This window comes from Tachypleus tridentatus, chromosome 11, assembly GCF_004210375.1.
Source record: "Tachypleus tridentatus isolate NWPU-2018 chromosome 11, ASM421037v1, whole genome shotgun sequence".
Taxonomy (NCBI): Eukaryota; Metazoa; Arthropoda; class Merostomata; order Xiphosura; family Limulidae; genus Tachypleus; species Tachypleus tridentatus.
Genome location: NC_134835.1, coordinates 37,932,735 through 38,076,913, shown reverse-complemented (window position 1 = coordinate 38,076,913; position 144,179 = coordinate 37,932,735). Strand labels below are relative to the sequence as shown.

Sequence of the window (144,179 nt, the reverse complement as noted above, 5' to 3'; positions counted from 1 at the left end):
GCTACATCTCAACCAGTGTTTTCAATGATTTACACAGGTTTGATGATACCCAAACTGTTGACAAATACAGGCAAATTCTGATCCATCATGTCGTTCACTTTCTTTAGGAACACAATTCATCGGGTGGGGATTCATCTTCTAGCAAGACATATGTGGTAAAAAAATGTTCGATACTAAAGAAACCGATCGAATACTTACAAACGTAGCTTGGCTTGGACAATACCTCAATATGAATGTTCCTGAGTTTGTAATAGCTTAAGTGAAAACTTAAAAGGTCATAAGTTGACCAAGCAACTTGGCTTAATTGTGGGGATTCATGCAAGAAGTTTCCACAATTCTACATTGATAAATCTTGTGACAGATAAATAAAATGATCTCTACAAGGAATAGGACCCACATACAAAATACTAACACATTCTACAATTTATTCATTCTTACCTTGTATTATCTGTGTTAATGTTTTGCAACAATACATTCATAATTTCGGTGTTTTGTTTGTGATTCGTGCACGTGTACTCTATATATGTTTAAATAAACATTTCTTTTATTGTATAGGTAAAAACTGATAACAGTAAAATGCAGATAATTGATTCAAACTCTTTAAGTGTCTAAAATGACACTTAGTCTTCAGTTGGACGCCCTTGTTGCAATGTGTTTTCGGTCATAAACCAATTAACATCTTACGATTCATATGTGTTCATAAAAAGTCTGTTCCAGGAACTGAAACTACATAAACATTATTCGCAATACAGTGTTCGAATAATATGTTTTAGAAGAACAGAATATACTTCTGTAGTTTAAATGAAATATATGTAATATTTTTTTTTTCTCTTCTCGGTTATCCACTATGTATTTGTACAGACACTATTAAGACTATCTAAAATGTTTGTATCCAACAGCTACCTAATTAGATCAAATAATTTATCTATCATTTTTCTCTCCTAGTACTTAAGTAACCTACTAGTTTTTTATTTTTAACTCTGCAAACGCAGCATTGTTTTATACATCCTAATTTAGTGTTTGATCCATACACACTTGTGTTTTATTTTAATTAGCTTTAATTAATGAGGTTTCAATGCCAGATTAGCCAAGCAGTAAACAAAACGCATTCACCAAGAGAACTAAAAATGATCTTCTATAAGTAATCAAATATTTTGTTTTTTGTTTTTAGAATTTTGCGCAAAGCTACTCGAGGACTATCTGCGCTATCCATCCCTAATTTAGCAGTGTAAGACTAGAGGGAAGGCAGCTAGTCATCACCACCCACAGCCAACTCTTGGGTTACTCTTTTAGCAACAAATAGTGGGATTGACCGTCACATTATAACGCCTCCACGGCTTAAATGGCGAGCATGTTTGGTGCGACGAAGATTAGAACCCGCGACCCTCATATTACGAGTCAAACGTCTTAACCCACCCGGCCATGCCGGGCCGTTATCAAAGAAGCATGACCCCATAAAATTATTCTTTCCAACTGTTAGATTCTTACTTTTTTTTAGTACGTTTATATATTTAGTAAAAGTAATATATATATATATAGTTATGTAAATATATGAGTTTGTTGGGCTGAAGAGTCTGCTACAGTAGGTGTCTGTGGTTTGTTGGCGATAGATTTCACAATAAACAAACAGAAGAAGAGCACGAACTCCACTTGTTTTCAAAATAATCTATTTATTCAAAACAAGTTAAACGTATGTACAAACATTTTTTACACTATGGATATAATAACTGTATCTTAAACACTATACAGTTCTCTTCTTCTACTCAAAAGTCCACTTACGCCAATTTAATTGCTTTAGAACTCAGTTAACAAGCCGAATTATTTTTCTCTATTTCTATTGCATTAGTATCCGTGTATAATTCCCTTACACTTTTGCGTGAGTTACTGCAGACATCATCCAATCTTCCATTAATTACCTACTTTTCGTACTTCCAACTTTTCCAACTTTTATCTGACCAAACTTTTCTTTCTTGCGGCTTTATTTTTACTCTCCTGTCACTTGTCTCGTCAACTATTTCTACACTTGTTACTTCGGCCTTCTAGAAATCTCCATATCCTCGATATCAAGGAATTGTAGACACAACGTTCGGTAGCCTCGACATTAATGAATTACAAACACAAAATAAGTAATTTAATAATATTATACTAAGCAGTCTTTTATATCTGACACTAACGCACAAAAGAAAAATTTACTTCCTTCTAAATCTTTAATGCTTAGAATAACATCTTAATGAATATATTATCACTTAGGCAAAGAATCATTTCTGAAAAACCAGTGTTCTTATACATTATGTTTTTAACGCAGATAAAAATATTTTTTTGAATATACAGTTAATCTTAGATTCAGAATAAAATCATAGCTAAAGAGAAAAATTGTAGTGATTTGAGAAGTACTTACTTGAGTGAAATATAACTGTTCTTATATTTCAAATAAAATTTCTAGAACAAATAATTCCGGTGATGTTAATTTCAATCTGAGACGTCTCTAGAGTGGCTTAAAAAACTCGGTGCTGGGACCCATAGCGGCAGAAAGTTTCGGCGTTTCAATATGATATCGATCATGGTTTTTATGAATTTTCAAGACACCAACTAGGGATATGGGGCACACGGGTCCCGTGTGTCAAGGCCTAGCAAAGCGTCTGATTTAAATTTTATTTTCTTAGTACTTTTTATTTAATCGCTCTGTAAATCAAAATAAGTTTTTTTAATATTCTAATATAGGAAGAAAAATATTTTCTAATAAAAAAGCGAAATTTTGCATTTCATACATGAGCAATCAGAACGAAAGTAATTGAAAAATATATGACTGGAAATACTTATTTAAGCTCCTGCAGTTATATCTACTGTCTGATACCAGTAAGGTAACTGAAGTCTATTTTATATCCAACAAAAATAGAACCTGCGAGTTTCCAAAAGTCAACTCCATCGAATATCGTTTGTTTGTTTTTTTCAATTTCGCGCGAAGCTACACGAGGACTATCTGCGCTAGCCGTCTCTAATTTTCCAGAGGGAAAGCACCTAGTAATCACAACCCATCGCCAACTCTTGCGCTACTCTTTTATTAACAAATAATGGGACTGGCTGTAACTTTATAACGCCCCCACGGCTGAAATGACCAGCATGTTTGGTACGACGGAGATGCAAACCCGCAACCCTCCGATTACGAGTCGATCGCCTTAACCACCTGGCCATGCCGGGCACCATCGAATATTAAGCTACTTCTTAATATCAAATAATTCGTACTTTGAAAGCTAAATAAATTGAGATATCGCTTTAATCTTGCAAAATATAGAACATCTTAATATAGTATCTAAGCTACTGAGGTAAAAAAAACGAGACACAAACGATATTATTCAATATTTATATCAAACATAGCTGTTTCGAAACCTGGAACAAAAAACTAAATTACATATAGGCGTAATAACTTTCATTATGTAGTAAAAATAATTAAATTTGCACTTGAAGAAAGGATGGCAAGTAAATGCACAAAATATTGACTGTATGACAGGAAAGCTAAAACTAAAATATTAATTTAACATGATAAGAGTACTACAGTGGTAGAAAGTAATACTTTAGGTATTCCGTTTTGCATAATAACTCAGTTGGTTTCCGTAATGATATACCTGTGAAATATGCTGTATATTTTGCCATTAATTTTTGCTTTCTTTGTGCCTTTGTCTATTGGGGTGTCAAGAACATTATAGAAATTTAAACACAATTTCCTTGTTAAAACGTCTTAGATGTTCATAATTATACAAAAGGATAACAAATACATAAATAAGCAACTTGAAATGTGTAGTTTTGTTAACACAATGGAGGAAGGGTTGATAGAATAACATGATATATTAAACGAAGCACTTTTGCCAACTTTTACTGTAAACAAACATAGAAACATTATTAAACAAAGAAGGATAACACATAACTACAGCAAGTAATTATCTACTCCTGCTGATACCTACGTAACATGTTAAAAATATATGACTAAATGTTATTTATTCTATATTACACCAACTGTTAATAGAGAAAATAAACAGTACTTAAATAAAACTTTACCAAGCTAAAGGTCATGTTTTATGTTTATGGTTTGTGCTAAATTGTTCATATATTTATCAAAATGATACAGAAGTTATGTTAATTATAACATCTAAAAGAATAAGATATAATAGCTTCTATTCAAGTTGGGTGTTGTTAAAAGTCAGGTGTATGAAACTAGGTTACAAACTACAGTACATGAAGTGCAAAATGTATGTAAATATAGTTTCTGAAAGAGTAGAGCCCACAAAGTAGCAGGGGTGCAATGTGTATTTATGTCTATATATGTAATGCAAAACAGACTAAACGTCAAAAGCAGATATGAGTGTTTGGAACCATATTTATAACTGACATAGACCAACTGTAACCAATTGTGAGGAGGTACTTGTTCCTAAACTACTACTAATTATCTTTAAACATCGTCTGTAAACAGTTTCTGTTACTCCTAAAATACCACTCATCATCTGTAAACAGTTCCTGTTACTCCTAAAATACCACTCATCATCTGTAAACAGTTCCTGTTACTCCTAAAATACCACTCATCATCCGTAAACAGTTCCAGTTACTCCTAAAATACCACTCATCATCTGTAAGCAGTTCTTGTTACTCCTAAAATACCACTCATCATCTGTAAACAGTTCCAGTTATTCCTAAAATACCATACATCATCTGTAAACAGTTCCTGTTACTCCTCAAATACCACTCATCATCCGTAAACAGTTCCAGTTACTCCTAAAATACCACTCATCATCTGTAAACAGTTCCAGTTACTCCTAAAATACCACTCATCATCTGTAAGCAGTTCTTGTTACTCCTAAAATACCACTCATCATCTGTAAACAGTTCCAGTTATTCTGTAAACAGTTCCTCAAATACCACTCATCATCCGTAAACAGTTCCAGTTACTCCTAAAATACCACTCATCATCTGTAAACAGTTCCAGTTACTCCTAAAATACCACTCATCATCCGTAAACAGTTCCAGTTACTCCTAAAATACCACTCATCATCTGTAAACAGTTCCAGTTATTCCTAAAATACCATACATCATTTGTAAACAGTTCCTGTTACTCCTAAAATATCACTCATCATCCGTCATCATCATCTGTAAACAGTTCCTGTTACTCCTAAAATACCACTCATCATCCGTAAACAGTTCCAGTTACTCCTAAAATACCACTCATCATCTGTAAACAATTCCAATTATTCCTAAAATACCACTCATCATCTGTAAACAGTTCTGGTTACTCTTAAACTACTACTAAACACCTGTCCCAGTTTTACTTGCTTCTAAACTAATACTGAACATCTATAAATAGGTTTAATTGCTCCTAAATTACAACTCATCGTCTGTAAAAAGTTCCAATTACTTCTAAACTACTTCTTAACATCTGTATACAGTTTAAGTTGCTCCTAAACTAATATTCAACATCTGTAAACAGAAAAATCACCCCAAATCTACCCCTCACCATCTGTAAATAACTGTGAGAAAGTAGATACTCCTGAACTACTACTCGTCAACTGCAAACACTTGCGAGAAAGTGTCATGTATCATAACTTATCTTAGACGAGTCTCCGAATTATGTTACGTATTAAATTTTCAAGGAGCTAGAATTTTTAATCTGAATTTAGAAGTTAATTGAATGCCGATATGCATCAAATTTTATGATATTTGCCAACAAGTTTGATTCACACAATTTTCTTCTTAATACAAATATATTTTACAAATTATAATAACGGTTATTACAAATAATGATTTATATTCAAAGGTTTTACAAATTTACAAACAGTACTGAGTCTTGTACCTTGTCTGGAACTGAATATTTTATCGACGGTTTACGACAAGCGAGTTAATTCTTTGTTGATACACAGGCACACTCTACTTAAATGGGAAAGCTAGCTATCCCTTCACATATGAGTTGAAATATCGAAGTTTTGCTATGTCTTCGTAGAAATACTAACGTTCTAAGTTTATTCTCTAAAGTTAAACGGTTTGTAATGTTCGAAATCTAGAAACATTTATAGTCAAATGTCTGTAGTTTTACGATTAATAAGCGTTTATCACACTTATATTTTCCAATATTATAGCACACTAACTGCAGCAAAGCAACAATATATAAAACTGTCTCTCTGCGTGTTGCGATTTATAAACTTTAGGCGTGGTTCTCGAAAGTTCATTTGGCAACAATGTAAAACATACACTGCTGGCCAAAATCTTAAGGCCAATGAACATAAAGAAAAAATATGCATTTTGCGATGTTAGGCTCAACCACTTATCTTGTTTTCAACCCTTTTCTTATTTTCATCTTTCGAAGCTCTACTCAAATAAGTGGTTGAGTCTAACAACGCAAAATGCATATTTTTTTCTTTATGTTCATTGGCCTTAATATTTTGGCCAGCAGTGTATATTGTTGATTCTTGCACTCGAAAATCTTCTACAAATTTAGAGAGCAAGCGGGACTTTTGCAATACACATTAAGCAGTATAAGCCACATGCATTTGCAAATATATATTAAACCAAAACAAACACAGATATTAAAATAAATATGTAACATTAAATCCGTTAGAAAAGATAGATACCTCTGACCAACCACTCACCACCTGTAAACAGTTGTGAGTAGGTAGATACTTCTAAACTACAACTCGCCACTTGTGAACATTTGCGACAAAGGAGGTACTCCAAAACTACCAATCGCTACCAGTAAACGGTTATCGAGAAGGTAGATACTTCTGAAGTATCAATCGCCACCTGTAAAGAGTTGCGAGAAGGTATATATTCCTAATCTACCACTCGTCATCTGTAAACAATTATGAGAAGGTAGCTACTTATAAAATACAACTCGCACTTGTAAACAGTTGCGAGAATGAATATACCCCTAAACTACCAATCACTACCAGTAAACAGTTGTGAAAAGGTAGATACTCCTAATCTACCAGTCACCACGTGTAAACAGTTGTGAAAAGGTAGTTGCTCTTAAACTACTATCCACCAGCTGTAACTATTAAAAAGGTAGACACTCCTAAACTACCACTCATCATCAATTGTGTAGATACTAAATTAGCATTTGTTACCTGTAAACAATTGCGAGAAGGTAGATATTATTAACCTACCACTCACCATCTGTAAAGAGATGCGAGGAGATAGATGCTCCTAAACTACCACTTACCCTCTGTAAACAGCTGTGAGACTGTAGACTCCTAAACTATCATTCACCATTCGTAAACAACTGTGAAAAATAAGTTGCTCCTAAATAAACTAGTATAATTTAAATCCTAGTTTTATTGTTATTGTTGTCTACGTATTATTAGTTCGTTTCGACCTGATTATCTAAACATTATACACATAAATAAGGAGAGATTAAAATACATTATTGCATCATCTATATAATAATGCTGTCTATACTTGCTAAGAAGAAGGTTTTGTAACCTTAAGCAATGAAACTTTGATTTCTTTTATAACGAATATATGGTAGTTATTGTTGTTTACTGATAAGATGTGTTATGTTAGACAATGAATACAAAATGTCATTTATTGATTGTCTGTTTACTAATAATATCAGCTGTTACTTATGTTACGTATTACGATTTCAAATAGCTAGAAATGTTAATTTAGAAGTTAAATGAATGTCAAAACGTGTCAAATTTATAATATTTTCCACAAAACTGATACACACAGTTTTCCTTTTTAATACAAATATATTTTAATATACAAACAACAATACAATTTATAATAACGGTTATTACAAATAATGATTTATATACAAAAGTTTTACGACGCACAGCTGATTAATTCTAAGTTGATATTGATACACTTCGCCTAATGGCCAGTTAGCTAGCTCTCTATTCTTGGCTGGCTTCACGCCGTTTACAAGCTGAATTTTCTTCCGACAAATATATCAAATGTCCTCCTGGAAATACTAACATCTGAAGTTAATGATTTGTTATGTTCGAAATTTATAAACGCTCCTGGACAAAACCCTATAGTTTACCGAATAATAATCATTTATTTATTTATTTTTAGCTTCCGAGGTTTATAATATACTAACTGTAGCAAACCAACAATATTAAACTGTTTCTTGGCGTGTCGCTTTATAAACTTTTACTGGAGTGCAGTCTCGAAAGTTCAGTTGGCAACAATATTCGAAGATACGCTAGTGGTTTCGTAAAATATATATTGTTAATTCTTACATACGTGAACCATCGAAAATTTTAGAGAACAGGTGGGACTTTCGCAATACACATTTAACAATATAAATTACACGAATTTCTAAGTATATATAGATTAAAATCAATATATAATAGTAAATCCTTACCACGGCTTATTAAAAAACTCTAGTGTAAGAAAACATGCATCGTGAAATTAAAGTTTCGTATTTTGTAACAACGTAACCTGTATATAGAGTATATTTATAAATGCATAAAGAAGTGTTTTCTTATAGCTAAGCCACATCGGGCTATCTGCTGAGTCCACCGAGGGGAATCCAACCCCTGATTTTAGCGTTATAAATCCGAAGACCCACCGATGTACTAGAGGGGGCAAGTGGTAAAACGGATTTATAATCCACAAAATGCTGGAAGATTTCTTTGTTGTAAAGGACGTTCCAACACAACCAAGCTAAGGAAAGCTTTATTCTATAAAGGACGTTCCAACACAACCAAGCTAAGGAAAGCTTTATTCTATAAAGGACGTTCCAACACAACCAAGCTAAGGAAAGCTTTATTCTATAAAGGACGTTCCAACACAACCAAGCTAAGGAAAGCTTTATTCTATAAAGGACGTTCCAACACAACCAAGCTAAGAAAAGCTTTATTCTATAAAGGACGTTCCAACACAACCAAGCTAAGGAAAGCTTTATCCTATAAAGGACGTTCCAACACAACCAAGCTAAGGAAAGCTTTATTCTATAAAGGACGTTCCAACACAACCAAGCTAAGGAAAGCTTTATTCTATAAAGGACGTTCCAACACAACCAAGCTAAGGAAAGCTTTATTCTATAAAGGACGTTCCAACACAACCAAGCTAAGGAAAGCTTTATTCTACCTTGAGAACAACATATGTATTACGTCGAAACTAATTGGGTAATTAAATTTAAATTTCTACAAACTGTTTTTTTTTGTTACATTGTGTGTACGCAGTTTGTGTTCAATAAGGCTGTTAATGCTCATTTCATACGTTCCGACAAACCAATCAGTAATTACCTCCACTCAACCAATGACTAAAACATCACACTAGAATTCTCCATCATAAACACCCTACATAATCAGAATACAACAGTCAAATCCAATAAATAAACCTTCTAGCAGGGTTGTGCCTTATAAATACATTTTACTGAAGAAACATATTAAAAAACACATAAATCTTTCAGAAATATGTTCGTGTTGTTTTTTTTTCCTTATGATAATAAGATTATCGCTGACTCATATTTATATCATTAAAGTAATCAATTTCAGCTTTAAAATGTCTATGGAAATACCGATTTAAATCAGAGCTATGTCATCAAAGTAAATTGACTTAAGCACGCCCTGTAAGTAGTCAAATGTATCGAAATATTAAGTGAACACATTAGAATAGGTTGGAAATAAAAATCAATGTTTCTAAAAAAAAAATAAAACTTGAGTAATCAATACGGCTACCCTATATCTTGTGTGATATAAATAAAGGTAGGCACATGAAATTAAGACGATAATAGCTAAATGGCTTGACTTCATAGTATAATAGAGAGATATTATTTACATTCAGGAAGCGTCAGTGTACTTCAACATACAAGATATTTTTCTTTTAGAAATGTATTTACAAATACTATAGCCTGTTGTAAGAGCGAGTATTGTCTTCTTATTACAATAGGTTCAAAATAATAACAGATAAAAGTTTACACAGCTTTTTCTAAAGCTCGTATTACTTATTTGCACAGCACTTACTAAATTCGCAATAATTAGAAACAAATCTGATATAGCTTTATGCATGCCTAATGGTTTAAGACAAACATTTTAAAGTTTTATCATATTGTAATATATTCTGATAAAACGTTTTAGCATCGAAATTTTTCAGTTAGTAATGACAAGGTAGACTTAGAGTAATTTAAAACAACGGGTTTGTTATATTTAAAGGAAAGCTTTTCCAAAGTAGTAAGTTCGTAATATCAAAGGAAGTTGTTTTCTGTTTATTTTTACACGAAGTCTGTTGATTATACCTATTTAGTCAAGAGAACGGGAAAAGAAACTATTTATGAGCGTCCCCTCATTCCTTAAGCCTAACCAGCTACCACAAACGAGTAAACAACAAACTAACAAACATGTCAAAGGTTTTATAACGATATAAATTACCCTTCAAGCTTCCTGAGGCTATCAAAGTCACATATAAGGTCTTTTTCCCTCTCCCCCCCCCATATTTCCATGAATGTTTTCAATAAAGGAAAAGTTAATTTTTATCACGGTTGTAATGATTTGTTTCGGAAAGAACATTTTTTTCAAAAATAGAAAAAAAAAGTATTGCCCGAAATGTACATAAAATTATACGTTTATATCAAACAACTAAAAGTGCCTGTATTATAAGTTTTAATCAGTTTACACAAACAACGAACGAGTATGATTATGTTTCCTTTTTCTAATGCAACGAACCTTCCTAGCGGATTGTTTGGCACTTTTAAGTGTACTCTGCCGAGACAACCAAGATTAAATAAAACCAGACCTGGTTTATATCTGAAAGGCAGGAAACAAATTGGAGAAAATTGTTAAAGACCAGAAAAAATAAAGAACCGCAGTTACAAAGAACTTGCATTGTTGCTTGCCCGCAATTGTTACACTTTTTTATATATATATATTAAAAAATAATAATTGTCTCACAAATATGAATCCTTTATTTTGCTTAAGATATTGGATACCTAATAAATATTGATGTCAAGCATTCCCTCAAACGTCTTATGTACAAAGTTCAAAAGTGTTACTGCTTATTTAGATATATTGTGTTCATTCACAACAATACACAACTCACAATATCTGTTATTAAACAATATTTTGAAATATGGTCCTTTGTTGAGATATCTGATAAGGATGAAGTATTGACTCTTGTATAATTTTATGTATAATATGACAGGTGATTTATCATAAAAATAGAATAACACTAAAACCAGCTGCACAACTTGAAATACAGAGTACTGATAAGGTCTTCAATGGTGAATCATTCGAGTAATTTTAAAGGACAGAAGATTCCTCGTACTTTGCTTATGTAATTATCATATAAAATTAGTATATGCTGCCTTGTTATCATTCATATCTTCTTTTCAAATACATATTTATAAACATAATTTAGGTAAAACTTTTTATACGGCTTGTAGTATAGCATCTTAAGCCTTATTGACTTTCCGTCACTGGTATCACCAATGTTATCAAAATGCCGCGAAAATACATTTCTAAAATTTCCTTTAGATATTTTTACTAACCTTGGTAAAAAACAACAACAACAAAAACCGGAAATTAGTGCTCTACCTTTAAAATGGCGTATTTAAGCAACAAGTGATGCCAGGTGGCGATTAGTGAAAGGTTTCGATTTTTCATAAAAAATCTATAAAATATGCTAACTTTTGAGAAAGAGTACGTCATAATGTCTTCACACCAAATGCGATCTAAGTTTATTTATAAGATACTAGAATTTTCAGAACGGACAAGAAGTAAAAGTAAATGAGATATCCTTTCAACCACGCCTTAGTGAGGTGTGTGAAGTTTTAATACAATAATTATAATGGATGTTAGGGTTCTTATTGTCTTTTGTTTACCACAATGAATCTATCTTTATGTATGGCTTCAAACGTTGGTGGAAAATACGTAGAATCCACTACTACAAGAAGTCTCAGCTTTTTATGTTGATATTTTTAAGTTGTCCTTGATTGAAAATGGGGATTTACCCAAAACGGACATGACTCAATGTTAAGTAATCAACTGTATGATAGATTCAGCTTCATATTTATTTTTACAATGCAAATCTATATAAACATATAGACACACATAACTTCTGACTGAGGCTCAGTGTTTTGTTCTATTATCAAATAACTTTTGTCATAAAGAAGCTGGGAATATTTCTGTTTGGTCGTTTTCTGAATAAACAGAACCTCAAATTATAGATCTTTTGTTTCGTACCATTCGTAGGGATGGGATAAGTTTACAGACTTACAACTGTAGAAACCTGGGTTCTGTTTCCGACAGATAGCCAAATGAGCCTTTTCTTTAAAATAAATAAACAGTCTTTTATTGCACTCGATAAATTTAATGTATTGGATCTTTAAACACAGACAAAGACGTTTTCATAATTGTTTTAATCTTTCATTGAAGTAGTTCTCCGCTTGAGTTACAACGCTAAAATCCGCGGTTCGATTCCCCTCGGTGGACTCAGCAAATAGCCCGATGTGGCTTTGCTATAAGAAAACACACTCATTGAAGTAAATAAATGTGAAATGGAAAAAATTATTGGTTGACACAAACAAGTATCAAAATCACTTTTGAAATCAGATGCCACATCAACTGTAAAATTGTAACTGAAAGAGAAATCAGAATACTAGCCTATATGGCACCTTATGCGCACGTGGACTACATGTTCAAAGCAATGTCCACTAAGACACAAGTATAACCTTCTCAAATTCTGAGCTAAAGGCCAGAGAAGATACCTAATCAGTCGACACTTACCGTCACCAAAGTCTTTTTTAGTTCTTTGAAATGAATAACGCGATTAACAGTCATTTTTATAATGCGCCTACAGCAATTTTTCGGACTCTAGACCTTTTTATCCTCGGCCAGACACAGTGACCATTATGTCTTGCTGGTCTAATTAAAATAAGCAGAATAACCACTTATTTTAATTGCTAGTGAAGATAAGTTATTTCTCATCATTGCATTAAAATGCGTTGCACATATTAACAACACATTTTGTCAGATTTCAGCAAAATTACGTCTCGAAACCCACACTCTTCGATCGAACACGACCAATAACAATGAAAACTTTTATATATTTAAATACTATAATACCACATATGTGAGTCACGATATAAAATCGACCTGTTTACTAATTAACCAATTTTACATATATATGGTAACTTCTTATGATAAACCTACTTAAGTCTTAATTATTTGCGTACAACTGTTCCTAATTTCTATCTACACAAAGTGCATAATGGACACAAGGACAATATGCGTGATGCAATACCACGTACATTTAGAGAAATAAGATATATTACGTTTACGCTGCTGTATAATCTAATTAAACGCAATGTATTCAATCCTTCTGGTCATCATAATTTAATCAATTTTACTTGATTACGTTGCTTGAAAACAGATGCTTCTGCGTATGTACTTATGTCAACAGAGAATAATGTTTAGTGAGTATCTAGCAGGAATCAGTTATATAAGGTTGTAGAAAATCAAGTCTCCATTATACTATGGTGTTGTCCTTGAGTAGGTTGACAATGCAGTGTAAAAGAACAAACAAAAGATGATTAATGTTTGTGAATGAAGAAAACGACTATGCAGGAGAAAAATTATTTAAATACATACTACAAACATCGTAAAAGTCATAATATAAATATTGCTTCCTTGACAGATTAGATTGTAAAGTTTTGGCTAATGTGGTAACATAAAAATAAACCAATAAGAACTGATTATAAATAAGAAAAGCATGTGTAATAATTTCTCGTAACTTTTCAAATCATATATTGTTAAAGCGCACGAGCCAGTGATTTCTGTTTTACACTTAGAATTATTAATTTTCATCATACATCGAATACCTTACTAAATAAGCTACCAATGAAAATACTTTAAAATTGAATAAATGCTGTACGACGTGTACTTGGGAAGTAATTATAAGAAAAACAAATTAGAAATCGAAATGAACAGATTACTTCAAAAGACACTGTTTTAGTCATTTTTATCCCTCAATAAAAATAAAATATTAGTTTAAAACCTAAAGGAAGTTTCGGTAACATGTAATCACGTCTGGCTTTTATCGATGTCGGATTACTACTTATTTTTCTTTTTAAGATTCAATTTTCTTTACACATGTGTCTCATCATGACGAAATGATGGAACTTGGAAAGTTTTACAGGGTTGTTGCTCTCTCTTTTCTTTCTACAGGAGGAATCAATACTCCCCCCTTCTAACAAAAAAACTCAGTACCATAAATCACAGCTGGAAAACCTAAACTGAATAAAAGCAAACCAACCATATGATAGTAAAAATCAAATAATAAAAATAATCTTAGCTCACGTATTTCGACATTTAGACTGTTATTCATTAGGTAAAATTATTTTGATTGATATGCTGTCAAAATCAATTGCAAAGATGAATCGTTAATTCTTTTTGCTGCTTTTGGTATTTTAAATAGTGGTACGATAGACATACAAATAGATAGATATAATGGCACTGATCATTAAAGTTTTTAAACAAGTTTCGTAAATGTGTAATAAATGAAACTTGTAGTTAATTGTTCGTGTTTTCCTTTTTATGCTTGAAGTTTCGCTAAGAATTTCGCTACGATATTTTAATTATGTTTAATTTTATTAAAATATAACTCGGAGTATCTTCTCTAAATTATTCATATGCGTAAGTGAGATGTTTAATAGCGCATTCAAATCTCCACGTGATTATGGTTGATTACCTAAGTTAAAGGACCTTTTCAGAACGTTCCATCTAGTATGCGTACGGTTCAAAGATTTTGCGTCATATAATGTAATAAGTAAATCACAACTCTTTTCCGTGATTAGTAGAAGTTATTACGATACAATTTTCTAAGTGAATACCAGCTCTTATTCGCATATAGTTAAAGTTTTCACAGTATAAAAATTGCTTACCTGTTACGTTAATACTAGTTTTAGATTAAGATCAACCAGTTACGTCATCTCTGGCTCGTGCTTGTATCTTATTTTGTTTGTTTATATTTGAATTTCGCACTAAGCTACTCGAGGGCTATCTGTGCTAGCCGTCCCTAATTTAGGAGTGTAAGACTAGAGGGAAGGCAACTAGTCATCACCACCCACCGCCGACTCTTGGGCTACTCTTTTACCAACGAATAGTGGGATTGACCGTCACGTTATAACGCCCCCACGGCTGAAAGGGCGAGCATGTTTGGCGCGACCGGGATGCGAACCCAATACCCTCAGATTACGAATCGCACGCCTTAACACGCTTGGCCATGCCGGGCCTGTATCTTATTGAATATCATTCTTTCTTTCTTTCCTGTGTACGGTTTAGGAAATTCCTCTTTAATCAACGCAAAAAAAATATACATTATCCAACTAGTACCCTATCATTAAACGTTTATTTTTCTTTTCAACATGTACTATTTGGCGTTTATCTGACAATAAGAGCCCTATTCCCGTCTATAATGTGATTTCATTATATGTATTACTGCCATTTTTTATCGCTTACAATGTTGTATCCAAGAAAGTCTGTGTATGTAATCTAATATATTTTGGTTATATGAATCCTCATAAAAGTGAAAATTTCTGGTTTAGTGTTGCAACAACTCCAACATTTGTATTTTGTTGCTGGTTTCTTAGCGGAATCATCAAAGTATTAGTGTTAATAGAAGAGGAATACGTTATTAAGTGTTTTATTAATTAGTTACGTTTAAGACGTACTTCAGTTTATAATATATGTAATATTTTTATTCTCCAGTTACTTTATATATTTAAATATAACCCATTTTCTTTTGACACACATATACTTTTTTCATCAAATAAGGTATTTTAGTTTAAGATATACTTAATAATTAATATTTCATTTGTAGATATCAAGTATATTTTTAAATTCAATACTTAGAGTCTTCTAAGTACAGTAGCTACATGACACTGCACAACAAAGCTTTTGCTTCTTGAACACTGTTGGGTGTTCCTTATAGATTTTTGGCTGCTGATCACGAAAATCACATCCATATTTGCCCATCACGTACCGTTTCATCGAAATCTTCAGTTTTCATCAGGATACTGCTGTAGTAGAAAAACGATATCAGGGCAACTGGAATCCATCAATGCTTGCTGACTACTGTTGAACACTGCAACGTGATGCACCGGACATTGAATACAAACGAAAATCAGGAGCAAAACACTTTTAATTATGTTGAACTTAATAGCGTATTAGAAATATAAATACAATTAAATACGTTATTGCCAGTAAACAGTTAATTGTCTATTTCTCGTAGTTCCTACGTGATGAAGCAAAACCAAAACTATATTTGTGCATACCCACCAGGTATCTGTCACAATCAGCAAACACTTTTCAGGAAGCAAAACTTTTCAAAAAAAAATTGTTGTGCAATGTAGTCTTACAGCTTTATAAGATGAACCGTATTTTTGCGTAGAATATCTTAACCATCAGTTTTTATTTGGGTTTTACATCCTAAATAATTCATGTAAGTACGTTTTAAGAAGAACTAAATGTTTTTCATAAATTTTCTTAATCAGCAACCCACTATTAATAACACCAGTTTCGCGTCCTGGATAACCCAATGAGTATTGTGCAGAAAAGGCTGTATTTTTTCATAGTTTCTTTTAACCAGCATATTACAACTGATATCACCGGTTTCATACACTAAGTAGCCCACGTGAATCTTGTACAGGAAGAGTTGTGAGTTTTTTCTTACTTTCTTTCAACTAGCCATTTACAACTGATAACACTGGTTTCATATCTTAAGTAGCCCACGTCCCTTAATGAGCTAATCTAAATAATCGATATTTTTCTTTTAGCACGCTTAATTAACTGAAATTCTAGCATGAAGATTATTTCAAAACGCCAATTAATCTGAAGTTTGCTGAACTGTAGATAAGATAAGAGTTCGCTTTAATCTAATGCTAAATGACTGAAAGGGAAAAAAATTAGTTTGGAAAAGACATTAGTCTACGAGGGCTGTTAAAAAATACGCGGACTGACGTCATAAAACAAAATGTACTTTATTTAGAAGTTACAGGTCTGGGACCCCTTCAAAGTACTCTCCTCCCCAACGCACACACTTATCCCAACGGTGTTTCCACTTGTTGAAACAGTCCTGGTACGCTTCTTTTGTAATGTCCTCCAGCTCCTTCGTCGCATTTGTCTTAATCTCGGGAATCGTCTCAAATCTTCTTCCTTTCAAGGGTCTTTTGAGTTTGGGGAACAAGAAAAAATCACAAGAAGCAAGGTAAGGTGAGTAGGGGGGTGGGAATAAACAGTGATCGAGTGTTTGGCCAAAAACTCACGAGTTCTGAGGGCTGAATTTCGCAGCAACGCGGTGCATCTTCAATTTTTCGGTCAAAATCTCGTAACAAGATCCAACTGATATCCCACACTCTTCAGGAAGCTCCCTGACAGTCAGACGTCGATTTGCCCGCACCAGGGTGTTGATTTTTGACGTGTGGGTCGTCAGTTGACGTGGAAGGACGTCCAGGACGCTCATCATCTTCAATGGACTGTCGACCATCCTTAAAACGTTCATGCGACTTGAAACATGCCGTACGCTTCATAGCAACATCACCGTAAGCCGTATTAAGCATAGCAAAAGTTTCAGTCGCAGATTTTCCAAGTTTAACACAAATTTTCACAGCAAGTCGTTGCTCCTTCAGGTCATTCATTCTGAAATCCGCCAAACGAAAAAATCGCACTTCACTTAAAACCGCGTAGCTAATACACAAATGAAGATATCTGCAATCGGAAAATAGCGTCGTAATCAGCTGATTTGTGCAAACCTAGCGACACCAAGCGGATTCCCCTGAAACCAATTGGAGCCGCGCAATTCAAACAGTCTGCGTATTTTTTGAACAGACCTCGTATTTTGAGCTTATAGTGTAAGAACAAAATACACAGAGACCTGTATAAGATATATTAACACATAAAATGATAGCAGTTATTTGTTGCTAATGTGTTAATCTAAAAGTTAACATATCTCTAAGATATACAATGCATTTTCAAACTCGTATGAATGATATAAAAATAGCCAAATAATTAACCCGACTAACTTCAGACGTCCATAAATATATATTTTGAATGAAATACAGTAAATAAATTGCAATGTTTTACAGTCGTTAAAATACAGTAATCTCAACTACCATTAGTAGTTCTCACAAATTTATACAAGTGTACACGTGTATACATTAAAATAGCATCTAGCTGTATCATCAACATTTCACTTTTGTTCAATAAATAAAGTATTTCGCCTTAACTATTTCTTCAAATACATCAGATTTCACTTGTACAAATAATTAATCCAAGAGATCGGAATCCTATAATTGCATTTTAATCTTACTAATTAACGTAGATGTGATAGCATACAGTAAAAAGTAACGTTGCACTGTGTTTCCTACACTAAGTATATGCAGCCTTAATATGATATTCTAAGTAAAATCCAATGAATGTTATGTTAAAGATGGGTACGTCAGCTGGTGTCTTATTTGGAAGACTTTACTGTGTGATTCATTCTTTCCCAAATGTAATGAAAGTCGTAAAAATAACACTGTCAACAAAACACAGTCAACTGTATTATTCTACCAAGGACTTTGAATAGCTAGAACTTTCAGCCGTCTTTCTCACGCAGCGTTGGGACCTTCTTGAGCAAGACAAGGCGTTGTTAAAATCGTATATAAAAATCAAGTACTGAAATGATTTTGATAAAAATTAAATATGTTTTTGTTCAACTTTCAAACAATTTTCCAAAGCGCGATAACTATCGGTTTCAGTTTTTAAGTGCTCAAGTGTTTCCTTTTTATCTTCGTTTTTTGTAATAGACATTCTATAAGACATTCCAACTCAAAACACTACCATACTGTATTGAAGAATAATTAAATCACAAAATATTTTTTTCTTCTTCACATTCTGTGTGTATTCTTCCCAGAAGAAAAATACTTGTATAATAACTCATTATGTCCAATTTCCAAGAGTAAAATATACGTGTAAGATCTTTTCTCACACCGTGCTAGTCATTTCTTCCAGGGAAATAAATGTACCCGTCATCAGCGACATCTTCTCTTAAAATATATACTTTTATATACACTGGATAGGGAGGACATTAAAACGACTTGTTAAATACGTGTGTCCATTGTCTTACCGTTGGTCTGGATGTCTTCTTAGGAAATGAATGATGGATATATTATTTTCTGTTGCAACAACGGTTGTTCACTTCAAGGAAAGTGAAAGTGAAGTAAAATATCTTGGTTTACAACATGTGTTCCGTCCCTCTGCTGGAGAAAGAAACACGATTATTTTCTTTACGATAACGTCTGCCTAAAATGGCTCGATGAACCAACTTTCTCGTATATAAAACATCCAAATACTTAGAGGGAGCTAGTGCTATTTTACAAAATAAAAAAGTTAACATTCTTTCTTAGTAAAACATAACTTAATTTGCTAGATATTAAATCAGTAGGTGTCGATATGAAGAGCGTGAGGGCAGTCAATTAATTTAATGGATCTTAATTAAAGCTGATATATCTTATATCACAGACATTGTCATCAATTACATTATTTCATAAACATAAAAGAGTGTTAATTTAAAGCTAAAAATTTATGAACCAAAAAGGGATAAATTTTATAACTTTTGTTAATCACCACTAAACTTTACGTACAAGCCGAGATTTAGACCCACACATGTTTAAATATATATTTATGTATAAAGATAGAGAGATAACGATAAAAGTAAAGATTGAATGTATATGTATATATATATATACTGATTATATAAGTCGCTTCACCAGTCACACTAAGCTGACTTCAACAGACTAGAAGAACATTTTCATTCGGCTGAGTGTACTCTAATGACTAACTTGTTTACTGTTCGAACATTTTCATGTTGGGATTTAGAATTTCATCGAATCGGAGTCAGAACGATCTAGCAAATACATAAACAGAGAAAACTACGATACAGATTTGATCTAATCAGTCTGGTTGCTACCGTCTTGTCAACTTCGTCAGCTGTCTTGGTAACAACAGTATTGGGATTATGAGATGAAGATTTATGTTGCTACACGTGAAAAACAATATATGAAAAAATTCCTATCTATTTGCGGCACGAGTTCTATTTGGTTTTCAAGTGATTCCCCTGAAGAATTGGTATCGTTGTATTGTAATGTTATCTTTAAACTTCCGTTGCACAGCTTCTCAGGTGAGAAACAGAACACCTTCTCGGAGGAGGTGAGTTCTTAAACAACAAACATTTCTGTAGTTTCTCACAAGCATAGTGTAGTTTATCACTTTGCCGGAAATATCCACAAATTTATAAACTCAATTTGTTTGCACAGTTTTAAGCTAACGCATGATAGCGTTTTTCTAGTGCAACTTTAAGCAAAGTAGATATATTACGTTGAGAACTTTAATAGATGGCAACTGCCTATTGACGTCTCAGTATAGAAACAGAAAAGTTGTCTTCTTTTCATTTGTCAGGCAGTTAACTTTCCTTTATAATTCTCAACCAACTAACACATGACTGGACACTATGAAAAGATAGAAACCACCAATAAGTTATTTGTGATGATGGTATTGGTTATGACAGAAGCGATAATATATGCGATAGAAACATAAAACTGAACTGTATACATAATATTCAAAATACAGTATCCACAGTTAACAGTGGGCTAGTGTTAAAATATTATCGTTAAAACAGTACATAACCGTTAAAGTGTTTCGAAAGTGGACTGTGAATACTGTGTACGTTTTTGAAATCAGTTTTATCTGACTTAGAAATACAAACAAGCAAAAATAACAGAAGCATAAGTCTATGTAAAAAATAAATCACAGATATATTAGAAACATTGTTAACTGTAGAATCGTTACATATTTTATCACTTTTTTGAACTTACTAATTCAGAATCTTTTTATTAAAAAAAACTACCTTCGATGTTGACCTTATGAGGAGTTTTCATTATTTTATTTTTCTTCCTAGCGTCATTTCTATACATGACTATATATATAGATATAATACAAAGATAGAACAATGTCAAAGTTTTCTAAAACAAAACGTATCTGGACGAAAAGGAACAATTAGAAATTTGCTCTTGCTCTAGACAGCAACATCTTAAAGGAATCGTGACAGATACACTGTAGGTGTGGCGATACAATACTATTTAGTACATTCACGAAATTTGGCAAGCTTTAAATAAACATTATAAGCCTTCTGTATAGTAAAATAAATAAAATTTCTAATAAAATATTTTTGCTAAAAATTGTTTGTTTTGTTTTTCGCGCAAAGCTACACGAGGGCTCTGCCATGGCCGTCCCTACTTTAGCAATGTAAGACTAGAGGGAAGGCAGATAGCCGTTACCACCCATGTCTAAACGTAATTTGTTTTGAAAAAGGAACATTTAATCTACTTTTCAGATAATTTTAATACAATAACGTATTTTCTCAGACAGTGGTTTCTAATAAGTTGTTGCTTATATCATAAACAGCACGATTATTATCATTATTTTAATATTTTTTTTGTTTGTTACTAAAGACATCAACAAAACTACTAACTTATAATATTTAAAGTTTCAAATAAACCCGCATGTTTTTAAACACATACGCACATATATAACGATTATGGTTAAAATAGATTACGAATAAATAGCGAACATATAATTTTGTTTCCATACTTGTGTTATATTTGATTACAAATGATAAGTAAGCCCATGTTAGGCCTAATATGGAGTTTAAAAATAGCAGGAACTGTTTTGATAACTATTTCAACAATAATACGAGTTTCTATATCTTTTGTCACGAAACTTAAGAAGTGGGCCATTTTTAAGCAGAAAGATTAATAGGGAAAGTTACTTTTTATTACACGTACGACTATTTACGTAATTAACTTCTAAAACTAACACTGTTGGTACTAACTGTTTTTTCTGGAGAGGACACACAAGCATATAAACTGTTTATTCTAAATACCACGACTATCACATATTAGAACATATTCTTTGCTCTCTTATCTCACAAGTAAACAAAACTTAGTACTCTTTAATTAACTATATAAAATTACTCCCAAGACAAATTAGTTGCTTCGTTTATCGTTAAAATTATTATCACCAATAAGCCCAACACATCGTAAGATTTTCAGAAGTGTCGACTTGGTACAGAAACTATGAATATATAAACACATATTTCATAATTGCTTTTCCTCATTTCTGCATATTTAGATTTCCTTTAGTAAGAGTGTACTTATAATCACACATATAAAATGACTAATAAACACTGAGTTTGTTTGTTTTTTAATTTAAGGGTAAACAAAGTTTCCACACCAAAGGTAATACCTTCATCTAAAATCAAACTACTGTGAAAAATTGTTTCCCGGGTGTCCAATAAAGCCTTGCTTACTTTAAAATGCCTCCGAGAACTGCTTCAGTAAAGCTTATTTCATATTTTACTGTTTTTCAAACCAATTTAGTATGTTTCATAAACAACACAATATGAATTAAATATCGCAATACACTAGAGTAACTACTGAGTTTTAGGGTTAAAAGATAAATTTTTCTCTCGAATATGTACTCTGTATATAGAATTATGTTTATCACGCCAGGAATAAAATGAATGCAGTAATTACCTTACAAGACTAATTATTTTTTAGTATAAAGTTTAAGGTTAAGATGGTCATTTTCCACCCGTCATCGAGGTAAATCCATTGAATTCTAGATATTTATAGTTTTCTCGGCTCAACAATTCTCAATTTCAAGATTAATATTCTCGATTAGATACATTCATACATTATTAATTGAATGGAATATGCGTTTTGCGGTATGTGTGAGGTTCATGTCTGGAGTTCTTTACCACTGCTTCAGATGGAGTTTACGAAGTAGATTGTCTGTAACACGAAGGTACAGTGCACAGTAACCAAAGCTTTTACTATAGAGATACTGGCACGTACGTGAGTTTAAATGGATTATCGCTTGGACAGCCTTCAAGCAACATGAACTTTATCAGTGAAAAGTGTTCGTTGCATAAACAAATATTTATGGTATCTTATGCATAAAAAATGCTTAAATTTGTTATTAATTACCTGATTTTCTACACTGTAAAAAAGAAACAAAAACATCAGCAGAAAATCGCTCGACTCGCAATATGCGGGTCGCGGGTTCGAATCTCCTTCACCAAGAACGATCGCTCTTTCAGCCGTAGGAGACATTATAGTATTTGGTCAATTTCATTCTTTATTGGTAAAATAGCAGCCCAAGCTTTAGCAATGAGTTGTGTTGAGTAGCTGTCCTCCCTCTGGTCTATCTAATTAGGGACAGCTATCGTAGATATTTCTCGAGTCGCTTTGGGCAAAGTACGAAACCAATCAAACTTCTTTTATTCAATTGATAAAGTGGTTAAATAATTTATGAATACACTGTAAATCGTTGACAATTTTATCATTAAACAACATATTTTGGTGTTATGCAACGGAGTTACTATTATATATTTATTTCAATACTGATGTTTGTTTTAGTTATATATGTATTTAGAAATGCATTTAACACACATTGTCAAAAACGTATCGCGAAATTCTCGCTTATTCGCTAAATCATTAGAAGATTCTCGAGTGTAAGAACCAACAATGTAATCTCTGTTTATGTAAATAGTAGTGATTGCCAGTATTTGCTGTATACGAAATTTCTAGAATCTCGCCTAACGATTATAAAATATAGCTATCGCAACGCGGAGAGACAGTATATATTGTTGGTTTGCTACATTTGGTATACTGTAAACGTTCGGAAGCTAAAATTCTGATTTTCGCTTATTAATGGGGAAACTACAGATATTTAGTAAGGAACGTTCATGGATTTCGAAAATTACTCACCATTTAACTATAACGGATTAACTTCAGACGTCAGTATTTCTACCAAGGTATTGGTTTGGTTTGGTTTGTTTTGAATTTACTCGATGGCTATCTGCGCTAGCTGTCCTAATTTAGCAGTGTAAAACTAGAGGGAAGGCAGCTAGTCATCACCACCCACGACCAGCTCTTGGGCTACTCTTTTACTAACGAATAGTTGGATTGACTGTCACATTATAACGCCCCACGGCTGAAAGGGCGAGCATATTTGATGTGACGGGGATTCGAACCCGCGATCCTCAGATTACGAGTCGAGTATCTTAACCACCCGGCCATGTGAGGGCCCAAGGTATTGTATAACTTCAGCTATGAAAAACTTACGTGTGATCAGCAAAGAGGTAGCTAGCTTCCCATTAAATGAAATGTACCTTTATCAACTCAGAATCAATTCGCTCACACTAATTAACCGTGTATAAAATATTCAGTTCAAGACTAGATTGAAGAGTCTATATTGTTTGTAAGTTTGTAAAACATTTGTATATTAATCTTATGTGTAATAACCGTTATTATAAATTGTATTACAGTTTGTATGTTAAAATACATTTGTATAAAAATAAATCTATTTGTGTCAACCTCGTTGGCAAATACCATAAATTAGCTTCTAAATTAAAATTACAGTTTAAGTCAGTTTCAGACTATTTCAATCGTTATAATGGCACGGCATGACCAGATGGGTTAAGGAGTTCGACTCGTAATTTGAGGTTCGCGGGTTCGAATCCCAGTCGCTCCAAACATGCTCGCCCTTTCAGCCGTGGGGGCTTTATAACGTGACGGTCAATCCCACTATTCGTTGGTAAAAGAGTAGCCCAAAAGTTGGCGGTGAGTGGTGATGACTAGCTGCCTTCCCTCTAGTCTTACACTGCTAGATTAGGGACGACTAGCGCATATAGCCCTTGAGTAGCTTTGCGCGAAATTCAAAAACAAACAAACAAAAACAATCAATCGTTATACGTGACAGTTACAAAACACTGTTCTTAAATTCAACGTTTACAATACCCTACCTTAGAAATGTTTGTGTTAAAAAATTACAGTCACATAAGATTATACAAATTTCTTCAGTTATTTGTTTCATGCGACAATAAAAGGAAAGTGCATACGTATACGTTATATTAAATTTACATATTAGATGAATAACTTGCATGCATATGTTAAGCCTACAACTGATCAAACTTGGCTTTGATAGTAGGTAAGGCTAAACTTGTTATGCAGTTACTTTAACAGTAATTGGAAGCTTCCACGTCTTCGAACCATGTTCAAATCCTTATATGAAGTGTAAACATCAACTACATTCGTGCGAATAATCAGTATCATAAAATAACAGTGAAAACAAAATCTGTACTGTTCAACTCAGCAACTTTTGATTTACTAGCACAGGTTCCCGCTCACACCAAGCTACAAAAGTGTCGCTATAAATGCGAGATAAGACCTTTTTCTACTGTTTCCACCCGTATATACAACCTTAACGCTGTAATAGGACCTTCGCTACGCGCAGCGTTTAACTTAATTTCTTTTTCGTCAGCCTTACATATTGGAGGAAGATGTTGACGAAACCTGACCCTCCTGGGTATATAAACATCAATACCCAAACAACTATGAGAGAGAGAAAGAGAGAACCTCACGTATTTCTGCTACTGATCTCCTCACCGAGTTCATTTGTAACACGGAGCATTAAGATAGTCAAATTGAAATGTTTGCCAACCTCGAATTATTCGTCTGGTTACCCACCTATTTTATCTTTCGAGGAGATAGTTTTTACCTGTTGAATGTTGATCTATGTCACAGCAAATCAGACATAATCCTTAAGCCCAGATTATAAATAACAAACTATTTCAGTAAAAATAATCAGGTATGTTTAAAATTTAAAAATAAAGCCTTTAAAAAGTTTAAAAGAAAGGAAGCACGGTAACAATCATAGAATAGATTTTTCTCATGAACCTAAACTGCCAATGCTATTTATAGGCATTTAGCCATACTCTTAACCCTAAAGTAACAAACAAACGAAAACTGGCGAAGCAACTGAGTTATTATGCCTTATCCTTGCATGAAAAAAAAGGTGGCCCTGGAAGGATATTTTTAAACATTCTTCTTATTTTAACCATTATGAATTTAAAATTATGAATGTGATAAGATAATATTTCAGAAGTATTGTTTGCCTACCTAAAATTGTTGTACAAAAGATTTTCGTTCGTTACATTCTCAATCTAGTTTTGTATTTACGTGAAGTTGAAGCATTCGCTAAACCTAAAAGGGATGATTTTAAGTGCGCGATTATGAAGCATAAACATTAATTTAAGATCTATAATATTCTAAAATATTTTGCACCAGAACAGAAGTATTAAACTACTTATGACAAACAAGACTACCAAAATATCTGATTGTATATCTCATATTTTTCTTTTAATCTCAGAATATTCAGAATTTGTTAATTAACAAAAATATGACTACCTGTAACCAAGGGCATGTTAACCAATAGACTTTCAAGGCGCATCTAAAACTGTGGGCTTATCGCGTCATTTTATTTTGATACGCCTATGCGTACAGTATATCTTAGGCTTTATTGACATAATACAAGCAAACTTCAAATAAAAGAGTTATCCAGGCAATAGCACTAGCTGACAAACCGCTTATCAAAAGGTAAGGTGTTTAACAGAACAGCAACACTCGACGTATCGTGCTGAGAAAAGTCTTTCTCAACACCAATTCAATTTCGATCTTGTATATTAAATCAACTGTCCATGCTGGGGACGTCAAGCAAATTGGACTGTCAATCCCAGGAGATTGTTTATGACACGGAGAGCAAGGATTGTGTATGTTTACAACGCATCACGAAAGGAGAGGAAACTAAAAAGAGGATATGTCAGCTGAGAGACAATCTCATGCGCGCACGCACACACAGACTCGGCAACTACTGTTTTTAATACTCGAAGTTTCGTGAAAACTATCTTACTTACCGAAACTACAAGTGAAGTCTTTAAAATTTAAGTAACCAATCTCAGAAAAAAAGCTAACATACTGTCTCCAAAGGCATTCGATAAAATGCCTATGCAGAAATATTTGAGTAAGAAATATGGTCTCATCAAAAACGAGACGTATTAATATATTTTTTCATATATATCACTGCATTTTTCTGACCATCCGATCCCGTTATGTTGATGTATGGATATAGCGTCGTACCTCAGTATATTAACAAGTGATACATGTTTATAAGACATTTATAATTTATTACATATATATATATGTATATATACATCATACAACTTTTTGATAGTTGGATTACAACGTAATTTTATGAAAAGCGTCATAATTATGAGAGAAATACGTTTCATATCATGCAACATGTTTTTATCATCAGAGATCAGTGCGTTGATATATGGCATTTATGTTTTGAAACATATAGAACTCATTTCAAATCATCACATATCAGTATATTGATGCTGATAGCATCAACAGATTTAGTATTCTATAAAAAAAAGAGGGGGAACTTTGATTGGTTCATCAGTAAGTTGCAGGTAAAGTGCAAGGAAGTTTCGCTGTTGTTGTTATTTCCTTGCGTTCTAAAAGCTATGGTGAACGTATATTATACGTAGTACCTACAGGATTTCGTCTAAAGACCAAACTAAAACACAATGAAACTTAAAAATTGCTTATATAAAAAAGAAATCAACAAATAGACGCATTTAAAGATAACCCAAAATAGACACTAATGAAGTAATGTATCTGTAAAACATGGAAGGGAATATTTAATGAAAGAAATTTGGGTAATTAAGAGCTTTCTGTGCTAACGTAATACTTCAACTTTAAATATTTTATTGTTTGTGTGATTCTAATGCAACAATTTACTTAGTGAACGAACTTCAAACACAACATTCGCAGACGAAACTGCTTTTTCATTAAAAGAAGTTTCAAGCTTAATTCATTTTTCGTACAAAATTCTCGCAACGCTGCATTTGGTTAGAGTCTTAAAATTGCGAAACACTAACTAGCGACATAATGGAAGCGAATTGTGAGAACTGGCAAATTTTTCAAACTCATTACTCTGAAACATGGATCGACGAGTTAATAGTTTATGGTACGAAAAGAGCTTGGTTAGGACTTGATCTTATTTACCTGAATCAAAGATGTGTTTCGATTATTTGTAAAGGAAAAAGATACGCATAAAATATGAGTGAACTTCGTCCTTTTTCCTTTCCTCTCTCAATCTGATAACAGTTACAACTAAAAAGATTACAAAACCATCTCTGTACAGAGTTATTGATATTACATGGTGAGAATACCATCTGTTATGATTGAAACTATCCAACACTTATGTTTGTTTATGTCATGATATGAAAGACTGTAGGTAGTATTAGTTAATTCTTCTGTGAGTTAGTTGTTGTTTTTTTTTATAATATGAGAGTTAAAAGCATACTGTTAGTAGAAGTTGTGTTAATAATTCCTTAATTTTGAGGCTATTGAACGTCTCGTAAAATATACTGATGTGGTGGATATAGAGATTTCTAGAAGATGAACAGGCGATTAAACGATAAATATATAAATAATGTGAGACGAGAGGGAAAGAGTAGACAAACAGAGCTAACAAGAAGTAAAGTCTCAGGAGGTAGAAGTTTGACCAAGGAAAGCTAAACGTAAAGTTAACTGCTGTAAAAATGAAAAACTTTACGAGGTCAAATATATATTATTTTGAAAACAAGTGGAGAGTGTGCTGTTCATTATTTTTTAGTTTATTGTCGACAAGTCACAGACACCTACTGTTGTAGAATCCTTTGCCATACACCCATATTATTCTACCCAATTACTAAATACTGCTACTATATATGATATTAAGACATTTTATGAGAGGACAGTGAACATTTTTATACATACAAACGATTTGCCATCGAGTACACGATTATGTATACCTATATGTATATAGTAATAACATCTCAAAACGACGATTCAGTACAACCGTAATGTCTTGAAAATTATTAACCTGACAACTCAGCAATAAGTTTACAGACTTACTAAGCCTAAATGCAGGTCCAGTTTCCCAAGGTTGACATACCACAAAAAGTTATTTTATAATTCTTCGCTAAAATACAAACATCCCTTCTTGATGACAAGAAACCCACTTGAAATAAAAATGTATCTCAGAACAGCTGGTATGGGTATTAACACTTTTATTGATAAGGAGAGAACAACCTTAACCTGAATATGGCCTAGAAAAATGACCTTTAAACCTAACACATTTTATCCTTTTCGCTTAACATGGCTTCCAAATACAAGATATTTGACGTGACTCTAAACAATATAGAGGCAATTTTCTTTTCTTATATTGTCGTCTCACCGTTATAAGATAAACTATTATGCACTTAGAGTAACAGAAGTCACCAAAACGTTTTAAGAAACTACTAACGCATTTCATTACACAGTTGTAAAGAAAAAGAACATGTAAATGATATATTCGAAGTCACGTATCAAGTGAAGATGTTGGTAAATATGGTTATTTCTTAATCTAGATTGTTGATAGTGCAAACAGGGCGAAATCCTATTTTATGAATAATTGTGAATAAAAAAAGTAAACAGAACATACTGTTAAGTTTAGTAAAAGTAATTCGTTATTACAGAAACGGTCAAATATATAGTAGTAACTAATCCTCCTTGTAAATGAAGCGACATTTATATTCTAGCTTCTTAGTGCTGACCTCCAAGAAGGTTTGCACTTTTTGGAAATGGTGATTACGTTCAAACACTGCCACTGAAGCGTGAATTTCCAATACCGGTCATGTTATTCTTGCTTCCCCTGTTTATCAACAAAACCTCTGCACTGATGTCTCCATCAGATCAAATTTGTTTTTGGAGAAAAGCCATGTCAACCTTCCTTCTCCCATCTCCTCTTATGTTGCTCCACATAAACTGGACAATGTCCAACTTTCTAAGTGCTAAAGCGTCAACGGACTGAGTGGCTGAATGATTCCAGTTTTTTCAAACATCTTTCTCGGAAAATAGACGTTTCAATTTGAGATATGACTGTGTCTGTCATCTGTAACTCATTCACTATGATCCTGCTACTGGTACCAGGAGGTAAATTCATTTCTGGGCGTTGGTCCTGATTGATTTTGGATGTGACTTCAAAGACCTTTGGTATTCTTTTGCTATATGAAGAGTTTTCTTCGGAAAGAATGGTCGCATACTCCTCTAGCCAACACCAGTCTATGAGGATATTTTACAATTCTGGTCAGTGAAGAATGTTATAAGCTAGAATTAAAAAAAAAGATATCGTTTACTTTTGTCCGACTACAATGGTTATTTGCAATTTTTCTTATTACTCTTTTTGTTTTAATTTCGCGCAAGGCACGAGGGCTGTCTCCGCTAGCCAACTCTAATTTAGCAATGCAAGACTAGAGGTAAGACAGCCACTCATCACCATCCACCGCCAAAGCTTGGGCTACTTTTTTACCAACAAATAGTCGTATTGACTATCACATTATAACGCCCTCACAGTTGAATGGGCGAGCATGTTTGATGGCATGAGGATAACCCGTGTCCCTCAGATTGTGAGTCGATTGCCTTAGGGTTAGCCATCTCCCATGCCAGGTCCTTCTCATCACTGTTAGGTCAAATGTTTTTATCAATATAAGCTTATTGTTTCATTTTTAATTATTAGATCATACAAAGGCTTATTCAACCATCTCGTTACACAGTATGTATATCATATGCTACTGTCATATTCCAACACTTACATGGCTTAATATAGTCAGATGATATGGTTTATTACAACTAATAATAAGGCTATTAACTTATTACTACTATTTATAATCAGATTTTATCTATATCTATATATATATGTTTGTATATAGTTAGGCTATATACTATTTCACTTACTATAATTACACAGCATTCTTTATTATATTCATACATATGCTTGTATACATAGTCAAACTCTATGTTTTCTCACTCACTACAGACAGGATATATAGTTTATCACTAACTACAGATAAACAACATAAGTTTTCACCATACTTCCATTAACTTATAATGTCTGGTTTATCATCAGCTATTACCAGGATATGTGACTAACCATTCATTTCTATCAGGTAAAACGTTTTTGTTTTGTTTTTCTCAACTATGTACGTAGGTGCTAAATCACACTCATAAACCCAGTTAAGACTTTAGAACTCTTATATAGGCGGAAAACATCTTCTTCTTATTATTCCCTTGAAGAAGACAAGTAGTCCAGTCTAAAGCACTAAGGTGTTACCATTTTTGTAACTGTGATTTACCAACTTTCATATCTTACGTGTATTTTATTATTGTTATCATGTGTGCTGGTGCTTGTGTTTCAAAGTTTCGCGCAAAGATACATTTGAGTTAGTTGTTTCTTAATCTTGAAATGGTAAACTAAAAGGAAACCAGTAAGTAAACAGCACCTCCGCCAACTCTTGACCTAATGTGTGTCTGATCGAATAATAGGATTTAAACGACACTTTTAAAACGCACCCACTTCCACAAAGTGTGAAGCATGAATCATTAGATTCACAGTCAGGGCACGCTAGCCGATTAGCCACGCCTATGTGATTAGTTTCCACGACTTTCCATTTAATGCTATCAGATTAAACAGCTTAGCACATTTGTTTTTGGTTTGTTTATTTTTCAGAGTATTACAGTTTATCAATAAAAGAATATGATTTATTAGTAACTACTGTCACGTTATAAGGTTTTATCATTTCTTTTGTCAAACTCTGAGATTTATTCCTCGCACTACTGGTAAGGTTTGTAGTTTCAAACGAACTATTGTCATTCTACACAGTATTTCACCTATAGACAAGATAGTCTCATAAAATATAGACTAAACTACAATTCTCTAATAGTTTATTCTGTTCCAAGCCTATTAAAGTCATCGAACCGTGACAATCTGAGCATTTCTGACACTTTTTAAATAATAAACGTCTGTGTTAAACCTGCTCCAACCATGCGTAAAACGTCTGGAGTAATATATATTCAAGACGACTTTTTTAATACCTTAACTGTGTGTGAGGGATTTACTGTTGTATATTTATTTTAATATCAGTGTTTGTTTTAGTTAAATATATATTTAGAAATACGTTTAACTTATACTATTAAATGTGTATAGCAAAATTCTCGCCTATTCACTGAAGTCGTATAAGATTCTCGAGCGTAAGAATCAACAATGTTTGTATGTATGTAAATACCAGTATTGTAACCTTAGTTGAAATTTCTAGAACATCTTCTTCAAGCTCATAAAACATAACCAACACAACACTGAGAGATAGTTTAATATTGTTAATTTGCTACAATTAGTATACTATAAACCTTGGAAGCAATAACTGTGATAAACACTAAGTCTGAAAACTAGATATTTGACTAGAAATGTTTATAGAACATTACAAATCATTTAACTTCAATGAATTAGCTTTGGACGTTAGCATTTCTGCGAGAACATTAGGTATTTTCATCAAGAAAAAACTTACGTGGGAAGAAGCTAGCTAGTTTCCCGTTAAGTGAAGCGTAGCTGTGTACCATTCTCTCATCGTGAAGTGTCGATAAAATATTCAGTTCCAGACCAGATAGAAGACTCTTTATTGTTCCTAAGTTTTAAAATTTTATATATAAATTATTATTTGTAATAACCGTTATTATAAATTGTATTGTTGCTTGTATATTAAAATACATTTGTGCTAAGAAGGAAAATTATGTGTCTCAATCTTATTGGCAAATATTATAAATTCGATACAAATCGGCATTTAATTAACTTCTAAATTGAAATCAAAATTTCAGGTTATTTCAAATTGTAATACGTAACATAATAGAACTGAGGCTTGTCCAAAATAAATTATAATATGCAACATGTGACATTTTAATTCGTTCCAATGTATAAGATACGTGGAAAGAGTTTTCAAAATAGTTTTGTTTATATATACTCTTCAAAAAAAGAAACGCAAAAGGCAAAATTTGAGACAAATTGTTAACAAGTTCATTCCGGGTAGTTCTGTATGACATGTGTGAAACTTTGCACATTCACTGGTGAACATCCAAAGTCTGCAAAGGCGAAGTCTACGCTCACTAGTTGAAGTTTAACGTCACTCAACGTCAATAACGAGTATGCTCCCCGTGAGCATCAATAACTGCTTGGCATCTACTGCCCATGGAAGCGATGAGATGACAAATTACTTCCTGTGGAATGGCTGTCCACTCAGCCTGCAAAGCTGCTGCAAGCTGAGGTAGAGTCTGCGGTTGAGGTTGTCGCTGTTGCAGACGTCGGTCCAACTCGTCCCAAAGATGTTCGATGGGGTTTAAATCTGGTGATCTGGAGGGCCAGGGAAGAACGTTGATGTTGTGGTGTCTCAAGAAGACAGTGGTGAGTCGGGCTGTGTGAGGACGGGTATTGTCATGTTGAAAAAGGTCGTTGAAGTTCACCATGATGGGTTGCACATGGGGCCTCAGAATCTCGTCGACGGTTGCGTACGGTCTGATCGGAAATCCTACGCAGCCCTGGTATGGTTGAGGCAGTACAGGTCGCAGTGGTGGTCCTATCCTGAAGGTGACGTAATCGGATGTAGCGATCTTGTGCGGGCGTGGTCACACGAGGTCTGCAAGATCGTGGACGGTCACGAGTTGATCCATGTTGTTGGTGACGATTCCATAGCCTTGTGAGGATGCTTGGGTGTACATTCACAGCTCTGGCAACATCTGATCGAGATTCGCCTGCTTCCAAGCGACCAATGGCGTTGTTGCGTTGTGCTTCAGTCAGTCTTGGCGTAACTGTATTGCGTGTCGGTGGCTTAACACTGAGCTATGGAAACCGAGAACCCGTCACTTTTATAGGGATTTTGCACATGTTGCACTTGCAGAACATGCATATCTTTCAAACAAAATTATTGGACACGTATGCGTTTTGGCGAAAAATCCGATGTTTTTCTCCGTTTTCAAAGTGCACATCTTTTATTGTCACTTTGGTCTGACAATCAGTGCCTTAACACGTGTAACATCACATACTCTGAGCTTGTAACGTTATTACATATATTTCTCTTTAAAATAAAAAAATATCCCTTTTGCGTTTCTTTTCTTGAAGAGTATATATACATACAAAGTAATAAGCTGGAACTTTCTTCCTAAGAAAATAATGCAGAATTAGACATAAATGTTCAAAGGTCAAGTCTTCAGCCTGACACAGTTTTGTTTGTGTGTGTGTGTGTGTGTGTGTGTGATGTTTTGTTTGTTTTGGAGTTTCTCGCAAAGCTACACGAAAGCTATCTGCGTTAGCCGTTTCTAATTTTGCGGGGATAGACTAATCTTGGACTACTACTTTACCAATGAATAGTGGGGTTGATTGTCACATTATAACGCCCCATTTCTATCATAACGATCATGCTCTGTCGATCGCTCTGTCTTCTTGATCCATGAGTCATGTCGAAGCGTTTTCTTTGATTTTACACTGATAATATCAATGAATGCAAAATCTGAAAGGAGTGACAATTATTTTAAGTAATTAAGTATTTTGTAAAATAAATATTGGGATCATTTTAACACATACAACTACGCTTTTATTAAGCATAATCCAGTTGTAAACTATTTGTAATTTGAACGAAAGTAACCCAAGATTCATCGTTAACTATAAAGCCACTATTATTTTCTTGGTTGGTAAGCATAAAGCTACACATTAAGCTATTTGAATCTACCAACCACGAATATCGAAACCCTACTTTTAGGGATCTAAGCTCTCAAACTTAACGCTGAGCGACTGGAGAGAGACAACAACAGAGTAAAAAAATTCCATAGCGTGAGACGTAATAATTATAATCATACATAATGTCGTTCAATGGAAAGACAGAATTAGGGACTGAGAGTTGTTAATAATATTTGAATAGAACGGTACATTTCACTATATACATAATCTAAATATTTATATTGGTAAGGTTTAGAGCGACCTAACGGTTACTTAGAATACATAGTTTATCATTCACTGTTTACTACTAACGTAAACTGTGTATTTTCTCTACCTTCAGAATCACGGTTTTTCACTCACTGTTGACTTAATTGTTCTGAATTTCGTACAAAGATACACAAGGGCTATGCGCTAACCATCCCTAATTTGTAGTGTAAGAATAGAAGAAAGGCAGCTAGTCACCACCACCCATCGCCAACTCTTGGGCTACTCTGTTACCAATGAATAGTGGGATTGACCGTCACATTATAACGTCCCACTACTGAAATGACGAGCATGTTTGGGGTGAAGGGAATTGGAGCCTGCAACCCTCAGGTTACGAGTCGAGCGCCCTAACCACCTGACCATGCCAGGCAACATTGTTTACTACTAAAATAAATAATGTATTCCTCTCTACCGTCAAAATAATATAATGCTTATCCGTTACTATTTCTAGACCGTGTGGCTTATTAGAAATTGTTTTAAACACCAAACTTTACAGGTTATTATTACCAATGGTTAACGAGGTGGTTTATTATTTGCTGTTATCAAACTAAATACTTCATTATTTACTAATAATAAGCTATAAAATGTGTCGCTTAATGCGCGCTGACAACATATATGTTGAATGCTAGAATGTAAGTATCAGTCTACGATTAACTGTTTATTTTAACCCCTTTAAACCAAAGTAGCGGGTTCGAATTCCAGTCGCACCAAAACATGCGCGCCCTTTCAACCGTGGGGGCGTTATAATGTGACGGTCAATCCCACTATTCGTTGGTAAAAGAGTAGGCCAAGAGTTGGCGGTGAGTGGTGATGACTAGCTGTCTTCCCTCTAGTCTTACACTGCTAAATTAGGGACGGCTAGCACAGATAGCCCTCGTGTAGCTTTGCGCGAAATTCAAAACAAAGACAAAAATGTGAATATCTTTACAGTGGAAACAATCTTGCTGTTTTACGTCAACAACGAGTATTTTGGTATGCAAACTGTGTTATTTTTTTTTAGAATATTCAATAAACACTTTCATCAAATCACGCTAATTTGTATATAAATTGCTGTATATCTGAGTGACTTTGTGTGACAGAAAGTCATCAATTGGAATAAGTATATCTCATAATAAAATTGTAATATACGTTCGGAAGAGTACAATAAAGAAGCTTTAGATATTGGTTAGGGTTAACCTGTTGACTGCCAAGTATTTCAGCTTCCACAATACAACTCTAATGCTTTTTCATTTTGTAACTTTTTTCGTGACGCCATTTTGGATCGAAAGTGAAACAACTTGTAAGTAGGTCAAATGCATGTATGGTGCTGACATCTAGCGTTGACGTTAGGTATTATTGAGAACGAATTAACTCGTCCATGGCACTGTGTTACCGATCGGCTTGGACGAGTTATCTCGTCTACGGCACTGAATAGGTTAATTCAAAAAATCAAACTAATTATAAGACTACTAGGGCTCTAAATTCATGTGTAAACAAACACTTTTAACTATATATATATATAAATTCAAGTGACAGTCTTTTAGAAAGGAGAGAATTGTAATTATTTATTTAGTATTTTCAAGCTGAGCAACATTTCAGACAACAATTTGATAAATGGCCAGGCCAAAGACTCCTATAATTCAGATATAGTATTCCTAATGTTGAACAACTATATTAGGAGAAAGGTGACCTGTCAATTAGTATCCGTCGCACAATGATTTCGTATGATTTTGAACCTAATAACGAGGTCGATTGACACTCTTTTGGATCATCAACAACTTAAAATGCAAAACATGTGTAGCAAAATCGCAACTCAAACTTTAGACAATGCGATCTGCAGCCAAGCACATTAATCACTAGATCACGTCTGGGTCTTTTATCTTTGAAATTAAAGAAAAACTACAAATCCAAAGAAGTTAATCAGGGATGTCTATGTATATTACCTTATAAAATGAAAACAAAAAGCTTGTTTTTGAATTTCGCACAAAGCTACTCGAGAGTTATCTGTGCTTGCCATCCCTAATTTAGCAGTGTAAGACTAGAGGGAAGGCAGCTATTCATCACCACCCACCACCAACTCTTGGGCTACTCTTTTAACAACGAATAGTGGAATTGACCATTACATTATAACGCCCCCACGGCTGAAAGGGCGAGCATGTTTGGCGCGACGGGGATGCGAACCCGCGACCCTCGGACTACAAGTCAAATGCCTTAATCGCATGGCCACGCCGGGTTGCGCTTACGTGACAGAAAAAAAAAGAATAATATTATTTTCAAAATCTGCGTAGATGAATTATAAAAAATCTATTAACACGCCTTAACATGCTTGGCCATGCCGGGCTAAACAAAAGCTAGAATTGCTCTTTAAAAGCTAAAATCTGTAGGAGTGCCTTGGAAAGCCCGTGTAAATGTCATGTCTATGTAAGACTGAAAGAGTTTTAACATTTAAAACTGTACTAGGAGGCCCTAGTAATATAATGCGTTGGTTAACGAAAGTCTAATAATGTCCAGAGTCAATAGTGTTTCACAAAATTTTGAACTATCAAATAGAGACTAGTTTGTTTTTGAATTTCGCAAAAAGTTACACGAGGGCTATCTATCAGTGTAAGGCTTGAGGGGAGGCAGCTAGTGATCACCACTCACCGCCAACTCTTGGGCCCCTATCTGACCAACGAATAGTATGCTTAATCATCATATTATATCGCCCACACGGCTGAAAGGGTGAGCATGTTGGGTGTGACAGGGTTTCGAACCCGCGACCCTGAGATTAGCGTCAAGCGCCTTAACCACCTGGCCATGCCAGGCCTTAGAGCCTGGTAATACCCAGAAGTGGTTTTGTAAGATAAAAAATAATAATATAATAATATATTTCAGTCTTGTACGAGTAATAATTAGGAGCTGTATTACATTCTAATACTGGTTATTGTAGTACGTTCTAATACTGGTGATAACCGGTGTAGAAGACTCTTAAACCAGTTATGAGAACGTATAAGATTGATATGTTTTTCAAAATTGACCAATAATTTCTAGGAATGATCTAATAAGCAGCTATTAATTTCTGAAATAACAGTTTCGATGGTATCCGTGAATGGACTAGAAACGTAAAGGACTGGTTTATTAGTATTTACTATATAACTTAGTTCTGTGAAGTTAGAACAAAATAAAAATAAAAGGTGGGGGGGAATATCTACAAGAGCAAATAGAATGACACCTGTTTCAGAAGACATTCGTCAGAAATTCTCAAGGGAACAGTAACAAAGAAGTATATAAATCATACGGAACAATGATCATATCATAGCTCAACAGATAACAATTATTTTGTGAGATGTATTGTTGTTGTTTTTTAATGGAAAGACAATCTATGACTGTAGGATCCCACACCAGGACTTTTGAAAGTGTGGTAGTACATTGTGGCTCTTGTAACTGTATTGCCATTTCAGCCACAAATCACTTAGGACTCAGATCTAAAACGTTGCTAAAGATCATAGTAATCAACTGTATTGTCGTACGATTTGTATTTTTGTATTTACTTCTCTTGCTTTGCTGTTAAAGTCCATTCAACGCTGTGTTTTGAGAACTCTTAATTCTTATCAACTGGGTATCAATTTCACTCATTACCACACCCAAAAAAAAAAAAAACTGGAGTTAATCTACTAAGAAAAACTTTGGGGAGTGTTTTAAAAGCGTGATCCACGTTGAGAACTTTTAATGCTTTATCTATTGAATTCCACTGAATTCCACAAAAAGTTGTGTTTAATCGAAATGAAAAACTTTATAATTCATTAAAAAGAATTATTCACCACTCTATAATGGCATAAACAGTTCTAATGTAATAAATAAACATTCCAAATTTATTTGAAAGAACAGAATAAAAGTAATGTGAGATAAATCATATTATAAAAGTGAGAAGCAGCCATGTGTCGTTCTGCTCATAGGAAAGAAAAGGACTTTCGTGGTTTCTTCTAAAACGTGTTAATGATGGGGCAAATCCATCAATCCATAATGTCATAAATAAGTCTGTATCTAGAATGGAAAGAATTTCCACATCAAACGTAACAATAACGAGACATTCCAAATGCTGGTGTCCACATCACTACGATTGAGAAGGAACTCGCATAATAAGGCTTACTGACTGTTCACAACACTACGAAACCGAATAGAATGGAATTTGTTGTCATACATAACATCGTATCACATTTATATATTGTCTCTCTTATATTTTCTTCACTCTTTGAAGACTGGTCAAGCGTTTAATTTGAAGATGAGAAATCTGCAGAGATTTAAATAATCTTTAATTCGGTTGCTGTTCATGCTTTCTTTGGTAGAAACATTTGGGGAATTTTGTTGTTAAAGTTCAACGTAGGATGGGCAAATTATTTTGTGACTAGTGTTTGTATAATAGTCATCTATCTGTGAGACTGTCAGTGAAGCATGCACGCAAAATAAATAGCTTACAAACATTATTTTCCATGCAGTAACCTAGCGGTTAGTTCACTGAAATTCTTCGGTATTTTATGTATTTAGAACCATGAATTAATTAATTAATTAAATATAGCTGTTTAGGTCTTGTTAGCATTTTACCTTAATTCAGGTTCTGAATGCCCAAAAAATATACATTAATGAAGCTTCGGGAAAAAAAATTAATTTATTTTGGGTTCTCAAACCAATAGCAGTATATTTTAGAATTTTATTAAATTATGCAAAATTTGTAAGCCTAGAAGGAGTTAGTAACTTTTGGTGAAAATACTTGATTTTCTGTAATATAATGGAAAGGTATTATTCGTGTATACGTAAATTCTTCTAATTCTATTTTCATTATGAAGATATGGTATACAATCAAGATACTATTTCTCAACCTTTTCTAACTAATTACATATAACCATAGTTTAAATTATCCAATAGTTTTCTATAATGCTGCGCTATAAGAAAACTTTAAAGTTTTATTTAAAAACTAAACAACAAGATGGACAAACAAACCACTCTTTACGGCGTAAGGCTTATGTGTTACACTTACTCATGTAAGAGCACCAATTTATGCGAATTACAATGCATTCCAATTTACAGTGTTAATTTCGACTGTACTTCCTTAGACGCTCCCCAGTGGTATGTCTGCGTACTAGTACTGCAAGAAACCGAGTTTCGATACCCGTGGTGGGCAGAGCACAGACAGACCTTTGTGTAAAAGAAACGAATAAAAACCTCCTTAGACGCGGCAACTCAAATATATATATATATATATATTATAATATATTTACTGAGATAAACTTGATAAGATAGCTGTAGTAAGTCAAGTGAAATGCCGCTTCGAATAATAACGAAAGTGAGAAACTTCTGTAACTAAGACCGCACAGATTGCTGATGTAGCAAGGTCAACATAATCAAAAGAGATGTGAGCGTGTATGATATGGCACGAGGCAAAACATTTGGAGCGTGATACGACATAAGACGAATCATCTGTGGTAGAACAGATAAAGTCTGTCAGTACTCTGGGAAACGCGAGTTTGCGAGTGCTTGCAAGGACCAAGATCTGCATGCAGACTTGAAAAGTGGCATAGGGTGATCTCGTGAGATGAGTCAACATCACCTATCTTCCTATTAACTGGACAAACTGTGAAAACTCAAAAAAATAAGTACCTTATCTCGGTTCTGGTCCCAGCTGTTCAGAGCATAGAATGTTCCATTATATGAGATGTCGGATAAAAGCTAGTTATTATATCATCATATAAGAATAAGATGTCAAAAAGTGCAGCATCTTATGTCACAAGTGATAGTGTCATTCAAGAAGACAGTATCTAACTACAGGAGAAGAATTCTGTAGATTTTATTTTATAAGCATTAATCACCTATCGTGCCTCCCACGATACCAACCTGGCGCTCAAGAAAGTAAAATGGTAATCAAACGCCATATTGATTTTCTAAGATAAGTGTTTCAGTTTTTAAACCATAGTCTTTAAACCAGTATTTTTTCTGTCTTTGAATACTTCAGCTAAGGTTTGGTAATTGCAAATTGTACCAGGATTTCTCACGATGGGGTTTGCGCAGGAATTCTACCTACGTTTTTGCATAATAACTTATAAATAACGTACTTCCAACATTTTCATTTTGCGAAACGTTGAAATGAATCAATGAATCGCAGTAGAGGACATATGGAATTGTCAGGTGAGCGGTTCTCCTTATGGGTAATGGTATTAACCACAATAGAAAGACCAATAAGCAGAAACGATGAAGCAGAGTTGATTCGTACTTTTTAAACCGTGAATGGGTTGAAGAAAGAGATCAAACGTAATATTTACTTACTTGTTATCCGACGAAAACAAGATAGGACGGAACGTTTATTCATAAAACACACTTGGACAAGATCTGATGTAACATGTTAAAATCCAAATACAATACTAGAAGATACTACCCCTCTTTCTGAATAGGACTAACAGAGTTCAACAAGTATCTTCAATATATAATAAAGTCACGTGCACTCTCTGTTACAGGAAAAATGTAATATGCAAATTAAAATGTCGTGTTGGCTTTTTGTGACATTAGAAACACGGATACAAATAATATTATTACCGAACACTTTATTAAAATCTGTAATATTAGGTTATTTAAAAAAAAAACACTAAATACTTACAATCGCAAAACTTTAAACTGGAGAAAAAAATTTAAAGAAACTTATTTTATTCGATATTTAAACCCAACCATAAAAAATAAATAAAACCTGGCTACCTTAAAAATTCTCATTGACAGAACCGTAGTTTAACTGTTTTTTGTTTCGTCTTTAAATTAATTATAACATGTGCATACATGGCACTTGATGTTCACTTTTAATTTATTATACAGTTTCTTGATTTCCCTAGACAACAGGTTTTCGTATCTAATTTAGTATTAATTCTTTTATTTATGAAATATAATTATGATAAAGGGGTTTTAATTTCTTCTACATGCACGTATCGTAATGTGTACGATTTACGTAATGGTATGACAAGTTTCTTTTGAATTTCGCGCAAAGCTACTCGAGGGCTATCTGTGCTAGCCGTCCCTATTTTAGCAGTGTAAGACTAGAGGGAAGGTAGCTAGTCATCACCACCCACCGCCAACACGATTGAAAAGGGGAGCATGTTTGGTGCGACCGGGATTCGAACCCGCGACCCTTCTAGATACATTACAACACAAAAGATAATAATAATAAGCAAAGTTTGTTTATCACACTATCAAAAACTGTGCGTTTTTCTGTACTCTTGTTTCAGATCCTTTAGCTTGTTTGTTCGTTCTACATAAAGGCTGCATTAAACTATTTGCTGTGTCCACCGTGGGAAATCGAATTCTAGTTTATTTAGGATATTAGAACATAAATCCTTTCTCTTCAAGTGATATTGAACGTGTCATATCCAAAACACGAAATAACAAATATATTCTGAAACATTACTTTCAGAAGCCCGGCATGGCCAAGTGTGTTAAGGCGTGCGACTCCTAATCTGAGAGTCGTGGGTTCGCATCCCTGTCGCGCCAAACATGCTCGCCCTTTCAGCCGTAGGGGTGTTATAATGAGAAGGTCAATCCCACTATTTCGTTGGTAAAAGAGTAGCCCAAGTGTTGGCGGTGGGTGGTGATGACTAGCTGCCTTCCCTCTAGTCTTACACTGCGAAATTAGGGACGGCTAACTCAGATAGCGCTCGAGTAGCTTTGCGCGAAATTAAAAAAATAAACATTACTTTTAGAAACTAGTGTTAATAAAATATTATAGTTCTCTTTCTATACTTACATTTTGTATTGAACCTTTAACGGGTGGGACAGTGCTAAGTTTACAGCATTCCATCGCTACGGTGGACACGGAGGTGGAGTGATATGGTTATTCTCCAAATAAACTTTCAGCAGTCCTGTTCATCAGAGCTTGTTCATATTGAATAATACTGTATGTTTGTAGCCTGGTTGTGTTCAATTCATACTGTTAATAAACCGAATTTTAAAACATTTATTGCATTTGTTTCTGGTTCCAAGCATGACCTTGTGCTTAGTATTACGAGAGTTCATGAATCGCATCCTGAAGCCACAAAAAAGGCATTTTGCGTTTGGGGCAGTGTTGGAATTATGAGAATGATGGTCAAATTTCAATATTCGGTCAGGACGTTGTCTAGCTGCCTTCATTCCAATCTAACAATTCAAAATTATAAAAGACGAGACGTGCAGATAGCCGGAATCCTTTAAAGAGTGTAGCTAAAACTGTTACTTTGGTTTCTTAACAGCATACCTTCTTCCATATTTTATATACACCACAGAGAATTTCTAGTATTCCAATACATTTCTAAAATAATTTTAAAGGAAATGTTTCATTATGCTGAAAAGTGCGCTCAGCAATGTTGTTCTATTTACATGGTAATACCAATTTTTTCAATGATGCTGCCACCTGGTAAGCAACATTAAAACTATTATTAATTATTAATTTTTAACTAAAACGTTTATTCATAACAACAATTATTGTCAGTGTCTAGCATGAATTTTTTTTACTATTCCTTCACTATTTGGTGGGTGTTCTTTATCAACCATGATTCTACCTGTCTTCTTGTGATAATATCAGTCTAAAATGCTAAAATGAGATGTCTTAGTTACAGCTAATTCAAGTCACATTCATTTCTCTAAGTTTTTACTTATAATGACAGGATTTTTGAGATGTCACCAACTGGTTACTTCTTTCCTCTTTTGTTTTGTTTGTTCGTTTTGAATTTCACGCAAAGCTACTCAAGAGCTATCTACGCTAGCCGTCCCTAATTTAGCAGCGTAAGACTAGAGGGAAGGCAGCTAGTTATCACTACCCACCGCCAACTCTTGGGCTAGTCTTTTACCAACGAATAATGGGATTGACTGTCACATTATAAACCCCCACGGCTGAATAGGCTAGCATGTTTAGTGCGACTGGGATGCGAACCCGCAACACTCAGATTACGAATCGCACGCTTTAACCCACCTGGCCATGCCAGGCCTTCTTTCCTCTAAAGTCTAAACATCCATTTCTGAAGTAATACCAGCGTGACTACCATTAGCGTGAGCCAGCATCAGTGAGAGAGCTAGAAATTTCGAAACGTTAACCAGTACTGTAAAAGTATTCAAGATTGTTTTCGATGCAAGTTTCACAAATAAATTTTTATTTTTACATTACAGTATTTCTAAACTTTGTCGATTAAATATTTATATATGATACATAATCGAAGGAAAGCTATAGATTCTGTGATAACACTAATTAGCAATCCCGAGAAGTTGTGATAGGCCTAGGAAGCAGGCGTTGAATAAATATTTATTCAAGAAACATTAACAGCGCCTCGAAATAAGCTTATAATAAATACATACCCAAAGGAGTTTATGAATTAGAAACCGTAAGGAATAGAAACACTTGAAAGACCTCCAATGAGATGGGTAAAAGGAATGAAATTTGTTCTTGAAAGGAAAGGGACATCAGTTGAAGACCGTACGGTGTGAAGAAGGTTGACAGATATGGTCAGTGAAAGAAAGCAGTCCTAACTGACATTGGTAAGATTGAAATGTATGATATACACAATTTTACTTTCACATATGGGCCTTCATTTGATATTTATGACAGGTTACTCTATCAAACATCTTACAGGTTCTATTCAGTATAATGAAATCTTCACTTTTGATTATAAGTTCTAATCGATAAAAAAATTTAAATTTCTAAGGCATATTTGTAATGGATTTACTGTTATACATTTATTTTAATATCTGCATTTGCTTCAGTTTGATGCATGTGACGTATATTGCATGTGTATTGCACAAGTCCCGCCTGTTGATCTAAATTGATAGAATATTCTCAAGAATACGAATTCACAATATATGTTTTACGAAAACGTTAGCGTATCTTCGAATATTGTTGAACTTTCGAGAATCTCGCCTAACGTGTTTATTAAAGTAAGCCATCACAAGACGCCAAGGGACAGTAATAGAATATTGTTGGTCAGCTACAGTCAGTAAACTATAAGCCTCGGAAGCTATAATTGTGATTAACGCTTACTAATCGGAGAACTACAGATAAAGGACCAAGAACGTTTATAGATTTCGAAAATAACGAACCATCTGACTTTAGAAAATTAATTTCTGACGTTACTTTAGTATTCCTACGAAGTCATCGCAAAACTTCAGCAGAAAAAAGAAAATTCCCGTGTGAAGAATAGAGCTAGCTGGCATTTCCATCAAGTGAAGTGTATCCGTGCATCAACATAAAAGTAATTTGCGCCTCGAAGACCTAAACCGTTGATAAAATATTCAGTTCTATACCAGATAGAAGACTGAATATTGTTTGTGAACTTGTAAACTTTTTGAATACAAATAATAATTTGTAAATAACCATTATTATAAATTGTATTGTTGCTTATACATTAAAATATATTTGTGCTTAAAAAGAAAATTCTGTGTGTCAACACTGTACGAAAATATCATAAGTTTGATACATATTAACACTTAATTAATTTATAAATTAAAGTCAAAGTTTCCGGAACAACCTTTTTTCTTCAAAACTTTTCTGCTGCTGTGATCGTAGTTCGCACGTTTTACTTATATGTTGATATTTGCAGCAACGTATTTGTTTGATGCATTTTCTCTCATGTCCCGATTCGTAAAGTACGTTTCAATACGCCTTTGTATTTGTGAATCCTTTTAAGACAATCATCACTGCTTGTAGGATCCAATAAAATTTTGGATTATTGCGATTTACATTAAGATTTTTCCTTTTCTCCTAGCAAAGACGAAGAGTTTTAGTTTGTGTCTCGCAATGCCCCAGAAGACAAAATCCCACTCATTTCAAGAATGAAGACATTTTTTTTTGTCCACCAAGTCACAAGATATTTTCTGAAAATCCAACTGATAGCTGCTGCCCTCTGTGGTTTGGTAAACCCTTTCGTTACCCACGAGACAAATTTGTTTCACCACTTTCATAAATTGTTAGCCAACGGGTTAAGGAAAGCAGTGAATAACTTGCTATTCAATAGTTTTTATTCAGTTGCTTCTCATTGATAATAATGGGTGAGTAATGTTGGATTTAGAGAGTGCAACCTATGAACTTTAATAGCAGCCTAGATCAAGAGACTTCAAACTCTGAAGAATGAAACCTCAATATTGAATCATCGTAGTATCGACTAGGAGCCACAAAAAGTTTATATCCAGCCCTGTGTGTGAGAGTTGTTTTTACGTGGTGCTTAAGTGCATTATATTTCGCTACTATAAGGCTGATTAATTATACACGTTATTAGAATATCTATGCAAAAGAGGTCGCGATCATTTTATAATTTCAGAGATCTGTGCTAAAACAGTCTAGTTATTACATTTTACACAATAACAGTTTCCTGACATATAAATACACATATTTACGAGGGCTGATTTTACATGAATGATTAATTAAACTGGAAAACCTCGAGCATACTTGATTCTGCGTATGTTTTCCCATGGGAAGTTTGTTTGTTTGTAGTTAAGTGTAAAATTATAGAATGGGTTATGTGTGTTTTGTTTATTATAAGGAGTGAAACCCGGTTTCTAGCGGTGCGAATGTGTAGACACACTGGTGTAGGTGGGGGATGGTGAGAGATTTGAAAACATTTGTTAAGCTATTGTATTTAAACCTGATTTATCCATACTTCTAATTCTTAGTACGAGTTTTTGTTATTTATCAAATACGAACTGATCACTTCTTATTATCTGAATCTATAACGCAATAAATATCCAAGTATACTTGATGTTAACAGTTATTTAGTAAAATGTATCTGCAATACTTTTACTTTTGGTACCATCGACGGAGATCAGTTTAATTTATATTGTTTGTTTATTGTTGTTCTTTTGGAATATTCATGAACTGATAGACTAGGGTAAAAGCAAATAATCAACACCACCTACTGTCAATTCTTGGGCTACTAGTGACTAATCGAATAGAGGCACTTGACCATTATTCTTTCATTCTAGTAACGTATTCACGACCCTAAAGTACGAAGTGTGTATTTGAAGTAGCGAATTGCTACGGTAGATTTCAGGCAATACGCTAACAACTAGCACGCATAGCCTGTTAAAGTTGTACTGTAGCTAATTTGTGGATGAATTCTAAATCCAAAACAAACATATGCTTAATACAGAGAAATAGGCAAATTTGATTTCAAAAAGAAGTCAAAAGCTTAGCAATATTAATTTATGTCAAATGTGTCAAAGGTTCTGCGTTTTTTATTCAATACGAAAAATAATGTGAAATTTTATTTTCAATATACTGAAACAATTACGATTGTGGCTTAGCAATCAAAAATATACGAAGGTGTTTTTCCAAAACAACTTATAAATTTTTACACATATTCAATATATTTTAAAGGTCGGTTCCCAGTGCACCAGTGACACAGTCTACGGACTTGCATCACTAAAAACCGGGTTTCATTACCCTTGGTGGGCAGAACACAGATAGTTCATTGTGTAGCTGTGTGCTTAATTCCAAACAAACCAAATCTTTATTCAACAAAGTACAAAATGTATTAAGCTTATTTCAGACTGTAAGAAAACTATGTAATTATATGACTGAGCTATGAGTGCAACGATATGTTTTATATTTTGTTTGAATTGTTTTTATATTTTACTCGGATTTGCTGCTATGGAAATAACAGTGCTCTATTTGCAGCATTGCACAATGTAGAGCGAACCCAGAAAGACTCAAAATAAATTGCATTACAAGAGTAACTTATATTCTTGTGTGACTATGTGCCATAACGATTTTTAGTCTTAGCATAACGGCTCATAGATTGGCTTCGTAGCGCCATCTGTTGGCCGATTTGAGAGTTAATTACAACAGCGTCTGTTGAATATTCCCTCTTATTAACCGCGACATAGCAGATCATAAAATGGCTCTAATGTATCTCAGGACCCGTCCTGAATAGAATGGTTCTGTCTGCTTTTGTTTTAAATGCAAACGTTTAGCTCATACTTTCAACATATCTTTACCGATTTGAGATCTAATTATAGTTTCGGACTCTGGATGTCTACACGAGGGTTATCTGCGCTAGATGTCCCTAACTTTGCAGTGTAAGACAAGAGAGAAAGCATCTAGTCATCACCACCTACCACCAACCCTTATCAAGTGAGCAAAAGGATTAACCCACTAGCAATTGTTAGTGAAAAGCTTCTTGAAAAGCATGTCCAAGGATCTTCACCAATATTGGTATGCAGCTTCATTAGGTCCATGAGGAAATGCACATATTTTCAGTTTTACACTTTGCAGTTTTTATGACTGTTTTGTGAGTGTTTTTTTTACCACTAATTCACTCCTGTTGATGAACCTTCACCAAATTTGGCATGAAGGTTTGTTGAGTTAAGGAGGAAATAAACGCAAACTTACAGTTTCACATTTCGTGTTTTGCTGGGTTTTTTTTTAATACATGAAGGAAACAACTTTTCATGTCCTAAGACAACCTTTCATTAATCATGAATTTACACAACTTCCGTCCATGTTACGGGTTACCCAGCTAGTAATATATAATATTACCCATAAAATGATAAAACAGCATTACTTTCTTCTTTGGAACATCAAAAGTCACACAAGAGTATTCATTCATTATTTCAGTGGTTTTCTAATAAATTTTTATGGTAGAGTTATACACAAAGTGTGTTTTTAACTTTGTTATTTAGCTCAAAACAGTTTACTCTTATACACTAACTTAACAGATCAATCGACTGGGTTTTAATCAGGTTTTCTTTGTACATTCAAGGTACAAAGCTCTCGAAATTCGTGTGCAATCTTGTTAAGGTAGGTTGTAACAAAACGGTAATATAAAACTACCTCTCTTAATCAAGACGAAATAAAATATCCATAAAAAATAATCATTTTGTCATATTCTAAATTACATTTAATATTATTGTGTTACTCGTTTAAGTAGACCACACAGATACCTGCCTATTATATGTAGTACAGTTGAAAAACCATCAACATATATTCTATAATAAAGAGGTTTGAATTCAGTTTGATACTTTAAACAATTATTTCCACTGAAAACAAGTTTTGAATTTTTCGCAAAGGTACTCGAAGGTTATCTGCACTAGCCATCTATACTTTAGAAGTGAGCTAGTCAGTACTACCCTCCGCCAGCTTTTTAGCTATTCTTTACCAATGAATAATCGGATTGACCGTCATATTATAACTCCCTCGTGGCCGAAACGGCCAACACGTTCGAGGACGAGATTCTAGCTCGAGCCCCCAAATTAGGAGTTAAGTGCCATAACCAACAGACTACGCGTGAAAACAGATAAAAATATGATGCACAGATTTATAGCACATAATATAACAAATATATATGTAAAAGTCCTCTGTAGTAAATCGCCATACCTTAGAATGCAGTGGTATTTATTCACCCAAACAACAGTTCAAAACTATTGTACAAGCCATCAATAATGCTATGATTACCAATATGCATAGCTTTATATTTATTGAAATTATGAAACACTTAATAGGTCTCAGCCCAGCCTACTAAAAACAAAAGGGAGCTCTCAATAGCCACAGCACTTGAAATTCATTAGGAAGGACAAGAGTAAACTACTCTGTGAAACTTTGGATGTGGTCAAATGTATCAATCGAAAGAGATTGACCTCCTAAGCTAAAAATTATATCTTAACTCATTCAAGAGACGACAGAGTTGCGAGATAAGAGTTTGAAATTTTTAAAAAAAGTCACTATGCGATGGCTAAAAAATACAAAGGTTGAATACGTTTATCTGACAGCATTTATGTTGAAGATAGACAGATCTGTACCGTAGTTATTTTGAAAGACTTAGTCATGTCGAAAACGTATCACTACTCCCTGCTTGTTTTCCACTAACCATCTAGTGTACGAGTACAGCAGTTCCAAACGAAACAGTAATTCATCGTATGTTACAACTAGTAACTTTTCCAGCTGGATTATCATTTTTGGTTATGTTGTATGGAACACCTGGACAGCTTTTAATGTAGATATACATTCAGTGACAAGTTTATTAGGTACACCTATCTAGTACTGGGTAGGGCCTCCTTTTGCCTCCAGAACAGCCTGAATGTTTTGTGGCATGGAACCAACAAGATGTTGGAAACATTCCTTTGAGATTTTGGTCCAAGCTGACTCGATACCATCACGCAGTTCCTCCAGATTTGTCGGTATGCATTCAAGTTGCGAACCTCGCGTCCCACCTCATCCCAAAGATGCTCTATTGGATTGAAATCTGGAGATTGTGCAGCTCATTGGAGTACACTGAAGTCATTGCCATGTTCGTGGAACGAGCTTGAGATGGTGCATGCTTTGTGACATGACTCATTATCCTGCTAGAAGTAGCCATTGGAAAACGGGTAAACTGTGACCATAAATGGATGTACATGGTCAGCAGCAATGCTCAGGTACGTTGTAGCATTTAAATGATGCTCAGTTGGTGTTTAAAGGGCCTAAAATTTGTGCTAAGAAAGCATTACCCACACCAATATACCACCAACAACAGCCTGCACCATTGACACAAGGCAAGATGGATCCATAGATTCGTGCTGTTTATGCCAACTTCTGATCCCATCATCTGCATATCGCAGCAGAAATCGGCATTTGTCAGACCAGCAACGTTTTCCTAATCTTCAATTGTCCACTGTTGGTTATCCCATGCCCACTGTAGCCTCATCTTCCTGTTCTTAACTGACAGGAGTGGAACCCGGCGTGATCTTCTGCTACTGTTGCCCATCCACTTCTAGGTTCGATATGTTGTGCATTCAGAGATGCCCTTCGGCACACCACTGTTGTAAAGAGTGTTTGAGTATTTGCGGCCTTCCCGTCAGCTTGAACGAGTCTGGCTATTCTTCTCTGACCTTTCTCATTAGCAAGGTTTTTCGCCCATAGAACTGCCGCTCACTGAATGTATTTTGCACCATTTTCTCTAAACTCTAGAGACAATAGTGCGTGAAAATTCATGGAGGTCAGCAGATTGAGATTCTGGAACCACCACGTCTGGCACAAATAATCATTTTCCGGTCAAAGTCGCTTATATCACTCATCTTCCCCATTTTATTATTTGGTCAAACCACTGGACCTCTTGACTATGTCTACATGCTTTATATATTGAGTTGCAGCCATATAATTCGCTGCTTGCGTTAAATAGCAGGTGCCTAATAAATGACCATTGAGTGCATTTATATATGTGGATTTCCGTTCGTTCAATATTCCACACATGGCTTTAACCATGGTGGGAAGAGAACTTACTGCAGGTCTCTTTCTGGGTGGTCCTGAAACTCCAAGCTTATCTACATTCCATTGTTTCCTGTCACCATTAAGTGCAAGGGCTATCACCGCTTTCCCGATCATAAATTTCCAACCTGAACGATTTTTTTTTAAATCGAGGTTATAAATATATATATATTTTTATTAGTAGGTGTCGTTGCTTACCTTTTCTTCAAATGATCAGTTTACGGTGGCATCGCACAACCAACAAAACGTAGTTCTGGTACATGTTCACAATGACCTTATTTCGGCTGTGGTTGTCATTGTATATCCAAAACAACTATAATATAAAGTACTAAACTATCTGTACGATACGGTGAAAACAATTTGAAATCTTTATTAATTTATATTCATATACGTTGTTAGCGAAATTTACTGGTTATCGTATTATCAACGTCATTTGTGTAAACAAGAATAGTTCGTTTCGAATTAAGCACAAAGCTACACAGTGGGCTATCTATGCTCTGCTCACCACGGGTATCGAAACCCCGTTTCTAGCATTGGAAGTCTGTTGTGCCACGGGGGGAGGGCAAGTAGGAGAAACTGACGATATAAAATTCAAGGTAAAATGAGGTTAAGCGTTTTGCTGTTCAGTGCGCCTTGTTTTGTTTTTGAATTTCGCGCAAAGCTATACGATGGCTAAGTGCACTAGCCATCTCTAATTTAGAAGTGTAAGACTAGAGGGAAGGGAGCTAGTCATCACCACCCATCGCCAACTCATGGGCTACTCTTTTACTAACGAATAGTGGGATTGATCGTCACATTATAACGCTCCCAGGGCTGAAAGGGCATGTCTGGTGTGACGGGGATTCGAACCCGCGACCCACCTGGCCATGCCGGTCCCAGTGCGATTTGTACAAAGGTTATGTGACAGAGCATCATCTCAGAAGCTTTACTTAAACTATACTAATAGAAATACGTAATACCAAAGTATAAAATAGTGAGCGACGTAGTTATTTTTGAGATACTAGATATCCACTGTTTGCCGTTACATAGAAATCATGTTACTTTAGTGTACTAAATTATTAAAAAGTTTACAATGTACACATTAAACATTTAATAATTTGTTTTTTATTAATCATTTGCAAGTACACTTACATCTTTGTATCTAGAAAGTATTTCCTCAGTAATACTTAAAATGATCAACTGAAGTACATGAAAAAAATCCTGTATTTTGGCTCTTCTACACGTCACATTAAAATGCAAGAAAATAATGGAAATGGAAAAGTATCTGACAATAACTCATGTGTATATATATATACATATACATACATACATACATACATACACCTGATCAAACAAGTGTAGTTCAATTCACTTAGGTCATTATTGAAACCTGATTACCAAGTTTTTATTCCACAAATACAATATACAGTGAAACTAAATGATTTAATAGCAGTAAAATGAAAGCGTAAAATACGAGAAAAGAGATCAAGAACTTCCATATATTCATTTAAACCTTAAACAAAATGTTTGTAGTTTAAAATTAAATTCCTTTCCCACATTTAGGAAAACAAAAAGGGGTAGTTATAAAATAAGATCTATATATAATGTCAGAATCTGATATACTTGGGAGGACTCTACAAGTCTAATGAAAGATTTCCAACTGTGTTAAATAACCCCAAATTCACCTAATTTTGGAAAAATATACAAGTCTTTCTTTGGCTTTTTTTGTTCCTTTAGTTGAATTTAAACACAGTGAAAAAATGTGATATTTGTTTGCTTTGAATTTTGCACAAAGCTACTCGAGGGATATCTGTGTAAAATGTGATATTATGCAAAGAACATTTCATCATGTTTCTCAACACATAACACACAAACAAATCTTAACTGAAGAGTAGAAAACAGTTACAAGTCACTGTGTAATTTCTTTAGTGTTGTTATACGTATAATGTAGATTTATTTATATAACGAGCGACAATTATCTAGTGTTTAAAAATATTTTTACCAAAAACGTGTCAGAGAATGTTTCACAAAAACACACAATTTGTAAACATCTACATGCATAAAAGGTTTGCTTTACTAAAATAATAAAAACTGGAAATTCCTCGTGCAATGTGTAAATAGAGCCAAACACACAAGGCCTAACAAATACGGCATAATATTAAAACACTAAATATTTGATTATCACCTCTTACCGCAGCACTGATTATTAAACAAGATTCTTAATCACAAACATTATTTCACAGTATGTGGTTGAATATTTGGATAAATACATTACATGTAGATGTTCAATAATAAGAAAACTTATTTAGAAAGATAGTAATGAATGTGAAATACAACAAATATTTGACACGTTTATCTCACAAAAGCTGGAATATAAGTGCACGTACCTTCTATTCATCACTAAGTTATTAGTATTAACTTTCACTTTTAAAAATACAACAGTTTCTGACAGAAATGGTGGATTTGAATATCCTTGACAAGCACATTCCTAAAATAAGTCTCTAGAAATGAAAAATCACAATATAGCTAATGAGAACACATTTTTGTCCTTGTAAATTACATATTAACTCTTATACTGACAATATTTGAGATATTTCCAGAAATTAGATAAAAGATAATGAAATTTAAAGACACACATGTATGCAAGCGATATCAATATGTATACAGAGAAATATAAATTCTGATATCTTACAAATACAGTTGAAAGTGGGCATCTTATTACATGAAATTCACTGTTCAAAGAAAAAACAATATCTTATGAAATAAGGTCTTCTGATGAACAACAAAATTTCAGAAAATTACATTAACACGGCCGCAATGAAAGTTTCAGATGGTAGTCAAAAGTAACATTTCCATATCAAATTTACTCCATGGTAACTGTGACCTTAAGTGCTATACCAGTACTGATTCAAAAGCTGAGTTATAACCAGCAGTTACTATATTAGTATTAAGCTGCTGCATTTGTTATAGAATGAATAGTTTCTAATAAGTTGTGTCCCTCAGAGTTATTAATTAGCTTTACCAGATAAATATTGTAGATAACAATACTTCAAGCATTTCATGAACATTAATGCTAAAATTGATTATACAGTGCAACTTACAGTCAAGCATTCCTCAAATTTTAGTTCTACACATGAATTATCAAGTTTGCTGGATGTTTTCTTTAGTTTCCTGGTTGAATTCTGACTAGCATGGTGCATATTTCAAGCCAACAGTTAAACAAACATATATTTACATTCTTCTGATGATGACTGGTGAAAACAACTTCTAAAACAAAAAAAGTTCCTTTTTTTTTTGTTTTTTTTTTAGTCTAACTGCAGTCAGTCAGCAACCTTTTTCAAACAGTCATTCTATCTAACTGTACATACTAGTTCTCGATAACAGAATTCATCAACAAATTCAAATTAGTTCCAAGTTCTCTCTGTGGAAAGACTTTCAGTGATATGAAAATATTTCTAAACATCAAGAATTCTTTCACTCAAAATTTACAGTATGATGACACCAGATAATAAACATTAGTTCTCAGTAATGAAATTCATAAAATAAAATTGGCTCCACATTCTCTCTGTGAAAAGACTTCCAGTTATATAAAAATATCAAGATTTTATTCATTTAAACTTTAGAGCACAAGACATTTTCATCTGCATTTATTTTGAACAAAAAGCACAAACAAATTCAAGCCCACTTCCTTACAACTAGGTTTCTTACTCTTTTCCTCATAGATAAAATAAGTTTTTCCTAAAAAAAGAGTAATTCTGCTGCAACAATTTTACCCTGAAGGTCTACAAAAGTCTCAACTAAATTTATGAAACAGAGCCGATACAAAAAAAAAACGTTTTAAAAATTCGTCAATTCTAAGTACAAAATCATGATTTACTATTATTTCATGAAACATTCAATAACATTAAATACATTTTCACTTTTATTTTGTCATTACCTGATTATGTCATCATTATTTAAATACCATCACCTTTTTCCACACACTCTTCATCTTAACTTTTCTTCAACATTAAGATTTCTTAAACACTAACAGTAGAAACGTTAAAGCTTTCAAAATTGCATATTTTGAAAAAAATGTTTTGTACTCTTCCGCTTTTTTACTTTCCTATACAGGAAATTTACTAGTTGACTAAGTTAAAACACAGGAAATTTACTAGTTGACTAAGTTAAAACTCCAATCATGACAACCTTCAGTTGTCACAAGCATACAGTTCATTATCCTTATAACTGAAAGTGTAATAAAATCATCTTAAGACTCAGTACATTGCATACTTTATATTATTAATAACATTAAATTTTATTATATAACCTTTTAATAAAATTTTACATCTGATTTGTTAAAAACAAAACAAAACACTATCATTAACTTTCCATCAACACAGCTTGAAGAATATTGAAGTTTCTCAAATAAGCAACATATAATCTCAAAGAATTACTGTAAATAAATCATATAATGAAAATCTGACAATATATTTTTTTCTATGGCTTCCCTGAGAATTAAGTTCAGTAACAGTTTGAAATCAACCATTTTTAAAAATCTAACGAGTAAATTAATAGCACAATTCACTGATTCCACAGTAAATGAGTTGAACTACCTCATAAAATGCAACTACAATAAGGGAAAGAAACTGTGAAACAGTATAGTTTACACAATACTTACAGCTTTTATCTACATAAATTTACAGCAGCAGATTTTCATTAATTAAAAAGATAGTAGTGTACTACTTATTTGTGACAAGAAAAATATAAACATTTATGTTTCAGCATCTGACTTCTATACTACAAACCATTAAAGAACAGAATATTATTATTTAAAATAAAAATCTGATGATTGTACACTGGTGTTTTCTATTAAAATAACGCACTTACAGAAGAAAGTAAATTTTAAAGATAAAAAGTATCTTCACCATATAAATACATTGAATTTAATGTTTTGCATGATAAAATTCGTTGTTTTCGTTATCAAGTGTTTGTGATACTTTATTCAATCAAAGTGAAAGGAAACTGAAGTTTGTGTGGAAACTGGCAGGAAACTTTAATCCATCATTTACTTTTCCATCAGCCTACGTAAAACATTTCTGACAGTAGTTTCTATATGTTTCTTCAATGACACTGACACATATTTACAGCTTAAAGTAGTAACAAGTTACTAAAGTAATTACAGATACAACTGTTGCACAATATATGCAAAATCTGAACTGTAAAAATGCTGTTGAAAGTAAGAGGATAGATCTATGTTTATATCATTCAGAAGGGCTGCAATAGTTTTTTTTTCCCCATGATATAAGCAGTATAAGTCAAATATAGTCCATGTTGCTAAAACATTTGGGAAAGGCAGAAAAATCTCATATGGGGATAAAATAAGAAAAAACAGTAACAGTTTATACCATTCAGAATAACTGGAATGCTTATTTTTTATAAATTAAACTGAGTTACCAGGTCAGTGCAGCCATATGTTGCAACAATACAATTTTGCAAAATGTCTGAAAACAGTCTAATACAAGCAAAAAATAAACCCTACTGCTAAGAGCTTGATATATGTGAAGAATGTTCACAGACTGTGTACATTAGTTAACTTTTTTTCTTAGGATATATTAATCCTTTTCCTTACAATTAAGCAGAAAAATGTATTATATCACAATATTTTGACATTATTTAAAACTGTTGTTACTGTTAAGTGACTATTATCTCAATAAAGTCCAAAGAAGCAAAACTAATTTGTATTTTCACTAACAATTTAAAAAGTCAAAATATACACAAAAGAAAACAACACAGTAAACCAATAAAAAAAATATAAAATGCTGAGATGATAAAACACTTGGAATGCCAAACGGTTCCTCAAAATAAATCTTTATTTGTGATTATGTAAATACTGATGTTTATATGAAAACCTTCAGTAAGTGATATACAAGACAGTGAATTTTCATAACAAATAATTACAAGTATTTTCTACCATGTTTTTTTTTTCCCAAATTGCTCTCCACAAAAATAAAAATACATATATTTCTTAAAAGAATATTTACTAATACTAACTTGAGTCAATTAAACATCTCTGAATATATGTTGTGTACATATACAAGAAAATGGAATACTGTCGAATACGTATGCATGTTGAACTGTACAATTTTACTAAAATCTATAAATTATTAGCTTATTTCTCTTAAATGCACTAACAAAACAATTGTTTCATTTACATAAGAAAACCCAAATGTTGCTTGGAATAGTAAATATTTTCAAAGAAAATTCTGCATACATATAAAAACAGTATTTTTTTCTACAATAAGCAGAGCAAATAAACAGTTTATAAATGAAAATAATGGCTGCCTAAGGCATAGTTACACTAAGGCAGCCTTCGAAGGTGTCCATCTACCATCCTTACTTTCGTTGTCGTATTTCCTTACCTTCTCTTTGATCAGAAAGATTTTTGCTGAAATGTTTTAATTCAGATATAAATTATTTCCCATTATTTATATTATGAAGTAATTACGTTAAATTATATTGTGCCTTAAATTAAATGCCTTCATAGTCCTCCTATATATTTCAGGAATGGTCATAAGTATTATACACTAATTTTACATTTTGTTCTATGTTTATATTTACCTTATTCAGATGAAAGCAATCTCCATTTCTCTAAGTCACCTTAGAGGGTTACGAGCATATATATAAATAAATAAAAAGTAATATGCACACTTTCAACTATTTAATATTATGTGTGATGCTTATATTGACATAAGTTATAATATGTAACTTGCATGTCATGACAGAAGTGAGTGTGTAGGGAGATCCAGTAAATTTTAACCAACATGTGGAATTGTGAAATAGCACTGAGTTAATTATGTTCTGATCAAATTGCTATCTTTGTCATACAACAAAAAAAAAACCTTTCATCTACAATATTTTTTTTTCAATAATAAAACCAGTAGATGCACAGAAAACAACCTCTATAGTAACGAGTTTGCATAATATATATTTTTTACCTTATCATGAACAAAAGTACATGTTATATCAAACCTGAATAAAACTAAGCAAATGGCGAAATGTATAAAATGTTCTTTACAGATATAAAGAAATTATTCAAGTGTTTAGTCTATGTTTACAATTGACAATAGTAACTCAATGGTTAATCTTTTGTAATTTTGGTGAAATCAAAGCTACCAGAATAATTACTTGAATAAAGGTTTACACAAGTTATTATAGAGTTTTCATATTTGAAATGGTTAACAGTAACACTGTTTTCTAACATTTATGATTTCTTCTCAAATTTCACAGCTTGTTCTACAATAAAAATATAAATCTGTAAATAATATATACAAGCATTTCCATGTTTTGTCAGTTTGTCTGTTTCACATCACTAAAATAAATTTCTTGTATCAAATACAAAAAGCATTTTAGATATATTATTGGTTTCCAAAAACCAGCTAAAATGATAATTTTAGCAGTAAGCTAAACTTCCTTGAGCCATGACAACTACTGTGTTACTTTTACATACATCTAATTCAGAGTTTATGGTTGTAACAATCAAGAAAAACATTTTAATTATTTATAAGACCAAATATGGTATGATAAGCTATTAAAATAATATTTTGACCAATTGTGAAACAAAGCATCATTTCAAGTCAATTTCTGCTAAAAGAAAAAAAATGCTAATTATAGAACAGAAAAAAGGAATAAATAATCCCTAAGCCAACAATCTACATAATTTCAATGACACTACTTGGATAACAAAATAATTAGTTAATTGTAAATATTATTTACTTTAAAAAATTAAAAACTACACATTCTGCTTGAATTTAATTAATTATGAATTTCACTAGGAACTAGTAAAATAATAGTGAAATAAAGTAACTCACTTTTCAACATTCTGGTCAGTATCAGACTCATCAAAATCAGGTTTAACTCGTTTCTTCTCATAAACAAAAATAATGGCACACAGAACAGCCACCTCTGCACAGATTCCCAAAAATGGCCAAAGAGCTGCTAGTTTATCTAGAGTAGAAACCATTGGATTAAATCTTAAAATGACCTTATTGTTTTTTAGCTGAAATCCTATACCCCCAAGGTTTCAAGACAAATAATGAAATGTTTTAATTTGTGTATTTAACAGCAAGTAATTCTCAGTAGCAGTATATAAATTATACAAATATATGTATCTATACAGTATACAGACAAGTACAAATTTACCAAATGTGTAAAAAATAACTTAATTACAAAACAACTATATTAGATTTATGTTTAAAAAACCCAAAAAAAACCATTAACACGTGTATACTCTAGTATCTTCAAGACTGTTTTAAAGTAGAAGTCCAATACGTGACACCTAAATATTCTACTTAATTCACAAGGGAAATTGAATCTACACTTACTTACCTAAAACTAATCACTAGTACCATGCTTTTGACAGTAAGTTACATCTAGATATTCTAATTATTTCTCAATGTGAATGAACCTACACCCACTTACCTTTAACTCGCACTAGTATAGTACTTGTGACATTGTTAACTCCATTATTTGCTTCACAGGTGTAGCGAGCTCTGTCATCATAATTTAGCTCTTCAATGATAAGTTTTGAATTAGGAACTTCATTCTCATTAGCTTCAAGTTTAATACGTGGGTCTGAAGTATTCAAGGGGCTTCCATCTACAGAAGATGACAAATGACACTAATGATATTATTCCGACTTTTAAGTACAAATCAACAAAAACCGAGTAATTAAACAACTGGTAGCTACACATACCACACAATTTTTCACACTGATTAGAAGCCATTTTTCAAGCATTGAAACTTTACTCCTGCTTTTTTAATTTACCTCTACCCAGTGTTAGAAGTAACATTTTCTTCTAAAATAACTTCTCAAACTTCAGAATGTTGGATAATGCCAAATGAATGAGCAAAATTCTTTAAAAAGTAATATTTTAGTTAATCTTAGTTTTTATAAAGATTTTATTTTCTTAACACTTGTAAGCTCATCACACAGGTTTTAAAGACAGGCCTTTGTACATTTGTGCATATACTTGTATCAAATACATCATTTTATTCCACTGAAAAATGCATTTTTTCATGATTCTAAAATTGTTTGAAAAATATAGTGTAGTTTTTCTAACCTTAAAATGTATTTGAGATAGAAACTTACCACTCTCTATCACTAAAAATTATTTCTTCTCATACAATTTTCATGGAAATTCCTGCATATGCCACAAGCCTTGAACAAACTCCCATCTATACACACATCTAAGTGTGTGTTAGTTTATGATGTAAACATCATAATGCTGTGACTGCTGAGACACAACCTTCATAAGTAACAATCACTGCAAGCACTAGCACATTATCATATGCTTATTCTTGATGAGGCAAACAAAATGCAACAAAAGTAAGGAGGAAGGGTCAGAGGTGGTGCAGAGAGGTAGATAATATTCCTGAAGTTAACATCTTCCTGACCTGAAATTTCAGGTAATTACTTCTCTGCTCCACTAGAAAACTAGAATTCCCACTTTGAAGATGATGAAGAGAACTATCCAGTGCTGACAAGTTGAAAAGATGATAGGAAATGTTCATTGGGTTCCACAAGACCAGGGACTGTCTAGTGAAACAGCACTTAGTGGAAGACTGCATCCTTCTCAGGAAGAGTATACCCTTATCTAAATTTTTTTAATTCTTTTTTTTCTTTGTTTCATTAAAAAGATAATACAGTGTAAGATATCAGGCTGGGGTTATAGACCATTCCAAGTAGGTGAAACACTTACTCAAGATGGATACTGTAATGACAAGTGAAGAAAGAAAGAACCCTCACCTGCATCCTGAGAGAAGACCAAGTCCCACCCAGTTGAATATAACCACTGGGAACTGCTTGAGAGATACTATAATGGGGTGTCTTGTACTACACATCCAGGTAACACCCAACTCTACATCTCTAATGAAGAGTGGGCCTAATCATTCTCTTACTAGAGAAAATATACCATTATGCAGAGAGAAAACTTCCCCTATCAAAATCACCATCAGCTTTGAATGGGGTAAGTAAATATGTATGAAAGAGCATCAGTGTGTGTGCATGGACCACCATAATCAGGTACTATCATCTGAAATTGAAAGCTGAAGCAGTGCAAAACTCACCACAATTAAATCTTTAGATACACTGAAGAATGAAGGGAGGCAAAAAATTAGAAGCATATGAAACCATCCAATAATGTAATTAATGGGAAACAAATGTGTTAATTGGTATTGGAAAAAAGACAAGAGAGGCTGTGTTATGCCAAATATGATGGGAGGGGACATGAAGATTGGTTGTTTAGTGTTTACTGGTGCAAGGCAGTTGGTCTATCTATGCCAAATAACAGGTAAAAAGGTCTAATCATTAAAATATGTAAAAACGAATCTTGCTAAAACAAAACATATTCCAATTTTCAAATTAAGATCCTAAGAGTCAAAAAGACCAACAACCGAGGTGGACAGCATCACCACTGCCAATGACACTGTCCAACATCACAGGTGAACCCATGGTAAAAATATGTTTAAAATGATGTTGTCATTCTTGATTACAACAATGGCACAACAATAGAATATGGGCTATTGTGACCTGAGTGTTGCACAGACCACACAATGGTGCATCAGAACCAGATAAAAGAAAGTGACAAGTTAAAAAAACTGTGACCAATGCCTATCCTAGCCAGAACAACTTCCTCCTCATGATCTATACAAAAGCATGACAGCCAAAGAGCAATAGAACGTTTGATCTGAAACAGCTTGTTATTACATTGCCCACTCCAACTTGACTGCCAACTGGCATGGAGCCGAGCCTTGAATACAGGATTGTAGTCCGCGTATTGAATAGGCATAGCAGTGATAGTATCAGAGCAAACAAACTTAGTTGAGATGTCAGTGAGCTCGTTCCCATGAATAACGATGTGGCCTGAATAGAAGTAGATAAGAAAAAAATGGGCCAAAACAAGGACAGTGTGAGAACTAACATGAAGCAATTCCAGGGTTTATAGAGTTAAGTAATTCAGTATAAATAGCACAGTTTATGTATTGCATGGCTTCTATGTCATCCACGGCAAGAGAAATGGCATACAATTTGACAGTTAACATAGAAACCATGGCAAAGCCCACAATGTAACCTGATTTTGAACCATCTGTATAAATGAAAATGGAAGGATAGTTTGAAAGATGTTTGGCAAATAGGTGGTACTTCTAATCAGGAGTATCCGCCTTCTTCAGATTACTCAAAGAAAGGTCACATTTAGGGATGGTAATTAGCCATGGTGGGATGGGCTGATCAATGGATACATCTATGTTATCCAAGGACAAACTCAATTCATCAAACTGCACTTGGATACAAAGGTCAAAAGAAACAATGACATACCATCTATTCTGAAAAAGGATATCACACTAAGGAAGGAAAATATAACCCCAGGTGGGATGCTGTAGCAAGGTTCGAAATTTTGAAGCATACAGTAAAGACAGTTGTAAATGGTAAAGGTAAAGAGGAAGTTCATAAGACTCAATGTACAAACTCTGGACTGGAGAAGTGCAGAAGACCCCTGTACAGAGCTGAAGCTCTTGGTAGTGAAGAGGGTCCAACATCAAGACCGAGGTACTGGCAGAGCCATAGACCAGAGACCCATAGTCCAGTTTTCACCCATTAAGAGCATGATGTTAACACAGAACACAGTTCCGCTCCCTAAGAGGTGGAAGAGAGGACATGGATCATGTTCAGTACCCTTGTACACTTGACACATAGCTGGTTGATGTGTGGAATAAAAGATCCAACATCAACTTAGAAAGCCATTCATCTGGAATCAGGAAATAATGAGAATGCAATCCAGACACAAGAGATCTGAAGTGAGATGAATATTTTAAAAGTTTAGACTATAAAACACTTATAGGTGTGTAAATGGGTATGGTTTGCAAAGACAATAAACATTTATTTAATAACAGGTATCAAAAGTACTACAATAAAACTTAACTTAAATGGATAGTTTTACATTTAGGTCTGTATCAAATTATTTTATCTTTCACTAATTTTCTGCCAGTTTAAAGTAGTCCAATTTCAACATTTTGTATTGTTGTATGTATCAGGCTAAATGATAAATATGCTATACTTTTAATGAACTCAAATTATAATTCAACAGATTTGTAAATATACAGTTGAAATGACAATGCTCAAGCAACCATGAATATACTGGAATATATCATAGTTGTAAACTACTCTTCAAGCATTAATACAAGTTTATTTCTGTATATAGCATCTAATGCAAGCTTACAAAAATCTAATGTACTCAACTTTTAAACAATTTAGGAATACTGCAATGTACTTTTTTTTTTTTATTCATGGCTAGAAATAATTGTTTTATCTCAACTAAAAATAATACCTCAGTGAAATCAATATCTCTCATTGTCTATAAATTATCTAGAAAAAAATTGCTTTTCTGAAACTTTATACACATAAAAAGTATGTATCAATTGAGCATGTATATACAGATTATTTTTTTTTCCCAAAAACAATTATTCTCATGGGAGAACAAATCTCTTCACCAAGATAAACATGAATACTTACTGTAAACATGAAATTTCAGGATTCAATAGCAATAAACACAAGAGACATATTTAAATTAAAAAATTATCACACTAAAAAAAAAATTACATCTCTCTCTTGAAACTAGGTACATGTATTAAAAAAGAGGGATTTTTTTCTTTTTAAATAAAGAAAACTAATTTTATTCAAATTGATAATGCCAAAATAATCTTGAATTACTTTCTACCTTAGTAAAGTAACATGGAACATTTTGACAACTTAAAATATTATATATCAGCTTTGTATGCTTAGTCAAGGTTACCATTCAACTTTTTATATATCTAAATAAGCGAGATACTCAACATACCTTTCAACCAGGTAACATTTGGTGTTGGAATTCCTTTCACTTGACAAATCAGAACTAACTTGTCACCCTGAACAAGGTTCAATGAGCTGTGAAACATTTCTACAAACTCTGTACGAGCTGTCAGGTGAGAATTTTCCAATTTTTAGGTGACACAAATAACAAATTCTACACATATAAATATCATGGAAATTAATGTTTATTCATATGTTATATGATGTTTTGTAATCCCATAACCAGATTGCATTTCACCAGTTCCACTCAGACTTCTAGCAACACAACAAAGATGATAAAAATAGAAATAACAAAATAAAAGTATAATCATTTATATAATCTGCAGCATGGCATACGTATTTCATTACTTTAACATTCTGCAATTACAGATGAAAACAAACAATAATTTAAAAAATTACCTTGATTATGATATTATGAAAGTGACTATTACAGCTGTTCTATAAGTAACTGAAAGGTGTTTCATAAAAGAGAATTTTATTACATACATAAACCTTTTAATCATGACATAAACAAGGAATTATGTGGCAAGATAATGAGAAAAGATAATTTTCTTGTTGTATTACAAATTTGTCTTAATCATTATTTACAAAACAAAACATTTAAGCGGACAATTCATTAAAAAAAAGTTAAAAAGAAAAATTTCTATATGTTTTTATACTGATTCAAACCACATCAAAATCAGAGTTTCATGCATGGTAAGGAATATATATTTAACTGGTAGATACTGAGTAGTACCAACAATGTAAAAAAAAAACAACAAAAAAACACTATGATAGAACAGTTAACACTAAATTGTATGAACTCAAGCTAAACATTGATGATGTAATTTGTTCGAGTACTCACACCAGTGAGTATTTATACACTCAACAATAGTTACCAAACAACATACATTTACTTAATTGGCATTTTAATATATTTACACTGTTTTGTCAGATCAGCGTACACACAATACTTACATTCATATAAAAAATATGAAAACTTACACCATTCACACAATATACATAAAATAGTACTAGGCTTAGTATTTATAGCATAATTTTTGAATCCACACAAGTGTACCCTGAACGTACTTCGTACTAAAATGGTGGCATTAATATCAGGATCCATCACAGCACACGTATATTCACCAGTGTCATTATCAGTGGTAGACTTCACAAACACAGTGTTGTTTTCTGAGATTATTTGGACTCTATCATTACTGTTCAAAAGTACTCCATCCTTAAACCTGTAAATACACAGTTGAAATAATTTGAGTTGCATCTTTAGCATCCATTTTGAAAAAGAAATATTGATGAATGTAAAAAATGGTATAAACAGAGCACAGAGTTACACAAATGGTAAATTTCCTGAAGCTTAAAACCTTGTACTGAAAGTTCTATTTACCTATATATATGTAGAGCAAAAGTGAGAGAGCTTTATAGAATTATCACTTAATTTTTTTCAAAATTCACATTATTATGCAAGATCAATCTTCTACATCCAGGAAAACAAGGATATCTGTACAGTTAGTATGTTTTCAAACGAGAGCCAAAACTTTAGCACTTTCAAATAGTTAAGAGGAATAGAGAGTACAGTTTGTGTATAGTTAGTGATGTAATTCCATCCAGGAAAGAGTTCTTCAAGCAACTGGAAAGTCTGAAATTAATAAACTTTTATAATTCAATATGGTACAATACTTCATCCTGTACTTCAGTAGAGCTGAAAAATATATCATTACTACAGAAAGTATCCAAGTTTTAACTATAAAATATAGCAAAGATTTATTTTAGAGGTGTCACTGTTCTAAATTTTCCTAACTAGTTCCTCATAATGCTTGAATCAGTTAAGTGATTTCACTAAGAATCTGCAAAGTTTAAAAATTGTGGATGTCAAACTGTGGAACTGACATAGATCACAGGTTTAAATAAACTCATGTTTTCTTTTGTGTTGACTTTTATATATATTTGTGTGCTACAAATCAAATAAATTAATATGCTGTTTCAAAGGAGTCAATATATTAAGATTAATGCATTGGCTTGTATATATTTAGAATCATATATAAGGTAGTCCATTAAGCATGCCCCATTTTCTTGTGTGCTTCAAAGCACTTACAGTTTTAATCATCTGTGTCTGATATTTGGCTCGTGCAGTATGGCCAAAGAAGTAAATTTCAACTATAATAAAGTTTTGCTGTACAAGAGAAGCATTAATAAAACTAGGTATAAAATAAAAATAACAGAAAAGTTTTAAACTAGTTAAGGCCTTTAAACAAATTGTAAGGTTATCTGAATATCCATGGCTTCCATACTCTATATCTTTACAAAATTTATTACACCTCTCATTAAACTTAGCCCTGCAATAAATAAAAATAAAACTTAATCTCACATTAATAAACCTCTTACACTTGATATTGTTACTAGTAAAAAGAAGGATAATTAGTTTTCCTGGTCATAATCTAAGAGTTCATATAGATTGTATTTTCATTCAACTGAGCCACCATAGATTTGAAAATGCTCGAGGTAACAAAGATGTTATTACATTTCATCCACAAATTGAACTTTGTTTTTAAACTGCAAATATTCAATTTGCAGATCAACCAATTTAAAAAACTAAGTTTAAAAGATTATTTCCTAATATTCCTCTTGATGTTTGATAATCTATACACTCTTAAATATAACTGTCAATTAACGTTTGGGTTTGAACATTTTTAAACAATGAAAATAAATCTTGAAACTTAAAAATTATTAAATATAGCAAAAAGGGCACACTTTAGAATTCCATTTTTTAAAGTATTGAACTACTAAAAAAATACCTGGACATACCACAAACATAAACAACAAATGTGTTTTTACAAAGAACAGTTTAAATAAGAAAGGTCAGTGAGAAAATAACTTAGCCAATATATTTTTGAACCAAAACATAATTTGACTTTCTTTAGTTAAAACACCAGATAAATTAACCCACCAGGTAACATCGCTTGACAAAGCTTCAGTTGTGTTACACACTAGCTCTAGAGGCTTTGGAGGGCTTAAGATAATCCCTTGTCCAGGCACTTCTTCATTTGTACGAATCATGGCAGCTAAAACATCAGAAACAAGTGGGCAAATACAGGATGTGTAATTTAAGTTAAAAGTACATTTAACTGTTTTTTTATCATAATACATGAACAGATACTAAAACATGCATTACACTATACAAAAAACAAAATTTGAAACACTAAATCTTATTAATAAATACAATAATTTTATTGAAGACTTCTGTGAACTGCATTTGCATTTACATTCATATAAATAAATCTCTAGATAAATTTTGAAATAGGATTTGAAAGAAATTATTCATCTACAAACTTTCAGAAAACTGTTCATCTATGAAAGCAATTTTCTATGTCTATAGTTCACTTATTATTTATTACTAGGAAAATTTCTTCAATAATTTTATTTCTTGAATTTGTGTTTCAAACAATCTATACAAATATAATTACCTTAATTTAGATAAAATAAAAAGTTTGCAAACATATAACAATAGAAGAGCAATAATTGCTGGGATAAAAATCAAAACTAAATCACAAAAATAAGTAAAAACAACATAAAATGAATAAATAAAAAGTGAATATAAATAAACAGATCTGAACAACTGGAACAACTCAATTTAAATATGAAAATATTCCTTACTATAGATGGGATATCTGTGCAAATTTCAATTTAAGTAATTAAACTTATGAAATTTTTATTAAAAAGTAACAGTGAAAAACATTTTAGTGTGTGTATACTTGAATCAAGTTGATAGCTAGTCTACTGAAATGCACTGTCTTCAGCCACCAACTGTGTAAATGTCAAATTGTATATGATATACTGCATGTAACTGTACTCGTACACATTAAATGCATTTGCATAAGATTGATTTTTTAAAATCTGCAGAAAGTAGAAAATAAACATTAATAATTGAAAATAAAGGAATTTATTACTTTACTGAAAATCTTCAAAATTTATAATTTCTGCACACTACAAAAACCTTTTCAAATCTGTAACCAGTAAAATCAGTTTTGTACCAAAATGTACATAATGAAAATATGATTTCTTCTCTACATTTAAAATTTCTACATTGTCAAGTTGTTGTCAAGAGCTCTTTATAGAAGAATCTATAATATTAGTCAGTACACTGCAGCAAAAGTAGCCAATCTCGACACCACTCACAAGGTCAGAAGTTTTAAACAAAATATCGTACATCATCAAGGTTCTTACGTGCTGCAAAATAAAAAACAAAAACCTGTACAAGTTGTTTCAAATACAAGTTTACATGTCACTATTCAGAACGATGTTTGTCAGATGTTATCACATTACTGCATTTGTACTATTTTAAGTATCCAACGTAGTGTTTTAAAGTTCTAATGATTATCTATAGAAGTACTGGAAGTCAGTAGATGACAGTTGTCCCTATCTATAAACATTTTTTTAGTAAAACTAAAATACATACTTTATTAAATTTCTTAACTTGATATTAAAAGCAAGTCACTGTTAAAAAGTTACATAATGCTCTGATATCAAAACTTTCTGCTTAAAAACAGTGCAAAAGTCTTAAGACATATCAAAAGTGACACAAATTGGGCATTGTTCCGAATCCTTTCCTTACCACCTAAACCGTTACACTTTGATTTATGGCTGTCTTTACTTTCTGGCTTTCCAGAAGCACCACCATGAGCTCAACTATATTGAAGTTTTAAATAACTAGAACAAATGTACACAAAATAAATTTGTTTTCACTTTGCCCATTAATGTTCATCTTAAATCAATGCCTTCAGCATCATCACTTAGCTTCAGCAGACAAACATTTGTTCACTAACCATTAAAATAAAGCGAACACAACTGCTAGAAGATACGTATTATTTAAAGTTAATACGCAAGTTCAATTCGTCACACTGATTAAGTTTCAGCACTACAGGAACATGCATATACATACATACTACAAATCCTGACTTCATACATTACTATTGGGTGTAAAAGAATTATAAATACACATCAAAATGTCAATATATAGGTACTACTACTATGCACAGATTTAGTTTTACGATATACATGAACATGCAAACAATAACTTCATGCCTTACAAGATTATTATATTCCTTGTTAGTTTCTTTGACAGAATACTAAAATATATGAAAACTGTCCAGTTATTTAAAGTGTACATGTGTAAAGCATTAAAGCCAAACAATATTCAACACATTTGAACACTTCAGTATATTAAAAGGCTTTCTTAAAAGCATAAGGCAAACTATTCAATGATATTGGAGGATAATTTTCCATAGTGGACATAAATAGGATGTAATAACACCATTTTTATATCTAAATAAACTAAATCATATGTTACACAGATGCAGTAAAAAATATTCTTATTATGCTACCTAACTAAAGATTTTATAACGACACAAGTAATTGAAAAGTACAGCATTGAAGTATAAGATACAGATATAATCACAGCCTTTACTGTGAAGTGATAACATAATGTGCTTTGACAGGACTCTGCTGACAACTGTATATATGATCAATCATGTCCACTTCAGCAAACATAAGTCACAAAGTCACAAGGCCACAGTTCTATAAACTACACTAAGAAAATAAACTTTCCTATTGAGGGTTCTAAAAGTGCAATTACATAGATGAAAGTAGGTCTACATTCTGAGCAGAAAACAAATAGATTACTGGGAAACCTCAAGAATGCTTAGCTTTTTTATATGAGCAAGGATTCAGAAAAGTTTCAAGTTTAAAACAATACAACAAACATTGAAATTTTTATGTATCTTACATCAAGCAAATGTAGGTATACTGGCTGTTACTATAAAATTCACAAAAATACAACATAAAAGTAAGTCATCTCATTGTGCAACATTTGAGTACTTATTTACTAAAAGATATAAAACTATATTATATATTTTAATACATTGCTTGTTAGAGCTAGGCAATAATTGGAATTGATTAATTGTCAGATATATTAATTAATAACATTTGACTAATTTTCATTATGTGGTTTAAAAAGAAAAAAGAAATCTATTATTCTTAAATCACATGGCTTAAAAAATTTACTATTAAATACAGTGCTTCAATACTCTATGAACAGAGCACAGATAGCTCATTGCATAGCTTTGTATCCAACAAGCAAACAAACATAATGGTAATATCTGGAATACTTGGATGGTTGGAGTGAAACAAAATCTTGAAAACTTTACTTAAATCACTTATTTTGCTGAGTCATTAAGCTCAAGAAATTTCAAGTATTTGAAAATAATAATGAAAACTCATAAAGTTCACATTTCATTAATCAATTCAAGCGTAATTCCAATAGTTGGAATATGTAAAAACAGTAATAATTGGAAAAATAGTTGAATCTTTTGTGATACTGATTGATGTGATCATAGTTTCAAATAACTGATTAACATTTCGAGTCACCCAGCTCTTTAGGCTGTTACTTCATGAAAAGCAAAACTAAAACCAGAAATCCAGTATGTTGTGAAAGTGTTATTTAAAAGTTGCATGGTATTTCTCCAATCATGACTGCAAACTATATTTCTCAATTCATTATGTGAGTTAACACTATCACAAAATACACAGACTTTCCAACAAATTTTAATACTACAAAAATATTCCTTTTCTCTTCATAGATTTTTCTTTTTTTTTTACTATTCCATTGCTCCATTTTTAAGAATTTAAAGAAACTAACATTACCCAGATAATTACAGACTTAAAAATTTTCATTATCCATATTAAGTATTGGTGCATTTAACACATTCAAGCATACAATTGTTTTTAACACTTATTTTGGCAAAAACTAACCCAATGTCTTCATCAACTCTCAGTACAAAATCATATTATATGAAGTTCATTATTTGGATTGTCTGAAACAAGCCTGTATAGGAAGTCTTAAAATACAAGATTTTTTTGGTATATTTACTAAAGAAACAAAACAAAAACAAGATAATTCCAAAATATGAACCAGTAACTGCTGCATAGTTGTACTTATTATCATTTAACTACAAAAACATTGTAATTTTTTCCCATTAATGAGCATGTTTACATGTACATCACATATTGACAATGTAAGAAGACATGCCAAGAAAAAAAATTTCTGTTTTGACACCAGAATGTAGTCCAAATAGCACTGTATAAAAAGTATACTGGGAGAACTCAATAATTAAATATCTATGCTATTTTGGCAGAAGCTAAAAATACTGAAGTTAAATTAATATTTAACAAAAATAAAATTAATATTTAAAATTATAAAAACCAAAAGCAAAATCTTTTTTTTTTCACTGAAATTCTCTTACAAGAACAGTAATCTTGAAATAAAAATGGTGCATGTACTTGATGTAACATGTCTTGATTGAAACTACACTGAATACAACATTATACTAACAACATAAAAACATTTTTTTCTACTAGTTAAGAGAAAAAAACAAACAAAGCTGAACAGTTGAAAACTTAAGTAATTTTGAATTTAGAGAAACAGCTTAATGTTATTCCTTAAACAGTTAATATTATTCCTTATTATGTTTTTATGTTACAAATTATCCCTTGTGAAAAGTACAATTTGGGACGTGTGGATTTTTTGGGTCAAATAAACAATTTTTATTTTGTTTTTAAACACATCAATTCAAATGTGGCATATACATGTCTATAGCGTACATAAGTAGCCATGTCTTTAAAACTTATTTTATACCAAAGTCCACTAAGATTAACACCTAACACATTTTAGCTTAAGTTCTGCAAATCAGGAATCAGAAACTACGTTTTATTACACGATTATTTAGTGAAATTATGTACAACCTATCCAGACAGGAGCTGAACATATTAAAAATGCAACAATTAACCAATATAGTAACTTTATGTTTGCAGTATATCCAAATTTTCCAAGTCCAAACTTTAAATGTTAACATTATATCATGAAATAAAAAACCCAATAGCACACGTGCAGCTATCTGAAAATACCCTTCTTTAACAAGGTTGAGCTCAATCCACAAACTTAAGTTTATTCATACAATACTTTGTATGATCATTCTTTCTTCTCCCAAAAATTCTACAAATCCATAATGAACTGAGTAAAAGGAATGCTTCCTACAAAAGCCTCACTGAAATGCCAACTTCAAGAACATATTTTAAATCATTTAAAAAAATTTCTTAATCATTTACATGCTAAAGCTAGGAGCGTATCATGTACATAAATCAACAATAAACTTCCACTCTATGCAAAATAGTGCATCAATGCTATAGTTATTAGAGGAAAACAAACATGCTTTTTTAAACAGAAGTACTTGCAACTTTATTTCAATCACCTACTGTACATGCAGTTGCATAATAAGGAGTTTCTAATATCATGGCCACTAGTAACAAAAATTTTAGCCACAAGTAAACGTCTTTATCAATACTATAGAAACTCAGCATCTTTATTACATGTACTATTCTATAAAATGTTGAATCAGAAAATGTACACCTACAGTTAGAACTTTTTAAAATAAGACAGAATCTCAGGCTACTCCAAAAATGAAAGTTTCCTATTACATTAATCTTACATTTACAGGTAAATCTATTCATGTTGGCTCACTTTTAATCAGCATAAAGAACTAAACATCCTCAGCTAATTGTTTCAGTAGCTCTGTCTATTATGCCAAGTTTTTTTGTAAAAGAAAGTTTTACAAATCACTTACATGTGCATACACTGCACTTTTTCTAATGACCTCTTAGAATTATCAGTATTGTATTATAGAATCTTGTAAACATCAACCAAAACTTACATCTCGGCGAGTGTGAAATACCACTTGTAGTATTTTGTACAGGTAAACTTGGTTGTATTCCTCATGTAAGATATCCCTTTATCCAATATGCATGAGCCATCATTCTCATTATCTACTTATTTAAACCAGTTATTTTAATCTTTCCACTCATGCTTCCTATCATCAACCTGTCCTCCTTCTGTTTGCTCTCACCAGTATACACTCATTTCTTTTATTGTAATTTGCCTTAATGTCTTCTTGTTTCTCTCAAGTCTTTAAAGCTCTCATTACTAACAAAGTTAACACTTTCTTACACTAAAAATGTATTTCTGATAGGTACTTACTCCCCTCACAACAAACTATTTAACAAAGTTAACACTTTCTTACACTAAAAATGTATTTCTGATAGGTACTTACTCCCCTCACAACAAACTATTTAACCAAGTTAACACTTTCTTACACTAAAAATGTATTTCTGAAAGGTACTTACTCCCCTCACAACAAACTATTTAACCAAGTTAACACTTTCTTACACTAAAAATGTATTTCTGATAGGTACTTACTCCCCTCACAACAAACTATTTAACCAAGTTAACACTTTCTTACACTAAAAATGTATTTCTGATAGGTACTTACTCCCCTCACAACAAACTATTTAACCAAGTTAACACTTTCTTACACTAAAAATGTATTTCGATGGGTACTTACTCCCCTCACAAAAACTATTTAACAAAGTTAACACTTTCTTACACTAAAAATGTATTTCCGATAGGTACTTACTCCCCTCACAAAAACTATTTAACAAAGTTAACACTTTCTTACACTAAAAATGTATTTCTGACAGGTACTTACTCCCCTCACAACAAACTATTTTCTTTCTGCCCCCAAAACACTGCATACCAGTCTACATACTCTTCATTTTATCCCATTTTTGAACATGTGTATAGCATGTGATCACCCTCAACCAATAGTACCGTACCATCTATATTGGTACAGCCAGCTCTCTCTAATGTCCTCGCTACATCCCTACTTTTGAGAATTAGCAGGAAATAAAATGAATAACATTGGCAATGAAAAAATGGGTGGGAATTGTGTAAAAAAATGTTAACTTTCAATATGGTCTTCTCTTTTCTGATTCAACAGTAGAGTCCTACATTGAAAAGGAGGAGGGGAAGGTGTAGTTGCCTAAAAGTGAAACCAAGTGGAAATTAACCACCTAGAGATAATTGATGTGCTCAGAAAAGGAACCAAAGCACATATGCAGGGCACTACACTACTCTGGAACAGGTATGCTCTTCACCTGGTAAGAAGGAATTTAACATAACACAGGTGGATAAAAAGGATGTGCACAGGCTTAATTCATTCTGCAAGATACAATCCACAGTGAAAAAAAAAAAGGTGTGAATTTGAATTGTCCTCCATTGCACAAACCAGTCTGGAAAACAGCCAACTCGCATAGATGAAGAGCTTTATTGCCACAACAATGAGACAAACTTTATATTCATAGGGAAAAATGACAAATCAAGAGACAGTTTGGTAAAAATAACAATGGAGAACAACAACAAGGCCTGGTTATATATTTATCCAATCTCAACTAGACAGATGAGGTTCCACAACCAGTCCTTGGACTTAAGAGGTTGAGGATCACTCAGATAAAAATCGAAAGAATAACAACTTTGTAGTTAGCGCCTATGGACCATGAAATATATACAAACCAATCTCAATCTTAAATAAACAGTGTCATATATAAATCAAACAGAATTGTGAAAAGGAAGTTACCATTTAGCCAAAATTTCAAAAACCACCTTAGAAGCAAGATGTGAAACAAATCAAACTTGTAATTATAGGGTCATGTCATTCCTCAACTGTAAAAACAGGACAATATCTGCATTCAAAATTACAAGAAGGATGTGGAATATTTACTCAACCATAGGAACAGTGTACATACATCCTATTGTTGGTATTGCAAGGTAAATGAAGTCCCCCAAACTCAACCACAGGAGCAGAAATAGAAACCTCCTATAAACAGAATTAATGACAAAGGGATCCTCTACTGCAGGAAACAGGGTGATGTTATCTGGAAAAAGGTATTACAAGGAGTATCCTACATATGGTAGTCCTGCTGCTCTAACTAATGATCAGTTCACTTGGGAATAAGTATCTAGGGAAAAGGAAGGAGAGAATACAGCTTTATCCTCTTCTCATTAAGTGGACAAATGTATGGCTGTATTGGAAAGTAAATTCCAATTTCACACTCAGAAAGAAGTATTCTTGGTCCACCACCCAAGGCAGCAAGTGTCACATAACACTATAGAGTAAATCTGTTCGGGATCGGAATAGGAAGACAGGTGTGAAAGTCAAGAGGGCTTCCTGGACAACAGAAATCTTACAGGTAAAGACCAGTGTGAATAAATGATTACATAAGAGAAATGGTAGAGGATTCTGGCAAAATTAACAGCATAAAAATCCAATCAATGACATCTGCAAGTGAGGAAGAAAAAGAAACGTAATAAATCACATACCTGATTAATCAGCCATAAAAAAAAAGTGTAAATGTGACAGACCAAAATAAAAAGATGCCAAAAAGAGTAAATCCAATGTTCATCTCACTAATTGTATTCATCCTCAGGAATACTTCCAGGTTGAAAATGAAAAGTAATTGCCAGTTAAACATAGAAGCCTAACTCCTTGTGAATTAAGGCCTGCGCCTCCTCAACATATCAAATCAAACCCAATTCCTGGATAATTTTACCAAAAGTGTTTTCTACTGTAATGGGAATTTCTGTTATCAATATGCTGATTGGTAGAGTCATTCTAAATTACTATAAAAGTTGGTAACATTAAATAAAAAGCAAAAATCTGAAACGGAATAAAAACAGTAAAACAAAACTGTTAATATGGGTATTGAAATATTAACAAAGTACAATCATAAATGGCATTCATATGTGAAAAACACACATCAAAATGATGCTGTGTTAACTGAGAGTAAGAATTGAGCATGAACATCAGAATAAACTAGATGAATCAACATATGTGGTACAATATTATTGGTTATGGGTGGTCATATGTTATAGATATGTTCAAAAGTGGCATGAAATTTTGGAATATATAGACTGGTACACTGAGTATTAAAATTTTTCAATAATGCTCATGGGCAGAAAATCAAGACAGCTTTATATACATTTAAAAAAGAATGTATTGGAAAATACATAAAGTAATTTTAGTTGTTTAACCTACGATTTACCATGAGTACATGTTTGTACATTAAAGAAAATTGATTAAACTATGTATATACAGCACATTTCAAACACATTCCATAAACATAATTACATTTTTTGTAATTGAGGTAACTAATATTGAAATCTTCATATTCTATTAGTTACAAAATAAATTTTTTGAAAAACTGATACACATGTATTAAATCTTAATTAAACAAATCAGAAAATAACTATAATAAAGACACTATACAATTCAATGCATCATGTCAAATAAAACAAAAACTAAATTAATACAACCTCACTAGAGCTGGGTGATTAATGGTGGTTGCTAATCAGTTAATTAATGGCTGGCCCCATTAACTGATTGCTTTTGATAAATAAATTTGATTAATGTTCCTCACACCACTGTGCATACAAACCAAAAAGAGAACTAAGCCTTAAACTAAGCATAACATTAATATTTTAATTAAATAGTTGGAATAATCCAAACCCAACTTCAAATAGTTGATTATTTTTGTTACAATTGATTAAACTGAAATTTTTATTAATCAACTATTTGAAAAACCACAAAATAATAATTGGGCACACTAATTTTGATTAATAAGTTATTTTTATGGGGTACTAATTATTTTGATAGGTGTTCATTGGCAGTTAATCATATCACCCAGTTCTGGTCCTGTCACACAATTTTATACAAGTTTAAAATGCAACTAGATATCATTTTATTCATTCATACAAGTTTGTGTCCAGGCTCATAGTTCTGAAAAAGTATACACGCAAATAATTTAAATAACACAGTGCTCCTCTATTGGTACCAAAAGACATTTCACATAAAATATATAAAGGAAATGAATCATTACTTAAGAAAATCCTTACCCCTAAATATGTGACATTACTGAGTGTCACCTGTTTTTGGGCTTAAGTATAAAACTAGACATGTAAAATAATTGTTTGTGATGGGTTTTAGAGAACAAAGTACTTCATTAACATATATTGTGATATACACAAATGTTTAGTATTATTGATAAAAGTAATATAAAATTAAGTGTGCATTATTTATATATTCTGTACACATAATTTAAGTTTGTATAAAAACCAAAGAAAGAGAACTATATTAACACTTTTGCAACAGGCTCGGTATAATACAAGAGTTCGTTTGCAAAAGTATTTGCATTAAAACTTAATACAGCACATGCATCTTCATCAAATATGGTAGACTTTTAGTAAGGATTCCAAGTATTTCGTAAACAGAAATCAGATTTATTTAATGAAATATTTTTACCAGAGATTTGTTTGTGAAAAGAGTCTGTTTCATTACTTGTCTGAGTGCAAAATGATTTCATGTTACGATTAAAAACTATTCTTCATCCTCAAAATCTTAAATATTATTTGCAATATCTCTAAAACCTCCTAAATACATCTCAAACATTTGTTTTCAGTTAAACTTCATATTTTATGTTATTTTCTATACTCTATGTGGAGGTCTGTCATTTGACCAACCTCATTACCATCATAAAAATATTAGAAAACAAATATAAATTATGCTGGAATTACTATATATTATAAGAAAATACAAATGTTTAGTCCAGGTAGCTTAGGTTGCACAATTCTATTTATGAACATGTATATTTATTTTTTATTATACTGAGCTCATGCCAACCTGACATTATACAGCTTGCACTGCGCACATGCTCTCAAGTCACACGTCCAGTATAATAAAACAGACCCTTAATCTTCCCTGTCTTGGCTGTGTTTTAATGGAGTAATGATATTTTAATGTACAGTCACATTTCAAATATTATATATATAATGTACAGAGATTATTAATATTTATTAATAAATTGTAAAACTTATTTTTCTTAACATATAAAACAATAAATCAAGAAAACAAGTACCTCCTCTTGATAAGACCTTTGTACTTAATTATTGCTGAGCATAGGTTGCTGAGCCTTTTAAAATTTCATACATGGAGGATATCAAACTTTTTTTCAGGTTTTACAGATACAGTTGAATAATCAAAAAATCATAAATAACTGCAATGATGCCACAGAATTTCACTACAATTTATTAAGCTTAGTAACTAAGTGTTTTTTGTCTTTTTTTAATACATTTTATAAAATATGAAACTTTGAGCAGACTAAAGACACAACCTACCTCTTTGAAAACTTGAATCAAAATAACAAGAAAGCCTTTTCAAAGATTAAAATGATGGGGAAAAAAATCATTCTGGGGACACTAAGCTGTTGATTGGTTAATCAAGTTATACACTGTGGTAAGAGCATACAAGGGACTTTTCAAAAAATGAAAAGAGTTGAGCAGGGCCACCACGTTTGATTCAGTATATAAGCCATATCTCAGCAAAATAAAAAAATAAGGTTTTTATTTTACATTCTATGTTGTCAATATTAGTAATTTGAGTTACTAATTTACATGAAATTATAGACTTATTATTTTAACATCACAAACATCTAATTTTAAACAGTGCTGCATTTAACATACCACATGGCTCACTAAAGCTAATATATATATATATATATATATATATATATATATTGCATATAACTTGCATATAACATTTGAATTATAATCCACAATTTCATTCCAAACTTACTGACATAAATTTATAAAAAGTTCAATAAAATTTTGAATACAAGTCAGCAAATGTGATATGGCCTTTGAACCCTGACCTGTTATGAAAGTGTTAAATATATTTAAGAATGTGCATGCACCCCATAAACTCCAGAACTACATATAATTAGAGTCATCTCAAACTTACAAACCTTACTTCTTTACCTGTGTTACATTAATTATGAATCAGCAAATAGACCATACTTGAACCTACACTACAATGGCAACACAGAGGTAGCAGTTGACACAGTTCTAAGTAAAATATATAATATAACATTTACACATAACCAGTATCATAACAGTCTTTATGTGATTAGAAAGAAAAAACTATACACGAGTACAAAAGGAATTATTCTTTCCCTAACTATTCACATGTAAGTTCCAATGCCATTTTCCTATTGTTACAATAAAGTAAACTTTTTTTGTTCATTCATCATGAACATGACACTTAGCATAATTATAAAACAAATACATGATGCATTTCTGTAATACACACATCAAAAATTAACACTTTAATTTAATCTTTATAATATATCCTAATAAAGAAAATGTTGATTTAGTAACATCAAAATCTATTTAAAATAATTGATTTCTGTTAGGTCACTATTTTATTTGGTTTTTAGTATGCATTATGTAAGTTGTATAATTTAATAAAACATTTCAGTCATTTTCTTTTTATAATTTTTTTAAAGTTATGTTACTGATTGCAGTGATTGTTTAGAAGACCTACACATTCATAAGCTATTCTAATCATTGTGAATAGTAATAAATATTCTTTTGTTTAAGGAATACTGTTAAAAATAATAACTATTCCTCTCATTGTTTTGATTTTAAAAATAAACATCTAAAGATGGGGAGGTAAATGCAGATGATAGACACCTTGCAACTCAGTTATTTACACATGTAACTGCTTTCACTGAAGTAAATATTGTACACATATTCCATACGTATGGAAGTGCATTAACTAGTCAAGCTTAGGATTATCCAAGTACGCGTGTATATGAATGTGCGTAAATAACAAAACTAAAACAAACACCACACATGAGTATAACCAAAATTAAAACATGCATAAATAATACAAAGGTGTTAAAAGCAAGCAGTGATTAAGGGAAGGTTCACAAGATTTATGCACTCGTATGCTAATGCTCTTCTCTACAAAACTTATAAACTGTAAAGTAAATAAATCCAGAGCTCAGTGATGCTTCAGGAAAAGATGGCTCAAACCAAGGTACTACAATATGTGCATAAGCACTTTATATACAATTTACTCACTTTTATAACTACTTATCTCTAGAAAATATATTTCTAAAGTTGCTTTATTTTGGAGTATCTAAAGTGTCTAATCATTTGTTTTGAAATATATATAACCCCACACATGGAGTCAAAAACAGCCTAATATTACACAGGAACAAGGCTGCAATGAAATCAAATATTGACATTTTTTCAGAGTTCATTTCTGGGATTGACTTTCATCTTCATACTTGGCAATTTCATAATAAAATTATTTGAAAATTTTACACCTCATACGAGCATGTTCACCTGGAAAATATGTATTGTGTATTACCACCCACCTGCCTGTTATACTTGTACACAACATTTCCAAATTTGTGACAATGACAGCTTAAATTCTGAGCTTCAAAAACGAAACCTTTTTACATTTAATATATGTACAAAATATACACTATTTTATGCTGCATCAAACAACTTTTAACAAGTGATAAACTAAACTGCAGAAGAAAAAAGACTTTTAAAGAAAAGCTCACCAACAACTATCACCAAATGATAATTTAAAAAATGGGAATTTAAAAACCTGCAACTAGGGATTATTAAAAAGTAAGTAAACATGACTGGATATACTGTAGACATTATTAATTCAAACTATAAACCTCTAATTTGACTCTGTGGTGTTACAAAGAATAACATTTGGTGGAGTGAAAGTTAAGGAACTGTGCATTTAGTAAATAACGTCTACAATGTCTCCACCTTGTTCTCTTATAATTTTTAAATTCCCATAATAAACATAGGTAGTAGTTAGCTGGTATGATTCAAGGTGATTTACTGTAGCTATTAACTATCTGATTGCATTAGTTCAAGAAGTAAAAACCTTAAGCTGCAATTGGTGATTGTTGTGGATATTTGTTTGAGATTATATTGAACATTTAGAGTTTGTGTAACTAAATTCTTTATATATAATGTATAGCAAAGGTCAAATATATGCCTAGACTAAGGACCCCCCCTACTATATAGATAGATTTAAAATTTTGCTAATAGAAATGTAGCCTTTTCAAGTAAAACATATACACCTAGATCATGTTACAGATTTAATGTTCATCTATGATTGCCTGGTAAATTCCTGTTATACCCTGTACTCAAGTCTTTTAAAGGAACACTAGAATTTTGAGCAGTTTTTCTTTTTTTTGCAAGTCTAATATACACACACTTTCCTTGTGGAGTTTTGTGGGTACAGACTGAGCAGTCAATAATAAAGATTTTAAAACATTTGAAATGAATCTTTACAGTATAAGGCATTTTTGCCTGAATATCCTCTTAGGGTTTTGTGCAATTCATTGCAAACCATATTGTGGTCTACTATCACAGTTCATGATTAATAAAATCTTGATGTTTAAGATAGTAGATGGTTTAAACATAAATCAGAACATTCAAGTTTCATAAAAAAAAACAGAAAAACGAAGAGCAAAGTGTTTCCTAAATATATGTACCAAACTTTTAGTACCAGAAGTTTATTAGAAGTTTTTAAGTTTAAATTGATCCAACTACTGGTTGCCCGATTTCTTCACCATATTATAAAAATACAAAAATCTTGCTACTGATTAGTGTTTAATTCAGTGATTCAAACACATTGATGATTAACTTTTTATTATCTACCAATTTTATAGCCTAACAATAAATTTAACTTCTTCATAAATATGTGGATTTAAAAAAAATGTTTTCAGAACTGTACATGTGTGAATAAAGTCACTTAATGATAAAGCTATCGAATATATTATTCTACACGCCACTGTGATATACAAATAACACTAATGACAACTAATAAATATTCCAAATGTGTCTTGTTTTATTTTATTGGAAGTGAAGATGAACAGGAGAATGAAGTCTGAAAAAATAATGTACTTATAAAATCCAAAATTGATTTCTGTAACCTGTATGTGTAATCTTTAAACTAAACAAAAGGCACTAATATTTTGTATTTACAAATAAACAGTACAATACATACTAAAGCAACTCATTTTCACAAGAAAAAGCTTATTTTTATGACTTAGACCAATATTATTAAACAAAAAACAGAATGTACAGCACGTTGGTTGAGCCATCTTTTGGTCACAGAAAGAAAAGCTCACACCTTACCAGTTAGCACCACAATACGATGTGAATGTGGGCTAAAGCTGCTACACTTGTATTCTCCTGAATGGATAGGTACTGCCTGTTCCACCGAGAGCTTCATGAGCATTACATATTCAGACCCAAAGGACGGAGAAGTCTCCTGCTCTAGGAGATACCTATTTTTTGTGTCAGGCACAACAGGCACCCCATCTTTATACCACAGATGGAGACCAGTTGGACGCACACGGCAGGTTAAGGTAAACTTACCACCTTCCCTGACAAAAGTTTTGCCCGGAGGAACATCTCCATTTGTTACAACTGGAAAATGGAAAAGCTGTATCTAGTCAACATGCCTAATTAGTAATAATTTGTACATTTGAAAAGCCTTCCAAATGTATCCATCACAATAATATTGAGTATTGTCACCCTAAACACGATGGACAAATGTTTATACTGTTGTAGTAATTAAAATTTACCTGTTTATATTAATCATCAACTTAATAACTATAAAATGAATATACAGACAGCTTCTTAAGCTGTGTAGACATTTTAAAATTTGTTTACAAGTATTCCACAAAAAAAAATCTTCTCTTACTTGGTGAGTGCATAAATAGTTACATTTGCATATCTGTTAGAATAGTAGACTAACAAACACTTGCTCCTAAGTTTATAACTGGTGCATTTAAAAAAAAGTTGCACTATCTTGCATTATTTTATTGTTATCTTAATATTTACAACTTCCATATGGATAATTAACAATTCTTTTACAAAACTTATTAAATGGATTAGGCCTAAAAGTTCCTTCTGGTTGGTTAAAGCATAGTTAATTTTCTTACCTTATTTATTCCATGTAAATAACTCTCTGCACAACCTCACACCACTGTCATGATGTTTTTGTGCATACCACAAGCATTGAATGAAACTCACATCTGTGCTGCACCAGTTTGTCTATTAGTATCACTAGACAATAGCCTTTCACCAATAGGAGGACAGAGTAATCTGTACAAATGCTACCAATGGAACAAATACTCAATCTTCATGAGACAAAAGAAATGCATCAAATATGAGAAAGGAGCTGTGCAAGGAGAGATAAGTGTTGATACAAAGTACACTTTCAAGTGAGGAAAATGCTAACTTCAGGAACAACAGTGCTAAAATCTCACAATTGAGAAAATGAAGATGCAAGTGCAGACCAAAACTAATATGATAATCTCTCTGAAACAAAGCATCAGAAAGGGAAATTCATAAAGTATGTCACACGCTAGAGATGAGTGCCTCCAGTGAAGCATCATTCAGTGTTAGGCTGTATCCATCACATGCAGAGAATACTCTTACAGTAATACAAGTTGTAAAGGACTTTTTGTAGCATAATTGTAATTATCATAACTCACCAGGAAGACAAATAGATAAGTTCAAAAACCACTATAAGTTACCTGAAGTTGGCCTTTTCAGTCCTGGTAACAGGTTATTTGATGTTATGGCCATTTTCAGAAAATAAAAGTTGTAAAAGACTTCCAGCAAAATTTTAATTATAACTCACCAAGATGACTAATGGGTAGTTCAAACAACAGCATTAGTCATCTGAAGTTGGCATTTCCAGTCCTGGTTTTGAGTTATTTAACATTACAGCCATTTTCTAATTTCAAATCAAACTAGATGTACTTGATTTTTTAAAAGGGAATCATGTTAAAAAATGTCTAATGTATAAATTGAAAAACTTAAATAGCAGTAAAAAATTAATGGCCTTTAAAAAAATAAAAACATTACAAAGGTGGACAGTGTCATCATCACCAATAACCCTGTCTAACATTACAGATAAACCTTGGGACAGAAGATGTTTACAATGGTGCCGTTGTTGAGTGTCATAATGATGGCAAGAAAGTAAAATGTGGATTATTGTTACACACAACACATTGGTGCATCAGTCCCAGATAAATGAAAATGATAAGTTAAAAAATTGTGACCAATGTGTAGTCTAGACAGGATAATGTCCTCTTTCCAATCCTTAAGGAAGCAAGATGGCCAAAGTCCAATATAGGGTTTTATTTGGAAAAGCTTATTTTTGCATTGCTCACTCCAAGTTGACTGCCAGCTGGCATGAAGCCAAGCTCTGAATACTGGACCATAGTCCATGTACAGAACAGGCACAGCAATAATAGAGCCAGAGCATATAGATTCAGCTGTGGTGCCAGCAAGCTCCTTCCTGCAAATACCAACATGGCCTGGTAACCAGAAAAACTGGATAGGCATAGATCTTAGAGAGAAATGGGCCAGCCAGTTTTGAATATCAGTGAGAACAGGGTGTGAACTAACATGAAGCAAGTTCAGGGCTAGTAGAGAACTAAGTAAGTCAGTATAAATAGTGCAATTTGAGTACTGCTTAGCTTCTATGTGATCCAGGGCAAGAGAAATGGCATACAGTTCAGAAGTGAACACAAAAGCTGTAGAGGGGATTCTGCATGCAACTACCGAACCAGAACAAAAAATAGCAGAGCCAACACAGTGACCTGATTTTGAACCATCTGTATAAATAGTAATAAAAGGATTGTTCAAAAGATGTTCAGCAAATAACAAACAGTATTTCCAATTGGAGTGTCTGCTTTTCTCAGAAAAATTAAAGATGAGTCACATTTGGAGATTGTAATAAGCCATGGTGAGATGGGCTGACCATGGATACAGCAATGTTATCCAAGGACATCCCAATTCATCCAATTGCACCTGGATATAAAGGCCAAAAAGAGCAATGGCAGATAGTCTTTTCTGAAAAAATATGGCCCACTAAGGAATGGCTTACAGATATTGGCAGGATCAAGTCCTGCGAGAACAGTGAAAGAGGGCTGGTTTGCTTGATCCAGCTTCCACCAGGGCACACGGATCAGGTGGCATCAACCACGGCCAGTATGTCTCAAAATTATAGGAAAATGATCACTGCCTCGTGGATTATTGTTAAACTTTTCATGAAAAATGGGAGAATAGTGAAGGGGAGCAAATTGAGAGATCAATAGCAGTAAAGGACTTACTAGGTACATGGAAATAAGTAGAAGAACTGCTATTGAAAAGAGAAAGGTTGTGATCAGAGAGCATATGCTCTACAGAGTGATCCCTCCTATCAGTGTCAGCAGTTCCCCAGGATGAAAAAGGGAGACAGCAACTGTTCAATGAGAGCATCAAGGTCTGATTGATTACATGTCTCTCCAGGTGACAGATAGAAAGAACAAACATTGATGGTATGACCCAAGGAAACACAGATGGCTATGGCCTCCCAAGGTGTGTCGAGTGGCAAAGACAGGGTGGACACATGCTGACCAACCAAAAATGCCACCTCTCCATGCACTTGTCCATCACACAGCCTGTCATTTCTGTACAAAGAAAACCATTGTAAGGTGACCGTATCAGTAGGTTTCAGAAATGTTTCCTGTAAAGAAAGACATACAGGATTCTAGGAAGCAAGCAGTGCTTTGGTGTCATCAACGTTAGAATGTAAACCTCAACAGTTCCATTGTATCAAGATGGCCATTTCTATTTATGTGTACGCAAAATGGGTGGAGAGCCCTTCTGTTTACAACCATGTCTTTTTTCTTCATTGTGGACGTGACCAAAGGATCGTTTTGCATCTTGTGGATGGAGAAGATGTACCCTAGGAAATGCCCATATCCAGGACCAAAGGAAGTGGATCTTGAGGTTTGTTGGAATGCATGTTAGAGACAAAGATGGGTGTTGAAGTTGATTTATCAATTTTTTTACCATGGAAGTCAAAAGACTTTTCATTTTGGAGGCAGAATAAGATCCATCTGCATTCCCATTGTAGTCATGGAACAAAGTGCAGCAGCATAAGTCCGAGATAAAGTAGTGGACAGCAACTTTTGAGCCTCAGGATAAGCAATATTTTGAATCATTTTCAAATGCTGCACCCCTTTTTCTTCCAACCATTTATGACAAGAACAAAAGTTGGACAGGTAAGAGCCGCTGTAATTGACACTATGAGAGTCCGTTTCACACTCATAGGCATCATGGTCCTTGCCACCTCAATGAGCACGCATCAAGGTACCATGACATGATATCCTCGGGTGACCGAACCGCTGACAATGGAAACATCTGAGAGGGTTTGGAATGTGTAGCCATACCCTGCAATTAAATAACCTGCCTTGATGGTGGCAGGTGAGTGTGGTGATGTAAATGTCAGGATGAGGACATTGGTCCACATCGTAGTTCCATCTTTGCGAGTGGAGATATGGCTCACTGCAGAAACTCCTTGAGTGGAGAAACCACCAAGAATCTCTGACTCAGGGATGTTCTTGAAGTCCCTCTCAACAATAACTCCTTGTGATGAATTCAAAGTAGCATGAGGTGTAACCTCAATAGGTATATCCTCAATTGCCTTTGAATGCAAGAGGAGTTCACTGTGTTGAGATGGGGATGTTTCCATCAATATGTCACCAAAGCAAAGCTTTTTACTAATTCTGGATAGCCAGCAAGTCCCTCTTGTCCCTTCTGAATGAGAAATGGAGACATCTGCCCTAAAGATTTGTCTGAAAGAGAATATAGTATAAGAAAATGAGGTACAGATGTAACAGATGTTGAAAATTGCTGCTCAGAATCTTCAAGATGTGGTTGTTTACCTGTGGACTGTTTTTCACTATTTTATTTAAATTTTCATTTGGAGGATCCATAATAGAAAAAGAATATTCTGATGCCTACTGACCATACTCACCATGGAGCCCTGCGAAGGGATGCACTACAATGCCAAACAAGGACACTGCAGCAACGCCAGGGTTTCGTAAACGCTATTACCCAAACACCAGCATCAGACACAAAGTTCACAACACCTGTTGAGAACATCCAACTCTGGTGCTTGGTTGACTCTAACAGAAGTGGACTAGCCAAATGACCCAATGGAGGGCCACCTAAGGCTACCTGTCTGCAGGAATTCAAGGCCAAAGTGATGTGTTAGGGTTGGACCCCTCAACCTCCAGGATCCTCTCCTCCCCTTCATGGGTCACTATGCACAGCAAACATGTGGGTGGATGTTTAGGTCCCAAAGGAGGTAAATTGAAAGAACAGAACCTTTCCTGGGAGATCCCCTCACCATGTACAGGAATCCACACACATGAAAAGAACCTCTCCTACAAGAAGAGAGTAATATATGACAACTTTGATATTTAGAAGTTCCATGTTTCAAAGACACAAAAGAGAAGGATGAGCCCACTCAACAAATTGGTTGAAAAACTCTGAAAGGAATACAATACACAATATGGTTCCACACACTTAAAGAATTTGACTGTCATTTAAATAAAATGATGCCTAAAAAGAGCAGATCACAGTCAAGGATGCTATTTTGGATGATACAAGAAGGAGCCATACATAACAGAAATTAAATCCCAACTCCAGGCAAAAGCTGGTAAGACCTGGCTGAAAGCAGTAGCTTTCGGCTACTGCTAAGTCATAGAAAATGTCCAACAACAGACAAATCTAAATGTCATGAGTGAATAAGCAGAAGTAATGAGTGGATGAAATAACGACAGTATGAAAACAAAACATTAAAAATATTGTCTTTGCTCATCCAACTAAAATTGATAAAATCATCAGTCTTGAACCAGGAAATGAGAAAAATGTGATTCAAGTACAAAAGATCTGTGATAGGTAATACATTTCCTGTATTTCTTGGAATGACAGAAAGAAATGGAGTAAAACCAAAAAGAGGAATTAGAGACCTGTTTCATAGTGTTCGTAACCTAGACAGAGGGCACTGCCTTCTCAAATGCCAAAAGTACAAGGGAGATGGAAACAACTGGAAAAGAAGAAAGAAGATGTTGAATGAGAGAAATATGGAAATCCAGGAGAAAGAATTATATGATCCAAAGATCTTTTGCAATAATGTGTAATGTAGTAGCACCAACTTTTCACTAGAGTGGAGTTAAGTGATAACCCCAAAAATTAGTCACCTCCATGATTTCTGATAATCAGCCCTCCAGGATAGAGACAATGGGCAGTAACAAGAGGATGAAAAACTGGAGAAGAAGCAGTCCAGTAAAGCAATCAAGGACAAGGTTCCCCTGGACCAAGAAAATCTGGAAACCAAAGTAAGCAAGAATGACTACTGATGAATAAACTCCACTCAATATTTTATTTCAAAGTATGAGAAAAACCTCATCTCAAAGAAAAGATTTCAAACAGATAACTAAAAATCAAGAAAGCAAACAACCAAAAGTAAGATATGATGATCAAACAAATCCTAGAAAGATGGAAACCAAGTTAAATGGGACACTGCAGAAAAAAATATAGGGGCCAAAATGACAAATACATACTGAAACTGTCCCCTATGAAGATTTCAGGGTCTCAATATTAAATCTCCATGAAAGGACAGAGCAAAAGCCAGACAAAGACACTCAAACAGCAACTGAGAGACAAAGTAGAACAAGAATTATGAACTGGAAGAAAATGAAGCTCAAGAAAAATAACAAAAAATAATCTTAACCATACACCAGAGAATAAACTTCTTGAAGTTGAAGAGAAGAAAATTGAGTGAAAGTAAAGCTGAGACAAAAATTATTGGCCTGAACACAATTATCAAGGGAAAGGAATAGAAAAGATAGATAGGAGGAGGAGCCACATGCAATAAGGTAATCCAAGACTCAACAGGAACAACTGGTGAAAGAGAAAGTTTGTCAAGTACTTAATGAAGCCAAGCATGAAGGTACCACCACCTGTTTCATTAGACAAAAAGAACCAGAAACAAGAGCAGGTTATGAGAACAATTAGTTAACAATGTTAATAGACAGGGACAAATTCAACTAAAACAACATAAACAGGAGGTTGAGAATCTTAGATCTGAGGTAGAATAGAACTAAACCCCCAGTGCAAAATAATAGTAGCACTACTATCCATCAGATAATCAGAATGTTCCTAGTCACCTCTGAAGCAGTGGAAAATAACTATGCAGTAGTGTCAAAAATATGGACATTGGAATTCATTTTTAAAATGATCCATCTAGTTAAAGTTGAGTGAAGTTTTAGTTGGAAATAAAAGAACATGAATAAAACAAAATGTTAAAAATAAAATTTAACTAAAAGTAATAAATGCAATTCAGAAATCCTATAATTACAAATACAAAGAGAGAAATTCAACATATCTGAAGACAAGTATTTTTCAGGGGAGAACAAATAATTGTTTCAATGCAAGAGGATGTTTCCACCATCCTAGAGGTGGAGCACTACAGACTAATCAAGATGATGTCATACGCTGGCATAGAATACATTCATATGTCTGGAGATAGACGTTTCATTCAAAGTTTGTGGTGTGTGCAAAACCTTTCACAGTAGTGACAAAATGTAATAGCACATTAGATGGAGAGAAGTGAACGTATATTTCTGAACTTTATATTTTTGTGTTTCAACCATGGAAATATTTAAATCTTTCTAAAAGCTTTGTTGTTATGGTTAGTGATGTACACAATCACCCAATTATTGAGCATTAATTACAAACAAGATTTTTTCTCTCTATATTTTGGTTGCTAATCTGTTGTCATTATCTGAAGGAAACATGAGAAGGATTAAGATACATGTGTGGTGCTAGAAGCCATTAACTGAAATTTAATTTCCTTTATTAGAACAAACTTCTGATTCTCTATCTATGCTGTCACACTGCCTTTCTAATAAAGACTCATTAAAATTCTGGCTGCTATCAGAACTTAGCACTGTTAAGAGTTCCCCTGAAGACCACAGAAAATTAGCTGCCAAAATACAGAAAGAAAATTTTAATACAACCACGACAAAAAAGTAAGTAACCACTAATTAGGCTAAGGTGACTGCATAGAGTATAAACCACAGCAACATAATTATCTGACGAAAACAATCTTACTGTAAAAACTTGTTCTGTAATGTATCATGGTACATGTATTATTAATATTTTAAGTCTTAAAGTTAACACAAAATATAGAATTGATTCTGTTAACTTTGTGCATATGACTATTAACTTTTAAAAACAGAACATACCAAATTGAATGCATTCTCATAGTTTTACACATCACTAAACATTATAGCATTATATATGCATTTGAAATTAGCATATTGAGGATACATGTCTTAACAAAATTCTTTCTTGTGGCTTTATTCATAGATATGCTCAATCTATCAGAAATTTATGCTGTATAATAAATAAAAATTACACTTATAAGTGTGAATATTTTTCTTCAAGAGAGCAGATCCAATTTAGTCGTATCTCCAAGCCTATATGCTAAACAGAATAATACTAAGAAAATAATGATACAAAGACTCATATCCAATTTTTAGTGACCATGAAAAAAAAGAACACTGAGATGTAAATGAGATGGTAACACTGTGCTGATCTAAAGTATTACATCATAGTTCTCATACAAATGAACATTTTGATGTGAATAGTTTTGAAGATATTAAGTAATAGCTTTTAAGAGGTTGGTCTGGTAATCTGTGGAAAAGTGATGACAGGCTTCAAGGTTTGTTGGAGTCACCTATCTGTAGATGAGTGATTACAAACTTATGTTCCAGAACAAGCAGTGTAGACAACTGCAACATCGTGTTACAGCAAAAAGTAGAAGAAAACTTGATACCATGTTTAGTACATTAATCAAATGACTGAAATAAATATAACATAGGTCATAAAATTTTAAAACTCCAACCTGGCACATTAAACAAAATTTTTAGGTGTAACAAAAGATTTTTGGGTGCAGAAAAATAAAATTGAACCCCCACCTCTTTTCAAAGTGTCCATTAATTGTTAATTTTTCAAGTATAGGAATATTTGCAACAAAGCCAACATTATCATAACTACTGTTATAGGTCTGAAGGCTTTTATACATTAGGAAAATTCTGCAATATGATTGAATACTTCACCTTAGGAAGTTAACCTAAACAACCTTAAATATCAAACTAAAACAAAATTACATATGGACAAATTACGGGTTATCTTAACCCAGTGACTGGATTGCTCCACTACACAAAACTGTGCACCTACAACAGGAATTGCTTCTGTCATAGCAATAATACTAAATATAAAGAATTACACAATTAAAATCAGGTTCCAATTAATATTGCTGAAAACCTTTGTCTTGGACTCATGACTGGTATTAGAACACCAGCTTTATCTACAGATTAATAAATAATAAAAAAACAACATTTAACACCAGGCATGTATAAAGTTGTGTGTCCTGTAACATGAGTGATGAAACATTGTGTGATTCAATGTAAATTAGAGTGTGTGTGTGTGTGTGTGTTTCAAACTAAACAGTTCAAATACATTCATAAGAAGTTGGTAAATAAATGAAACTTTCATTTACTAATGGAACTTTATTGTGCTATAAAGCTGAGACTTTGTTGCTCAATTGCAAAAGGTCTTTGAAGTAAAAATGAAACCTGTACAATATGCTTCAGCAATTCATTACATAGAAAAAATAGTAATAGTAGTAATGTTACAAATATGATCGGTATTAAATTGAATCAGAATAAGCTGCATCCTCAATGCAAAACCAAAAATCAAACTGACAACCAGAATAGCTAATTCTAATATTTATAAGTAAAACATTTAATATGTTGTTTCATTCACATTTTGGTACCCCAATTGTTAATAATATTTTGGTTATACAACATGTTTGCTGTATTTAAGATTTTGATTTACCGAGTTGTCAAGTATCTTTAAAAAAATATCCCCACTATCAATAATATAGTTTTGTTATTTCTTTTTTGTATCTCCAATCACTAACTGTATTCTTTCTCTTTTCAATATTCTCTATGTAATGAAATCTTTGGTATTTATTTTGTTGTACAAAATTCATATTAAATATCATACACACACAACTATCAATGAGGATAGTCGCATGACAGAAGTTTGACAGAGCACCAGCTTTTGAACATAAGTGAGAATTAAGGGTTTTAGATTTGTGCTCCAATAAGGGTTGATCTCATCTTTTAATCTAAACACAATTTACATGGTACCTCAACTCCTCCAATAGGCATAAAGCCAAAACCTTATGAATACTATGCATGTAACATCTTTATTTTTATTGTTTATATATTAATATAAAGAGAGCATTTACAGGATAATGTTTCACCTCCATAACCAATGACTCTCACTTTAAAACAAACTAATTTTCCATGTCGAATTCCTATTCATAGAGAGTTTTGCAAAAATTTGATGTTACTTTAATAAAGCATAATTTGTGAAAAATGAACTAGGCCACCAAAATTTCTCTCTAAGTTACATAAATATTCAACAAAGTTTTTCTGAACAATGTTACAATTGTGGGCAATTGCTCCAAGGTTTTCTTTACATGAATTGAATCATCATATTTTTTGTTCAGAGAAAATTGTTTTTTTTAATGTCTTTTGTATTTTCCAACCATTATCTGAAAACGTTTCTCTTATATTTGACTGAAAAATGTCTGACAATTGTTTTATTGAAACAGAACCATTTCTTGCTAACGAGATGCTAATTTTATGCAACAAAGTGCCAACAGTTCTACAACAACGTGTAATTTCTCATCTTGAAAAATGTTATAATTACCTAATTAGATTCTCACTTTGAAACAAACACACTGTTGAAGTAACTTTCCTGATATAATTCTCACTTTGAAACAAACAAACCTAAGATTGCAAACAAACAAACTTTCAAGATGTCTTTAAAAAAGTAATGAAAAATAAAAAAGGTAGCCTATATAAAAAATATTTTGGTGAGACATTGCCCTTTTTTGTCCAAAACCTGGTGTGACATTGTCTGTATCCCAGTATTTATGTGCAATCAATAACTTTTAAAATGTTCTTTGTTTAAAAGGATTAATCTTGCCTTATCAATTTGTTGGAATTTATTTTAAGAATCCTTTCTTTTTTTGAATGAAAGCATAAACACTGCTGCTGTTTTCCTCTGTGGTATTTTAAGGTACACTTGGTCAATGTAAGTCTAAGTTAATCAAAATTACAACAACAAGAGGTCCAGGAGGAATGCAGTGAGAAAGGATATTAAATAAGAAAAGTTTATCTTACAAAAGAAAACATTAACAAAGTAAGATGTATATAAAATGCATCCCTGGAAGAAAGTACACTTCACTTTAGATTTACTTCAGTGAATGAAATTTATGGCCACTGGACATCAACAAAATTTAAGGCAAATCTTACCAGCATAAAAAATAATTATGAGCAAGAATAACTTGGTTATAAACTCAGCTCTAATCAGGACTCAAAAGAATGCTATTTCACCCATGTTATTTGACTAATACCATTAACATACATACAAAAAACCACTAAACTGGAAAAAATCCTCAATAGCTGCAAAACTAGAAACTCTTTTATGCAGGATTAGAGTATTTTAATCTCAGAGACCTTTTTTCCCCATTTTATTAGCTATGCTGTGCCAGCAATATAAAGCATGAGGTGTGCATATATTCAATTAAATTTGTTACTCACCAGGACCTCAACCAGCCTACCCTTAAATTTAAATATTTTTTGGTAGGATTAGAGTAAATTAACATACAAAACCTTGAGCATGGTCAAATACATCCATTGAAAAGGTTTAACTTTCCAAGTCCAAAAATGTAATTAGATCTCAAATCAGTCAATAATATAATGGAACTATGAGCTAAAAGTTTGTACTTGAAAAAAAAAAAAAAATGGATTCATTCTATAAGCCACTGTGCCACAGATAAAAAACAATTAACATAAAAAGCAAACCAGAGAAAAGCACATCTGGTTTATTTTTCTTGATCAGATGTTACAGGGTAGTTATTAACATACGTCAAGACTGGATACATCCTGTTCATCTAGAAGTTGTAATCAAAATCTTTACTGATATTTCAAAAATGTCTAAAAACCAAAAATTATTAATTTAGTAACTTAAGAACTATAATATTTGCATATCACATCCTTACTTTTAGAAAGCCTTTGATAAGCTATTATAAAGTTTAATTAGTTTAAAAAAACAGACTAGTGGAAAAATTTAAAGACAAAAGTTGTAATCAAAATCTTTATTGATATTTCAAAAATGTCTAAAAACAAAAATTTAGTAACTTAAGAACTATAATATTTGCATATAACATCCTTACTTTTAGAAAGCCTTTGATAAGCTATTATAAAGATTAATTAGTTTACAAGACTGGTGGAAAAATTTAAAGACAAAAGAATGACTTGATGATAGAAAGTATGTATAGGAGTGATAATAAATGGGCATCTTTCTTCCAACTGAGAAGGTGCCTATGTGACTTTTCAATACCTCAGGAGTCTGTTTAAAGATTTGTGTTGCTCATTATTCTTATAGATTCTTAGATTGTGCTATTCCTAATTGTGATTAGAACAAAATACTAGGAAAGGTTGGATCTGTTGAAAATTCTTCTTTATCCAGAAAGACTCTTGAGTATTGATAAACCAGCCAGAACATAAAATGGTTTTGATGTTGAAAAATGTAACATTTTGCTTCAAAATTACAGTAAGAAATTTGAAAAGGTGTTTTTTCATGTATGAAAGATGCAATGGTATAGTCGAAGAAGGATCTAAAATGACTAAAACCCTAAATCATTTTGCTTAAGAGCATATACAAGGCTTAACTTTATTTTTTAGTGTTTAAAGTACAGAACAAGATTATTTTAACAATGCACAAAGTCCTGGTGAGATCTCACTTAGAATACTCTAAGCAAATTTAGTCTCCTTGCTATAAAATGATTATCAACTTGTTGGAAAGAGTCTAAGGACTAACTACTAAAAAATTCATGGGGCAATCATCCTATGAATTGTCAACATGATTTAAAAGCTAATACCTAGATGTAGACTTTTCTCTCAAAACATATTTTTGATCAAATTATAAGCTCATGGAATGATTTTTCTGATGTGATGTCCAATTACTTTAAATTTCTTAAAATGTGTTGATTAAATATATTAATATGAAGGTCAAGGTAAAAGGATAATAGTGAACTTCAATATGAAAAGTTTTTTTTCATTATAAATTCTAACATGCTTTTAATATAATAAAGGCATTGAAAAAAGTAGAATTTCATCCATGAAGAGCATACCACTTATACAACCATATAAAATACACTAACCACTATCATACAACATAAGGCTGAAATCAAATTTATGAGAACTTTATGACTGTATAAAATGATAAACATAATTTTCCGGTATTACCACCAGTAAATAATATTTTTTTTTTTTCACATCAAAATAAAAATAAAATACAATGTAAGAGCATACAATTTCTGACAATCATTCAAAACACCGATTTATTTAAATTCTTGGAACACCAAACAAATCTTCAAAAACATAATACAAGTTACGTCTTACCACTCATGCTAACAAAAAGTAAATGCTATACACATACTTACAACTTATTACTTTCGACAACAACAAAAGTTGTTTTCTTAACAAAGTTTAGTAATTATTTCAAAAACTTATATTCTTTTCACATACCTAGAATCACTATTAAATGCTTCAGTGTACTTTTATAGCCTAAACATCACGCACAAAGCTTTTCATACTTGAATGTATATGAAACAGTTATACCGAACAAAGAATATAAATGCAAAAGACAGAATAATTTTTACATTAGGTTCTCAAACTGAAGAATACTCAACTTGGGGTATGCTTATGGAAATTTTTAGTATTATCCCAAACCCCTGCACACTGCAGTGTAACATTAATAATTATACTACATTAATAGTAACAGCTATATGAATTGGGTATTAAACATACTGTGGGATATTCAATAATTCATAATCAGAAATTCTTTAAATTAAGTCCACACTGGCAGAGTAGACTTTGACCATTTTAAACCTGAAACGTACATTCTTAATTTGAAACTAAATCGTACTTCGAGTTACAACTTGGATTAAAACTTACGTGCATTTAGTGCTAAATGCACGCAATTTTTTAATTCATGTTACAATTCGGAACAAAGTACGATTTAGTTTCAAGTTAAGAATGTTCAAAGCCTACTGTGGCAACGTAAGTTTCAGAAAATAAAAAAAATGGGGCATTCGTTCTTGTTTATGAATTACAGGATTAAATAATGCAATTTTTATTTAGGCATAGGGACGATCTATCGTAGTGATCATGATAATATATTATTAATTTCGTGATCTTCAAATCCAACTACCAACTAAACTTAAACTTAATTAATTAGTCTAACTAAACTTTAACTCGAGCCTACCTCCACACACAAGGATGAGAGTGAAGATAACCCACAGAAATTGCACCAAAAACATCATAATTACCACCTTTGAAGGAAAAAAAAAAAAAGAAGAGGGATTATTAAACGAACAAGTATTTACGATAAGTTATCCCCAAGGTTAAATTAATCACTATCGTATTCGAGTGATATGAAATCATCTATTCTTGCACGTATATTAAATAAAACTGATCCCCCTATATAATCTTCGTCAATCGATAAACAATGTTCCCTGCGCTATGCCAAAGCATTGTGCGCCCTCTTAACCTTGTCAAAACATCAATTTACTTAAAATGTGATTATTAGGCACAAAAGTTCTGCCATTCTTAATTTTTCTTTCATTTGTAAATTGTTTATAAGATCAATAAAAGTATTAGACGGCAACTATAAAAACATTGGTTATTGGACTAATAAAATATCTCAGTGTGGTCTAAAACCTTATGCCATTACAGTCAGCTAATTAATTTTATAACATGTATTTGCACTGTATTCTCATTTGTTTTGAATTTCGCGCAAAGCTAGTCGAGGGCTATCTGCGCTAGCTGTCCCTAATTTAACAGTGTAAGACTAGAGGGAAGGCAGCTAGTCATCACCACCTACCACCAACTCTTGGGCTGCTCTTTTACCAACAAATAGTGGGTTTGACCGTCACATTATGACGCCCCCACGGCTGAAAGGGCGAGTATGTTTGGTGCGACTGGCATTCGAACCCGCGACCCTCGGATTACAAGTCGAACGCCTTAACACGCATGGCCATGCCGGGCCATCTGTATTCTCAAGACAGCTGGTATGAGTACGAAAACTTTAGATTAACCTGAAGATTACCTAATAAGGTCGAAATGTTGTTCTGTATTTTATTTTAATTTAAGTTTTAATACCTATTCTAGCCGACTTGAGAATACATTTTTACTTTAAGTGGGTTTCTCGTCATCACAAATGCATTTGCATTATAAAATGACTTACTAACGAGGGCCATTTTGCCTTTAAAGACAAGCTATCCATCTTTGTGCAAAATAAAAACTTATCCTATGCTATTCAAAATATCATAAACTCCCTTTATAAGTTCAAAAATATCTGCTAAGAGCTGAGTTAGAAATGTTATATACAAAATAAAAATGAAGACAGATAGGAAAAATAACACATACAAGGAACAAACTTTCATTTAAACAAAATGTGTAAGTATTTGTATTAATTGATCAGTTTATAGTTTTTTAGTGATTCTGCTTTGACTGGTGCTGGGATTCAGAAGGGGCTTTTCAGAAACACGTTTACACAGGTTAAAGACAGAATTAACTTTATACATGCACACGGAGGGTAAAGGCAAAGTGAATTTGATTTACTGTTGATATTTGGGCAAAAATGTTGATAGTACTGTATACTAAAATCGAATGCTACATATTTCAAGTATTACACTATGTAATAGATTTTTATTTTTTATTTTTCCTGGGCAGAAAATATTATTTCTCAATTGCTTATGCCTAAAGTAAATGGAAAAGGCCTGTTTTCCTCTTCAAACTTTGCTTTTGTGAGCTGGGTTATGAAATTTTCAAATTTACCTATTTTCCAAAACATTCCAGGTATATTCAGTGCTAAGTATCTGATAGAGAATTTTCTCGAACTTACAAGAATTTTCAAGAACTTTCTAGAATGTTGTAGAAGAGTAGGTAGACGTTGAAGATTTAGATTATAATGTCAGGTGTGTAGCTGATGAAAGAAACCCATACTACCCCAATCAAAGAGACCTCAATGACTTGGTCTAACAAAGTCGAATGTCGAGCTTTTGACATCTAAATTCAAGGAGTGGAATTTATTAGATGAAAGTGTGCAAATCGCAAGTCAGTGGAAGCGTCACCGACATTTTTCAAGCTTTTTCACTCGTCAAGATTGGCTTTGCTTCTGTCACAATGTATCTGGTCTATGCGAGGAAATTGGAATTGCCTGTAACCCGAAAGAGTGGCACCTCTTCATTGCAGCTCACCTAGAAGCCTCAAAAGCTGTGCTGCTTTATGACGAGAATAAGTATCCGTCTCATCCCATGGCTCATTCGATGCACCTCAAAGAGGAATACAACAGCGTCAAGACCTTGCTAGAAGCCTTGAAGTATGATGAGTATGGCTAAGAGGTTATCGGATACTTCAAAATGGTGGCATTCCTAAGGGGTCTCCAAGAAGGCATTACCAAGTTTCCCTATTATCTTTTCCTTTGAGACAGCATGGACACCGCAGCGCACTACAACAGGAAGCACTGGCCACAACAGGCCGAGTTTTCTATAGGAAGGCACAGTGTCAAGCGAAAGCCACTAGTGTGCTTCCATAAGGTGTTGTTCCCACCATTGCACATAAAATTGGGTCTCACGAAACAATTTATTACAGTTCTAGAAAAGAAGTACTTTCAAGACTTCTACCCTGAGCTGTCTGAGGCAAAGGCCAAAGTTGGTGTTTTCTTTGGATCATAAATAAAGAAGATCCTAGATTGCACAGAATTCCCAAAGAAGCTCAGTGGAAAGGAAAAAGAGCTTGGGGCAGCTTTGTCGCAGTTTTTTGGGGATTCTTGGACAATCACAAAGTCGATAATTGTGTGGAACTGGTTGAGGCTCTGGTGAGAACTACGGCAAAATGGACTGCAGGATGTCCCTGAAAATCCATATCCTTTACGCTCATCTTGATAAATTCAAGGAAAACATGGGAGCATACTCAGAAGAGCAAGACGAGCGCTTCCACCAAGATAAACTGGACTTTGAACGCCGCTACCAAGGAGCATATAACGAAAACATGATAGGAGACTATATTTGTGGGCTGATACGTGAAAGTAATTTACATTACAGTTGCAAATTTCAAAAAACTACTCACTTCTAAACATTTTTGTTCGTTTTTGTATAACTTTAGTATAAATACATGTACATCTTGATTCATATGTTCTTTTATTCACACCTTATGTAAATAAAAATGTGCAAATTTTCCTGTTTTTACATAGAAAATAGGTTAATTTCTAAATTTCATTATCCAGGTCACAAAAGCAAAGTTTGAAGGGAATAATGGCCATTTTCTATACTTTTGCAACATAAGCAATTAAGAAATAACACATACTATCCAGGAACAAAATTTGTGTTACGTAGTGTTATCCCAAGTAATATTTAATTATAGGGAAGAAAACCCTAATTGGCAGCATTCTATTCAAAAATTTGCGTCACCGATTGAGCTGGTCTTGGACATCCGCAAAGAGAGTCACACATGGCCAAAGTTATATGAGAATCCACCCGTTAATTAACAAATATGCATGTTTTGCCTGAAAAAAAAAAACAATTATTGGTATATTCCTTCAATGTTTTGACGTGATTAATAAAATGGCAAACTATATACCGAAAATCTGCAAAAAAAAAATAGAACTTATTTAAATATAACTAAAGATATATTTTAAATTAGTTTTTGAATAATAAAATTTATGACTATTTCATTTACTAAAATGTAATAACTCTGTCTAAAGCTATCTCAACTGGGGCTTAGCTGTCTTTTCCAAATCTAAAAGTTGTGTTCCATTATCTCACTATTTTCACAATTCAGAAGCCTCCATTCTATTTATTCTTTGGATAATTTCGTACAATTAAACAAAACTACCCTTTGCTTTGCTTTTTTCAAGAGAAAATAAGTTAAGAGGTCTTAACCTAATCCCCGTAAAATAACAATGTGTAACGCAAATTTTGTTCCTGAATAGTTTGTGTTATCTCTTAATTGCTTATGTTGTAAAAGTACATAAAATGATCATGATTCCCTTCAAACTTTGCTTTTGTGACCTGGATAATAACATTTAGAAATTAACCTATTTTCTATGTAAAAATGGGCAAATTTGCACATTTTCATTAACATATGAATCAAGATTTACATGTATTTATACTAAAGTTATACAAAAACGAACAAAAATGTTTAGAAGTGAGTAGTTTTTCGAGATTTTCGACTGTAATGTAAATCACTTTCACGTATCAAGCCCCAAATACAGTCTCTCATCATGTTTTCGTTATACGCTCCCAGGTCACAAAAGTTTGAAGATAAAAATAGGTATTTTCCATTTGCTTTAGGCATAAGCAATTGGGAAATAACACTTTCTGTCCAGGAACAAGAAAAAGTAAAAATTTGTTACAAAGTGTAATTTTTCAATCCTTAGAACACTGAAAGCAACCATCCTTTAATAGTTGTGAGAACTAAGAGTACGAATGGATGCGGTGGCACATCTGGCCTGAAATAGGATAATGCTTCACATCTGTTGTTGAATGTTAAGAAAAATGTGTTGATTTGTGTAGTTTAAGTTTTACAATGTCAATAATTCATACCGAAAAAGGTACACGAGTGTAAGCTGATTTTTAAAGATGTAATCTCCATAATTTTTGTTTGTTTTGCAGTGCCAATGTCAGCTATTTACTATTAGTTAACTATGAGAAAATTTTGTCAGTCATTTCATGAAAATATTTGTTCCTAATATTGAAATTAAAAGAGTATATAATGTCAGTTCGTCAATTATTTGTCCAACATATCAATTGATTTAAATAGTTTTGTAATACCTCAACATCCTCAACCAAACTAGAAAAACTAAAGAGCTTAATTTCATAAGCGAATGTTACTCAATATGTGTTCCCCGCTAGTACAGCGGTAAGTCTACAGATTTACAACGCTAACATCAGGGGGTTAAATTCCCCTCGACAGACTCATCAGATAGCCCGATGTGGCTTTGCTAGAGGAAAACATACATACATACCGAATATGTTCCTAACAATACGACTAAAGTAAATTAAGATAGAGCAGAAATCAAAATACAGTTTAATAACTCTGGATATTTAAGTTTCATTATTTGAAAAAAAATATATAATTAGAACTTTTTTAACCTGAAGGTCGTGGGTTCGAATCCCCGTCACAACAAACATGCTCGTTTTTCAGCAGTGGGGGCGTTATAATGTTACGGTCAAACCCGCTATTTGTTGGTAAAAGAGCAGCCCAAGAGTTGGCGGTGGGTGGTGATGACTAGTTGCTTTCCCTCTAATCTTACACTGCAAAATTAGGGGCGGATAGCGCAGGTAGCCCTCGTGTAGCTTTGCGCAAAATTCAGAAACAAACAAAATAAACATTTTTTTTTTTACTGTTGATCCAAATTACGATTACAAAAGGAAGAATGATATAGTTTATTATACATGGTTCTACAATTTCATGTTTCTTACTTTCCTTGTGTGATGAGCTAACATAGTCAAGTATTTATACACATTTCACAACTGTGTAATTTCAAGACTATTTCTTGTAAGTTCAAACTACAGTATTGCTGTAAATTATATTCTCAATGTTTCAGTTCAGTAGGTTTTGTTACAAGAAGCTACAAATACGAAGATGACGCTAAACTCTAAATTGCTTTTAAAGTTGTCCTACAATACCCGGAATGTTTGTAAGTGGAAAGTTACTTAAGTGTTTATATCAGTATTATTTTACGTTTTTTATAACTCTGTTGTTTTATTGAACAGAATTAGGTTTATCTGTACGTTAGTTATAATAACATTAGCGACTAAATTTCTGTTGAAAATGAAAACATCATTTGTAACTTTAGGTCTACAGCTGTGTACAAGTGATGGCCAACCTGTGGCAAACGTTAAGGAAGAAATAAACTAATTTGTTATCGTCACCAGGAAAACAATATTTTCGTCTTGTGCACGAACACCAAATGATATAAAAGAGCACATTACTGTAATATCATGTTTCATGTAGTATTAATAGTCGCGAAACTTCTAAAATTGTGTTTCTAACATTAACAGGAGAATCATTCAAAATATTGACTTGAGACTAGTAATGAATCTCTTACTAACCGAGTGGATGTAAAAAATAAATAATGAGATTGAACACGAAGTGTAAAGATACTACAAAAACACTTTATAAAAATAACATTAAAATGGGATTGATGGTAACATTATAACGCACACATGACTTAAAGGGCGCTAATGAAACTTGAATGGTATTGTTTTATTCGACCAATGTGAGCAAGATTACAAGAATAGAGAATGGGGTGAATACCCGTTATTGTAGTGAGCTGTTATCTTTTCTTCCTTATTTCGAGTTTATATAAAACTTTGTTCAGTGGCTTAAAAGCAGGTTTAGTTTTGTTTTAAAATAATGCTTATTTTGCTTGACATCAAAGGCTATCAGCTATTTTGTTTTCATTTATCAAGTTTTGCATATCTGAGTGTAAGAATCGCCATACAGGCGTTCTTAATATTACACTATGTATATTAAGCCATACCAATATAAAGGAAAAGTTTCAGTTTCTCTGTTGACGCATGTCCTCTTTAACAAGTCAACCATCTAGACCAGACTTGGAGCGCTACCTTAGTAGTTTAAAATCAAACCATATTAGTATTAAATTTTCCCATATTTTATACAAGTTACTATAGTCGCTGGCTATATATATACATATATATATATAAAGTGCCAATAGATATCCGTCTTTATGTTATTTAACTACTGCTAGGTCGCCGAGCCAAACTTAACCAAACTTTGTGGGATGTTACTTTGGAACAAGAGGCATTTCAATGAATGCTCACACCCCCAACCGCTCCATTATTGCTGTTATTGAGTATTTATCCTTCACATAAATTAACATTAACTATATTGTTAGATGGCGCCACGTCCAGGCACACACAAAATTAATCAATTTTCTATAACACAACATACTCACAGAAGACAGAAGAGCACTTATATATCTCAGAGAGTGCGTTAGCACACCAGATGAAGAGGTGTAACGGAAACAAATGGCCGTCATTGTTGTAATCATACATAAACTCAGCTGAGGCATTTACAACCAACTATCACCATGAGGCTAGTATGAAAAGCTGTTTCTTGACTTATACCCACTTCCTACTTTGTCCTTTGAACTTCGTCCCGTAAGCCATTTTTACGGCCAATGACCGTTTATCATGTGAACTCTGTAAAAAAACATACATAGCTGGGTGTTGAAAAGAGGTAATAAAAAGCACCTCTATCGCCACTATCTTTTCCACTACCTCTTCATACAAATTCATCCTGACCTGTATACCATATTTTTGATATATACATGTTGAGATCTTAAAGTTTATACCAAACCTTTATTGAGGTATTAATGGATATCGTAATAATATGTCATGTTATAAATATATTGTGTAGAAGATCCACCTCCACATTTTTTTCTAATTCATAAAACAAATAAAGAACGGATATCTCAGCTTATTGTAAATAATTGAACTTGAATAAAACTCACACCACAACAAAATTATACTAGTCAAACATCGTAAATCGAATTTTCATATTTTAGCTTATTTAACATAGCAACCAAAATATGTGGTAATAAAGTATTCAGCTACAATTTGGAGAATAAAGATGTCGCTGCTGTTTCAATTCCCTGCTCTTTTCTGGTTCACGCCATTTAAATTTTCGTACATAGTAGGGCTAGAAGAAACCCTGAATTCTGAAATATGGAACTAATTCAAAATTAAGATATTTTATGTGATATTTCTTACTTATTGATGTGGAATAGTTTTCTGTAAAAGCTAAATTCAATAGTATTATTAAAATGAATGCCTAACATGAACCGAGTTCAGACATTATAAATCTTGACTACATCTCTACTGTGAAATGAGTTGCTTTGAACAGAAGGTGACGCAGCTGTTTTGACACTTCTGTCAAGTTTCTCGACTCGATTGCTACACCTTCTCTCTTGTGATCCACTTCTTAAGTCTTAAACTAGCTCTCTTGAAAAATGAATAATAATATAAATCCTCGCAGAGATTTTTGCATTTATGTAGCAAATTTTTATGTGTTTAGAAAAATACATGGGGATTTAAAAGATGAAGGAATGCAACCGCCTTAAACTAATCTGCAAAATTTTTAAAAATAAGACATTTAAAGGCTATTACGCATTACGAAACTCCAATTTTTTATGTTACTTATTACAATTTAAAACAGCCTGAAACTGGGTTAAATTGTAATTTAAATTTAGTAGTTAATTAAATGTCGAGATGTATTATATCTATGATATGCCAACAAGATTGATACACAGTTTTCTTTTTTAATTCAAATATATTTAAATATAGAAACAACAATGCAATTTATAATAACGATTATTACAAATAATGATTTATGTATGAATGGTTTACAAACAATATTGAGTCTTCTGTCTTGTTTCAAACTGAATATTGTATCTAACGTTCAAGATGAGCGAATTAATTCTGAGTCAATATTGTTACACTTTACTTAACGGATGCTGACTAGCTCTTCGCTGATCACACGTGAATTTTTCACTGTTGAAGTTGTATAATGTCTTCATTAAAATACTAACGTCTGATGTTAGTTCGCTGAAGTTAAATGGCTTGTAATATTTGAAATCTATAAACGTTCCTGGTCAAATTTCTGTAGTTTCCGAATTCATAAACGTTAACCACAGTTGTAGCTTCCGAGGTTTGTAGTATACAAACTGTAGCAAACCAACAATATATACTGTCTCTTCGTGTTGCGTTATTTACCTTTAATATGCTTGAGGGTAAAGTTTCCAGAAATTTTAGCAATCTAGCAATCACTTGTACATAATACATTGTTGATTCTTACACTCTAGAATCTTCTACAGCTGAAGTGAATAAGCGGAAATTTCACAATATAGATTTAATAATTTAACTCACATGCATTTCTAAACATACATTTAACTGAAAACAAAACATCGATATTAAAATAAATATGCAATAATAAATCTGTCAAAAGATCATTACAATAGTTTCCAAAAGAATGATTCTTATAGATTGGAAATTCACGTTTACTTGTAGACTTTCACTATATCTGTCTGGCTTTCCTCAAGGGCATATCTAAGCATGTAATTTGTCTCTCAAAAATGAGTCAAGTTGCACATCCACTTGATTTGGTTCACATTGTTATTAAGGTTTTCATATTGTTGAATAAATTAATATTTAATTACTAAGTTATTAAACAGACCAAACTCTTTTATACAAAGGAGTACTGTAAACACAAGAGACCTCATGTTTACTTTCTAGTCGTACCCAATTTTGTGGTTAATTTATCATGTCACCACTACCAAGAGATTAACTTAACGTACTACGATACCCTCAAGCATACAGAAATGTTTCCAGGGGATGAGAGAAGGAGAGATAAAGTCAAAGTCAAGGTATAATGGATCCGTCTTTAGTATTTTGCCATTACAGTCAAAAGAATAGACTAGCTTCCACAGTCAGATTTGATGGATTTAGAATTTGCGAGGTTGGTTTAAACCGTATTGTAGATTTGCAGCTATATCTACTCTATCATAGTAAATTTTGATTTCTTATTTTAGGTTCTTACCCCTATAGAGTAACTTAACTTTATGTAAAACTACTGCTTGTATAAATACAATAACTTAAGGTAACATAAACACATTTTAATGGCATTTACCGTGCATGTATGGTAAGATAAACATTTAAGGATAATATACCTTAATTTACACATTTATTTACTGCATAATAAGTAGTGTGAAACTGTAAAATGAATAAAATCTTGTATGTTTTTCGTTTATCGTAAATTGATCCATCTTTCGTAAATACTTTGATTAGGTTTGTTTGTTTGTTTTTGAATTTCGCGCAAAGCTACACGAGGGCTATCTGTGCTAGCCGTCCCTACTTTAGCAGTGTAAGATTAGAGGGAAGGCAGCTAGTCATCACCACCCACTGCCAACTCTTGGGCTACTCTTTTAACAACGAATAGTGGGATTGACCGTAACATTATAACGCCCCCACGGCTGAAAGGGCGAGCATATTTGGTGCGACCGAGATTCGAACCCGCGACTCTCGGATTACGAGTCGAACGCCTTAACATACTTGGCCATGCTAAGCCATAACAACGCTACAGACCGAGTTTCGATACCCGTGGTGGGCAGAGCACAGATAGTCCATTACATAGTTTTGTGCTTAATTAAAAGCAACAAACCAGTTTAAGTACTTTCGAAAGTTGCACTTTTTCTCACTAGGAGTAAACTATGGGTAAATAAGTAAAGATAAAAGCGAAAAAAGATGGACTGACGTCATAAAAGACCAAAAAACTATTCTGATTAGCATTCAATGGACTGTTGCAAGAGTGTCGTATATTCTTTGTGCAATATAAAATGAAACTGGAATGTCAGATATAAAAAAAACAAAATATGTCGAATGAAAACTATTGAGTAAAATAAAGATGTGTTAGGAACATTGATTAATAAGAAAATGTTAAATAGATAAACTAAAAATGATTATGATTAAATAACAAGTATTAGGAAGTATTACAGGTAAAAATAAAGGAGAAAAATTCTGAAAAATAAGTAATTATTGTCACAGACAAGGGATTTCAGGATCTAGACTTATTCACAAGATTAAACGGTATTTATGGTACAACCCAATAGGCTTCTTTGTCCTGGCCCGGCATGGCCAAGCGTTTTAAGGTGTGACTCATAATTTGAGGGTCGCGGGTTCGCATTCCGGTCGCGCTAAACATGCTCGCCCTCCCAGCCGTGGGGGCGTATAATGTTACGGTCAATCCCACTATTCGTTGTTAAAAGAGTAGCCCAAGAGTTGGCGGTGGGTGGTGATGACTAGCTGCCTTCCCTCTAGTCTTACACTGCTAAATTAGGGACGGCTAGCACAGATAGCCCTAGAGTAGCTTTGTGCGAAATTCCAAAAAAACAAACAAGCTTCTTTGTTTTCTTTATCAGCATTAGTTTTGAAACTATTATAGCCTGTATTGACCGGATTAGTTGAAGACTCTGGTAAGAGGAAGGTCTTCTTTGATGTTAACAGAAGATTTATGGTTGTTGAAACGCTCGATAAGAGTCGTTTAGGTCTGTCTTACATCGTGGAATTGGATATTTCACACTGTGTAACGTAAATGAATGATGTATTATTTGTGCAAGTAAGGTCTTTAGTAATTTTTAAAGTGTTTTTTCATTCAAGATTGTTGGAAAAATAGTTAGTAGTTTTATGAACTTGTAGGTTAGACAACGACCTTTATCGCATGGAGTGCAATCATTATTGGATGCTGAGCTGAGGTATAATTCACTTTTGAATAAACAAAACTATCGTTAAGACTTTTATTAATCAAAAAAAAGGCAATAAAAACTTTAGGAAAAGTGTTGTAGTAAATAATACTTAATTTTGTTTCTTTAGTTTTACCCACAGAATTTGAAAATATTACTATTTGTGTACGATCCCTTTCACATTGTTTTTCTTATTTTTAGTTCTAATTCTAAAATGTTTTCTTCTTATCAATATTCGTATGAACTCTTTGTTTATTATACTCTTAATATTCAACATAATTTTTTCTTTTATGAATTAAAACATTCTTAACCACTTTCATATTCAACATTAATTTGACAGTCATCATTGTCCAAACCAACTCGATTGCGGTACCAAACAGTAACAAATATTCTAACCCCACAGTTCTTATGGCAACTAAAAGTTAAATTGAAATGTTATTTTTGCTATGATAGTTAAGACTTACAGTAAAATAATTAAAAGTGTGATGAAACAATTTAGCATTAATTGTTATTTCTGATCTGGTCGTGAGTTTGAAAAACAATTATCCATATTCATTATCACTGTCATAAAGAAATCCTATAATGCATTGCATGTTAAGATTAACACTCACTTACTTTCGTAAAGATATTTACAGCGAAATAATTATCTACACTCAGTCTAAGAAATTTCACGAGAAATAAATAGAGACTGAAATAAACATACAGTAGGTTGTGCTAATTTTTCAGAAAGTAATTTGGAGAATTATGCAGACATTTATAGGCAATAGGTTGCACCTCTGTGTAATTATGCGTGAATCTGGATGATATGCTACGTGATATTTTGTGGGCTGCTGTAAGAAATTAGGTTTGTATTGTTTGTAGTTTATTTAACTGTTTAGGTGTTGTGTTTGTTCATGTTTGGCATACATATTTTGTGGCTGAGCATACGTACGTTTTGTGCGTTTTGATGTTATTATCTGGTATGGTATCTTTAACCCACGTTAATTCAGAACCCTAAGTTAGGCTTGTTTGTTTTTGAATTTCGCACAAAGCTGCTCAAGGGCTATCTGCGCTAGCCGTCCCTAATTTAGCAGTGTAAAAATAAAGGGAAGGCAGCTAATCATCATCACCTACCGTCAACTCTTGGGCTACCCTTTTGCCAACGAATAGTGGGATTGACCCCGTCACACTTTAACGGAAAAAAGGGCGAGGATGTTTGGTGTGACGGGGATTCGAACCCGTGACCCTCGGATTATGAGTCGAGTACTTTAATCACTTGCCCATGCCGGGCCTGTTGCAAACTTAGGATCACTGTGTTGTTAGAAAATAATTAAACAAAACAAAAGCTATAATGAATTAACTGTGCTTTGTACACTACAGGGATCGAATTCCGAAGTTTAGCAATAGAAGATCTCAAAGCTTATCACTGAGCCACGATAGAAATGTGAAGGAGCTTGAAACATATGGTTATAAGAGTAGAAACCTAAAACAAATTAAATATAAAAACCTAGAGTTATGTACTCACAATAACTCGTGAAAAGTTTTATAAACCTTAACTTTCTGATTACCGGTCATTTCTTAATTCAGTTGTCTTAAAGTGAAAGAGTTTGTTTTGGTTTGTTTTGAATTTTCACGCAAAGTCGTCCCTAATTTAGCAGTATAAGACTAGAGGGAAGGCAGCTGGCCATCACCGCCCAACTCCAACTCTTGGGCTACTCTTTTACCAAGAAATAGTGGGATTTACCATCACATTATAACGCTCCCACGGCTGAAAGGGCGAACATGTTTGTTGCGACGGGGATTCGAACCCGTGACCCTCGGATTACGAGTCGAGTGCCTTAACCGCCTGGCCATGCCATGGCTCTCGTGCCATGTACATACAAAAAATTTGTCGGAGTCGCGTCATTTAATAACTATATATTTGTATATAACATTTTTTCATTTGAATTTATTGAGTTAAAGTTAATAATTATAGGTTACTATTTAAATCTCCCTTTATTCTGGTATTAACATTATGATTATTGATATTGTCTAATAGATTGGTATGTACATTTCTATTCGGTGAGTATTACATGCCTGCTACCGTTACAATAAATGCTTAATCAGTTAACACATTTATGGCTTATCATTTATTTTAGGATGTAAGTTGCAATTTATTTATTATTAGATTTATGTAACAGTGGAATTCTCTTATTTTTCTCCCTATTGTTTACTCTGTCTTCTCTTATTATTGAGTATCCTTTGAATTTAAATCTATGATTTGCATATAGAGTTACAAAGCTAAAATCTGGGGTTCAATTTCCAGCGGGGACAGAACGCAGATAGTCTCTTGTACAGCTTTGTGTCAAAACATCAACCAATCTTGTTGGATGCGCGTATGAGTGCCGACATTTTCTAGATTAAGAATTTTGGCCCTGGTCATGAATATTCTTTAACGAGCTGTCAAATAAGCAAGTGTGGTTTGTTAAATTAGAGGCAAATAAAACGTTCGATTTCCAAACGACTAAGTTACATTGTTGATACAGTAACGAGAAATACTTGCAAAGTATTGTTTGTTTGTTTTGAAGTTCGCGCAAAGCTACACGAATAATATCTGCGCTAACCGTCCCTAATTTAGCAGTGTAAGACTAGAGGGAAGGCAGCTAGTCATCACCACCCACTGCCAACTCTTGGGCTACTCTTTTAACAACGAATAGTGGGATTGACCGTAACATTATAACGCCCCCACGGCTGAAAGGGCGAGCATATTTGGTGCGACCGAGATTCGAACCAGCGACTCTCGGATTACGAGTCGAACGCCTTAACATACTTGGCCATGCTGAGCCATAACAACGCTACAGACCGAGTTTCGATACCCGTGGTGGGCAGAGCACAGATAGTCCATTACATAGTTTTGTGCTTAATTAAAAGCAACAAACCAGTTTAAGTACTTTCGAAAGTTGCACTTTTTCTTACTAGGAGTAAACTATGGGTAAATAAGTAAAGATAAAAGCGAAAAAAGATGGACTGACGTCATAAAAGACCAAAAAACTATTCTGATTAGCATTCAATGGACTGTTGCAAGAGTGTCGTATATTCTTTGTGCAATATAAAATGAAACTGGAATGTCAGATATAAAAAAAACAAAATATGTCGAATGAAAACTATTGAGTAAAATAAAGATGTGTTAGGAACATTGATTAATAAGAAAATGTTAAATAGATAAACTAAAAATGATTATGATTAAATAACAAGTATTAGGAAGTATTACAGGTAAAAATAAAGGAGAAAAATTCTGAAAAATAAGTAATTATTATCACAGACAAGGGATTTCAGGATCTAGACTTATTCACAAGATTAAACGGTATTTATGGTACAACCCAATAGGCTTCTTTGTCCTGGCCCGGCATGGCCAAGCGTTTTAAGGTGTGACTCATAATTTGAGGGTCGCGGGTTCGCATTCCGGTCGCGCTAAACATGCTCGCCCTCCCAGCCGTGGGGGCGTATAATGTTACGGTCAATCCCACTATTCGTTGTTAAAAGAGTAGCCCAAGAGTTGGCGGTGGGTGGTGATGACTAGCTGCCTTCCCTCTAGTCTTACACTGCTAAATTAGGGACGGCTAGCACAGATAGCCCTAGAGTAGCTTTGTGCGAAATTCCAAAAAACAAACAAGCTTCTTTGTTTTCTTTATCAGCATTAGTTTTGAAACTATTATAGCCTGTATTGACCGGATTAGTTGAAGACTCTGGTAAGAGGAAGGTCTTCTTTGATGTTAACAGAAGATTTATGGTTGTTGAAACGCTCGATAAGAGTCGTTTAGGTCTGTCTTACATCGTGGAATTGGATATTTCACACTGTGTAACGTAAATGAATGATGTATTATTTGTGCAAGTAAGGTCTTTAGTAATTTTTTAAAGTGTTTTTCATTCAAGATTGTTGGAAAAATAGTTAGTAGTTTTATGAACTTGTAGGTTAGACAACGACCTTTATCGCATGGAGTGCAATCATTATTGGATGCTGAGCTGAGGTATAATTCACTTTTGAATAAACAAAACTATCGTTAAGACTTTTATTAATCAAAAAAAAAGGCAATAAAAACTTTAGGAAAAGTGTTGTAGTAAATAATACTTAATTTTGTTTCTTTAGTTTTACCCACAGAATTTGAAAATATTACTATTTGTGTACGATCCCTTTCACATTGTTTTTCTTATTTTTAGTTCTAATTCTAAAATGTTTTCTTCTTATCAATATTCGTATGAACTCTTTGTTTATTATACTCTTAATATTCAACATAATTTTTTCTTTTATGAATTAAAACATTCTTAACCACTTTCATATTCAACATTAATTTGACAGTCATCATTGTCCAAACCAACTCGATTGCGGTACCAAACAGTAACAAATATTCTAACCCCACAGTTCTTATGGCAACTAAAAGTTAAATTGAAATGTTATTTTGCTATGATAGTTAAGACTTACAGTAAAATAATTAAAGTGTGATGAAACAATTTAGCATTAATTGTTATTTCTGATCTGGTCGTGAGTTTGAAAAACAATTATCCATATTCATTATCACTGTCATAAAGAAATCCTATAATGCATTGCATGTTAAGATTAACACTCACTTACTTTCGTAAAGATATTTACAGCGAAATAATTATCTACACTCAGTCTAAGAAATTTCACGAGAAATAAATAGAGACTGAAATAAACATACAGTAGGTTGTGCTAATTTTTCAGAAAGTAATTTGGAGAATTATGCAGACATTTATAGGCAATAGGTTGCACCTCTGTGTAATTATGCGTGAATCTGGATGATATGCTACGTGATATTTTGTGGGCTGCTGTAAGAAATTAGGTTTGTATTGTTTGTAGTTTATTTAACTGTTTAGGTGTTGTGTTTGTTCATGTTTGGCATACATATTTTGTGGCTGAGCATACGTACGTTTTGTGCGTTTTGATGTTATTATCTGGTATGGTATCTTTAACCCACGTTAATTCAGAACCCTAAGTTAGGCTTGTTTGTTTTTGAATTTCGCACAAAGCTGCTCAAGGGCTATCTGCGCTAGCCGTCCCTAATTTAGCAGTGTAAAAATAAAGGGAAGGCAGCTAATCATCATCACCTACCGTCAACTCTTGGGCTACCCTTTTGCCAACGAATAGTGGGATTGACCCCGTCACACTTTAACGGAAAAAAGGGCGAGGATGTTTGGTGTGACGGGGATTCGAACCCGTGACCCTCGGATTATGAGTCGAGTACTTTAATCACTTGCCCATGCCGGGCCTGTTGCAAACTTAGGATCACTGTGTTGTTAGAAAATAATTAAACAAAAACAAAAAGCTATAATGAATTAACTGTGCTTTGTACACTACAGGGATCGAATTCCGAAGTTTAGCAATAGAAGATCTCAAAGCTTATCACTGAGCCACGATAGAAATGTGAAGGAGCTTGAAACATATGGTTATAAGAGTAGAAACCTAAAACAAATTAAATATAAAAACCTAGAGTTATGTACTCACAATAACTCGTGAAAAGTTTTATAAACCTTAACTTTCTGATTACCGGTCATTTCTTAATTCAGTTGTCTTAAAGTGAAAGAGTTTGTTTTGGTTTGTTTTGAATTTTCACGCAAAGTCGTCCCTAATTTAGCAGTATAAGACTAGAGGGAAGGCAGCTGGCCATCACCGCCCAACTCCAACTCTTGGGCTACTCTTTTACCAAGAAATAGTGGGATTTACCATCACATTATAACGCTCCCACGGCTGAAAGGGCGAACATGTTTGTTGCGACGGGGATTCGAACCCGTGACCCTCGGATTACGAGTCGAGTGCCTTAACCGCCTGGCCATGCCATGGCTCTCGTGCCATGTACATACAAAAAATTTGTCGGAGTCGCGTCATTTAATAACTATATATTTGTATATAACATTTTTTCATTTGAATTTATTGAGTTAAAGTTAATAATTATAGGTTACTATTTAAATCTCCCTTTATTCTGGTATTAACATTATGATTATTGATATTGTCTAATAGATTGGTATGTACATTTCTATTCGGTGAGTATTACATGCCTGCTACCGTTACAATAAATGCATAATCAGTTAACACATTTATGGCTTATCATTTATTTTAGGATGTAAGTTGCAATTTATTTATTATTAGATTTATGTAACAGTGGAATTCTCTTATTTTTCTCCCTATTGTTTACTCTGTCTTCTCTTATTATTGAGTATCCTTTGAATTTAAATCTATGATTTGCATATAGAGTTACAAAGCTAAAATCTGGGGTTCAATTTCCAGCGGGGACAGAACGCAGATAGTCTCTTGTACAGCTTTGTGTCAAAACATCAACCAATCTTGTTGGATGCACGTATGAGTGCCGACATTTTCTAGATTAAGAATTTTGGCCCTGGTCATGAATATTCTTTAACGAGCTGTCAAATAAGCAAGTGTGGTTTGTTAAATTAGAGGCAAATAAAACGTTCGATTTCCAAACGACTAAGTTACATTGTTGATACAGTAACGAGAAATACTTGCAAAGTATTGTTTGTTTGTTTTGAAGTTCGCGCAAAGCTACACGAATAATATCTGCGCTAACCGTCCCTAATTTAGCAGTGTAAGACTAGAGGGAAGGCAGCTAATCATCACCACCCAACGCCAACTCTTGGGATACTCTTTTAACAACAAATAGTGGGTTTGGTGTAACAGAGATTCAAACCCGCTACCCTCGGATTACGAGTCGAGTGCCTTAACCACCTGGCCATGCCAGGCCTCTTGCAAAGTAACAGCAAAAGAAAGATAAAAATCTAAAATGTCGACCGCTATGTAGAACATCGATCATCCTTTATTTTAATTTTGTTCAACGCTATCATCAAATTTATTTAATATCGTAACTTTTAAAGTGGTTCGGTAAAGTTACACAATAAGCTATGAAGGCCCTGCTCACTGGGGATATTGAATCCCGATTTATATTCATTATAAATACGCCTTCAAGCTTATTGTTGAGTCATCAGTATGTCAGTTAACACTTTTTTTTTAAAGTTTGTATTAATTATTTGCTTTTGTCTTCCTTCGTAGTTGATTACAAAGACAGGTTTTCTAAAAAGTCCTATAATTACGTTAAGAACGGAGAAAACCTTCTTTGGACATAAAAGAATTCCTAGGTTGTACCTTGTTTTAAATTTAAAGTTGGGAACCAGAAAACTCTTATGCTAATTTTTCGAAGTGTTTAGAGACAGATTTCAGTTTAATATAGTATTTCATAGACATTTTTTTACTGAAGTAAACACTCATTGTAAACAAAAAATCAATTACAATGTTTTACGAACTCTTTTTTTACTTTTCTGTATAATTGTATTTTCACTATAATGTGAAAGAAACCAGTTATTGTATATTCAATCGAATTTATTAATTTTATCAAAAGCTGTCTTCTATTGATAATTATGTTATGTTCAGTATAAAACAGTTTTACAAGTAGAGTAATTATCAGAGGCGAGAACTTGAATTACAGTTTTTAATATTGTTTTAAGGCTTTCTGGTAAGTGGTGTAAAAACTACAGATGTTCTATATAAACCGCTTATATTAGTTTTATAATTTATAATAAGTTGTTTTAATATATTATTGTGTCATGTTTTCTTTTCAAAAATATTCTTGTCGCTTTGGTTATTAAATATTTCAAGTATTTTGATCCAGAAATGCAAAAGTTTATTTTAGTTACTTCTAGACTAAAACGAGAGTTTAACATACACTTTCATTATACTAGGCAGCGTTTATAATATTATTTTCAAAGTTAATTTGTTTGTTTGTTTTGAATTTTGCACAAAGCTACTCGAGGGCTATCTGTGCTAGCCGTCCCTAATTTAGCAGTGTAAGACTAGAGGGAAGGTAGCTAGTCATCACCACCCACCGCCACCTCTTGGGCTACTCTCTTACCAACGAATAGTGGGATTGACTGAAACATTATAACGCCCCCACGGCTGAAAGGGAGAGCATGTTTGGCGCGACGGGGATGCGAACCCGCGACCCTCAGATTACGAGTCGCACGCTTCAAAGTTAATAATGTGCAAATATGATACAATATTTAATAATACATAACATATATTATTACAAAATATATAGCAAACAGAGAGGTGCTACTTAAAAATATATATAATAGAATTACAGAAGATTATTTGTGATTTGCAAGCATAAAGTTTTAGTGTTTTTTTTAACTAAGTTAAAATTTATACACGACGCTATCAGTTCCAACTTTATCATCCCCATTTTTTTGTGTTTTGTCTGTTTATGTTATCTGACGCTAGATGACAGGGTCGTCACTCGTTTGAATGGAAAACTGGAGGTTTTAGGTTACGTTCCATTGAAGTTTCTGTCCTTCTTTGATGACAAGACGACTTGTCTTCGTAGGTGCAAGTTTCGCTCCGTCTAACAAGGCTTAAACTCTATTGCTTTAAATTTAACAGCCGCCCGATTAGTTGGAAAGACAATATTACTCTGTGTAAACATCAAAAGAGAAAAATTTCACCATATTTTAGTTTGAAACATCATCTCAAATAAAAATGGGCTTTGAAGATTCAAAATTCGAAGAATTATTACCATATGACTTAAATATGACTATAGAAAACGAAACGTCGATGGCTGTAAACATTACATTGGGTGACGATGATGACGAACATCTACCTGCCTCTAAGGTGACAATTATATCATTATCTGTCCTATTTTTCGTTATTGGGTCGGTTGGTCTTGTAGGAAACTTTCTGGTAATATACATGATTCTCAGCGACACACGCATGCGCAGTTCCATGACTAATCTTTTCATCATGAATCTTGCTATTAGCGATTTTATCATCATGATTGTCTGCGTCCCTGACATTATCCAGTTCATGGAAAATAATGGCTGGCAACTTGGTCTCACTTCTTGCAAGGTCATCCGCTTCTCAGAGGTTTCGGCTTTGTACGCCTCCGTGATGACCCTGGTCAGTGTCTGTATCGAAAGGTGGGTTATAAAACTGTTTTATGTTTTAAATTTAAACAATTAGGGAAAGCAAGTGTTTAAAGTGCTTTCGATTCAGAATATTTCATATAAAAACACTCGTATTGAAAAAATAATGATATTTGCTATGACTTCTGGATAAAATCCAAATATTAGCATACCAGAATTTGTTTTCTCTTTGTTTTTAAATAAAAATGGTGTATATAAATATAAAGAATGCTGGAACTAACCCCACAAACATTATAATAAACAAAGAACTAGTTTTAGACACTTTCTACATTGTAATAAATGTATCAATTGAAAATTATCCTAGAAACCTCTCATTTCAAAAACAGTAAAGTTTCTGAGTCCAGAGAGCTAAGATGCTGATTATATAATTTATATTTTGAATCTAAGAACAAATATTATTTTTGTTTGTTAAGCCTGAACTTCCAAAATTGTAGATACAAATGGAGCAAGTTTGTATCAATGAGGATAATTTTTAACGTGTTGTTGTATGGTAGGAAAGAAAATAAATCTGTAGTTCACTAGTGGGACAACAAAAAGTTTATTAACTTGTAATGCTAAAACAGGGGGTTCGCTTTCCGCGATGCACATAGAAGATTACTTAGTGTAGTTTTGTTCTAAAATCAAATAAACATAGTTTAAAAGACGTTATGTTTGTTGAAAACAGAAATACAGTAACCTTCAAGATTATAAATAGAGCATGTTATAATCATGAACAAATAAATCTTATTTTCGTAATGAATAAATATTAAATGCATATTTATTAGAGTGACTTCAGTGAAGATGGAGGTAGAGAGTTTCTATATATTTAAGTTTTATATTGAAGAAAATGTTTGATATGATGATGTTTATAGACCTTACAAAGAGGCTAGACATTTAAAACCTATATTAATTTACGAGTTAGACGTCCACATAAACACGTCAATGTCTTTTACAGATTGTATAGAATATGTGAAAAAATGTTTTAATTACGAAAGAAAAAATATTTAGCAGCTAAAGTTAAGAGCATAAACTGAACTAAAAACAAAAGTAGACCTTTATAAAAAAAAACAGTAGCGATAAAACAATATATCATGATTAAGAATGTACTTCACTGAGTTAGTACAGGCTACAATGTAGACTTTATTATAGCACTAACTTGTAGGCAGCTTTTGTTTTTTATTAATTTTGCGCAAAGCTACACGAGCGCTATCTGCGCTAGCCGTCCCTAATTTAGCAGTGCAAGATTAGAGAAAAGGCAGCCAGTCATCACCACCCACCGCCAACTCTTGGGCTACTCTTTTACCAACGAATAGTGGGATTGATCGTAACATTATAACGCCCACACGGCTGAAGGGACGAACATGTTTGGTGCGACGGGGATTCGAACCCGCGACCCTCGGATTACGAGTCGAACGCCTTAACCCACCTGGTCATGGCGGGCCTTATAGGCAGCATCCGACGATGTCCCTTTAGTCAAATTAACGTTTTATCATTACACGTCCTACCAAAGCAAGAGCCAATCTTAGCCTCATTTGACATAATACACCACACTAATGCCAATCTTAGCCTCATTCGACGTTATACATCACACTAATGCCAATCTTAGCCTCATTCGACGTTATACATCACACTAATGCCAATCTTAGCCTCATTCGACGTTATACACCACACTAATGCCAATCTTAGCCTCATTTGACGTTATACACCACACTAATGCTAATCTTAGCTCATTCGACGTTATACACCACACTAATGCTAATCTTAGCTCATTCGACGTTATACACCACACTAATCAAATTACAGATTGCCGACTGTGTTGCATTATATATGAAAATATTAATAAAAACTTTTGATAAATAATAAATTACTAATTATAGCATATTTTTCTGTTATATTAATGTGAGATTTTAGTATGACATTTATGAAGAACTAGAGACATCAATAGGAAAAAAGCCATTCGTTTATAGCAACAATATTTAAGAAAATACAAAATATTTTACGAACGTAATTAAATATGAGTCTCAGTATAAGCATCCCTGCCTTGGTAGTTCAGCCGTTGGCTTGAGGGCTTATAGAATTAAAATTCAGTGTTCGATTCCTGCAGTTGACACAACTGGGAGATTTCATTGCGCAGATTTGGGAAATATAAGTACTGGATACTAATTAAAATCTCGAGAATTGGTTTACGCCATCAAGTTCTTGTAATATGGTATTCCAACTTATTAATTCAATCTTTATTTAAAAAATAAACACCATTATTCGTACCTTTCAACCAATATCAGTAGTATCTATCTAAGTGCTAAGTGGTGGTTCTTTCTAAACAAAAATGCCTCGAGTTTCACCGTAACTTGAAATATCATGAATCCTAACGGCTGATAAGGAGCTCAGGCTTTTCAAAAGTTCAGTTCTTTAATATTTGTTCAATGCTACATTATTGTTTAATATACTTTCACTTATGATCACCGTTATATTAAAAAAACGTTCGCTTTTAATTATCCCCTACATATACTTTAACAAGACAGGACAATCCGTGTTCAATATTATATAGTGTGTTCTTACTACTAAACTTTAATGCTCGCTGTAAAATACACTTAGTTTATGTTCGCTTAATAGACTGAAATTCGTAATTTATTTGGAACGTTTTGTTTGTTTGTTTTGTTTTTTAGAATTAAGCACAAAGCAACTCAATGGGTTATCTGTGCTCTGCCCACCACGGGTATCGAAACCCGGTTTTTAGTGTGTAAGTCCGCAGACATACCACTGTGCCACTGGGGGGCTATTTGGAACGACCTACAAGCGAATGAAATTAAAACAGATATACATCTTCTCAGGTATTGCAGACAAGGTTAACTTAGACACACATCTTCTCAGAGCTGGAGTTTTTTTGTTTTTTGAAGTTCGCGGGAAACTACTCAAGGGCTATCTGTGCTAGCCGTCCCTAATTTAGCAGTCTAAGACTAGAGGGAAGGCAGATAGTCATCACCACCCACCGCCAACTGTTAGGCTACTCTTTTACCAACTAATAGCTGGATTGACCCACATTATAACGCCCCCACGGCTGAAAAGGCGAACATTTAGTGCGACGGGGATTCGAACCCGCGAACCACAGATTACGAGTCGCACGCCTTAGCCACCTGGCCATGCCGGGCCCTCAAAGCTGGAACGAGAGAAAAATCAACAGGAGTTTGATTGTGCTCGCATAGTATGTGTGGATGAAAATTGGCTCAGCATGGCCAGTTGGTTAAGGCACTTAACTCGTAATCCGCGGGTTCGAATCCCCATCGCACCAAAAATGCTCGCCGTTTCAGGCGTGGGGGCGTTATTATGTGACGATCAATCCCACTATTCGTTTGTAAAAAAGTAGCCCACGAGTTGGAGGTGGGTGATTATGACTAGCTGCTTTTCATCTAGTTTTACCTTGCTAAATTAGAGACGGCGAGTGCAGATAGTCCTCGTGCAGCTTTGCGCGAAATTCAAAAAACAAACCAAACCAACATGTGACAAAATTTATCAATTCGCAAAAAACGAAAAGTTTAAAGGAATATTTAAGTAATTTTGTTTTATGTTTAAATTATGTAGAACGTTCTTAAGTTACACACACTAAATATAGAATACAGCTGCAACAGTCAACAAGAACCTCGTGCATGTCGCTTGCTTTTCAGTTAAAGTTCAATTTCATTTTTAATACTATACGTTAGAGTGTTCAGTTGTTGTTTTTTTCAGTTTCTAACGTTGGATATTGGAAGACTGTACACTGTATGACATTTCAGTCTTTGATAAGCGTCCAGTAACTAGCTTTATTTCAGACAACACGAGTTCCAACAGTAGTACTTTAATACATTCTTTTAAAATTATACTTATTAAGCAAGTTTAAGTGTTAGTGGGTGTGAAGTATTAGTTATGTGAAAACAAGTTCTGAAACGCCGTCTTACATCGATTATTTACATGTAGTGTTCAAAACTGCAGGCAAAGGCGTAGAACTTTCCTGGTAACATTAGATGGATAAAGAAATAAGTTTTAGCTTTTTCAATATCAGCTTAAAATATTTTACTCCAGTTTTCAGTACTACATTTAGAAATTACGTCAATAAAGATAAAATCAAATCCTCACGTACAGAAATTTGAGGGTCGTGGACTTGAATCCCCGTCGCACCAAACATGTTCGCCTTTTCAGCCGTGGGGATGTTATAATGGTACGGTCAATCCCACTATTCGTTGGAAAAGAGTTGGTGGTGGATGGTGATGACTATCTGCCTTCCCTCTACTCTTAGACTGCTAAATTAGGTACGGCTAGCGCAGATAGCCCTCGAGTAGTTTTGTGCGAATTCAAAAACAAACAAACAAACCTTGTCTGAATATTGAATTCTATAAGTGCGACATCGTTTATGGATTTTAGTTTCTGGTGCCATTCAATAGATGGCGAAGGAGTTTTGGTTATATACATAAATGCTGATATACACATTACGCCCGTTATATTACAGTAAGATGGCTCAGAATGTCACGTTATTAATATGTTTCTAACAAAAGACGGCGCTGCAATTGAAAATTAAATATTTTTATTGTTTTTTGAGCGATCTAACTTTATAATCCTCTATTGATTTAAATTAGAACAGTGGTTCTTAACCTGGGTTCAATCGAACCCCAGGGGTTTGGTGAGTCAGTCTCAAGGGTTCGGCGGAAGTAAAGACACACACACTGTGTGTGTGTCCGTTCCGTTCACCCCACTCGTATGATTCGTGACGTCATGCTCCACTTGCCATCATTGGCTGCGGTTGATCATGGCACATCACTTGGCAGAAAACTTCGTGCGCTCAGCAGTCGACTTGTGATTGTAGTAATCATGCGTCATTTGTGATTTTTTTTTCCTAATCTTTCAATCCCTTCATACTAACTATGTCGAGCAAAAACAGAAAGTGGTCGGACGAATACGTACAATATGGATTCACGTGTATAATGGAACTCAATGCATGATTTGCAATGCCAAGTTGAGCAATTCTAGTCTAGCACCGGCAAAACTAAGAGAACACTCCCTAAAGCTGCATGGAGATGGGAAATACAAGAACACAACGCTTGCTGAATTCAAGGTAAAGAGAGCCAGGTTCGATAAAAAGGTTACTTTGCCTGTTCACAGCTTTGTACCCATCGACAAACAGATCCTTACAGCATCGTATGAAGTTGCGTACTTGATCGCAAAGCAGGGCAAACCACACACCATTGGTGAAGCACTCGTAAAACCAGCTGCGTTGAAGATGGCGAATATCATGCTGGGAAAAGCTGTTGAAAATAAGTTATCTCAAATTCCTCTTTCAAATGACACCATCAGTAGCAGAATAGATGACATGAGCGAAGACATCTTGGCTCAAGTAGTTGCAGATATGATTTCAAGCCCAGCAAAATTTAGCCTTCAACTCGACGATACCACCGATATTTCCAATCTAAGCCAGCTTGTTGTATTCGTGCGCTATGCGAAGAACGACGAGATAGAAGATTTTTTTATTTTGTAAGCCTCTTACAGCAACAATTAAGGTAGCCGACGTGAAGAAACTTGTGGATGAGTTCTTCAGAGACAACGATCTTTCGTGAGATATGGTTTCTGCTGGGACGAAACTCTGGTTTTGGTGCGCTGGTGAAAGCCGATGCACCACACATCATTGTAACGCACTGTGTTCTGCACAGGCATGCGTTGGCAACAAAAACCTTGGCTTTAAAGTGGCAGAAGTATTAAAATTATAGTGGAATGTGTGAACTTTGTGTGAAATAGTGCCCTGAAACACCGCATCTTCAAAGAGCTGTGTAATGAAATGGGCTCTGAATTCGAGGTACTTCTGTACCATTCTAACGTTCGGTGGTTATCCCGGGGAAAGGTGCTGAATTGTGTTTTTGCCATGCGTGTGGAATTAGCTCTGTTTTTGCGAGAGCACCAACATTATCATGCAGATTGCTTCGAAAAAGTTCATTCTCATTTTGGCGTACATGGCTGATATCTTCAATGCTCTCAATCAACAGATGCAGGGCGGTGGAGTCAACATCATCGAAGCGGAAGAAAACCTGAAGGCTTTTCAAAAAAATTTACCGTTATGGAAACGACGAACAGAAAATTATAACTTCGCACACTTTCCCCTGCTGAACGACTGTGTAAGTAAGATCAAAGATGTGTCTGAAATCGGAGACATTTCTGTACCCGGGGAACTGAAGCAAGCAATTGCCATGCACTTAGATGAGCTCGTAAATCTCTCGACGGATACTTCCCCACCAGAGAGTCATATCCAGCATGGGTAAGACAGCCGTTCACGTTTAATGTTGCGACATCAGATGTCAATGATGAATACCTCGACGAAATCATTGAACTTCAGCAGAGCCAAGTTCAACAGTAACTTTTCAGAACAACAACGCTCTCAACGTTTTGTTGTCACCAAATCGTAGTGTACTCTCTTATTGCCAAGAAAGCCCTTGAGATACTCATACCGTTTGTTACAACGTTTCTTTGCAAGCAATCCTTTTCGAGGATGGTAGACATAAAACCGAAGAAAAGGAACAGACTTTGTTGCGAAAATGATATAAGAGTGGCACTTGCCAAGGTGAAGCCGCGCATTTCTGAACTTGTCTCTGAAAGGCAATAGCAAAAGTCATATAGATTTGCAGTAAATTTTCATTGAGTTATGTTTTTGTTTTTGTGTGAAATTCATGTTTTGGTGGTTTTGTTCTTTGAACACAGTGATATTGTGTGCAACTGATGCATGGTTCATTTTGTGCACTAATAAGATATCTATTAACTATGAAAAATCATAGTTTATTTTACCAATTACGAAGGGTTCTGTGAATGCAAGTACGAAATTTCCGGGGTTCAGTATCTCCAACAAAATTAAGAACCACTGCATTAGAACTATTGTTGCATAAAATCATACCTTTTCTTTATTTAAAAATTTCATCTTATGTTTTCAACTTCGTCAGAAGTAAAATATACAAATTGCATTAACAAATGATTAAAACTCATGTGAATCGACTTCTATTTTCTAATGAATATTAAACAAAGAAAATCAGGTGATAAACATAGGGCTTGTAAAACGTTTCCAAAAATTAATCCACGGATATGGAAATGTTGATAACCGCTCACTCCAAGGAGAAATATTCATACAGATCGACTGTTAAACGATGAGAGCGTGAAAAAAAATTGGAGAAGGAAGTTTCCAATATCATCTATGGAAACCGAAAAAACATTCACAGCAGTGTGATTACAAAAACAATTGGCGAGATCTGAAACCGCACTTATGAGTCATGTAAATTCTATGGTTAGGAAAGAGAACCCTCCAACCTAAGAAGCAACTTAAATAATGCTTTGGTACCATTAAGAAAATGATAAAAAACATTAAAGTTGTTGATGGCTCCCAAACTTACAGCCAAACCTCAAAATCCACTGTGGATTTCAAGAGAAAAATGACAAAATAAATAAAGGTACATCAAATCTATTTAATCACATACATGTAAAGTCCATCATGCAGTTCCAATGGGCTTTAGCGCCTTAGATGTACAGCTGGAAATTATATTGATATGGTTTTTCTATAAAAAAAAAAAAACATTTTATCTTATTGGTAATTACTGCAGGGCTGTTGTTAAAAAGAAAGGAGATGAGACAGAGCATGATCTCCAGGTACAGAGCATGATCTCCTGGTACAGAGCATGATCTCCAGGAACAGAGCATGATCTCCAGGTACAGGACATGATCTTCTGGTACAGAGCATAATCTCCAGGAACAGAGCATGACCTCCTGGTACAGAGCATGATCTCCAGGTACAGAGCATGACCTCCTGGTACAGAGCATGATCTCCAGGAACAGAGCATGATCTCCAGGTACAGGACATGATCTTCTGGTACAGAGCATGATCTCCAGGTACAGAGCATGATCTCCAGGTACATAGCATAATCTCCAGGAACAGAGCATGATCTCCAGGTACAGGACATGATCTTCTGGTACAGAGCATGATCTCCAGGAACAGAGCATGATCTCCAGGTACAGAGCATGATCTCCAGGTACAGAGCATGATCTCCAGGTACAGAGCATGATCTCCAGGTACAGAGCATGATCTCCAGGTACAGAGCATAATCTCCAGGTACAGGACATGATCTTCTGGTACAGAGCATGATCTCCAGGTACATAGCATAATCTCCAGGAACAGAGCATGATCTCCAGGTACAGGACATGATCTTCTGGTACAGAGCATGATCTCCAGGAACAGAGCATGATCTCCAGGTACAGAGCATGATCTCCAGGTACAGAGCATGATCTCCAGGTACAGAGCATGATCTCCAGGTACAGGACATGATCTTCTGGTACAGAGCATGATCTCCAGGTACATAGCATGATCTCCAGGAACAGAGCATGATCTCCAGGTACAGAGCATGATTTCCAGGTACATAGCATGATCTCCAGGTACATAGCATGATCTCCAGGTACAGAGCACGATCTCCAGGTACATAGCATGATCTCCAGGTACAGAGCATGATCTCCAGGTACATAGCATGATCTCCAGGAACAGAGCATGATCTCCAGGTACATAGCATGATCTCCAGGTACAGAGCATGATCTCCAGGTACATAGCATGATCTCCAGGAACAGAGCATGATCTCCAGGTACATAGCATGATCTCCAGGTACATAGCATGATCTCTAGGTACGTAGCATGATCTCCAGGTACAGAGCATGATATCCAGGTACATAGCATGATCTCCAGGTACAGAGCATGATCTCCAGGTACATAGCATGATCTCCAGGAACAGAGCATGATCTCCAGGTACATAGCATGATCTCCAGGTACAGAGCATGATCTCCAGGAACAGAGCATGATCTCCAGGTACAGATCATAATTTCCAGGTACATAGCATGATCTCCAGGAACAGAGCATGATCTCCAGGTACAGGTCATAGACTCCAAGTAACGTTTTATATTTATGTGCCAGTTTATTGAACTTAATTAGTGATTCCAAATAATAACTATAATTATCTACCTTACACGCATTATGTTTAGATATTTCCTATCTTACGTTGTTACGGTCTAATTTACTCCGTAAAAGATGTTTGTCTTTGGCTGTTGTTTTAAAAATCGTACTGACCAAAGAACTAATTAGTGAAGTTGTGAAAGGAAAATGAAGAAACAAGAGAAGAAAACATAGTCTAGTGCGGAAAAAGCAGCGAATAGATTAAACCTCTACATCTTTAAGGGATTCTATGTTTGTTTTATTTTACTGAAATTACACCAAAAGGTAGAATTAACAGATAACATCATCCCTCTCATATTTTCAATAAAATTTAAGTCTAAGGTAATTACACCATTGTTTACCAAACTAGAAGTATGAATATTTCAGGTTAAGATAAGAGATTTTTTTTTCATGATACTGGTCCCTTATAGCATCGGTTATATGAAATTCTAACGAAATAAGACTCTATGGCATCTTTAAGGTTAGTTATTTACAGTCCACTTTAGCACCTTTTAGGTCTGTTAGTGACAGTGATCTGATTAAATTTCCTGCTGTCACACACACACACATTGCACTGGAGAAAACAACACTTACTGAAAGGTTTTCTTTCTCTTTTCTACTTTTGAAACAACCGTTCTTTTTTGTTTTTGTTTTTACATTTCCAAGTAGATCATATAATGAATTCTGTGGTGAAACAATGTTAAGGAAAATATTTTCGAAACTTAGGGATAATAATAGGTTAGATAATGCCTCTCTCTTGCATTGTGTGATTAAACAAGATTAGTGACATTATGAGGACATTTAAAGCAGATGCAGAGTTTTGTTGTATCTCAGCTCAGCTAATGGTCATGTGAAAACTCAATAACCACTGAACTTCCTATCCTTCACTCTCCAACATAAGCTACTTCAAATTAAACAAGGCTTAAGCACTAAGAGAGCTAACAATTTGATTAATTTTGGCTTAATAACAAATCTTCTTGCAACGACTGAAGTATTTTGACAGTAATTCTGATATAGGCAGTCTTGATCCTATTTGTTTATTTATTTAATACGAACTTACGCATCTTAAACCCAATACGGGTTTCTGTTAAAGAATGTGTTGTTCTAACCATAAGATATATACGATGATACTAGAATTATTTAGTTGAAATGTAAGTTTAACATAGAGCGACTAGACCAAAACTGTGCTAAAAATAAGGTCACTAAAAAAGTCAGATACATTGAAAGTATTACACTAAAGGTAGGACCATTAAACTGGATAAAAAAAATGTAACAACATTGTGTTCAAAAGTAAGATAGTTAAACAACAACAACAACGAAAATGTCGTAATTAAACTTACTAACAACACATCGACTACACTGAAATTACTGTGCTAAAGTTGTGAAAATAAAACAGAGATTACTTTAAAATTACTGAGCTAAAGTTGTGAAAAAAAACAGAGATTACTTTAAAATTACTGAGCTAAAGTTGTGAAAATAAAACAGAGATTACTTTAAAATTACTGAGCTAAAGTTGTGAAAATAAAACAGAGATTACTTTAAAATTACTGAGCTAAAGTTGTGAAAATAAAACAGAGATTACTTTAAAATTACTGAGCTAAAGTTGTGAATATAAAACAGAGATTACTTTAAAATTACTGAGCTAAAGTTGTGAAAATAAAACAGAAATTACTTTAAAATTATTGAGCTAAAGTTGTGAATATAAAACAGAGATTACTTTAAAATTACTGAGCTAAAGTTGTGAAAATAAAACAGAGATTACTTTAAAATTACTGAGCTAAAGTTGTGAAAATAAAACAGAGATTACTTTAAAATTACTGAGCTAAAGTTGTGAAAATAAAACAGAGATTACTTTAAAATTACTGTGCTAAAGAAGTAAACAGGAAACAGCGACTACACTTAAATTACTGCATTAAATACGTGAACACGAAACAACGATTACACTGAAATAACTGTGCTAAAGCTGTGATCGTGGAATATTGTGTGTTTAGAATATTCGCGCAAAGCTACACGAGGGCTATTTACGCTAGCCATCCCTAATTTAGCAGTGTAAAACTAAAAGGAAGGCAACTAGTCATCACCACCTACTGCAGCCCAGCATGGGCAGGTGGTTAAGGCGCTCAACATGTAATCTGAGGGTCGCGGGTTCAATTCCCTGTTACACCAAACATGCTCACCCTTTCAGCCGTGAAGGCGTTATAATGTGACGGTCAATACCAAGAGTTGGGGATGGGTGGTGCCGACTAGTTACCTTTCCTCTAGTCATACACTGCTAAATTAGGGACAGGCTAGCGCAGATAGCTCTCTTGTAGCTTTGCGCGAAATTCAAAAGCAAATAAACAAACCATCCACCGCTAACTCTTGGGCTACTCTTTTAACAACGAAGAGTCGGATTGATTTTCACTTTATAACGCCCATACTGCTTAAAGAGCGGACATGTTTGATGTGACGGGGATTCGAACCCACGACCCTCAGATTACTAGTCGAGTGCTCTAATCATCTCGCAATGCTAGGTCTGTATACATTAATTCAACAGCAAATGCATTGTTATTGTTCTTAAGAAGCACAGTGTTTTAGCTGCTGAGACGACCGATGTTTATCTTGATCAGTAAGTTTCATAAGTACGTCAGGCAAACGATGAAGGTAGATACATTCTGACGTAATTTACTAACTTTTGTCCTTTTGTTTGTTTGAAATTAACCACAAAGATACACAACAGACTATCTGTGCTTTGCCCACCACAGATATCGAAACCCGGTATCTAGCATTGTAAGTCCGTAGACAAACCGCTGTGGGGGAAATGTTTGTTCCTACGTGTGTGTGTTTTTTTCAAGAAAAGCCACTATTGGCTATCTGCTGCGTTCACCACAAGGAATCGAACCCCAGATTTTAGTGTTGCAAGTTCGTAAATTTGCCACTGATCCCACTGTGGAGACATTATGATATGTAAACGAGACGCGTTATGTTCTTAATTGTTTCTAGTTACCACTGAAACACAAAAATATGAAAAGAAAATTTAAAAAGAACATTTTCGTTATTATGTATTTCGTAGGGAAGAAGACGTCTTATATTTACAACATATTTCTTAGTTTCAACAGTTACATTTGTGGTCAGTTACCTTGAAACTTAGAGGGCGTGAATCTTGGTTTAATACGCCGAAACTTTCTTTTCGTTTTGTTTCTTTTAGTTATTTAGGCTTACCCCGCTTAGTTTAAGTGTTGAAGTTCATATTTTTGTCTGCTGGCAATTCTGTCATATTTCAAACAATCCATATGAAACTTGCCATAAAGATGGTCTTACATGACCAGGTTGTTAGGGCATTCGACTCTCATTATGAGGGTCGAGAGTTCGAATCCTCGTCCCACCACACATGCTTTTTCAGCCGTGAGATCATTATAATGTTATTCGTTGGTAAAAGGGTAGATCATAAGTGGCGGTGGGTGATGATAACCAGCTGCCTTCCCTGTTGTCTTTTGCTGCTAAATCAGGAATGGCTGGTGCAGATAGCCCCAGTATTGTTTTGCACAAAAATCAAAAATAAATAAAAATGTCACAGAGATATCATGCGAGCTCACATGGATTTGTACCTATTCTTTTATCTTAATAAGGTCAAAGGTACAAACATTTATGAAAAGGCAAGGTTTTACTCCTGCCATTACCTTATATTTCGACAATCTATGGATGTGATTTTGCACAAACATATCTTACGAGAAATCCTACTGACTGAAGCAGGCATATACGATATTTGTACCTTTCATAAAATTTTACAAGGGTCAGAGGTCAAAACATTTTGCAGAATTATGGGTTTTGACTTTTCATTCCTCTCCATATACATGAGCTAATTGTTCAAAAATAAATACAAGATTTCTGATATATTAAGAGCATCTATTTATGCAGAAAATGATTGTCCTATAGTTTACAAGGAACTTCTTCAGTACCAACATGTTTTCCTTTGCTAACGTCTATCCCTTTAATGTATTTATCTTCTACACTATGACCTTTTCATCTGCTTTAAATGACATTTCTTTTGAAACCTACTGCATTATAAAGATGTTGTTGAATCAAGTGGATGGTGGGAAGTATGCAGCATTCGTTTACGAATGTTGGACTTTCTAGCTGTTGTTTGTGCATTTTGATAATAATGATGTTTCAGACTTCTTGTGATATGTTATGGGTATTGTATTTAAAAGGAAGAGATCCTGTAGTGAAACCGATTGCATTCAAGAGACTGAGAAATCTACGGTTACACTGCATGAGGTTTTTGATTGACAGGGCCGAATTTCTTCGATATTCAACTTCCTAACTTATTTATGCACAAAGCACTCTATAATGTAGTTTTATATATATAATACACCTTGAGAATAAAAAATGTTATCTAAAAGCGTAATTATATTAAACAAGGTAATTAAATACTTTACAGTTTCTTTTCTTCCTGTATGGACCGGATATTGGCAATTAACAAACCTATTTACTTTACTTTATGTATTGAGAACAGCACACAAATCAATACAATCTGGTATTTACTTTACTTTCTGTATTGGGAACAGCAGACAAATCAATACAGTCTGGTATTTACTTTACTTTCTGTATTGGGAACAGCACACAAATCAATACAGTCTGGTATTTACTTTACTTTCTGTATTGGGAACAGTACACAAATCAATACAGTCTGGTATTTACTTTACTTTCTGTATTGGGAACAGTACACAAATCAATACAGTCTGGTATTTACTTTACTTTCTGTATTGGGAACAGTACACAAATCAATACAGTCTGGTATTTACTTTACTTTCTGTATTGAGAACAGCACACAAATCAATACAGTCTGGTATTTACTTTACTTTCTGCATTGGGAACAGTACACAAATCAATACAGTCTGGTATTTACTTTACTTTCTGTATTGGGAACAGTACACAAATCAATACAGTCTTGTATTTAACTTTAAGGTCTTGGGTTTATAAATGATTTAAGTTACTCTATATATCATATCTGGAAAATTATAAGTTAGAAAATCCGGTTCTATATTTTAGAGACAAAGTAATTACGACTGTCTTATAAGTTTATAAATTCCCTCTGGTTGCGACTCGTCTTTTAATGAGTGTAGATCAAAATCAGGCCAGCATCAGCCAGTGACAGGAAATGAAACAGTCTTCTACTCTGACCAATCACTTGATGTTGCGCACAGAATCTTTACGTTAACGATAATCAATTTAGTTGGACTAACGCAACCACAGCACTGAGAGAAGGTAATTAGCCTTAATAATACCATAAAGAAACAAATTCATCGTATTAAAACCAAGTTACAATCGCTTCAGGACAAAGTTAAAACGAGGCAAACCATTGCTACAGCTGAAAAACAAATAATTTCAGCTTAATAAACTGCGATATTTATTCCTGAAACGAGTTATTTGAGAAATACGTAAAATTTGCAAACATATGACAATAACACCTTTTAAATTTATTTACTGCTCTGTTCTCATACAACTGAATGCCAGTAATTAACAATACTCAACTCAAGGTTGTTTTCAGGTTGGTAATGTATATAATATCATCAAAATTAAAATCACACCATTTTGTATCACAGTCTCACTACTGACTGAGATCCACAAGTTCCGCTTCTCAGTTTTCATCAGTACCTATATAAGGGTCGATCACAGATGTCGCTACCCAACAAAGCTGGATATGTGTTTAAAGGGTGTAATTTTCAGCTCCAGATCGTTTTCATACATTCTCTTTTAGTTTTTAATTCTAGTAATACCTGATATCACTAATTAAAGAAACTACTAATGTTGATCATTGTTCGGTTCTTCAGTTAATTGTAACTCGATCTTTGTTTCTAATATGATTCATATTTTGCGTTACTGCAAAAGAATCACACAAAATTCGACTTCTATGACCAAGGAAAATATATTTCATTAAAATTTACCAGTTAAGTAATGTCGGAAGAGAACAGTAATTATAGAAATATATTGCTGGAGCAGTAAATAAGTTACTTTACCAAAAGAATCGGGACAGCATATTTAAAGCTAATAATGGACCTGATCTGCTGGGATTCAGTGTAAATCTCATGATACTCGTTTGGTGCATTTATATAAGTTAGCAGTTGACACAGACAGCCAGTTCATATCACAATACACGCGGACAAATGGTTACTGGACGTATGACTGGTGGTTTTAATGTTAAAGACATTTCATCGTGGCGACTGCTACCCAGATTTAGTGTATACGAGGGCTGTTCAAAAAATACGCGGACTGAAGTCATAAAACAAAATGTACTTTATTTAGAAGTTACAGGTCTGGGACCCCTTCAAAGCACTCTCCTCCCCAACGCACACACTTATCCCAACGGTGTTTTCACTTGTTGAAACAGTCCTGGTACGCTTCTTTTGTAATGTCCTCCAGCTCCTTCATCGCATTTGCCTTAATCTCGGGAATCGTCTCAAATCTTCTTCCTTTCAAGGGTCTTTTGAGTTTGGGGAACTAGAAAAAATTGTAAGGAGCAAGGTCAGGTGAGTAGGGGGGGGGGAAGAACAGTGATCGAGTGTTTGGCCAAAAACTCACGAGTTCTGAGGCACAAATTTCGCAGCAACGCAGTGCATCTTCAATTTTTCGGTCAAAATCTCGTAACAAAATCCAACTGATATCCCACACTCTTCAGCAAGCTCCCTGACAGTCAGACGTCGATTTGCCCGCACCAGAGTGTTGATTTTGTCGACGTGTGGGTCGTCAGTTGACGTGGAAGGACGTCCAGAACGCTCATCATCTTCAATGGACTGTCGACCATCCTTAAAACGTTCATGTTACTTGAAACATGCCGTACGCTTCATAGCAACATCACCGTAAGCCGTGTTAAGCATAGCAAAAGTTTCAGTCGCAGATTTTCCAAGTTTAACACAAAATTTCACAGCAAGTCGTTGCTCCTTCAGGTCATTCATTCTGAAATCCGCCAAACGAAAAAATCGCACTTCACTTAAAACCGCGTAGCTAATACACAAATGAAGATATCTGCAATCGGAAAATGGCGTCGTAATCAGCTGATCTGTGCAAACCTAGCGACACCAAGCGGATTCCCCTGGAACCAACTGGAGCCGCGCAATTCAAACAGTCCGCGTATCTTTGAACAGCCCTCGTATATGACGTTGAAGGAACGGATAACCGTTAGATGCAAGACTCATGGGAAATTATCAGCTCAGCCACCTAACATTAGTTACTAATTGTTTCATGTAGTCTTTGAAACATGTTATGAAACGAAACGGCACGTGTGACATTAAATAATTTATTCTACTTATCAAAGAAAGCGTAGAACTTTAGGCCAGTACATTTCACGAACAGGCTGTATCTAATAAGTTGTTTACCGTAGCAGTAAACGCACGTTATTAAAGTCATGAATAATTAACAAATCGTCATACCAGAACATAAATTTTGTTTTTCTTTTCCTGCTACGGACGGATGGTAATGGAAGTTGAAGAACGTTTTGATTTTAACGTTACCGACTTCACAATAAATGAGGTGGAAGACAGCAATGGGTGTGAACATGTTTTAACGGGCTCGGACTTGTTCGGCTTGTAATACATAAAGGAGTCACGATTGCTCTAACACATATTGTGACATTGTTTACTCTGATGCGCTGAGAGTATTGATGTAACCAATTGGCAAGGCCTCCGCTTCCTTCAGCGTAATAATACGTCATAATTTGGTACGTTGTATGGAATTTGAGACATGTAATGACAATATTTTGCGGTCAGTCCAGAACCCCTATCTGAATCTATTAATTTGTCTTGATGTTTTCGAATTCTGTCCCAGGTATAATAAGATAATAGTTTCTTTGCGAGTAAAGATATGGCTTATTCAACCAAATATCTATAAGTATATCTTAGAATGTATTAATTAAGGAAGCACAGGGTACGATTAGGGTAAAACTGAGTTCACTATCTGTTAAAATAGAGCTCCAGTAATAGCACATAACACCCCTTTTTTAGATTGCTGTTTCCGTACTTTTGTAAATACCAATGAGGTAATATTTGTTTTCCGAGTCATTCCGAGGTTAAACAATACAATTTAGTTATTTATTTATTTTGAATTTCAAGCAAAGCTACTCGAGGACTGTCTGCGCTAGCCGTCCCTAATTTAGCAGTGTAAGACTAGAGGGAAGGCAACTAGTCATCACCACCCACAGCCAACTCTTGGGCTACTCTTTTACTAACGATAGTGGGATTGACCGTAACATTATAACGCCCCACGGCTGAAAGGCCGAGCATGTTTGGCGCGACGGGGATGCGAACCCGCGACCCTCAGGTTGCGAGTCGAGTGCCTTAACCACCTGGCCATGCTGAGCCTAAAGTTAAGGAAACATGAAAAGTGTTTCACAACATATTGGGCCCGGCATGGCCAAGCGTGTTAAGGCGTGCGACTCGTAATCTGAGGGTCGCGGGTTCGCATCCCCGTCGCGCCAAACATGGTCGCCCTTTCAGCCGTGGGGGGCGTTATAATGTTACGGTCAATCCCACTATTCGTTGGTAAAAGAGTAGCCCAAGAGTTGGCGGTGGGTGGTGATGACCAGCTGCCTTCCCTCTAGTCTTACACTGCTAAATTGGGGACGGCTAGTACTGATAGCCCTCGAGTAGCTTTATGCGAAATTCCAAAACAAACAAACAAACACAACATATTTATATATTTTCTATGGGTGTATTTGTGCAAATGGGTGGATAAGCTTTAAATACTTTACAGAGGGCTGAATGTCTTATATGAAAACGATTTTCAATTTGCAAATCCGGAAATTATGAGATAATTATAGTCTATATAATGTCGCGGTGGAACTGAATTTATCAGAACTACATTCTGGCATCGTTTAACCATGTGTAAGTAGTGTGATTCCAATAAAAAATTATTGCTTTTGAGAAGGGTATGTAACAATCCTTTCGAAAGCTAAGTTAGTTGAGTTCGTATCAGTGATTTATAACTTCAAGGCCGATCATATACCTTGAACTTTATGACATTATAAATAAAAGGAATGCGGATCAAAATTGAGAAATAGGACCATGCAGGAAGATATGTACAACAAGGCGCAGCTCAATAGTGGCATGCAAAGTGATTTATAACAGGTGAGAATCATTTGCAGTAGCAAATGCCGTACACGTGTTTTCGGCAAGAGAAAAGTGACGTTCTTTATACAAAATGGCCTTAAGACGGAGTCTTTCACAATGGAAACCACGCTGCAGAGCTACTGTCAAGATAAAGTCATAAAAAAGAATGCATGAATGAACGTGGCGACGTAGATTATAATGACGTTGTGAGGCTCCAAAATCGTTTTACTATAACGTACTCAGATTTTGTATATTTTTGTAATGTAGTTATTATTCAGTGTAATCAAATCAAATAACTTCATGTATCGCTAAATAAGACACTGCATTCATCTCCATAATAAAAATGGTCATGTTAATAAATTTAAAAAAAATCCGGTAAAAGTACCCAGTCTTGACTTCTAAGTGTTATCTTTATGTTTATTGATTAAAATAGTTATTATTTTGGCTTAGATGTTTTCTTATGAAAGTTTCAACTATTTATAAATTACTGAACATGGAACAACTCGGAGCTAGTCCTGTACTTACTACTCAAGGCTTTATTTCGAAAATTAAAAATGCAATCGAACTAGTAATGTGGTCGTGTGTGTGTGTTCTCTTACAGCAAAACCACATTGGGCTATCTGCTGAGTCTACCGAGGGGAATCGAACCCATTGATTGTAGCATTTTAAAGTGATGTGGTTGACAGACGACCGACAGCACTTCAATCAGAAGTTGTTTTTATTTTACTTGTATGCTTTTATCATGGTCCGGGTTATCCTAAAGCCCTTTCTTCTTTTTATTTTTTACTGCAATATCTTTATTGATTTATCCAGTTATTTTAGCTGTACGTATATTATTTATAAGTTGGTTTACTCTTTTTGAAAGAAGAAAAAAGCTTCGTCTTCATAAAGTGGCACGTTTTATATATCTCAAGTTTTTACAAAAAAAAATGTATCTTGAGCAACACTAATATCGTTTTCCAAAATCATTTGGATTTATTGGAAGTTTCAATGTTGTTTTGTTATATGTGTGTGTTTTTATTCTCTTATGAAGGCATACAAATGCAAGGAATTCAAACGGAGATAACTTAAGACCACACGCTACAAATTTATATTTGTTGAAGCTGGAAATCTAATGCATAACAAATCCTAGTAGCTAAAGACTATAAAAACACATTTCACATTAGTCGCATTTGTAGATACATTGATGATATTTTTATACCAAGTTATGAAGGTTTCTTGACACAAACAGATTTACAATCAGAAATCATTTTGGAAAAAAATCAACCCCTTAACAACAAACATATAGACAGTATTCAGCTACATATATCAGTTTCATTAACCAAACAGCCAGTATCAAAGTTTCCAATAAAGCGAGCACATTCGGCTTTCAAATTATTTTGAAATTTTATTACCAAACACAGACATTCTAAATGAATTAAGTTACAATTTTTACTACTAAAACTTATTAGAGTTTGTTCAAAATTACAAAATTTGTTGGATATAGCTTCTTACGTGTACAATTTGAAATAGTTTAAAACTGAGTTAAATGATAATTTAAACTTAGAAGGTAAATAAATATTAATATGAATCCAATTTATAATACTTACAAAAAGGTTGATATACACAATTTTCTTTCTTAATATATTTGTATATTTTGATATACAATAATATATAATATTTGTTTTGCTTTTTGAATTTCGCTCAAAGCTACACGAGGGCTATCTGCGCTAGTCGTCCCTCATTTAGCAGTGTAAGACTAGAAGGAAGGCAGTAGTCATCACCACCCACCGCCAACTCTTGGGTTACTCTTTTACCGAGAAATAGTGGGATTGACCGCCAAATTATAATGCTCCCACGGCTAAAAAGGCGAGCATGTTTTGTATGACAGTTATTACAAGTAGCTAATACAATTAAGTATTTATACACAATTTTTTTACAAACTTACAAACAATATCTAGTCTTCTATCTGGTCTAAAACAGGATATTTTAGCGGTGGTTCACGATGACCAAATTAATTCTAAGTTGATATAGGTACAATTAACTTATCGGGGAGGTAGTTGGTTCTTCGCTGATCACATGTGAGTTTTTCACAGTTGAATTATATAATGTCTTTGTAAAAATACTAACATATGATGGTAATCTACTAAAAATAAATGGTTTATAATGTTCGAAAGCTATAAACGTTCTTGGTCAATATCTGGAGTTCTCCAATAATAAGCGTTAATCACAATTATAGCTTCCAAGACTGGCTGTAGCTAAGTAATAATAATAACTATCTTTCGGTTCGTCCGTTTTAGATACCAATCACGAGAGAATATCAAACTTACAATAATGTTCGAAAACAAGGTAGAGTTTTCGTAAAACAAATATTGTTGATTGTTACTCTCAAGAATCTTTTACAAATTTAGAGAACAGATAGGACTTGCGTAATAGACATGAAACAATATACGTCACATACATCAAACAGAAACAAGCGTATGTGTTAAAATAAATGTACGTAGGTAAATCCATTACAAGACTTTGTCAAGAAATCACCCTCAGTCTCTGCTTATAAATTATTTTTAACCCAAACTGCTCCCAGACAGCAACAGCAAAAGTAACATTCAAGATAAGTCATTTGTTACCATAGCAACATTTCATGATTACTGCAAACAAATATCTGAAGAAAAATAACTCTAACGACTCATATTTTAAATAGTTTATTACAAGATCTAGCTAGTATAAGTAAAATGAGTGTTTCACACAATTTACATTATAAGTATTTCTGTTACTAATTTTAGAAAAGTTTGTAACAAGAGCTAAACATAATCCAACTTTTAAACTGCATAAAAAAGATCAAATGTGAATTATAGTGTCTGATTTCAGCACCTTTTGACATAGTCTATTTCAGTTTATACACCCAAATTGTAATAACCTGTTTCAACATTTGTCACACTTTTAATTATCTGTTGCAGTGAACTAGTAACTAACATTAATAACATTTTAAAAATCTGCTTCAGAGAGTTGGTAGTTTGCAGTGAAAATATTTTAACAATCTGTTTCTGAGAGTTAACATTTTCACAACATGCTTCAGAGGGTTAGTAGTTTACATAAGAAATATTTTAATAATCTATTGAATATGTTTGGTAGCTTACACTGATAACATTTTAACAATATGGTAGAAAATTCATTGTTTACACAGGCAACGTTCAAAGAATATAATTGATAGATTCCGTAGTTTACATTGATAACATTCTAACCGTATGGTAGAGTTCATTGTTTACACAGGCAACGTTCAAAGAATATATTTGATAGATTCCGTAGTTTACATTGATAACATTCTAACCGTATGGTAGAGTTCATTGTTTACACAGGTAACGTTTTAAGATATTTCAAAGATTTCGTAACTTACACTGATAACATTTTAGCAATATGCCAGTGAGTTGGAAGTTACGCTAATAAACCTTTTAACAATCTGCTTCAGAGAGCTGGTAGTTTTGATTCAAGAAACTCTGTCAGAAAAGTTTTAATTCTGACTCGTCACACCTGAATATATCAATGTAAATAGTACTAAGTTACTCAATAAACTTGTTTTATTTATGTTTGTTGAATTTTGCTCAAAGTTACTTGGAGCTATCTGCAATAACTGTTCTTAATTCTGAAGTGGTAGACCAGAGAAAAGGCAGCTAATTAACACCATCTGTTTGTTTTCTGAATTTTGCGCAATGTGGGCCATCAGCGCTAACATTGTCCATCTCCATTTATTGGACTACTATTTACCAAAGCATAGTGGAATTAATCATTACCATATAACGCCCCCACATCTGAAAATATTTCAGAGTCTGGTTTCAATCCCTCTGTGAGTTAAGCACCATGACAACCCGGACTAGCTCAGTTGTATAGTGTGAGATAGTAATGTATAGATAAGGATAATGTACGAAACCTGATTCTAAATCATACAAAACCTGAATCTGTTATCTTTATTTGGATTTAATACTAGGTTTTTATACATCTATATTTTTCTACCAAAAGGTATTAAAAGCTGAATTTAATGTGACAATTTGGAGAACGCTTGCAATCTGAAGAAATGTGTATGTGGAAAAGGTTTTGTTGTTGTTTTTTTTCACTTTGTGTTCAGGGGCCGGAATGGCCAAGCGTGTTAAGGTATGCGCCTCGTAATCTGACGGTCGCGAGTTCGCATCCTCGTCGCGCCAAATATGCTCGCCCTTTCAGCCGTAGGGGCGTTATAATGTGACGGTCAGTCCCACTATTTCTTGGTAAGAGAGTAACCGAAGTAGTTGACGGTGGGTGGTGATGACTAGCTGCCTTCCCTCTAGTCTTACACTGCTAAATTAGGGACGGCTAGCACAGACAGCCCTGGAGTAGCTTTGTGCGAAATTAAAAAATATACAAATATTTTGTTCTCAGGTTTTTTTTACTTTTGGAAGGCTGAAACTTTTCAGCTGTATTTAAGTAAGATGTAATTAGTTATGGGTTATTATAATAAATTAAGGTTCTTTAATAATTTGTGTATTGTTGGTCATATCTTCTTGGTTGTCTTAAAACATGTGAAAAAAATACAGAAACCCTATTGTAGTTAAATCAGCTCATTGGATTATAACATATGAAGAAGTAAAAACAGTTCGTTGACAGGATCATATTTTTATGAATTATTGTTTCTCGGGACATTCTAAATCTTTTATTGTTATTGTTATTAAATAAAGTTAAAACAAATAAATATTGCCAGAAAATAAGTTGTAAATCTTTTAATTGCGTCTAATTATTCATGTTTGGCAGTTTTTTCCTTCCTTTTAGAATTTCATATTTTGTTTGTTACAGTTTTAAGAGATGTAAAAAAAAGATAGGGCTTTATTTCTTTTCACATATACATGGAAACATTTTACTTTTAAATGAAAATGGCATTTCCTTTTACGCTCTTTTAGGCATGTTTGTATGAATGAATCTTACATGAACTTTGTTTTTCTTTTTCCTAATAGACTTCTGAGAAACATGACTGACATTTTTTAACTGATCAATAAATGTTATAAATACGGCCTGGCATGGCCAAGCGTGTTAAGGCGTGCGACTCGTAATCTGAGGGTTGCGGGTTCGCATCCCGGTCGCACTAAACACGCTCGTCCTTTCAGCCGTGGGGGCGTTATAATGTGACGGTCAATCCCACTATTCGTAGGTAAAAGAGTAGCCCAAAAGTTGGCGGTGGGTGGTGATGATTAGTTGCCTTCCCTCTAGTCTTACACTGCTAAACTAGGGATGGTTAACACATAGCTCTCGAGTAGCTTTGTGCGAAATTCAAAAACAAACAAACTTTTTCCTAAAACTAATAAAATCTAATTGTACTCGGAAAAAGAACAAGAGACAGATGACAACTCGAACATTATTTGTTAGGGATTAAAAAGAAAAAATCTATACAAAAATAAGAAAAAATGTAGAAAGTAAGGGAAGTAGGCAAAAAAAATATTTTATTTATCAAACAATATACTGGTCTTCATCGTAGTAGAATTAGAAATGCGTATTTTGTTAGAGCTGGTTCTGGAAATAGGGTTACTTTTCAGTAACCATAGACTAGATCAAGTACCAGAAAAGTCGTCTGCGGGCTTTTTCACAGAGAGATAATAGTGGGATACTAATTGGTAACATTCCTGTTGGACAATTTCTTTTCTAGCTATCATAAAAAAACAACATATTTACGGCTATTTACAATACCAGCTGTGACAAAGCCGCAAGAGTAAAAATTAGCTGAAATAAAAACGTTTTTTATTATTACCTGGAGAGTAAAGATCTTCTTTTTTTCTTTTTCCTTTTATTCCATAAATGGCCCAATGGCACAGCGGTATGTCTGCGGACTTCCAATGTTACAATCCCGGTTTCAATGCATGTGGTGGGCAGAGCATAGATAGTTCATTGGGCAGCTTTGTGTTTAATTACACACAAGCAAACAAAATATTTCTTAAACATCACTAAAAATTGCAGTTTTCTCAAACATTTAAGTCATACTTGATTCGAAATTTATAAAATCAGAAATTTTGCAAATGTAATTAACTAAAAAGTAGTTTTATTTATTGTTCGGTTTTGGTTTGAATTTCGTACAAAGCTACACAACGGCTATCTGCGTTAGCCGTCCCTGATATAGCAGTGTAAGACTAGAGGGAAGGCAGCAAGTTATCACCGCTCACCGCCAACTTTTGGGCTTCTCTTTTACCAACGAATAGTGGGATTGACCGTAACTTTATGACACACCCACGGCTGAAAGAGCGAGCATGTTTGGTGCGACGGGAATTCGAACCCGCGACCCTCAGATTACGAGTTGAACACCTTAACCCACCTGGCCATGCCGGTCCATTTATTGTTCGGTTTTAAGGAAATTTACAAATGTATTCCCTCTGTAATATTAAATTTGCATGAAACTACACATTCGCTTAAATTTTATGATCTGAAATTGTCCAGAAATTTGAAAAAATACATGTATCTAGAATGTGAAAGGTCTTTATTTATTTCCAATGGTTAGTGAAACGTTTCTATATATTATAAGGCTACTACCGAGATAACTGATGCAGATAGCCATTCTGTAACCTTGTACGAAATTCGAAACAAACCAAGCCAATACTACTGTCTCATTTTGTTATGTGTATAATCGCCTTTTATCTTTCAGTATACATTCTGCATATTACTGTATATCTTTATAAGTATAAGATATGAAATTGTCTCGTCACAAACAAACTTAAATCATATGACATTTCACATTTTTATATTTTGTTAGTTCTGTTATTGTACCCACACGTATTCATAATCTGATCTCAACTTATATAATACTGAATATATATATATAGCACATGAGTAATCAACGTAAGCTAAGACCCATCAGAAAAAAATCAACATGATTTAGAATAGCAAACCAGTAATAATACATGTATGTAATATAGAGCTTGTTTTTATCATGGAATTAGGTTAAGAACTTATTCCTCGTAGAAGTATTTTGCTCTTTATGTGGGTTTCGCTCCCATATTCCATTTTGCCTGTTGGATTATTTACTTTTTTGTCAAAGCAGAAATTTGAAATTAAGAATTATGTAATAAAACATAAATCGACAGAATACTTTCCAAAGAATTATTTGTTTGTTTTCAATTTCGTGCAAATCTACACGAGGACTATTTGCGCTAGCCATCCCTAACTTAGCAGTGTATGACTAGAGGAAGGCAGCTAGTCATCACCACCCAAAGCCAACTCTTAGGCTACTCTTTCACAGACAAATAGTGTGATTGACCATCACATTATAACGCCTTCCCACGGCTGAAAGGGAGCATGTTTAGTGTGATAGGGGTTCGAACACGAGATCCTCAAATTACGAGTCGAGTGGCTTAACCACCTGGCCATACCGGGCCTAACTAAAGAAGTTAAAACAATAAAGAAAAAAAAACAGTACGTCAAGCCTAAAACTGTCATGTCAGATGATAATATAACTTGTAACACTTTTACTTGCTTATCTCAGTTATTACGTTCCCAGATATTATAATTAAAGGACTCCCTTGAAGATTTAAGCTTTATTTACGTTTTTACATTTATTTACTTAAGAAAGAATAGAAAATTTATAATAAAAAGAAGGAAAATTAACTAGAAATATATTTATTCTTTTTCAATGAATTGTTTAAAACATAACGTTTTTTCATTACATACATTTTACTTTGCGATCATCTGACCTTTAGTACTCGGTGGAGCACAGTAAAAGTGTTTTCGTTTCTTTTTAAATATATCTGTTATGACGATAATGTCAATGGCTTGTGAATTAATTTTATATTTTAATGATTTCTGCAACACTTCTGAATTTTAAAAATTTTGCCTGATTTGAACGGCATCTTCACCTTTGATGTGTCTTAAGAATTCGTCGAATTCTATGAACGCCTCAGAATAAGAAACATGAATAGAATCTTACATAATACACATTAATACATGTTTTCATAAGAAAGGTCCCTTGCTATTTTATCAAAATATGTTCAGCTATAAAATATACGATGAAGTCCTAAATAAATATTAGAAAATTAATTTACTATCGTGTTCGGCAAAACTAATATTAATGGATCATAGACGTGATTGAAAATAATTATTATGTGTTGTTTTTTTTCCTTTTTAGATATGGAATAATCATTCACCCAAAACGAGCCCATCTCTTGTGCTCTCGTGGACGAATTATTCTGTTAGTAACTAATATTACTGAGTCATAAATATGATTGAAAATAATTATTATGTGTTTTTTTTTCTTCTTTTTACATATGTGGCAATCATTCACCCAATACGAGTCCGTCTCTTGCGCTTTCGTGGACGAATTATTCTGTTAGTAACTAATATTACTGAGTCATAAATATGATTGAAAATAATTACTGTGTTTTTTTCTTCTTTTCAGATACGTGGCAATCATTCACCCAATACGAGCCCATCTCTTGTGCTGTCGCGGACGAATTATTCTGTCAATAACTGTCATCTGGCCACTGGCCATGATCTTTGCCTCTCCAAATCTGTTCTTCCATGTTCTGCTGCCCGTTGCACCGGGGTTTAAACCTTGTGTTGTCAAGTTAAGCCGACTTCACTTTCTGGTATTTAAGTATCTGGAATTTACAGTGTTTTACTTAGTTCCTTTAATAATTCAGATTGTCTTGTATATTGGAATTGGTCGACGACTTTTCCGACCTGAAATGTTTCAGTCTGTAGAACCAGTACTGAGGAGAGATAATCTAGTCGTGACCATGAATGCTAGACGTGGGGTTGTTAAGATGTTGATTGCTGGGGTTTCAGTGTACTTCATCAGCCTCTCCCCACATCAAGTATTGCTTTTTTACAACACCTTTTCCCAAACCCCTTTTCAAGAGACTTGGACCTACCTGATATTTGTAAATATCATGGTCTACGCTTCATCTGCCTGTAATCCACTACTTTACAGCATTTTCAGCCTGAAATTTCGGGGAAAATTTCGCACCATTCTATTCTGTCGTAAGGAAAGCATCCGGGAACCGTCTCGCACTTTAACCGTTTATGGCCAACGTAAGAGAAATTTTAATAAAAGTGTTAAAACAGATCAGACTGAGCTGTAAAATGAGGTGAGTGTGGTTGTATCTTCAGCTGATAGATTTTAAGCAGATAATAGCAATCTGAATATCTTTAAATCCATTAGCACAGGCTTGTTTGTTTGTCAAGTAGAAGGACATATACTCATTCTATTCAGCTCTTACTCTTAGCTGCCATGTGACATTTTATTACGAAAATATTATACACATAATTTAGGGGCTTCACAGGTAACTCATAAAAGAAACAACACAATAAAAAGACATAGGAAAAAGACCAATCGAATCTGTAGCCGAAAATAAATACAGTTGAATTAGTTCAGAACTGAAAATTCAAGCCTTCTTTCATACAGAAAACCAGACTACAGTATTTCTTAACAATCTTACTTAGTTCCAAATAAAATAAATAACAACCCTATAATCCTAGAGCTTTTGAAAAGTGGACGTTTTGAAAGCACTATTGTTATATGTTTTTTATTCATTTCTATTCAGACGTCTTGAATCTACGTGTTTTTGTAATATCATCTTATTATTCAACTTCAAGATATTAACACATTATTCATGAGGTGATTTAAAACGTTACTCAATTATCAATGGCTACTTGGAAGTAAAGGAATATAAAGTAAAGCGACAACCATTTTTCATTTACAGGGAGAGAAATTTTGCAGTGTAATAACTGATGGCAAGTATCTAATATAAGATTCGACAGTTGTGTACTATGTTTGGAATTCTCTGTTCAGAAAATTCTAAAATGATAATAATTTATTGTAACTTGTTATTCTTGTTGTTTTCATATTGCAGTAAGTTTCCCTTCAATTTTTGATAAAGGTCATCTTGTGTTATTTACAACTGCTTTACGTGCTTTTCAACAAACTCTTTACAAAACGGAAAAATCTAGATTAACTGTAAAACCAAAATGCACGAGACACGAGTAGCAACTTTTACTACTACCTATCCGGCCTGGCATGGCCAGATGGGTTATAGGTGTTCGTAATCTGAGGGTCGCGGGTTCAGATCCCCTCGCACCAAACATACCCGCCCTTTCAGCCATGGGGGGTGTTATAATGTTTCGGTCAATCCCACTATTCGTTGGTAAAGAGTAGCCCAAGAGTTGGCGGTGGGTGGAGATGACTACCTGCCTTCCCTCTAGTCTTACACTGTTAAATTAGGGACAGCTATCGCAGATAGCCCTTGAATAGCTTTGG

The 144,179-nt window shown here is 33.7% G+C and overlaps 2 protein-coding genes across 3 annotated transcripts; one reads left to right on the top strand and one right to left on the bottom strand.

The window, feature by feature from the left end:
* Nucleotides 1–52,024: 52,024 nt before the first annotated feature.
* LOC143231952 (basigin-like) lies at nt 52,025–96,169 on the bottom strand. 2 transcript variants are annotated; one of them, XM_076466840.1, is made up of 8 exons: nt 95,892–96,156; nt 81,756–82,049; nt 66,750–66,864; nt 64,877–65,031; nt 63,795–63,911; nt 59,380–59,556; nt 58,770–58,905; nt 52,025–57,346 (listed from the first exon to the last, which is right to left on the bottom strand). In XM_076466840.1, exons 1-8 carry the CDS (start codon nt 95,947–95,949, stop codon nt 57,295–57,297), a joined length of 1,104 nt encoding a protein of 367 aa, XP_076322955.1. In that variant the 5' UTR covers nt 95,950–96,156; the 3' UTR covers nt 52,025–57,294. The 2 variants fall into 2 exon arrangements, with proteins under 2 accessions (XP_076322955.1, XP_076322956.1); XM_076466841.1 differs by lacking the exon at nt 81,756–82,049 and having other exon boundaries at nt 95,892–96,169.
* Nucleotides 96,170–115,390: 19,221 nt separating this feature from the next.
* On the top strand, nt 115,391–143,004 carry LOC143231343 (neuropeptide receptor 15-like). Its single transcript, XM_076465885.1, has 2 exons — nt 115,391–115,904; nt 142,320–143,004. The coding sequence occupies exons 1-2, from the start codon at nt 115,468–115,470 to the stop codon at nt 143,002–143,004; spliced, it is 1,122 nt and encodes a 373-aa protein (XP_076322000.1). The 5' UTR covers nt 115,391–115,467.
* The last annotated feature ends 1,175 nt before the right edge of the window (nt 143,005–144,179 follow it).

Excerpts from the sequence above, each read along its gene's own strand:
- LOC143231952 (XM_076466840.1), bottom strand. The coding sequence starts at position 95,949 with ATGATGTTTTTGGTGCAATTTCTGTGGGTTATCTTCACTCTCATCCTT. Across the intron at positions 66,865-81,755 it reads TCGTATTGTGGTGCTAACTG|CTGCCATGATTCGTACAAAT; the intron begins GTAAGGTGTGAG and ends CTGATGTTTTAG. Across the intron at positions 63,912-64,876 it reads TGCCACCATTTTAGTACGAA|CTCGTACAGAGTTTGTAGAA; the intron begins GTACGTTCAGGG and ends CTCACCTGACAG.
- LOC143231343 (XM_076465885.1), top strand. The coding sequence starts at position 115,468 with ATGGGCTTTGAAGATTCAAAATTCGAAGAATTATTACCATATGACTTA. Across the intron at positions 115,905-142,319 it reads GTCAGTGTCTGTATCGAAAG|ATACGTGGCAATCATTCACC; the intron begins GTGGGTTATAAA and ends TCTTCTTTTCAG.